This window comes from Sturnira hondurensis, unplaced genomic scaffold (assembly GCF_014824575.4).
Source record: "Sturnira hondurensis isolate 20B ecotype Veracruz unplaced genomic scaffold, ASM1482457v3 Scaffold0011192, whole genome shotgun sequence".
Classification (NCBI taxonomy): Eukaryota; Metazoa; Chordata; class Mammalia; order Chiroptera; family Phyllostomidae; genus Sturnira; species Sturnira hondurensis.
This window is the reverse complement of record NW_028083823.1, coordinates 420,532-564,710: the sequence shown is the minus strand read 5'-3', so window position 1 is coordinate 564,710 and position 144,179 is coordinate 420,532. Positions and strand designations below refer to the sequence as shown.

Below are 144,179 nucleotides of genomic sequence, written 5' to 3'. Positions count from 1 at the left end.
TGGGTGGATGTAGGGAGTATTCACTGAACCGTGGAGGAGGATGGTGCTATCCTCTGGGACACTGGATGGAGGGAGGGGTATTCCTGGGGCCCTGAATGGAGGGAAAGTGTATTCCCTTGGCTTTCAATGGAGGGAGGTGCATTCTGTGTGACCCAGGTTGAGGGCGGACTACTGCCTGGACCCTGGTGGTAGGAAGTAGGTAGTGAGGAAGTTCCCTGGACCCTGGATGGAGGGAGGGTGTATTTTCTGAACCCTGGAGGAGGGTGAGGCTATTCTGTGGGACACTGCATGGGGTGATGGCATATCCCTGTGACCTTCGATATAGGAAGGGGGTCTTCCCTGAACCCTGGATGGAGGGAGGGGTTTTCCTTAGGGCTTGAATGGAGGCAGTAGGTATTCCTTGAACCCTGAATGGAGGGATTCATATTACCTGGGTGTTGGAGGGAGGGAGGGGCATTCTGTGGGACCCAGGATGAAACATGCAGCTATTCCCTGCACCTTGCATAGAGGGCAGGCTTATTCCCTGAACCTCTGAGAAGGGTGGGGCTATTTTGTGGGATCCTGGGTGGAGGGAGGCAGTCTTTTCTGGACAGTGGAGAGATGGAGAGGGTATTTCCTGGGTGCTGAATGGAGAGAAGAGGTACTCCCAGGGCCCTACACATAGACAAAGGAAGTGGTCCCTGCACCCTGGGTGGGGGGAGGGTATATACCCTGGACCTTGATGGAGAGAAGGGGTATTAACTGGAACATGAATGGAGGGAGGAGTTATTCCCTACATCCTGGATGGAAGGAGAGGGTATTTCCTGGCCCTGGGGGAGAGTGGGGCTATTCTGTGAGACACTGGATGCAGGGAGGAGGTATACCCTGGACCCTGGATGGTGAGAGGGGTATTCCCCGGAAGCTGGATGGAGGAAGGTTGTTTTTCTTGGACCCTGGAGGAGGGTGGGGCTATTTGTGGCACAATGAATGGAGTGAGGGGCTATACCAGGCACCGTGGAAGGAGGGATGGGTTATTCCCTGGACCTTTGATAGAGAGAGTGGGTATTCCCTGGGCCCTGTATGGAAGGTTGGACTGTTTTCTGGGCCTTGAAGGAGGGTAGGGGTGTTCCCTTAATCCTAGAGGGGGGTTGGGCTATTCTGGGGAACACTGGATGAAGGTGGGGGTATTTACTGGGCCCTGGATGGAGGGATAGGCATTCCTTGGGACCCAGGGTGGAATGGGGGTATACCATGGGCATTGGATGGAGAAAAGGGGTACTCCCTGAACCTTAGAGTAGCATGCTACATTCGTTGAAACCCTGTTTGGAGGAAGGCCATATTCCCTGGGACCTGAATGGAGGGAGGCAGTACGCCCTGGACCCTGGATGGCGGGAGTGGGTATTCCCTGCATCCTCTAAGGAGGGTGGGGATGTTTCCTGGACTCAAAATGGAGGGAGAAGGTATTCCCTGGTCCATGCAATGTACGAGGGTGTATTTCCTGGGCCCTGGATGGACGGAGGAGGTATGCCTGGGACTCTAGATGGAGTGAAAGTATATTCCCAGAGCCCTGGATGGAGTTAGCGGTTATTCCTTGAATCCTGCATGTGGGGGCGACTTTCCTCACAAGTCACCCTGTCTGCCACGGATGAAAGTAAACATGACAGAGATATGATGTGATCTGCTTGGGAAGGAGAAGTGGCTATTTTCCCAGAAGAAAAAGGCCATGAGCAGTGGCCAGTTTCTCAGGGGAAAAAGGTGTTGAGCCCCCTCCTCCAGGGGCCTTTTTTTGGGTTGTAATGCCCAGGAATACAGGGCGGCAAGGATCAAACAGTAGATAACATTTCAAAGAAATCTGAGGGCTTAGTGTGACTCAGTCTGTCAGGAACAGAGTTTTAGAATTTCCTGCTTGAACCCTTAACATATGAATGAAAGCACTCTTAGCAGAGCAGATTTCACAGATTTATCAGGAAGTCTTTGTGATGTCAGATTTTGCCCCAGGACACCCTCTAGCAAGGCAAGGAGCTGCACCCCTCCCCAACAGGTATTCATGCTTAAGGGGATTAGAGTCAGGAAGTGCTTCTCCCAGAAGACATGGGGACTCTGGCTTTGTCAAAGCCGGTGGGGAGGCAAGAGTCCATTGCTCTTTGTTGCAGCCCTCCAAGTCCTTTCATGAAGGCCTCCCAAGTGATTGTGTCTGGCCTAGGTTGCCCCTCCTCTGAGGGGTCTTACCAGTCAGTGACTTCCGACTGTGCTTTTGGGGCAGGGAGGAAACTGAGGCAGCATTTGCTACCAGAGACAAGCCTTGTCTCCTGCAGCTCGCATTCTAAAGGTCCTCGCTCACTCATCCTTAGGCCACAGTGGGTAGAGAGTTACAATTCCTGAAACCAGGCAGAGCGGTCTACAACACCTGCAGGATGGTGGGCCTATTCTGAAGTTCAGTGGATGGAGGGGAGTGGTTCACTAGCTCCCTGAATGGGTGGAGGGGGTGTTCCTGGGACCCTGGAATGAGGGAGTGGTGTATTCCCTGAACCATGGTAGAGATGGGGGCTAATCCGTGGGACCCTGGATGAAGGACAGTGGTAGTCCTTGAACTCTGGATGGATGAAGGAGTATTGCCTGGGCTCTGGATGGAGGGAGAGGTTATTCCCAGAACCTGGATGGAGAGAGCTGGTATTCCCTGGACACTGGATGGTGGGAGGGGTATTGCCTGCGCTGTGGATGGAGTAGGGATGTATTCCCTGAGCCCTTTGTGGTGGGAGGGAAACTCCCTTGCTGTGGATGGAGGGAGGATGTATTCCCTGAACCCTGGAGGAGGGGGCAGGGCATTCTGTGGGACCTAGGTTGGAGGAACAGGGTATTCCCTGGGCCCTGGATGAACGGAGGGGCATTCTGTAGGACTCAGGTTGGATGGAGGGGGTATTCCCTGGATCTTGGATGGAGGGAGGCAGTATTTCTGGGCTCTGGATGGACAGAGAGGGTATTTCCTGGACCCTGGATGGAGAAGCATTTATTTCTTGGGCACTGAATGGAGAGAAGAGGTATTTGCTGGACACCTGATGGAGGTAGCAGGTATTCCCTGTAGCCAGGATGGAGGGACGGGGTATTCCTTGGATCCTGGATGGAGGGAGGTGGTAGTCCCTCGGCTCTGGGTGGAGGGAGGGGATATTTTCTGGACCCTGGATGGAGGGAGCGGTTATTCCTAGGGCACTGAATGGAAAGGGAAGGAATTCTCTGGACCTTGGATGGAGGGAGGAGCATTTCGGGGGACTCAGGATTGAAGGCATATTACCTGGACCTTGGATAGTGAAGAGATTGTTCCTGAATCCTGGAAGAAGCTGGTGCTATTCTGTGGGAGACTGGAGAGTATGGAGGTATTCCCTGGATCCTGGATGGAGGTAGGGGGTATTCCCTGGGCTCTACATGGAGGGAGGGGGTACTTCCTGGACCCTGGATGGAGGGAGCGGTTATTCCTTGGGCACTGAATGCAGAGAGGAGGTATTCCCTGGACCCTACATAGAGGTAGGGCATATTCCTGGGCTCTGAATGGAGGGAGGGGGTATTCCTGCATGCTGGAAGGAGTGAGGTGATATTCCTTGAACCCTCTAGGAGTATGGGGCTATTCTGGGGACACTGGGTGGAGGGAGGCAGTATACCTTGGGTCCTGAATGGAGAGAGATGATATTCCCTAGACCCTGGAGAGAGAGAGAGGGGTTTTCCTCGACCCTGGATGAAGAGATGGTGGATCCCAGAACCTTGATGGAAGGAGGCTGTATACCCTGGGACATGAAAGGAAGGAGGAGTTTTCCCCCTGGACTCTGGATGGAGGTAGGGTGATTTCTTGAATCCTGGAGGAGGGTGGGGCTATTCTGTAGGACACTGGATGGAGGAAGAAATATCACTGGGACCCTGGAAAGAGGGAATGGTATTCCCTGGACCCTCAGTGGAGGGTGGGGGTATTCCCTGAACCCTTTATGGAGGAAATGAAAATCCCTGGACTGTGGATGGAGGGAGAGTGTATTCCCTGAACCTTGCAGGAGGGTGGGCCATTCCCTGGGACCTAGGTTGGAGGGAGTGAGTATTCCCTGGATACTGGATGGAGGGAGGAGGTTTCCCTGGGCCCTGAATGGAGGGAGGAGGTATTCCTTGGACACTGGATGGGGTGGGGGGAGTATACCCAGGACCCTGGGTAGAGGGCCTGGGTATTCATTGAACCCTGGAGGAGTGTGGGGCTATTTTTGTGGGACTCTGGATGGAGGAAGGGCATATTACATGGAAGCTGGATGAAAGGAGGTTGTGTTCCCTGGAGCCCTGGATGGACAGAACAGGTATGCCCAGGACCCTGGATGGAGTGAGAGGGTTTTCCTTGGGACCCTGGAAAATTCTGAGTTTATCTTCTCCTTAGAAACCATGTAGTATGTGGCAGGGGGCAGTCAGGTGGATGGTCTGATCCCCTGGTGAACACAGATGCATGTCCATGCTGAAAATACAAAGCCTGGCCTTAGAATTATTGCTGTGCTTGCCTCCGGAGGAACAATAAAGAGAGTGAGATTGGGGAAGAATTAAAGGGTTCTTACATTTTACCTCAATGTTTTTAGTTTACTAAAATATGCAAATAATTAATGTTTCTTAACAATACCTGTGCAGAAACATGAAGACCCCTGAAGCCATCTCGGCAGAGTACCACTTTGACAAGTTCACCCTCAGCCACTGCAATGATAGTGGAGCCTTAGGCTGGCTTTCCCAGGGACATGAGAGTGACTTCCCACAGTCCCCGTGGTGGACATGCATATTACCCTTACAAAATGTCCAAATACAGTTTCTTGCTTCAGGTGTAGTCTTCCTTCCATTGGCACAACATGGTACCCCAAACCCCAAATTATCTCCATAGGACTGAAAAGTACCAGGTCAAGGCTGAAGGTCAAATTTCTGATATTGAATATGAAGTAGCATAAATTCTCCTGCACATTATCAGTGACTCAGTGCTTTGGAGAATGTAGAGGGTGGGGAGAACTGAAGCTGGGAGGCCAGTTAAGAGATCTTGTAGCTGGTCCAGGTGAAACACAGTGGGGGTTGAACTATGGTGGTGAAAGAAAATGAAGAGATGTGGGCAAATTCCACATGGACTGGATGACCTGATAAGCTCTGCTTATGGGCCAGAGGTGAAGAGTGAGAGATGAGGACAATAATCTAAGTTCTGGTGCTTAGGATTGAATACCTGGGTTGATAGTAGCACTGTTTATTAATTTGGGAATGTTTCTCCAGGGGTGTGTCTGGGGTAGAAGGATGGGGTGCCCTATTATGTAAAGCCTGAGAAGGCCATTGGATGTCCAGGTGGAACCACCATGTAGAGCACTCTGAGACCATTATAGACCCAGTGCTCCAGGTTTGTATCCGGGTCTGGGTGTGTAGGCACCCTTGGCTTAGCGAGTACCAGGACTTCATACACACACAGCAACAAACATGTCTTCAGGGTAAATTCTATTGTTTACCCACTCTACACACAATGACATTCTTATCAATTAGGAAAGAGGGAACACTTGCCAAATCAAAGTTCCCAGATACCAGGCCCAAGGCCCAACCTCTCCAGGAGACCTTTCTAAAGACAGCAGTGCCAGTCCTGGGATGTGGACTCATTCATGCACAGTAGGAGTTATTTACCCACAGTGGGCACTGATCACCTACCCACTAGTGGGATGAGACTGATACAATAATATATATCTTTACAGTGTGTAAGTAACAGAATAAACTATCATGAACAAGTATGTGCCACCAAATTAGATAATCTGGAAGAAATGAATAAATTTCGAGAACATACAGTCTTCTGAAGCCGAATCAAGAAGAAACAGGAAAACTGAACAGATGGCTTACAACTAAGGAAATCAGGGCAGTTGATAAAAAACAAACAAACAAAAAAACACCTCCCAGTGAACAAAAGCCCTCTTGGTGGTGGTGGTGGTTTGTGTTTTAACACCTACACATACATAGGGACATCTGTACATACATACACACACACAGTATAAATTCACATCACTGCCAATGTTTTGGAAGAAATCAGCACCTTTCTGGCTGGACAAACTCAAGGGGTAACATTACTAAAGGAGCATTAAGTCATACAGCTGACAGTACTCGGAAGATTAAGGAGCTTTTCCTCTTGAGTGGTTTGTCAGGTAAGAAACCAGAACTTGAGAACTCCATCCACATAAGCAAAAGCAAAAGCAAAATGTTTATATTCTACCTAAAGAATATGTCTCAACCCATTGACTGACATTGAAATAAATTAAGTTTAACATCATTTTGGCAGAAAGCTACTAAATGAACAGATATTTCCTAGGGATTTGAAATTCCCTAAATATAAATATGTTTAACTGATGTTAAATACTGAGGGAGTTTGGTTGGTTGGTTGGTTTTGGGAAAATGGCAAAAGCCTTCAAGGAAATATATAAGAGGACATTGTTTATTTTTCAAGTATGAGCAAAGAGTGAAGAATGAAAAGCTCACAAGGAAGGTAATTCTGTGAATAGAACACAGAAAACACTACACAAAACCTACTTTTGTAAGTGGTGTTTTTTACTGAGTTTTAACATTGGCTAGATCAGGTCATTATATATTTATGAATGAGAAAGTCAGTATATAAAAATTAAGTGTGAAAGAAAAGTTTAAAAAATTAACAATGAGAGAAAATTGCTCACCTCGAATCATGAAGAAATGTGACTACATTAAAAAACTTATTCTATGAACACTCCAGGTCAATATGACTGTGAGGCATGGAAAATTTTATCAGGATTATAGTTTTTGCCTAACTTGTCTGGAAAAACTTTCACTCCATTTTATTGAAATAAAATATCTACAGCTTCAAGATGTGCTGGATTTGTAGGCTAACTTACATAATTGTACCAAATAATTTTCCCTAAACATAGTTGTTATGAAGGAAAAAGGTATGTGCACTTCTGTAGCATCTTCTGTATTTTTGACAATAGAAGGAAACAAAATATTATTGAATACATGTGAATATCTCAAAGTAAATATATTACAGAACATTCTTATTTTCAACTCATCAGGAACTAATTTTATATTGCATGTATATATACATAATGGTGGTGAACAAAGGGAACTGAATCAGACTCTTGAGCCCATGAGATCAAAGTCACTGCCAGTTGCACTCACTCAGCAGCAAGTTGGACTTACATTAGGTGCTAAATAGGTACTGATTAGATATATGGTATGTTTGTGTCATTCTAACTCTGTGTTATTTATCTGTATTTGTCCTTGATTTACATCTAAATGAAATACAACAGTGTGGTGATGGCCAGAGGGAATGGGGTTGGAGGGGTGGAGGTTGGCAAAGGGGGAAAGAAGAGGAAAATCTGTGATAGTGTCAACACTAAAAATAAAGTTTAAAGAAGGAAAACAAAGAAAATTATTGGAAGCACTGCTAGGATTCTCTCCATCTCTTTATAGGTCACCACAGCCACACAGATACAGTGTGCACAATTGCACGTGGTTTGAATCACGATGAGTGTGACTGCTGCTGACTGGTCTGTCCAAGTGTAAAAAAGACAATTGTCCCATGTCCACGCATATAGTCACATTGACTGACTTCATCAGCTTCAAAAAATTAAATTTCCTTTTAAAGTGATGACTGGGAAATGAAAAATATTTTAATAGAATGAAACTTCAGTACCTTCAGTTATTGAAATTGGTGGGACCTTTAATGGTAGTTCGTGAAACCAGGATAACTACATCAGAGTAAAGTACCACTTTCCTTTTTACAAGTTAATAAAAAAGGACAGACAATATTTAAATAATGCCTCCCACTACCTGAAAGGAAGCTTACTTTATGAATCACCCAGAGAACTAAAGCGTGCCAACTGTTTCCTGAGAAGAGTGGTCCAGACCTGAGATGGTCCACACGCATCAGGGAATGGAGGCGTGGCACTCGACAGAGAACTTGAATCTCAGCATACAGAGAAGAGACAGCCAATGTATTCTCAGTCAGAAGTGATTATGTTTAAGAGGAAAAGCATAATCTGAAGTGCAACCGAATCTTCTTAGTTTTAATGTTATCGTTTTATTTGCACATCTTTACAAATTGTTAGTTTGACAGCTATAAAGGCATATCTTTAAGCATAGAGATTTTTATACCTAGTTTCATGTTTGTGCATATTAAAGTAAAATGATAAGAATAATTTGTCACCATTGGGTGTCTGATTTTTATCCTTCTAAAGGAAACCCAGTTTAAACACATTCAACATCCACTCCTACTCACTTGTTTTAATTTGGAGAAATAATGAGAAATAACAAAATAAAGCTTTTAATGAGGCCTTCAACATTTTAACTAGTGTCCCTGAGCCCCTACTCTGTGAAATTCAGTGTCTAAGCAGTTAAACAGTCTTTGCCCTGAAGGAGCTCATGGTGCAGCCAAACTTTCCAAACTACCTAGAGAGGAATCCGGATCAGAGTGCCACTGGCTGCTAATTACGAGATGTGTGCTTGCTGGAGCATGTCGCTGACTCTCAAATTCACAGCTTCTTCATCTGCAAAATATGGCTGGTGATGGCAAAAAGTTAACGGAGAGAGTATCTGTAACAGTGAGGCAATACAGTGTCAACAGCCCAGAGACATGTGATATTAAGGACTGATAAGATAATACTGATTTTGGATTGCTATCACTTTTCACTGCTGCTTTATTAAATAAGTTTTATACATATGCAAACACACACAGAGTAAGTCACCAACTGCTTTTACTCATGATCTGCTTCCTTATAAATATATCATCATGCTTACTGCATATGTTAATTGTTAAAGAAAAGATTATAAAGAACAGTGAATAACACTTACCTGCAAAAAAATCATATGTGAGGCATTTGTAGGACAGGTTTTTATATTAGGAACTATAAAAATACCTGGCATATAATAGGTAGTCAATATAAATATATTGAATCAATGAATGAAAGCTCATTACTGGGACTGAGTCAGAACTTATTTTGTAATATCAGTTATGTAGCTATTAGTCTTGTAATATTTGCATATTTTAGTAAACTAAAGAATTTCAGGTAAAATGAATTCTTGCCCAATTTCACTCTCTTTACATTTTCTCCAGTGCCAAACACAGGAATAATTTTAAGGCCAGGCTTTATACTTTCAGCATGAACATGCATTTATATTCACCAGGACCCCAGACCATCCATCTCACCACCCCCAGCCATATACCACATGTTTTATAAGGGGAAGATTAATTCCATATTTTCCATGGTCCCAAGGAATACCCACTCCCTCCATCCAGGGTCCCACTGAATAGCCCCACCCTCTTCTAGGGTTCAGGGGAATACCCAGTCCCTCAACCCAGGGTTTGGAGAATACTCCCTGCCCCCTTCCAGGGTACAGAGAATACTTCCTCCCTCCATTCAAAGTCCAGGGAATAACCCCTCTCCCAATCAAGGATACAGGGAATATCCCCTCCCTCTCCATCCAGGGTTCAGGGAATACCTCCTCTCTCCTGGGTCCCAAGAAATACCTGTTCCCTCATTCCAGGCTCCCAAAGCATACTTGCTCCCTCCATCCATGGTCCTTGGGAATATCCCTTCCCCTCTATGGAGATCCTGATTGGCAAGTGATCAGCGTGGTTGGTAAGAGAGTCTCCTACATACCTGTTTTACTACCTAGAAGGTTTGGACTTTACACACACTAATCAATGACACACCTTTATTTATTTAGGAACCAATAACTTTACTGGAAGAAATGGTAAAACTGGAACATAAAAACTTAGGTGAACCTTTTGAAGGGCAATATGGCAATAGGCATGCTCAGCACAGTGACCAGGGGAAGTTACCCCGAGGCTATCTGGGAGGCAGTCTCGGCTCAGTTCTTCTTGCTGTCACCCAGGGTGAGCTTATCAAAGAGGAACTCTGCCAGGCCGGATTCCGGAGCTCCCATCTTGCGCAGCTGAGTAACATGGTCCCCCAACTCTTTAATGAACATCACCTGTTGGTGCAGGTAGTGACTCTCCAGGAAATCGCACAGGTGGCCGTCCCCCTTCTGGGTGGCCAGCTGGTGCAGATCAAGCAGGCTCTGGTTTACCACGATGGACAGGTGCAAGGCGCACTCCAGGGCCTTCAGGCCACTCTCCCACTTGTTGCGGTCAGGCCTGCTGAGGTCCCGCAGGCGGATTCGGCCCCCGCGCTGGTTCTGCAGCTGCATCAGCCTCTCCGCCAGTGCCCTCTCCTTGCCTGACTGCTGCAGGAGGAACTCAACCAAGTGCTTGCACGACACGCCATTGAAATAGGATGCCATGGACGTGTACACGTAGGAGGCGTAGAGCTGCAGGGCGATGTGGGTGTTGACATAGGCCTCACACTCAGGGTGGTAGTTCTGATGCACAAACGAGGCCGCAGGCGGGGTCGCCATGTCTGGAGGCACAGGCTTGGGGTAGCAAGACTAAGGCGGTGCGGAAGCAGGAGCTGCAGTCGAGCAGCAGTGGGGTCGATGGTGGAAGCTGTGGGCCCTCGGAGTGTCCCCGCTGTGGGTGACCTGGGCGGCCGGAGTCTGAATCTGTGGCGGACGCAGGGAGACGTCAGAGGGTCCCCTCCTGGAATCTGAGAGGGGGACACCTGCTGGACCGGATCTGAGACGGCACCGGAAATGGGGTCTGTTACTAGGGGAGGAGGGGAGGATGGAGGCAGTTTCCTGTGGCGAGAGAGGAGGATGAGGAGGAGCGGCGGGAGCCTTGTGTTCCAGGTTCCATCAGAGCCTGCTGAGGTCTAGTGACTTTTTGCTGAGCGCCTAAGTTTTTAATTTGGCAATATTTATATTTTCAAGGATTTTCTCTAGTTCTCTAATCACTCCCTGTAAAAGTACAATGTTCCCCTTGTCTTATTTAAAATTCTAAGGATATGAATTTGTATTCTTTTGGCAAAAGTCTCGTGTGTGTGGACATGCGTGCATACAATGTAAAGAGTTTTTTCTTTCCATAAATACTTCTGTTTGTCCATCATGACCTTCTCCTTCACTTTCCTCAAATACTGGCTATCATTTGTCCACTCATATTTGGGAATAAAGGGCACATGTGATTTACCTAGGTAATTAGAATGGATCTGATCTACTGTTGTTATGTTTATTTTACTAGTAGGCTTGTCCTCTGAATGGGAGGGTGGAGTGTGTCAATTATTCTACTTTGGGGTATGGATCATGGAGTTTGCAGGTGGGATAGGGATCCTCTAAAATCATAAAAGCATGGCATGTTTTCTAACATTGGAAGAATTCTGTGGATCACTCTTGTGGGTATATGTGTCCTTCTGTTTCATTTTCTTTCAGCTGTAGAGATCTGTAATTGTCTCAGACTTGCTCTAGTTTGGGTTTTGTTCCTGGTCAAGTAATTCACTGTCTTTGGAGTATAGTTTGAGAGATTAAAGCAGGTTGAACTTTCAGTTTTGCTTTGTCTGATGTTTGTAATATTGGGGAAGTGTCAGAGCAGGGTATCAGCAAACACACAGTAGCACTTTAATTTCACATTCCACTCAAGACCTTTGATTTCATTCACTCTGTTCTTGAATTTTTTTAGTGTGCCTGCCCTTCTACTGCAGGTATTTTAAATTCTCTAGTTGTATTTGTCTGAGAGTGTCTCCGGGTTCTACCTTACAAATTTCCACACAATCTCCAGTTTGGTAAGTATATTCTTATAGTTTATCTATGTGTTGATAATTTTTTGTGTCTAGTCTGCCACCGTGATTCCATTATCATTGTTTACTTTTTAAAAATACAAAAAGTAATTTTTAAATAGTTAGTTCATTCACATAACTCAAAAGCCATATAGTTATATTCTCTATCAGAATCCAATGAAATATTACTTGTTAAAATCAGAAGAAAGAGGAAAAAATAAGTAAAACTTAAAAAGAAGTGAAGAAAAAAGAAGTGAAGTGAAGAAAAAGTACAAAGAAAAAGACAAAAGAAAAAAGAAGTGAAGAAAAAGTACAAAGAGATAATAGAAGCATGTTTAGAAACCTACTGTTTATGAGCATATAATTTTTTAAATTTAATTCTTGTTCAAGTACAGTTTTCTGTCTTATATTCCCAGCCCTGCCCCCCCCCCAAATTTTTTAGTACACATGAAACATGTACCAGAAGAGACCATATTCTGGACTGTACAATAAGTCTCAATAAATTTAAATGGATTCAAGTCATGTGAGATATATTCTATGACCACAAAGAAATTAAACTAAAACTCATTAAAAGCAAGATATGTGAAAAATCCTGAAATATTTGGAAACTAATAATATAATACACTTCTAAACAATCTCTGGGTCAAAGTAGAGATCAAGGGGGTATTAAAAATTATTTGCAACTGAATGTAAGCAAAACACAACATATCAACATTTGTGATATGCAGGCAACCAGTGCTTAGATGAAATTTATAACATGGAAATCCTTATATTAGAAAAGAACCAAAGAGTCAAATAAATTATCTAACTTCCCACCTTAAGAAACTAAACAAGTAAAGAACAAAATAAATCCAAATCAAAAAGAGGAAGGAGAGTTTGTCCAAAGTTAGGAAAGAAGTGTTTCATAACGTGGGACAAATCCTAAATAAAGCAAGAATTAAGCATGTCTGCTCTTATTGGGGATGGCCCCACAGAGAGGCTAGTGGGTCAGGGTTTTTTAACTGAATGTATTGGGGTTACATTGGTTAATAAAATTATTTAGGTTCAGATGTACAATTCTATAATACATCATCTCACTCCAGGAAGACAGTCCAATTAAAAAAATGGTCAAAGACCTGAACAGACACTTCTGCAAGGAGGGCATACAGAGGGCCCAGAGACATATAAAAGGATGCTCGCCATTTGCTAGCTATCAGAGAAATGCAAATTAAAACCGCAATAAGATACCATGTCACACGGTCAGAATGGCCATCATAACAAACTAAACAAACGACAAGTGCTGGTAAGGTTGTGGAGAAAAGGGAACCCTAGTACATTGTTGGAGGAAATGCAGACTAATGCAGCCACTGTAGGAAATAGTATGGAATTTCCTCAGAGAACTAAAAATGGAACTGCCTTTTTAAAATTTTTTTATTTAATTCTTGTTCAAGTACAGTTTTCTGTGTTTTACTCCCAGCCCTGCACCCTCCCTCCCATTTCCACCCCCCACCTTAATTATTGTCCATGTGTCCTTTATACTTGTTCATGGGAGTCCTTCCCCTTTTCCCTTATGATTCTCTCCCCTCTCCTCTCTGGACCATGTCAGCCTGTTCCGTATGTGAGTGTCACTGGTCATATTTTGCTTGCTTGTTTGTTTTGTTGTTTAGATTCCTGTTAAAGGTGAGATCATATGGTATTTGTCTTTCACTGCCTGGCTTATTTCGCTCAGCATAATGCTTTCCAGTTCCATCCATGCTTTTGCAAAAGGTAGGAGCTCCTTCTTCCTTTCTGCAGCATAGAATTCCATTGTGTAAATGTACCATAGTTTTTTGATCCAGTCATTGACCGATGGACATCTAGGTTGCTTCCAACTCTTGGCTATTGTAAATCGTGCTGCTATGAACATTGGGGTGCATAGGTTCTTTTGGATTGGTGCTTCAGGGTTCTTAGGATATACTCCTAACAGTGGGATTGCTGGGTCAAAAGGCATGTCCATTTTTAGTTTTCTTAGAAAATTCCATACTGTTTTCCATAGTGGTTGTACCAGTCTGCAATCCCACCAACAGTGAACTAGAGTCTCCTTTTCCCCACAACCTCTCCAACACTTGTTGTTTGTTTCTTTGTTTACGGTAGCCATTCTGACTGGTGTTAAGTGGTATCTCATTGTGGTTTTAATTTGCATCTCTCTGATAGCTAGTGATATGGAGCATCTTTTCATGTGTCTCTGTATCCTCTGTATGTCCTCCTTGGTGAAGTGTCTGTTCAAGTCCTATGCCCATTTTTTAATTGGGTTGCTCATCTTCTTTGAGTGGAGTCGTCTTTTGACCCAGCAGTTCCATTGTTGGGACTATACCCTAAGAATCCTGAAACACCAATTCAAAGAACCTATGCACTCCAATGTTCACAGCAGCACAATCTACAATAGTCCAGTGCCAGAAGCGACCTAAGTGCCTATCAGTAAATGAATGGGTCAAGAAACTATGGTACATTTACATAATGGAATATTATGCAGCAGAGAGAAAGGAGGAGCTCCTACCCTTTGGAACAGGAACAATCTAACACTGACCAGAGGGGAGAGGGGAGGGAACAATAGGGGGAAGGGTTTTCAGGAACTGCTATAAAGGACACATGGACAAAACCAAGGGGGAAGGTGGAAGCAAGGGAGGGATGTGGGTTTGGCTGGGGTGGGGGGAAAATGGAGACAACTGTAATTGAACAAGAATAAAATAATTTTAAAAAACTGTGGTACATTTATGTAAGGGAATACTATGCAACAGGAAGAAAAAATGAGCTCCTACCCTTTGCAACAGCTTGGATGGATCTGGAAAGCATTATGCTAAGTGAAATAAGCCAGGCCATGAAAGACAAATACTGTATGATCTCACCTATAAGTGGAACCTAATCAACAAAACAAATAAGCAAACAAAATATAACCAGAGACATTGAAATTAAGAACAAACTGACAGTAACTAGAAGGGAGGTGGGAGGGGATAATGAGAGGGAAAGGGGGGAGGTTTGTCAAGGAACATGTATAAAGGACACGTGGAGAAAGTCAAAGCAGAGAAGGATTGAGGGTGGGAGGTGTGGATGGCTGGAGTTAGGGGTAATGGGGGGGAGGAAATGGAGACAACTGTACTTGAACAACAATAAAAAAGAAGTAAAATAAAATAAATAAATAAAATGATCACACATCATCTTCATAATGTACTGTATGTTTACCACCCCAAATCAGGTCTCATTCTGGCACCATTATCCCCCTATACGCCTGGCACCCCCTTTCTCTCTGGTTATCACCATACTGTTGTCTGTGTCAATGAGTTTTTCCTTAATTCCTTCCTCTTTTCCACCCAGTCTCCTAATCCCCCTCCCCTCTGATAACTGTCTGTCTTTTCTTTGTATCTTTGAGTCTGTTTCTATTTTGTTTGTTAGTTTATTTTGTTCTTTAGATCCACATGTAAGTGAAATCATACATGTCTTTCTCTGATTGACTTATTTTAGTTAACATAATACTCTTCAAGTCCATCCATGCTGTCACAAATGGTAAGGTTTCCTTCTTTTTTATGATGAAGTAGTATTCCATTATGTGAATATTCCATGAGTCTGCTTTACGATCTGTGGTTCGGCTGGTTATTTGGAAAAGAGGTCTAGGTGAGAACTCTCTACCACAATATTCCAAAGGATACTGGATCAAAGAGATGAAGTAGAGTAAGAGTTCCTGGTAGTCTCCAGGTCAAGGTAAATTGAGGCAACTACCCAAAGATTGTTCATTTGAATGACATGTACCTATATGTCTAGAACCAAGTGGTGAGACAGTAAAAGCCAGTTCAAAGTTGTATGTTCCTCTTATAAGTTACCTTCCTAACTTACTGCCCCTAGGAAAAGTGATGGAAATCCAACCTTCAGTCTAAGATAGCCCTTGAATAATAATAATACTTCTCTTTTCTAGATTTTCTTGATGTTTCTTTTAATTTGATTTTATATGTGTTAAATCATTCAGAGTGAGAGGAGAACTATCAACATAATTAAACTAGGCTCTGCCTTAGCCCTTTCACAGGGAAGGATCAAAATATTAATACTTAAAAATTAAAAAGAATAGACACATGCTACTTGCTCTCTAGGGTTAGAGTATTGTTTTCAACCCAGGACAAATTTGGCATAGAATGTGAATTTAAAAGAGGAATGGTGGCAATGGTGCTGGTCATAGTGGTAGTTCAGTACATGTAAGATAGCGTATATGTCTGAGTGTGAATAGGCTAGAGTCACCTTGTTCTATTATGGTGAAATGGAGTCCAGAGAGCTTTAGAGAGTTCAAGGAGACTATCTTAATACCTGTGATAAGGACACAAAATTTCAGAAGTGAAGTGATTTGGGGAATGATGAAAAATCATATTTATTTAGCAGCAGAACAACCTAGAGAAAGTGTAAAGTTTAAAATGGCACAGTGTCAAAACCAAAGTCATCATAAGAAAACCAGAGACAAATAATTCTAATAAACACAGGTACAAAAAATACTAGCAAACTGAATTCAGCAACATATAAAAAGGATTATACACCATGACCAAATGAGATTGATCTCAGAAATGCAAGTCTGTTTCAACATATGAAAATCAATCAATGCAATGTTAATAGAATAAAGGACAAAGCAACATGTCAGTGGATGCAGGAAAAGAATTTGATGAAATCCACCACCCCTTTATGATAAAACCAGTCAATTGCCAATAATAGAAGATTGCCAATTTATTAATTCTGATAAAAGGCATACACAAAACCCCACAACTAACATTGAACTTAAAGGTGAAAAACTAAAATGCCCCCCTAATATCAGGAATAAAACAAGGATGTCTGTTTTCACAGCATCTCCTCAACATTGTACTGGAGGTTCTAGCCAGGTAAATTAGGCAAGAAAAGAAATAAAGCATATTCAAATAGGAAAGGAAGAAAGTAAAACCATCTTTACTTGTAGTGAGTTTTATAGGGGACCCTAAGAATTTTACAAAAAATATGGAAATTAATAAAGAAGCTCAGCAAGGTTTCAGGATGTAAAATAAATATAAAACAATCAGCTGTGTTGTTAAATACCAATAGTGACAATATGAAAATGAAATTAAGAAAACCCATTCACAAAAGCATAAAAAATAATAAAATACTTAGGGGTAAGCTTGACAAGAGTGTAAGATTGTCTACAGAAAACTACAAAACAAAGTAAAAGTTGAAAGAAAGTAAAGAAGGCCTAAATAAATGTAGAGACACTCCATGTTCATGGCTCAGAAGACTTAATATTGTTAACATGGCAATACTTCCCAAAGCAATACACAGATGTAACATGTCTCTCAAAAATCCCATATTTTTTTAATTTTTATTTTTGCAGAAATTGGTAAAGTAAACCTAAAATTCATATGGAAATGAAAAAGGATAAAGTAGGAGAATTAACACTTGCTGATTTCAAAACTTACTATTAGACTACATTAATAAAGATTGTGTGCTACTGGCATAAGGATTGAAATGGAGATTAATGAAAGAGAATTGAGGATTCCAGAAATAAACCTATACATTTATAGTATTGATTTTTCACAAGGTTGTCAGGCCCATTCAATGGGTAAGGGACAGTATTTTCAACAAATGATGCTGAGATAGCTAGATAGCCACATTCAGAAGAATGGATTTGGACTCCCAATTCTCACCATACACAAAAATATTAACTCATAAATGGATCACAGAATTAAATGTAAGAGATAGAACTATAAAACTGTTAGGGAAAAATAGAAGCCAATCTTCATAACCTTGGATTAAGCACTGGTTTCTTACATATGATACTAAAATCACAAGCAACTAAAGAAAAAGATAAATTGGACTACAACACAATTAAAAATTTTTGTACTTCAAAAGAAGAGGAGAAGACAATGCATGGCATGAGAGAAAAGTTTTGCAAATTATATAACTCATAAGGGACTTGTATCCAAAGTATATCAACAACTCTTGCTTTGACTGGTGTGGCTCAGTGTGTTGACTGCTGGCCTGTGAACCAAAGGGTTTACTGGTTGGATTTCCAGTCAGGGCCCATGCCTGGGTAGTGATGCCAGGTCCCCAGTAAGGGTCACATGAAAGGCAACCACACATTGATGTTTCTGTCCCTCTTGTTCTCCTTCCCTCCCCTCTAAATAAAAAAAATCTTTAAAAGAACTCTTACAACTAAAGAATAAAAATCAAGTTACCCAATTGAAACATTCCATTTCTTTTCTTGACTAATTTACCTGGATAGAACCTCCAGTACACTGTTAAAGAGATGTGGTGAGAACAGACATACTTGTCTTGTTCCTGATATTAGGGGAAAGATTAGTTTTTCACCTTTAAGTATGATATTAGTTGTGGGTTTGCATGTGCCTTTGATTGGGTTTAGTAAGTTTCTTTCTATTCTTCATAGTTGACTGATTCTATGATAAAATGGTGGTGGATTTAGAGAGACATATCTCCAGAGAATGGCCAATAAGCACACAAAAAGGTAGTCAACATAATTTGTCACCAGGAAAATGCAATGAAAATCACAATAAGAAACCACTTCACTCACACTAGGATAGCAAAAATAAAAAAGACAGAAAACAAGTGCTGATGGAAATGTGGAGAAATTCGAACACTCATCAATGGCCAGTAGGATTGTAAGATGGTAGAAAATTGGAAAGCAGTCTGGCAGTCCCTCAGAACATTAAACATAGAGTTACGATATCATGCAGCAATTCCACTCCTAGGTGTATAGCCCAAGAGATTTGAAAACATGTTTCTCCACAATATTGTACACAAATGTTTATACTAGCATCATTCGTAATAACCAAGAACTGAAATAAGCCAGATAGATGTACATGAACTAACGAATGGATAAACAAAATATGGTATAGCCATACAGTGAAATATTATTCATCAGTAAAATTGAATAAAATACTGATCTATGCTACAACGAGGATGAACCTTGAAAACATTTTACTGAAATGAAAGAAGACTGTTACAAAAAGCTATGTATAATATGTTTCTGCTTACAGGAGATTGTCCAAAATAGACAAATCTGTAAAGAAAGTAAATTAGTATTTGCAGGGGCTGGAGGGAAGGGGAATGGGGAGTGACTGCTAACGGGTATGAATGGGTGCATGGCTTCTTTTGGGGTAATTACAATGTTTTGAAATTATTGTGTTGGCCAAAAAATCCATTTAGTTTTTTTCTGTAAAATAAGAGACACATTTTTTATTTTACCAATAATTTTATTGATTTGGATATTTTGAGTATGTTGGCTGTCTTCCATGTGGTATAATGTTGATTGTTCTCAATTAATGTCTCAATTTGATCACTACCTCCTTCAACTGGTCTACTCAACTGTGGGGCATCATCCAGCGAGAAATCTCCAGCACAAAACTGAGCAAACAACTTTCAACATGTTCTATTAGTCACAGCACCTTCTTAATACTTTGCACAAATCTTTGTATTTCAGTTGTGTTTTTACCTTTTTTGAAGTAATAAAGCATATTAAGTTGAAAATGTTGCATATTTTCTTCCATCATCAATATTAAAATGGCTATACAAAAATTCACCAATTTTGATAAGTATTTTTAAATGCATGCTGATATGGCAGCTGTCACAATACAATCTAACAAAATTGTTTAGAATGAAGTTAAAGACAACTAAACACTACTAGAGCCATCTTACAGGGAAAAAAACCCAAACGAACTTTTTGGCAAACCCAATACATCATTGTGATGATTGCACTACTCTGGGAATATATTTTAAAACATTGAATTGTATACTTTTTAAAAATTATATGGCATGTACTTATGTCTCAATAAGACTGTTATTAAAAGGAGAAGGAGAAGGAAGAAGAACAGTGTGTCAGCCAAAGAGAAGGGTGCACAGTGGAGATGAAATTGAGAGTAGTGACTAAGCAACTCATTTGTCATGAAAAGTTATTACATTCATGATTGGACAGTATTGGAAGAAGCAAATTTGCATGTTGATGAAGGCTTCTTACTTATCACCCAGGAGTGTAATAAGATGAGGAAAGCATTCACAATAAGGGGTTTTACACTCCTTAAGGGGAAAGGAACCTGGTTAAATTTACTTCAACAACAAATACTCATTAATATTTTTGTATGAGAGGTTCTGTTCGAGCTTTGCTACAGAGGAAAGAAACCCATAAGAGAGAATTCCTGGCCTATAAATACTCTGTCCTTAACATAGGTTGAATTTGACTTTAGAGTCACACCTCTTTCAGGTATATGTTTTTCTTTTGCCTTTAACATGTATTAATTAGCCTCCATCTTGAACACTGGCTCTTAGTGGCCACTAGATGGAAGCCTAACAACACTCACATTTTCAAGTGCTTTTTTGAAAATCACTTGATTTGTTCAAACTAGATTTGTGGCATGAACAAAAGCTGTCACTAGCTTTTAAAGTCTGAATTATCATCTGTGTTTATTGCATAGCTGCCCAGTATGATTAAATTTTTTTATTTTTATTTTTATTTTTATTTAATTATTTTTCAAGTACAGTTTTCTGTCTATTACTCCCATCCCATCCCACCCCCCGTTCTCCCCTACTCCCTCCCATTTCCACCCTTCTCAGTTGTTGTCCATGTATCCTTTATATATTTTCCTCTAAATCCCTCCCCTATTTCCCCTGATATTCTCTCCCCTCTTCCCTCTGGTCACTGTCAGCCTGTTCTCTATTTCAGTGTCTTTGGTTATATTTTGCTTGCTTGCTTGTTTTGTTGTTTAGCTTCCTGTTAAAGGTGAGATCCTATGGTATTTGTCCTTCAACACCTGGCTTATTTCACTCAGCATAATGCTTTCCAGTTCCACCCATGTTGTTGGAAAAGGTAGGAGCTCCTTCTTTCTTTCTGCAGCATAGAATTCCATTGTGTATATGTACCATAGTTTTTTGATCCATTCATTTACTGACGGGCACCTAGGTTGCTTCCAACTCTTGGCTATTGTAAATTGTGCTGCTATGAACATTGGGGTGCATATGTTCTTTGGGATTCGTGTTTTAGAGTTCTTAGGATACAATCCCAGCAGTGGAATTGCTGGGTCAAAAGGCAAGTCCAATTTTAGTTTTCTGAGAAAATACCATACTGTTTTCCATAATGGTTGTATCAGTCTGCAATCCCACCAACAGTGGACCAGAGTCCCCTTTTCCCCACACCCTCTCCAACATTGGTTGCTTATTGCTTTGTTTATGATAGCCATTCTCACCGGTGTAAAGTGGTATCTCATTGTGGTTTTAATTTGCATCTCTCTGATAGCAAGCGATATTGAGCATCTCTTCATGTGTCTCTGGATCCTCTGTATGTCCTCCTTGCAGAAGTGTCTGTTCAAGTCCTTTCCCCATTTTTTAATTGGGTTAGTTGTCTTCTTAGAGTGAAGTCATGTGAGTTCTTTGTATATTTCGGAGATGAAACCTTTGTCTGAGGTATCATTGGCAAATATGTGTTCCCAAAGAGTTGCTTCTCTTTTTATCTTGATACTGTTTTCCTTAGCCATGCAGACACTTTTAATTTTGATGAGATCCCATTTGTTTATTCTTTTCTTTATGTCCCTTGCTCTAGGGGACATATCAGTAAAAATCTTGCTGCGTGGAATATCTGAGATTTTCCTGCCAATGTTCCCCTCTAGGGCTTTAATGGTTTCACAGCTTATATTTAAGTCTTTTATCCAACTTGAATTAATTTTGGTGTATGGTATAAGTTGGTGCTCAAGTTTCATTTTTTTGCATGTAGCTGTCCAGTTCTCCCAACACCATTTGTTGAAGAGGCTATCTTTACTCCATTTTATGTTACTGCCCCCTTTGTCAAATATTAATTGACTGTAGAGAGTTGGGTTTATTTCTGGGCTCTCTGTTCTATTTCATTGGTCTATGTGCCTGTTTTTATGCCAGTACCAGGCTGTTTTGATTACAGTGGCCTTGGAATACAGTTTGATATCAGGTTTTGTGATCCCTCCTACTTTGTTCTTTCTCAAAATTGCAGCTGCTATTCGGGGTCGTTTATGGTTCCATATAAATTTTTGAAGTGTTTGTTGCATGTCTGTGAAATATGCCATTGGAACTTTAATAGGTATTGCATTGAATCTGTAAATTGCTTTGGGTAGTATGGACATTTTGATGATGTTAATGCTTCCAATCCATGAACATGGTATATGTTTCCATTTGTTTGTATCTTCCTTGATTTCTTTCTTCAGTGTTGTGTAGTTTTCTGCATACAGGTGTTTTACCTCCTTGGTTAGGTTTATTCCCAGATATTTTATTTTTGTTTTTGCTATATTGAATGGGATTTTTTTCCTGATTTCTGCTTCTTCTGTTTCATTGTTGGTATACAAAAATGCCTTTGATTTCTGGATGTTGACTTTGTATCCCGCTGTTTTGCTAAATTCATTTATTAGTTCGAGCAGTTTTTTGGTAGAGGCTATAGGATTTTCCATGTACACTATCATGTCATCTGCAAACAATGACAGTTTTGTTTCCTCATTTCCAATTTGAATGCCTTTTATTTTCTTTTCTTGTCTGATCGCTGTGGCTAGAACTTCTAATACTATATTGAATAGAAGTAGTGATAGTGGACAACCTTGTCTTGTTCCTGATCTTAGTGGAAAAGCTTTTAGTTTTTGCCCATTGAGTATGATGTTGGCTGTAGGTCTTCCATATATGGCCTTTATTATATTGAGGAATGCTCCCTCTATTCCCACTTTGCTGAGTACCTTTATCATAAATGGGTGTTGTACCTTCTCAAAAGCTTTTTCCACATCTATTGATATGACCATGTGGTTTTTGTCTCTGCTTTTGTTTATGTGATGTTTTACATTTACTGATTTACGAATATTGAACCATTCTTGCATGCCTGGGGTGAATCCCACTTGATTGTGGTGTATGATCTTTTTGATGTATTGTTGGATGTGATTTGCCAATATTTTATTGAGGATTTTAGCGTCTATGTTCATGAGCGATATTGGCCTGAAGTTTTCTTTCTTTGTTGTGTCTCTATCTGGCTTTGTAATTAGGATGATGCTGGCTTCATAAAAAGAGTTGGGGAGTTTTCCTTCCTTTCGGATTTTTTGGAATAGCCTGTGAAGAATAGGGGTTAGCTCTTCCTTAAAAGCTTTGTAGAATTCTCCTGTGAAACCATCTGGTCCAGGGCTTTTGTGTGATGGGAATGTTTTGATTACTGCTTCAATTTCATCTGCTGTTATTGGCCTGTTCATGTTTTCTGTTTCTTTTTCATTGAGTTTTGGAAGATTATATTTTTCTAGAAATTTGTCTATTTCACCTAGGTTTTAAAATTTCTTGGCATACAGTTCTTCATAGTAGTTTCTTACAATCTCTTCTATTTCTGTGGTATCAGTTGTAATCTCTCCTCTCTTTTCTTATTGTGTTTATTTGTGTCCTCTCTCTTCTTTTCTTGATGAGCCTACTTAAATGCTTGTCTATTTTGTTTATCTTTTAAAAAAACCAACTCCTAGAGTCATTGATCCTTAGAATTGTGCTTTTAGTCTCTATGTCATTTAGTTCTGCTCTGATCTTGCTTATTTCCTTCCTTCTACTTGCTGCGGGCTGTCTTTGTTGTTGTTCCTCAAGTTCTTGGAGGTGTCAGGTTAGGTTGTTTGTTTGAAATGTTTCTATCTTCTTTAGGTAAGCCTGTATTGCTATGAACTTCCCTCTCAGGCCTGCCTTCACCGTGTCCCATAAGTTTTGGGTTGTTGTGAGTTCATTTTCATTTGTTTCCAGAAACTTTTTGATTTCTTCCCTAATTTCAATCTTGACCCATTCATTGTTTAATAGCATACCATTAAGTCTCCATGATTTGGGATGTTTGGGGTTTTTTTCTTTGGGTTTGGTTTCTAATTTCAGTCCCTTGTGATCAGAGAAAATGCTTGTTATGATTTCAATTTTCTTGAATTTGTTGACCAGTGTGATTAAATTTTTGATGTTTCTGTTAGTCATTATAGTCATCCAAACCGTAAGTCTTGACCTACGACCTCTTTGGGGATGATGGAATGAGACGGGGATCTGGCCATTGACCTTCTCCTCACCACTCCAGGAAATCTGTTATACTATGTTCCTTTGTGGTAGATTGTATTATTTACTCACAATTCCTCCATCCATGTCCTAATCATGACTTCATTGCTAGTGATAAATAATTCCCTGCCCCCTGATTTTGGGTGTCAATCTCACTTGTTTTGGTCAATGGTATGTAAGAAGACAGAAGATTTGCCAAATTTGAACAAAAGATATGAAAGTACTTGCATGGTTAGGCTTAGCCTTTTATGTTTCTTGCATCTACCTGGGCTTCTTGCTGAATAAGGAGACATCTAGAGCAGTCATGAACTCAATCCAACTAAACTCAACCCACAGCCAAGGTACTGCCTGAGTCCTGTAAAAGTCAATTCTGTATAGCTGTGAATGACATATTTTTTTATTGTTGTTCAAGAACAGGCCCTGGCTGGTGTAGCTCAGTGGATTGAGCGTGGGCCTGTGAACCAGAGGATCGCGGTTCGATTCCCAGTCAGGGCACATGCCTGGGTTACAGGCCGGTTCCCTGCAGGCCAACTCCCAGCAGGAGAAGCACAAAAGGCAACCATACATTGATGTTTCTCTCCCTCTCTCCTTACCCTCTAAAGATAAATAAATAAATAAATAAATAAGTGAAATCTTTAAAAAAAAAAGAACAGTTGTATCCATTCTTAACCCCCCACCCCCCCACCAGTCCACAACTCCCACTCTCAAACATACCCCCTTTGGCTTTGTCCATGTATCCTTTATATATGCTCTTTGATGGCACTTTCCCTATTATCCCTCTCTCCTCTCCTGTCTGGTCCCTGCCAGTTTGTTCCTTATTTCCATGTCTCTGGTTCTAGTTTGCTCCTTTGTTTTGTTGGTTATGTTCCACTTACAGGTGACATTGTATGTCTTCTGTCTTTCACCACCTGGGTGATTTCACTTAGCATAATGCTCTCTAGTTCCATCCACACTGTTGCGAAGAGTAGGAGCTCCTTCTTTCTGCTACACAGTATTTCATCATGTAAATGTACCACAGTTTTTTTATTCACTCATTTACTGATAGGCACCTAGGTTGCTTCTGGCATTTGGCTATTGTAGATTGTGTTGCTCTGAACAGTGGGGTGCATAGGTTCTTCGAATTGGTGTTTCAGGATTCTTAGGGTGTAATCCCAGCAGTGGAATTGCTGGGTCAAAAGGCAGATCCATTTTTAGTTTTCTAGGGAAATTCCATACTGTTTTCCAAAGTGGCTGCACCAGTCTGCATTTCCACCGACAGTGCTCCAGGGTTCCCTTTTCTCCACATCCTCTCCCACACTTGTTGTTTGTTGATTTGTTTATGATGGCCATTCTCACTATTGTGAAATGATATCCCATTGTGGGTTTAATTTGCATCTCTCTGATGGCTAGTGATGCTGAGCATCTTTTCCTATGTCTTTGGACCCTCTGTGAGTCCGTCCTCCTTGGAGAAATGTCTGTTCATATCCTTTGCCCATTTTTTTATTGGGTTGCTTGTCTTCCTGGAGTGGAGTCATGTGAGTTCTTTATATATTTTGAAAATTAAACCCTTGTATGAGGTATCATGGGCAAATATGTTTTCCCATATGGTTGCTTACCTTTTCACTTTAATGCTGTTTTCTTTAGCTGTGCAGAAGCTTTTCATTTTGATAAGACACCATTTGTTTATTCTTTCCTTTATATCCCTTGCTCTAGGAGACATATCAATAAAAATATACCCATTTGGAATATCTGAGGCTTTTCTGCCTATGCTCTCCCCTAGGACATTTATGGAAGTCATTCTTTGAAGAAATTTTATTTATTTATTTTTTATAGAGCAGAAGGGAGGAAGAAAGAGAGGTAGTAAAACATAAATGTGTGATTGCCTCTTGAATGCTCCCAACCCCAGTTGGGGTTGGCTCACCTGGCCAGCAACCCAGGCATGTGCTCTGACTGGGAATTGAACTAGCAACCCTTTGGTTTGCAGGCTGGTGCTCCATCAACTGAACCATTCCAGCCAGGGCATATTTAAGTCTTTTTGCATCTTGAATTTATTTTTGTGTATGGTGTAAGTTGGTGGTCAAATTTCTTTCTTTTTTTTTCATCTAGCTGTCCCAACACCACTTGTTGAAGAGGCTATTTTCACTCCATTTTATGTTTCTTCCCCCTTTGTCAAATATTAATTGACCATGGAGACTTGGGTTTATTTCTGGGCTCTCCATTATGTTCCATTGGTCTATGTCTTTGTTCTTATGATAGTAACATAGTGTTTTGAATACAGTGGCCTTGTAATATAGTTTTGTACCAAGTATGGTGATACCTCCTATTTTGTTCTTCTTTCTCAAAGTTGCTGCGGCTATTTGGGGTTGTTTACAGCTCCATATAAATTTTTGAAATATTTGTTCTGTATCTGTGAAGTATGTCATTGGTATTTTAATAGGGATTGCATTGAATCTATAAATTCCTTTGGGTAATATGGACATTTTGATGATGTTAATTCTTCCAATCCATGAACACAGTATATGCTTCCATTTATTTGTGCATTTCTTAATTTCTTTCTTCAATGTTGTGTAGTTTTCTGAGTACAGGTCATTCACTTCCTTGGTAAGGTTTATTCCTAGGTACTTAATTTTTTGTTGTTGCTATAGAAAATGGGATTTTTTTCTTATTTCTGATTCTGATCCTTCGTTGTTGGTGTATAAAATTGCCTTTGATTTCTGAATATTGACTTTGAACCTTGCTGTGTTGCCAAATTTGCTTATTAGGTCGAGTAGTGTTTGGTGGACTCTATAAGAGTTTTCTATGTACACTATCATGTCACCTGCAAACAGTAAGTTTTACTTCTTCCTTTCCAATTTGAATGCCTTTTATTTCTCTTTTTGGTCTTATCACTGTGGCTAGGACACCCAATACTATACTTAATAGAACTGGTGAAAGCAGATATCCTTGTCTTGATCCTGATCTTAGTGGGAAAGCTTTTAATTTTTGCTTGTTGAATACGATATTGGTTGTAGATTTCTCATATATGGCCTTTATCATGTTGAGAAATGCTCCCTCTACTCTCACTTTGCTGAGTGTTTTTTATCATAAATGGGTGTTGTACCTTATTAAATGCTTTTTCCTAATCTATTGATATGATTATGTGAATTTCTCTTTCCTTTTGTTTATGTGATGTATTACATTTATTGATTTGTGAATGTTGTGCCATCCTTGCATCCCTGTCATGAATCCCATGTGATCATGGTATATAATCTTTTTAATGTATTGATGTATGGGATTTGCCAATATTTTGTTGAGGATTTTAGAGTCTATGTTCATCAGTGGTATTAGCCTGTAGGTTTCTTTCTTTATTGCGTTTTTATCTGGTTTTGGAATGAGGATGATGCTGGCTTCATAACAAAAGTTTGGGAGCCTTCCTTCTTCTTGGATTTTTTGGAATAGTCTGAGAAGATTAGGGGATAGCTATTCCTTAAATGTTTTTGTAAAATTGTCCTGTGTAACCATGCAGTCCAGGGCTTTGTGTGCCAGGAGTTTTTTTTATTACTGCTCTTTGATTTCATCAGCTATTACTGATCTTTTCAAAATTTCTGCTTCTTCTTCCTTCAGTTTTAGGAGATTATATATTTCTAGAAATTTTTCCATTCCATCCTGGTTTTCAAATTCCTTGGCATATGGTTATTTGTAGTAATGTCTTACAACCCTTTGTATCTCTGTGGTATCAGTTGTAATCTCTCCTTTTTCATTTTTGACTTTGTTTATTTGGGTCCTCTCTCTTTTTTTCTTGATGAGTTTGCTTAAAGGCTTATCAATTTTGTTTGTCTTTTCAAAAAAACAGCTCCAGGTTTTACTGATCCTTATAATTGTTGTTTTAGTCTCTATGTCATTTAATTCTGCTCTGATCTTGGTTACTTCTTTCCTTCTACTCGCTCTGGGCTGTCTTTGTTGTTTCTCCTTCAGTTCTTGTAGATGTAGGGTTAATTTTTTTTTATTTGAAATGTTAATTTTTTAGGTAGGCCTGTGTCACTATGAACTTCCCTCTCAGGACTGCCTTCACTGTGTACCACAAATTTTGAACTGTTGTGAGTTCATTTTCATTTTTTTCCAGAAACTTTTGGATTTTTTCCTTGATCTCATTCTTAACCCACTCATTGTTTAATAGCATGCTATTCAATCTCCATGAATTTGAGTGTTTTGGAGGTTTTTTCCTTGAGGTTGGTTTCTAATTTCATTCCTTTGTGGTCTCAGAAAATGCTTGATATGATTTCAGTTTTCTTGAATTTGTTGAGGCTTGTTTTGTGTCCTATCATGTGGTCTATCTTTGAAAATGTTTCATGTGCATTTGAAAAGAATGTGTACTTTGCTTCTTTGGGATCAAAGGTTCGACATATATCAGTTAAGTCTATTTGGTCTAGGACAGTGTTCAATGCCACAATATCCTTGCTTATATTTTGTTTGGAAGATCTATGCATTTTTGACAGTGGGGTATTAAAATCCCCTACTATAAGTGTGTAGCTGTCAATATCTTTCTTGGAAGTCCTCCAAGATTTTCCTTATATATTTGGGTGCTCCTGGGTTGGGTGCATATATGTTTACAATGTTTATGTCTTCTTGACAGATTCTTCCCTTGAGTATTATGAAGTGTCTTTCAGTGTGTCTTTTTATGGCTTTTGTTTTGAAGTCTATTTTGTCTGATGTAAGTATTGCTCCCCCAGCTTTTCTTTCCTGTCCATTTTCTTGGAATACTTTTTTTCCAACCCTTCACTTTCAGTCTGTCTAGGTCTCTTTTTCTGAGGAGCATCTCTTGTAGGCAGGATATATGCAGGTTATGTTTTTTTATCCATTTAGCTACCCTAGGTCTTTTGACTGGAGCATTTAATCCATTAACATTTAAGGTTATTATCGATAGGTATTTATTCATTTTTCCCCTTTTGTACCTGTGTTCCTCTTTCTCTCTCTCTCTCTCTCTCTCTCTCTCTCTTCTTCCTTCCTGTTCTTATAGCAACCCCTTTAGCATATCTTGTGGTGCAGGTTTGGTGGAGGTGTATTCTTTCAGCTTTCTTTTATCTGGGAAACTCCTTATTTCACCTTCTATTTTAATTGAGAGTCTCAATGGATAGAGTAGCCTTGATTGCAGACCTTTGCTTTTCATTACTTGGAATATTTTTTGCCATTTTCTTCTGGACTGCAGTGTGTCTGTTGAGAAATCTGCTGCTATCCTTATTGGAGCTCCCTTATGTGTTACTTCTGGTTTCTCCCTTGCTGCTTTTAAAATTCTCTGTTTGTCTTTAAAACTTGGAATTTTAATTATGTTGTGTCTTGGAGTTTGCCTCTTTGGGTTCATCTTGATTGGGACCCTCTGTGCTTTCTGAACTTGAGTGACTTTTCCCCTCTCCAGGTTTAGGAAGTTTACTGTCATTATTTTTTCAAACAGGGTTTCTATCCCTTTCTTCTTTTCTTCTCCTTCTGGTATTCCTATGATTCAAATGTTGTATTTCCTGTTGTCTTGGAGTTCCCTTAAGCTATTTTCATATTTTTTCAGTCTTTTTTTTTTCATGCAACTGCTCTACCTGGGTGTTTCTTTCAACCTTGTCTTCCAGTTCACTAATTTGGTCCTCTGCTTCATCCAGCCTGTTTATTATTCCTTCTAGTGTGTTCTTTATTTCAGAAATTGTATTCTTCATTTCTTTCTGGTTTTTCTTTATAGTTTCTACTTTTTTCATACTTTTGTAGTTCCCACTCAGTTCCTTGTAGTTGTCTGTGAGTTCCTTGAGCATCCTTATAACCATTCTTTTGAATTCTGTATCTGATAGTTTTCTTGCCTCCATTTCACTTAGTTCTTTTACTGGGGAGTCTTCCATTCCTTGTGATTGCAGTTTTTTTTATTTGTCTCCCCATTTTAGGTGACTCTTTTTGTTTGTTTCTTCAATTCCTGATGCTCTGCTTTCGTAACTGTCTTTGGAGGGTAAACTTCTATGGTAGGAGTTCTATAGGATTCAGTGGTGTGGTCTCTTTGATCTTCTTGTCTGGATGTTCTAGGGTTGCTCTTTCCTCTGTTTGTGTGGACTCTCATGTTTCACTCTCATGTTTCAACCTAATCAACAAAACAAACAAGCAAGCAAAATATAACCAGAGACTTTGAAATTCAGAACAATCTAACAGTTATTAGAGAGGAGGTGGCAGGGGATAATGGGGGGGATGTGGGAAAGGGTTTTCAGGAACAACTATAAAGGACACATGGACAAAACCAAGGAGGGGTGGAAGTAAGGGAGGGGGTGGGTATGGCTTGGGAGGGAGTGGGGGGCAGCAAATGCATACAACTGTAATTTAACAATAAAATAATTAAAAACAAATAAAAAATAAAATAAAATGCAATATGAAAGAACAAGGAAAATCAGTCAAACAATGCAATTAAGCAAACAAAATGAAGAAAACTAAAAGAAAGAAGAGAAATAAAAAATAATATAATAAAAGAAATAAAAATATAAAATAATAATAATAAACAACAAAATGCAAGTTCTATAGGATAACAAAGTGAAATTTGCCTCAGTTTCTCAGTTGTTGGCATTAGTCTTATGATCTCTCTCTAGATATGTCTTTGGTCCTTTCACAGTTCTAGGTCTTATTGCTTTACACTTAGAAGAAAAAACAAGCCTCCTGCTGACTTTAAACCCACCAAGCCAGTTCTGCTGGCCTTCCTGGCTGCTGTAGGCAGAGGGGGGCTGGCCTTCATTTTTTTCCCTTTCCTGTGGTTTTGGGAGGATGGGGCCTAGGTCTAGGCTGCAATATTCACAGGTGCCCATCCTCCAGCCCTCCAGCCCAGGTCTTCAGAGTGCTGGTGGGCCTCCATTGCCCATCTGAGCCAGGGAGGTGCCTTTAATCCATCTTGTTCTGCCTTTGAGGTGCCCTGATTAGGAGCAACTCACATCTCACCTCCTCCCTCTTTGCTGGCCTGAGTGCTATGCACTCTCAAAGTCCCTTTCAGGGTAATTTAGTTTCCCTATTAAATTAAGTCTCTCTGGGAACTGCTATCCCTTTGAGCCCCCGCTGCCCAACTTTGGTCAGTCTGTGAGGCTCCCTGATTTGGAGCAAATCATGCCCCTCTTCCTCCTTTTTTGCTGGCCCGGCTTCTGCAGGAGAGTTCCTTAAATGAAGGCTGATAGCCTTTTTTTAAAATAAAATTCCTATTGTTTGTGCCAGGTTCTTAACAAGCACCTGGCTTTTCACACAGCCCAACTCTGTGACCAGTCCGGAGACTATCTGGGTCAGAGTCCCCTGTTGACCAAATCTTCTCCCTTCTCCATGTGTCACCTGGCTCCCCAGTTTCTCTGGTAGTGTCCTAGCCAGCAGCCACAGTCCCAGGAGGGGAACACTGACTGTGTTTATATCCCACTGCATTTTTATTCCCCCCAGTGACTTCAAGCATCCAGGTCTCTCCTGGTGCAGAGCTGCCTTCCCTGTTCTGGTAAGGGAGGGAGCTGTGGAATTACAAATGCTGATCTGGCTCTCCTGCAAAGCTCCTGGAGCAGCCGCTGAACCTGGTGCCAGGTGCCAGTCAGGGGACCATGTCAGCCTTTGTCCCTGCACTGGTCTAAAGGATCTTACCGACCTTACCATATGTTTTTCAACATTCTCTACAGTTTTGGCCTCCACACTTCATATGGAATGTGGAGGCCAACACTCTACACTTCATATAAGCTGGGATTCCATTGGCCATTCACCTTGTTCTTTAGAAGATCAGCTAGGTGTTCCAGTTGGGTATACAGGCAAGTGGGTTCAGCTCCCACCTACTCTACTGCCATCTTCTGACCAGACTTTTTGATGTTTCTTCTTTATAAACAGAAATTCTGGAGAATCATTTCAGAAAATGAGGGGGGGGATGAATGAAGACCCCAAAAAAGGACCCTTTTCCTGCAATCCCCAGACTCCTGGTATCAAGACACCAGGACAACATCGAAGCCTATGAATGAGATTTTTGAAGTTGCTTGTTAGACAGATTTACTGTGGCAAAATTGCTTAAGGTAATTCCCCCAAATCCAGAGTTTCACATCTAGTTCTTTTACTAAGGTGGTTCCCCTGAATGGAATTGTAACGTGGAATGACAGTAGCCAGAATTAGTGTTACAGACCAGAGGTACTGGGTAGGGGGGGGCAATATTTGGCCCACCGAGGAATGCCAAAAACTGTTACAGAAAACAGGGGCCCCTCCCAAGGACAGTATACTAATACCTACTGGGCTTGTCTGTCCGCTGCCAGAGGAAAGACATCTCTCAATGCCAGAGATTTGTGAAAAGGAAAGGAAAGGGGTATTTAATGCAATACAGACTTAAAGTAGTGACCCAATGTCCCCATTAATATATCAAAGTCCTTTAGGATACCTACAGATGTCCACAATACTTCCTTCTCCCCCTGCCCTAATTCGGGGTAATGTATCTCAGGAAAAGCAGCACACGTCTGTGTTTCAGGTTGCTGCCATCATCTGGTGGGTCACTGGCCAAGCAGGATCTCTAATTATTAACTTCAAAGCCATGTAACACCTTCTCATGGTCCACTGGCAAAGAGTTCTTTCACCCTTCTTCCAGGCCAAGTCTCTCCTGCTTTCCAGGCCACGCAGCCAAAGGGAGCATCCCAAAGCTTCATGGGCCTCTTCTGCCAGAGCTGCAGGGGTCCGCACTCTGCCAAAAGCACATGGCTTTCTTCTTCACCTGGCTGCAAGGGTCCCCATTCTGGCAAAACCACATTGCTCTCTCTCCTTCACTTGGGCAAGAGGGGGTCCTCACTCTGCCCAAAACTGCATGGTTCTCCCCCCAATGGCTGCCATGTCTGGGTTTAAATCCCCATGCCAATCTTCCTCTGTACCCCTATTTCCGACTCCTCCCACAATCAGTTACACCTGCCAGTATTTCTGTATTATTACAAGTTTACTGGGCTGCCATCATTAGTCTGGGCAGGTATTGCCCCATGTCCTAGAGCCAATCTTCTCCAAGCTCCCACACAGGTGCTATAACTTGGGGGACCTGCCCCCCAGTTACATCTTGGGAGGGGAGTGACTTCATCCCTCTGGCTCCAAGCCTGGCCACAGCCATTTAACATATCCAAGTGACTCACCAAAGGCTACAGATATGTTGAATGACCAGGCCATGGATTAGCTGCAAGGCTATGGCTGTACAAAACAGCCCTGCATGTTCCTGCTCCATGTGTCCCTTCCCCCAACTCACACCTGTGGGGAAAGGGGTGAGGACATCTTCTACGTCTCTCCAATATTCCTATACACCTTGAGTTCTGGACACCATTCAAAATCTTTTTTTGGGGCCCCCCTCTTGGCTGTACCCTGTATCATTAGAATACAGCTATAAATAGATAATGACTGTTAGTCATTGCAAGGTGGTGTCTGGTAAAGTCAGTTTTCGTGTTCTAATTTATTTCAGCAAATATTTTACCAAAATTTTTGTCAAAGAAGAGCTTAACTTTATGTAGTTTCCAAGGCTCAATTGCCATGAAATCTAGTAAGCTACAAGGAGCAACATGACCCTGTATTATACATGCAAAGGAAAACCTACCTCCTAGGTACAAGTTATTTAGTTCTTTACGGGATATGTTAAATTAGTTTCTTTTTGTGAAGTATCATGTAGTAGGCCAGATATCTATCAAGGGCTCCCCAAAGATATCTATACCTAATCCCTGGAATTTGTGAATATGTTACCTTACATGACAAAAGGGATTTTCTCATATGTGATTAAATTAAAAGTTTTGTAATGGGAAGATTATTATAGGTCGTATGTGTGTGCCAAATCTAATCCTGTGGCTCCTTAACAGGGGAGAAGTTTTCCCACTTATGGTCAGAGAAAGATGCGACTATGGGAGAATAATCATAGAAATGGAGCACTGTTGACTTTGAACATTGAGGAAGAAGGCTAAGAGCCAAGGAATGTGGTAAGCCTCTAGAAACTGGAAAAGACAAACCAATTTTACTCTGGAGTCTCCAGAAGGAAGTAAACCCTGCCTACACCTTAATTTTAGCCCAGTGTAGACCTGTGTTGGATTTCTGACCTACAGAACTATAAATGTTCTTTTAAACCAGTAAGTTTGTGGTAATTTGTTACAGTAGCAAGAAAAAAGTAATCTCTAAAGGATAGTTTTAAGGGGATTAAGAATTCATTAAAACAAAAAGGTCTTTTATAACTGAACAAGACAGAGGTTCGGCTGCCTGCTGCAGTGAAAGCCATAATTGTCAGGCAGGTGCTAGTATGCCACGTGAGCAAATGTCTTGTGATATAGTCTTTCCTATAAATCAGCTCTTGACCCCCACTCAGGTTGTCTGACCTGAGCCTTAAGAGCAGAAAGTACCAGGCCACCTATATGGCCACCAGCCAGAAGGTGACACTAGCACTAAGGAATAACAGTGACTCTACACAGGTAACTTCGCTAGTCACTTAGCTTTTGTTAATGTAGATTCAACCCAAATCCATACTAACCTAATAACAATAATAATCACTGAGAAACAATCAGCAATAACATCACACAAGAGAATTAGGGAGTAATGAACCTGAGTCCCAACAGTCCAAGTCCCAAGAATCCAAATTAGATCTGGGTCCAGGAAGCAACCAGAGGAGGTCAGTGTCTTGGAAGAGAGTCAGAAGGACAGGATCACAGTGGAGCTCCTTCTCCCACAGCAGAACATGCAGGATGTCTCAAGGTGACTTGCTCTCTGGAAGCAGCATCCATGGTGTGAAGTCCTCTTCTTTTATGCTTCTTTTGGTTGTAAAGTCATTTTGTTTTTGTACAATCTCTTATAAACATGTTTTTCTCAATTTTGATAAACACATTGTTTCCCTCAGTCCCAATAGGCACATGTTGTTTACATTGCTCTCTGAGAGGGGATAAGTACATATTGTTTATCATACTGTACTCTGCATGCTGAGGGGTTACATCATCCCTCTGAGTCATTGCTCTACTGCACATGCTCTAAACATAACTCTAGGTCCTGCTCTCCACATAGTGCTAAATGAAAGATTTTATTCAAGCATCCCACGACCTGGGAGAATAGTGCACTCTCGTCTCAAAGACCATCTCCTCTTCCTGCTTTAGCCCACAGTTCTTATAGGGATAGGGAGGGGAGAGCTTTTTTCCTATCCAATTATCTTGCTAGCAGTTGACAGGCTTGGGTCCCTATCCATTCATCTTTCTAGCTTTTGATGTTGCTCAGTATGAGAACCTCCCCACCAGCATCTTGGCCAACAGGGGAGACTCCCCAGGGCTCTGTCTACAGTGACATTTTCATCTTCAAATCTCTGTAGTATAGAACATGGGTAAGTGAAACAATCTTTATTGTGTTGATTGTTTTTATGTGGATTTTTTCTTTTAAATATTTCTAAAGGTTAAAAATAACACTAGAAACATTTGTGAGTATATTTATGGTATCTGTCTCTGGACTTGAAGCTCAATTCCACAATTACAGTTGATCATGCTTTTTTATGGATTTCATAATTCTGAATTTGCCTATTTGCTAAAATTTATTTGTAACACTGGAATTACTACTTGGGTCACTTTTATTGTCATTTGTATACATGCACAGAGAGGCAAACAGTTTGATTTGCTCAACATGCACATTCCCACTCTATCTTTTTGATTCAGCTCTAATACTGTAAACAAGTGTTCTTTTCAGTCTGTTTAGCATCACATTTTTGTTGTAATTTTGTGCTTTTTTATTGGTGAATTTCAGTGTTTAAAGTGGCCCCCTAGTGTAGTGATGAAGGGCTGTTTAGTGTTCCTAAGTGCAAGAAGTCTGTGATGTGTCTTACAGAGAAAATACTGTATTTTGCCATGTATAATGCACACATTTTTGCCCAAAATTTTGAAGGAAAAATAATGATGTGCATTATACATGTATATTACCTGAAATAATTTGTATTTATTCTTTTTTAAAGATTTTATTTATTTATCTTTGGAGGGGAAGGGAAGGAGAGAGGGAGAGAAATATCAATGTATGGTTGCCTCTCATGCATCCCCTGCTGGGAACTGGCCTGCAACCCAGGCACATGCCCTGACTGGGAATCGAACCTCGATGGTGTGGTTCGTAGGCCCCCGCTCAATCCACTGAGCTACACCAGCGAGGGCCCTTGTATCTGTTCTTGTGTTTTGTAATTATTTGTTACATAAAATTTCTTGTACCGTAGTATGTTCAAAAATAAATGCTAAAATTCCTTTATAATATAAAAACGAGTATCTAAATATAAATAAATAAATAATTGGATGAAAATATTGAAACGAAATTTTTTTTTCTGAAAGTTTGGGCCACGAACGTGGGTATACATTAAACATGGGAGCACATTATATACAGCAAAACACAATATATGTGTCAGATAAACTTCTTTAGGGCATGAGTTATAGTATCATTGGCTGTGAGTTCAATGTGAATGAATCAATGGTATATATTAAGTAAGATGGCTTTAAACAGAAAGGCACAGAAAACAAGGATTTGTATGGATCAGTTGATGAAAATATTCTAATCAGAGGCTCACAAGCACCTAATCCTGTATTTTCCCATATGAGCAATGGTCGAAGATTCACCTATTCAGTGGTTTTGATGACTTTACAGAACATTACTACAAATGACAAGAATAGACTGTACTTAGCTGAATGACCTTAATCCTCTTAGTGTTTCCATATCTATATAGTAAATTTTGGATTCTAACCTTTAGGTTCCCTTCTTCCTCTTGGATCCCAATTTTCCTTGTCTTTTTGTGGAAGTAAAACAGGCATACAGAAAGGTACATAATATGTTAAGCTCTAAAAGTAAAACATTTCCAACAGCCCAGAAGCTCCTGCTTTATTTTACTTCCCATTCATCATGATCTCAAAAAGTAATCATGTTGCAGCTCGGTTTCATGGGAAACAGACTCTGATGTGGTGAATTCTCACGGAAAGTTTATTAGCAGAGGTTTTTATGTCAACACTTACGGAGGAGTGAAAGAATAGGATCAGACAGAAGGGAGGAGGTGGGCTGCAATGCAGTCACAACAGAGGCTTCAACTGACCCCACAAAGTACTTTGAAACTGAGATGGCCCTTTAGAATTGTCCTAAATTGGGACAAGGGAACTGGGCCTTAAAATTCTCACAGAAAGCATTATTAGATGTGGACTAACCGAAGGAAAAGAGTATAATCTTCAGGAAAAAATCTTTATATTCTAACAGTGATTAACTCCTAGAGAGGGATGACAACTGAATGCAGACAGCCAACAGCCCTGCCAGCTCTGAGAAATAAGCTTTTTAGTCCCAGAGGGAAATACAAGTGGCTTAGCAGAGTTCCTACTACCTACCATTGTCCTTCTAACAGCATGAATTAGTATGTTCTTAAACTTAATGTAAATGAAATTATACATTATTTATTTTTCTGTGTCTGGGTTCCTTAACTCATCATTATGTTTGTAGAATTCATCCATGTAGTAGTATGTGGAAGTAATTTATTCATTTTCATTGATTATTTTGTGAATGTGCCACAACTTACTTGGCGGGGAGGGTAGGTAGATTTTACATCTTTGTTTCTTCAAAAACTGTTTTTCTTTACAGAACTTTAAAAAAACTTAAAGCTTCAAAATACATTTGCATCTATTATGTTGTAAGGTGTACAACATAATACATATAAATGGTAAAATGATAACTGCATTGAAGCTAATTAACATATCCATCTCCTCACATAGTTTTCCTGTTTGTGCATGTGTATGTGTGTATCTGTGTGTGGTGAGAGCACCTATACCTACTGTCTTAGCCCATTTCCAGTATACAATATTTTCAGCTATAGTCATCATGCATGCAGTACATTAGATCTCTAGAACTTACTCTATGTAACTATAACTTTGTACCCTTTGACCAACATCTTCCCATCTCCCCCACCCCTGATAACCACTGTTCTACTCTGCTTCTCTGTATTCAACTTTTTCAGATTCCACATATAAATGAGATTATGCAGTAGTGGGGCTGAAAGTATGCAGTAGTGGGGCTCCCTTTTACAAGGGAAAACACCATTTAGTACCCTTTAGTACCATTCCACTTAGAATGATGTTCTCCAGGTCCATCCATGTTGTCAAAAATGGCAGGATCTCCCTTTTTAAGGCTGTGTATATATGGGATATATGGAGAATGGAATAGTATATGTATGTGTAATAGTATATTTATATATATGTATATATTCATCTATCAACAGACACTTACTGATCTATTGCACTGTTATTGATATTTAGATTGATTCCAATTTGGGAATATTACAAATAACATTGTTATGTATATTTTTTATGAATATATTTATACATTTCTGTTGGGTATATTGGGTATATACTTAGGGTTAGAACTTCTGGGTCATAGGGTACAACTTCAGGAGGTATTACTAGTTCTTCAAGTGGTTATATCAATTTATGCCCCACAAGCAGTGGAAAATTATTTCATTTTGTATAAATCATTTCCAATATTTGGTATTGCCAATCTCAATTATTTTTAAAATTGCAGTATTTTCTTTCAGCCAGGAATCCTATGGTTGAAAGTGATATAAATATTTCTGGTTTAAGCACAAAGTAGAAAGTGATGGAAAGAAACTAAGGTATTTCATGTAAAAGCCTTGGTGATCACTGAATCCAATAAAAATTCAATCATAATCTTTGTTTCCTACCGAAAATTTTGTTTCTGTTTCTCCATGCCTGAAAGCTGAAGTCTCTCTGTATACTAGCTTCTTCCTCATGATGGGAAACATGGTTTCCAATATTTTATAGGCTCAAATCTTTAACTCCAGAGAAAAGATTCTATTCAAAACTCTCTAATTTGAACAGTCCCATGTATTAGTGTTTTAGAATACTAAAAAAAAACAAAAACAAAAACAAAAGCCATGTATATTCCCATTTGAATTTGAAACCAATCAATAGACATAGGACTCAGATGACTAAACACTAGATTTTACATTTGTATCCAAGTGGATTTCTAATATTTTGCATTACCCCAAACTAGACACACTTACAGTGGCAGACACTATGTGTTCATCAAACCCCATTCCCTTTTTCTCTTGGTCACACAACTGGACCTTACTGCCCAGCTTCCATTGTGATTAGGTCAAGCCATGTTCTGTGTTGTGGCCAATGGAATATGGAAAGATGTGATTATGCCACAGTCAGGCCTAGTTCATAACAAAGCCCATGTGCTGAATGGAGAAGAGGAAAATATAAAAGATTATGATATATCTACAGTATAGAAGGAACCTGGGTTTTTGAGTGACATATGAATAATATCTATCACCTCCACCACCCACCTGTACTGGACCTTAATAACAAAAATAATTTACTTAAGCCAAAGAGATTTATATTGTTTGTTATAGCAGTTACCTTACTCTAACTACCCAGTCAAAAGAAGTTCTGGACAACTGTAGAACTTGGATCTATGTAGGTTTATAGCATTTCCTCTTGGTGAAAATGCAAATCCAAAATAAAAAAGTCTAGATGGAGCTGAATCAGCGTGCTGTATTTCTATTGCTAAGTTCATCAGTAATATATACAGTCCTGCTCCCTTTTTCCCCTCATGGAGAATGGAATTAAAAAAATCCTTCAAGGACATATGAGGAATGATGAATAAGTTTTTCCATTTTCCTTACTTCTGGAGAACAAAATCACGCTGGCCATGAGGTGTCTGACTTTAAACAAACAAACAACAACAACAAAAAAAACAGAAGGCACAAGGGGCAGGGACCATTACTGTCTGTCTCCTGAGACAGCCCACAATGGTGAGGGAGATGTGTGTCATGTGAGAACCAGGGGCTGTTCACTGGACACACATGACTGGAGTATGTGTTGGTGTGGGGAAGTTCCCCTGAAAATAAGGATGCTATTCCAGAACTGGTACCAGTATTAAAAGATGGTACAGGACACACTATTTCATACCATTTAGTACCCCATAATTAGAATGAATCCCATATCTATTTGTGTTTCCCACATCACACAGCATGCTGGGCACTTAGCTCCTAATTCCCTGAGCAGTCCTTCTCCTTTGGAAGAGAATATAGGCGGCCCTGACTGCTGTGGCTCAGTGGATTGGGGATTGTCCTGCAAACCAAAAGGTCACAAGTTGAATTCTATTTAGGGTTGCAGGCCAGGTACCTAACTGAGAGCATCCAAGGGGCAACCAATCCATGTTTCTCTCACACAGTAATGTTTCTTTCCCTGTCTTTCTCCCTGCTTTCTCCTCTCTTTAAAAATAAATGAATAAAATCCTTTTTTAAAGGAAAAGAGTATAGGCAAAAAGAAACAACAAATGTGGGCTATTACTGGAAGATTCTGGGAAGATGCCATGTCTATAGTGAGTACTAAATGATATGTAACACTTCTATGATCTATAAAAATAAAGTTACATTATTTGGAGCACAGTAAAAAAAAGAGTGGTCTCCAGAAGCAGAGGGACGGACTATTTGAGACATCTGTGGGGAATGGGAAACAGCTTCAGTTCCCAAATACAAGACGCCAAATGCCATTAGGCAGAGTTGTCTGGTGAAGCTCTCTGTGAAACCCAGGGCTCAAGAGCACAGCCACAGTGAGCCACAGGTAGTAAAGGTGACCAGGAAGCCAGTCCTAGTTCTATCACCAGATAGTAAATGAAAGACTTAACGAGTCCTTACCAGACTGGGTGATTTCTGTATGTCACTAACCCTCATAATTCTGTGAGATAGCTGTTGTTTTAATCACCTCTCATTTGAGGAAACTGAAGTGGAGGAAATAAACTACTTGCCCAAGGTGGGAAGGTAGATTAAAGTCAGGTCTGACTCTCAACTATACCCCTAGTAACCTCAATCTCCTCTTTGATGAAATGGGGTACAAACAGGACACTGGGTCACATAATTCCTTGAGGCCTCTCCCAGCTTTTAAGTAATGTGAGAACCAGAGGTGCAGACACAATAGCAAATAGCTGCGAGGACTCTGCAGCAGCACGGTACCCACCTCCCCAGCTTTCCTGGCACAGTGCTCAATTTCAAGGCCAAGTTCCTCCTACTCGACGACACACAACAATCTGCCCCTGCTCACTGTCTACTCAGAAATGAGTTAAGTAAATTTTTAAAAATCACAAAGGGCCACCATTTGAAATTGAACAAAACTTCTCCTGAGTGAGCTGACAAGCCTCTGAGTGTGACTGAGATGAGGGAGTATAGGTGCTGTGTCTCTCTTCAGATGGGCTGGCTACCGCACCCCTCCCTCCTCTGAGTTGTTTTTGATTTACATTTTGCTGTCTTTTTATGGGCGACATTTCCCAATAAGGTTGTGGTCTCTTGTTTTTTATCAATGTGGGTAATCAATAGAACAGGTACTTGGATTGCCTTTCCTCATAGGATTAAAATAAGTTTTCCAGAAAGTTATTTAGCACTTCTTTCTCTCCCAAACTATTGTTCCTGGGTCCGTTCTCCAGATAACGATATTTCTTTATGCCTATTTCCAACCAAATTGTATTCTGTGAGGTCTTGTAAAGATTAGCTAATCTTGTAAAGATTAGCTCCCTGTTCTATCTGAACATTTTGGTTCACAGAAGTCCTAAATAAGTGCTTGCTTATTATATAGACCTCTTTGTCTCAACTAAAACAACAGTTCTCAAATGTGGACCCTAATTCTTCACACTAGATTTTTTAATTTGGGGTGAGGAGTGAGGTGGAATGTCAGATAATTTTCAGGGTCCATGGTCTGCAGTAAGTGGTCAACAATAGACTCACACCTATTTGTTGTACTAATACACAAAGAAATGCAGATCATCACCAGTCTTTAATGCTTTCCTGACAGTTATTTTATGATTGAAGATGTGGGGCTTAAAACTCCAGTACCTCAATTGTACTTTTTATCCTAGAAGGAGTTCAAACAATTCCTCTGTCACATGTAGCCAGAGATTGTGACTCTCTTGTGGAGACTTCTAGTCTAGCAGTGGCATCAGAGACCACTTCTGCTTATCAGATGACCAGTTTCACCCAAGGAGGAGTGTGGGAGATCTGTTACAGGGGGCAGGTGAACAGCAGAAGACTTACTTGGTGGTGGGGGCTGCTCTCTATAGGACACTGCATGTTATTTACATCCTAGGATTGATTGCAAAAATGATTGAGGGAACAGGGGTATCCTCTAAGTAAATAAGTGTGCAATATATTTTTAAATAAGAGAAATATTTTCACTCCCTTGTAACATTTGTTTATCAAGTTATAAAGCACAATTTTCCTAATCTTTGGGATGTAGACCTTGGTACACAGAGTGAACAGCAGGGCAGAGGGTTATTTACAGTTATTGCAAGTAGCCTTCAAATTCATATTGTTCACTAAGCTTTGTCAGAGGGATGAATAATGGCTCACATTTTTACAAGTATGCAGATGCACCTGTGATTAAGAAAATACATGTTTATTTAAAAGTTGTTGCAGGCAGCTGTCCATATAGTATAGGCCTATCCTGGGGTCATCTGAAGATAGTTCAATTGCTCTCTGCCTGAGGATTTCCATTCTCTCCAAGAGTGAGCTCAGTTTGCAGATGGAAGATCAGAAGTGCCGGCACATACTGTCAACAGGAAGAACCCTGAAACAAGGAGGAACAGTGGTTGGTACATAAATACCCCAGGTTCTTTGTCATGGAAGGCACAATTCTGACATGTGTACTTCATAGTCTCTCTGAGACTCCCCAGTGGGATTGAACCCTAGTTGACAACAACAACAGCCTGCTCATTAATCTATTGTTTATGAGACTCTTTCCCTTCCCTGCCTCACTTCCTCATTCCCCTATTGTGTTTCTTGTTCTCACTTTTGCAAACAAACTATTTGCAACCGAATTCTTATTTCAAAGGTCTGCTTAGGGAAACCCTAAGACAAAACCTTATTTATCACTAGTAAATGTTCAATTTAGGGGTCTTAATAATTAGATATTAAAATATTATTCTTTATTATACTGTGTTGGGGAATATGAATCTTAGTTTTCAAAAGAGTCCTTACACACAGTAAAATTGTAAATATGGACTCAAAAGATACTATTTTGTCCTCATGATTGTCCTTACACCCGAAACTTTTTTGAACATGCACTTCAAGAATACCTAGATATCTCTGTTTTTGAGTGTTAGCCAATTAAATTTCCTTATAGAAACAGACATATAACTACCTATACCATAAATGTCATGAAGCAAGGTCACCATTGTATCCACAACACCCAGAAGAGGGGATAGAACACAGTGACAGTTCAATATTAGATATTTACAATATTTACAATATTTGGTATTTACAATAGCAACAATTCAGAAACAGCCCAAGTGCCATCAGTGGATGAGTGGATAAAAAAGTGGTGGTACCTTTACATAATGGAACACTACCTAGCAGTAAAAAATAAGGAAATTTTATCCTTTGTGACAGCATGGATGGACCTGGAAAGCATTATGCTAAGTGAAATAAACCAGACAGAGAAACCCAAGTACCATATAATCTTGCTTATAACTAGAATGCAAGGAAGAAAATAAACTGATGAGTAAAATAAAATAAGAGGCATAGAAACAGACTGACAACTCTGAGAGGGGATGGGGGAGGTAGAAACTGGGTGAAAGAAGGAGAAGGGATTAGACAAAGAACATATATGCATGACCCATGGACACAAACAACACTGTGGGGATGGACTGTGGGAAGGGGGTGCTGGGAGGAAGGGGGCAAAGAGGGGTGAAATTGGGACAACTGTAATAGCATAAAAATGTTTTTTAAAATAAACATTTTATTTTAAAAACCATTTTATTTTAAAAAGCAAATGAACTAACATAAACACACCAGCCAAATAGTGAATGAAACCACATGCTGTGGAATTGCTGTGAATTTGGGCAAGACAGTATCTGTCTCAAAACATAAGCCAAATGTCATGGCATCCCACAGAAATCAACATGAATTTTTTTCCATATGGATTTCCTTGTTCAGTTCTGGTCACAGACTTCAGATAGGACATTAGTAGTGATGGAAACATCTCCAATAACAGCAATTTGTATAATTGGGGGGCTCCAGAACTCTACAGAGGGAGGTTTTCTAATTAAGAACTCCTCAGGCTTCAAAGGCAGATACTAACTAGAGTGTAGGATGGAAACTTATAAAATCTAAATGTATATAGAGAAAATTAACTTAGATTTGGTTTTTCTTAATTCCAAAATAAAGACTCACCCCTTGGAGCTCAAAAAAGATAGTTTAGTTCAAATTAAAGGTAGTAATGAATACTTTACAGTGTCTAAACTGTGGCCCATGGACCTCATGTGGCTCACTACGGCTATGAATGTGGCCCAACACAAAACTGTAAATTTACTTAAAACATTATGAGATTTTTTTTGTTTTTGTTACTGGTTGTATATTTAATGTGTGGCCAAGACAACTTTTCTTCTTCCAGTGTGGCCCAGAGACACCAAAAGTTTGGACACCCCTGCTTTATGCAGTAGACAGCAATGTGAAGAATGATTTCCCCAGGAGGGTGCATAGCTTCAAAGTTTTCATGAGTTTAATAAAGTAAGATGAACTCATGGAAGATGGAAGACTAATAAGACAAGTAAGGGAAGTTTCAGGCATGATCTTAGCTTTTAAAGTCAATAAAGAGAAAAAAGTCACCAGATAGGGCAAAGCATCATTTTGGTGCTATTAGTGTCATCTGGAGTAATGGTTGAATAGTATGTGGTATTTTATATGCTATGTTGCAGTGTTCTGATGAGAATGATTATCAATATATACCTTCTGCAAATATTGTAAAAGGCTATGAACAGTATGTAAAGAATGAGATAATTAAAAGCATGTGTGAAAGTAGCTGTAAGTCTGGGGGCCCATATGCTGGAAGTTGGTCACACTATTACATTATACATAGGGTCCCCAGAAATAATGCCCCTTTTTAATTAAAAAATCATAAGCAGGTAATTCTGTGACATAACAATATCATGCTCAAGCACACCATATGACATTTCAGGGGAAATGTTCAAATTGCTGTCCACCTTGTGTGAGGCATTCATGTACCCTACCAACCACATTCAAGCAAGCCTTACTTCTGTCAGACCCTGTGCCAAACACTTGGTAAAAACTGCCCTCACTTTCTTCAATCATCACCCTCAAACTGTGCCATACAATTAAAAGTTCTGGTCTAGGTTTGTACAGGAAAATGTTAAATGGCCACATCTCTTGGTGGGGTAGGGGGAGGGAAGGAGAACATGGTTGTGGTGGTGGGATTGCAGGTTCTGAGAGACACTGTCTCTGAGGAGAGAAGAGATCTTTACATGGGAAAAGGGTTATTTAAGGTTTGAAGTTGTGGCTCACATTTTATCAATCAGATGCCTTCAGTATGTTCACAGTTTACAAACAAAACACATTTTGTAGACTCTTCCATGATAGGAAACAAACTTTAAGTCATAGCTCACTGTTTCCAAATTCAGTACCAATCCTTTTAGTCAATACTTCTGAATAAAATTGTTGCTTTATAAAACTGGGGAATGGTTTAGGTGGCCATGACCACATATTAGAGTAGTTGTTTGAGGTAATAACTTGCAAACCTATATTTTCTAAGTGGAATGTCAAATCATTGTTTCTCATAAGCTTTTGAAGTCTTAATGGGAATTGTTTAAAGTTAATTTTGTAAGTCAAATTTAAATCATTTGTCCTATTGTCAATCAACAATTCAAAAGAAACCTACCATCTGTTTTTACACACAAAAACAAAACTGCACACACTCTATTATCTTTAAATCTCCATGCTAGCAGTATTGTGTGCAATAACATTTATGCATTGTTGTTTTTTCAGGAGTGGAAAATATTTTCTCAAGGTTCAGTCATTCAACAACAGGGATACATAAATATTTTAAAAGTTTACCAGAAGACGTTCTAGAATACACTGTAAAAATAGTATAAATAACAGAAACTCATTTATTACTAGATGCATGAATGTGAGGGAAAACTAAGTAGATTTTATTCTCAAATTATTTTTGTTATTATGAACAAAATTTAAGAGTTCCAGCCAAGATGGAGGCATAGGTAGAAACCCTTTACCTCCTCACACAACCAAAAGGAGGATAACAACTCATGTAAAATCAATACATCCAGAAGTGCCAGAAAATCAAACTGCATGGAACTCTGACAACCAAGGAATTAAAGAAAAAGTCAACCAGAACAACCAGACCTGTAAGAACCCCTAGTGAGGCAGCAGACTGTGTGAGTGGGGCTGGCCGAACAAGAAACTGACACTCAGATTGACTGTGGACTACAGTAGTTGCCACAGTGGGAGAAACTCCATACTCACACAAGATCAATGGAAAGTGCATTAGGGACCAGCAGGAGAGCTGCATTGTTCCCTTTCTGGCTCCTCCCCCACAGGCAGTGCTGCAGTGCTGCAAAGAGGGTTGCCCTGCCTGGGTGAATGCCTAAGGCCCTGCCCCCTTTCAATTTAACAGGTGCACCAAGACAAAGAAATATGGCCCAAATGAAAGAACAGAGCATAACCTCAGAACTAAGCAATGAGGAGATAGCCAACCTATCTGATGGAGAACTTAAAGCCCTGGTAATCAAAATGCTCACAAAACTGCTTGAGCTTGGTCAAAAAATGAAAAAAACAAATGAAATATACCCAAAATGAAATAAAGCAAAAGATTCAGGCAACCAACAGTGACAGGAAAGAAACCAGGACTCAAAGCAATGATTTGGAACAAAAGGGGAAAATAACCATACAACCAGAACAGAATGAAGAAACAAGAATTTTAAGAAGTGGCCAGCCAAGATGGAGGTATAGGTGGAAATACTGTACCTCCTCACACAACCAAATTTAAGAACAACAAAGATTTAGAAACAAAAACACAACCAAAACAGACAGAAAAATTGAACTGTACCAGAGTTCAACAACAATGAACCATTCATCCAGACCAGTAAGAGGGGCAGAGTCAGCGGCCAGTGGAGAGGGATCCCAGCAGGAAAAGGCAGGTGGTTAGCAAACCCAGGCAGATGCAGGGATGAAAACCCAGTGAGGCTCACAAGGCAGCTGGCAGACCGTGGACACTAATTCATGCACCGGTAAACCAGGAAAGTTTAAAAATGGACAGTGAGACAGACTGCACAACTCAGGGCCCCAACAATGGAAAATAAAGCCTAAAAACACCAATTGGAAAAACTTTCGGGGGTTGAGGTGCCAAGAGAGGCTCCCAGCCTCACAGGAGAGTTCGTTGGGGAGACCCACAGGGTCCTAGAATGCACACAAGCCCACCCACCTGGGAGCCAGCACCAGAAGGGCCCAATTTGCTTGTGGGAAGTGGCAGAGGGCACTGAAGTCCGAGAGAGAGCACTGCAAGCGCCATTGCTTCCTCTCTGACCCCACCCCCACAACCCAGCAACATGGGTTGCCCCACCCTGGTAAACACCTAGGCTTCACCCCTCATATGTAACAGGCACAAACAGACCAAAACATTATGGCTCAAGCAGAAGAACAGCTCAAAGCCCCAGAGCCAATACTTCTAAGCGACAAAGAGATGACCAACCTATTGAATGTACAGTTCAAAATACTGGTGATCAGGATGCTCACAGAACTGGTTGATTTTAGTCACAAATTAGAGGAACAAATGAAGACTACACTAAGTGAAATGAAGGAAAATGCACAAGGAACCAATAGTGATGGAAAGGAAACTGGGATTCAAATCAATGCGGTAGACCAAAAGAAAGAAATAAACAACCAAGCAGAAAACAAGGAAGAAGCAAGAATTCAAAAAAATGAGGAGAGGCTTAGGAACCTCTAGGACATCTTTAAACATTTCAACATCTGGATTATAGGGGTACCAGAAGGGGAAGGGGAAGAGCAACAAGTGGAAAACTTATTTGACCAAATAACAAAGGAGAACTTCCCCAATCTGGCAAAGGAAATAGACTTCCAGGAAATCCAGGAACCTCAGAAGTCCCAAAGAAGGTGGACCCAAGGAGGAACACACCGAGGCACATCATAATTACATTAGCCAAGTTTAAAATGAAGGAGAGAATTCTAGAAGCAGCAAGAGATAAGGGGACAGTCACCTACAAAGGAGTTCCCATCAGACTGTCAGTGGGTTTTCAAAAGAGACCTTGCAGGCAAGAAGGGGCTGGAAGGAAGTATTCCAAGTTATGAAATCCAAAGACCTATAGCCAAGATTGCTCTATCCAGCAAAACTTTCATTTAGAATGGAAGGGCAGATAAAGTGCTACTCAGATAAGGTCAAGTTCAAGGAGTTCATCATCACCAAGCCCTTATTATATGGAATGTTAAAAGGACTTATCTAAGAAAAAGAAGATAAAAATATGAACAGTGAAAGGACAGCAAACTCACAGTTATTAACAACCATACCTAAAACAAAAGCAAACTAAGCAGACAGTTAGATCAGGAGTGGAGCCATAGAAATGGATATCATATAGAGAGTAAGCAACAGGGGAGTGGGAGAAGGAGAAGGAGGGAGAAGGTACAGAGACTAAGTAGCATAGATGGTAGGTAGAAAATACAGGGGAGGGCAAGAATAGTATGGAAAATATAGAAGCTAACAAACTTATGACACATGGACATGAACTAAAGGGGGGAATATGGGGGGTGTGTGTGCAGGGTGGAGAAAAATGAAGGAGGGGTAATGGGACAACTGTAATGGCATAATCAATAAAATATATTTAAAAAAGAGTTCAAAAAAGTGCAGAGAGTCTTACGTACCTCTGGGACAGCCTGAAACATTCCAATATACAAATTATAGGAGTGCCAGAAGGAGAAGAATAACAGCAAGAAATCGAAAACTTATTTGAACAAATAATGAAGGAAAACTTCCCCAATCTGGTGAAGGAAATAGACTTCCAGGAAGTCCAGGAAGCCCAGAGAGTACCAAAGAAGTTGGACCCAAAGAGGAACACACCAAGACACATTATCGTTAAGTTAAAGATAAAGAGAGAATCCTAAAGGCAGGAAGAGGGGAGAGAGTTACCTACAAAGGAGTGCCCATAAGGCTATCAGCGGACTTCTCAAAAGAAATCTTGCAGTCAAGAAGGGGCTGGAAAGAAGTATTCAAAGTCAGAAAAGCAAGGACCTAAATCCAATATTATTCTATCTAGCAAAGCTATCATTTCTAATGGAAGGGCAGATAAAGTGCTTCCCAGATAAGGTCAAGTTAAAGGAGTTCACCATCACCCAGCCCTTATTATATAAAATGTTAAAGGGACTTATCTAAGAAAAAGAAGATAAAAAATATGAACACTAAAATGACAACAAACTCACAACTATCAACAAATGAACCTAAAAGAAAAGAAAAACAACAAAAACAAAAACTAAGCAAACAACCATAACAGGAACAGAATTAGAGGAATGGGCATCACATGGAGGGATTTCAGTGGGGACAGGGAAGGGAGGAATTTGGGGAAAGGTACAGGGAAGAAGCAGCATAATTAGTAGGCATAAAATAGACAGGGAGAGATAAAAATGGTATAGGAAACAGAGAACTCAAAGAACTTATATGTACAACCTGTGGACATGAACTAGAAGGGGGGATGCTGGAGGTTGGGGGATGCACTGCAGAGAAGGGATAAAGGGGGAAAATTGGGAAAACTGTAATAGTATAATCAATAAAAAATACTTCAAAAAAGACTTAATGACCCTAAAATGGTACAATATAATAAATGTAACAATAAATATAAATATTTTAAATTATTGTTTTTTAAATATTTTGTGAAGGATTTATACCTGTGTAAAATAATGTTTTGTTCTACCTAATGTGCTTTGCGGGGTATGAATTATCTCTTGGTTATAATCAATTTAAAATGTATACAAAAGTAGATAGAATATTATAATAAATCCCATGTTCCCATCTCTCACCTTCAACCATTATTAACTTATGGAAATATTTCTTCATTTCCCACTTAATATTTTGAAGAAACTGTCAGACATCATTTTATCCATAAATATGTCAGTATGTATTTCTAAAATTGAGAACTCTTTGTTAATTAAAATACCATACTACCTTTAAATGTGCTTTTATTTTTAGTTTTTTTTCTATTAAATATTATTAACATACAATATCATGGGGGCAATTTTTCCCACAAGTCCCCCCATCCACTATGGATGAAAGTAAACCCTGCCAGGACATGATCTGCTTGGGGAGGAGCGGTGGCCAGTTTCTCAGAGGAAAAAGGTCTTGAGCCTCTTCCTCCAGGGGCTTTTATTGGGTTGTAATACACAGGAATACAGGGCAGCAAGGATCAAACAGGAGATAACATTTCAAAGAAATCTGAGGGCTTAGTCTGAGTCAGTGTCTGTCAGGAAGGGGGTTTTGCAGAAACTTTAGGGTTTCTGGCTTGGACCCTTAACATATCAATGAAAGTACTCTTAGCAAAGCAGGTTTCACAGGATTTTTAGGAATTCTTTGTGATGCCAGATTTTCCCCCAGATCTGCTCTAGCAAGGTAAGGAGCTGCACCCCTCCCCAGCAAGTTTTCAGGCTTATGTGGATTAGAGCTAGGCAGCACTTCTCCCAGAGGATATGGGGACTCAGGCTATGTCACATAGCCAGGGGGCAAGGGTCCATTGCTTGCTCTTTGTTGCAGCGCCCCCCTCCCAAGTCCTTCCACGATGGCTTCCCAAGTGATTGAGTCTGGCTTAGGTTGCCCCTCCTCTGAGGGGTCTTGCCAATCTCTGACTTCCAACCATGCTTTGGGGGCAGGGAGGAAACTGAGGCAGCATTTGCTACCAGAGACGAGCTTTGTCTCCTATGGCTTGGCATACCGGAGGTCACTCACTCATCCTTAGCCACAGGAGGTAGTTACAATTCCTGAAACCAGGCAGAGCAGTCCCCAACACAATATTATATTAATTTCAGGTGTACAACATAGTTATTCACAGTTATTAACAACCATAGTAATCATCATGATAAGTCTAGTAACCATTGTCAGTGCACAAATTTATTGTGATAATATTGACTATATTCTGTATGCTCTACTTTACATCCCCATGAATAATTTATTTTATAACTAGAAATCTGTACCTCTTAGTTCCCTTCATATTTTTTACCCATCTCACCAACCCCTTCCCCTCTGGTAATCAGTTTGTTCTCTATGAGTCTGTTTTTATTTCATGTGTTCATTTGTTTTGTTTTTTTAGAATCTACATACAAGTGAAATCATATGGTATTTGTCCTTCTCTGACTTATTCCACTTAGCATAATTCTCTCTACTTCTATCCATATTGTTGCAAATGGCAAGATTTCTTTCTTTTTTACATATATAGCACATCTTTACCCATTCATCTATTGATGGACAGCAAACTTCCTTTCATATCCTGGCTATTGTAAATAATGCTGCAATGAATATAGGGGTGCATCTGTCTTTTCAAATTAGTGCTTTCATATTCTTTGGATTGATACCAAGAAGTGTAATTGCTGCTGGTTTAGTGAGGATAAACTCTTTCAGTTTTTTGTTTAGGAAACTCTGTATTTTACCTTCAACTTCTGAGTGAAACCTTGCCAGGTAGATTATTTTTGGTTGAAAGTTTTCCTTTTTATGACTTGGAATACATAATGCCACTCCTTTCTAGCCTGCAAAGTTTCTGCCGACAAATCAACTAATAGTCTATCGGAGTTTCCTTGTAGATTGCTAGTTGTTTTTCTCTTGCTGCTTTTAAGATTCTCTGTCTTCAACATTTTAACATTTTAATTATAATGTGTCTTGGTATAACCAGAATGGCATAACAATGACTTTCAAAGACAAAAACTTGACTGTCAGAAAGGGTGCATCAGGAAGTATCTTGCTTTGGATGAGTGATTGTTGCCTAGACCATTTCATATAAGTTGGCAATCATTTGAGACACAGCTGTAGAAAACAATGCACTGCAGTCCACAAAAGGTTATAAGCTATGCTTTCTTTTTCTGATTAAAGTAATAAAAATACAGCATTACAGGCTAGCAAATATGAAGTTAGTGAAGGGTTTTCTTAACTATATTTTATATTTGCTATAGTAAAAACAACTCTAAAACTTGTAGGTCCTCTTTGCAAATATTAAGAAGGCACTATTTCATTTAGCCTGATACTCTCAAGATCTACCCATGTTATCACACCCATAGACAGACAATAGAATGAGGGTTACCAGAGGGAAGGGGGTAGAGAGAGTGCTAATTAGGTTAAAAGGGTCAAATATATGGTAACAGAAGGAAACTAGATTTCAAGTGGTGAACATGCAAGAGAGTAGACATATTGAATTATAATATTATACACCTGGAATATATGTAATGAATAAACAATGTTATCTCAATAAATAATTTTTAAGTGAAAAAAATATGGCATCTTAGAATACTGGTTCAGTGATAAATATATCCCAGGAATCTTTGTTCTTAAGAGTTTCATGTTTTTGGTCCAAATACAGAAGAGCTCTATAAGAGTGATTTTGAACAGTAATGGATTTATCGAAAAAAATACTAAGAACTTAGTTCCTTATTTTTCTTGCAATGGTCATATCCTATTTAAGTATGATGTCTGATAATGCTATTTCATAATTATCTTTAGGTATTTGGCATAATCTTGAATGTCTCCCATTTTGAACAATTTGGTTTTCAAACAATTCTGTTCTCAACCAAATTGTTCCTAGAACAAATGTCTCAGTTGTCAAACAAAACTTTGGTCCTTGACCCAACAACCCTTTCATGCTGATACCTGTATGATCAGTCACACAACTCTCAGATGACAAAGGATATTTGGTTTTCAAACAAATTCATTCCCAAACAGCTTTCTGGACTGAATTAAGCTGAATGCATATATCAGTGACCATTCTAGGGAACACCTGGCATGTCTTCTCAATCTACATCTAAGGAAAGCCTGCTTGTATTCATATAAGATACCTCTTTTAATTTCTTAGTAGGATATTTTCACTTCCTAATGAGTTCATAAACTACCTCTTAAAAGTAGAATTTGCAAAATCAAAGGCTATATCATAGAAAGCAAAAATGGCAACTTAGAACCTAAGAGGAATAGGGCCTAGATGAGACTTCGGAGGCTAGCTCACTGCAGTAAATATCACCAATTGCCCTCTAATATTTTTGTATCTCTTCTCTCTGATAAAAATTCTAATATTTAGCTGGGCACATGGCCACCCAATAAAGTCTTGTATTCCATGTATTCCTTGCAGTTAGTTGGGCCAGGTAACTAAGTCCTGACCAGTGGATTGTGAGCGGATGTAATCAGTTTCCTAGGCTTTATCTGATTGGTTGCATATAGAGGTGGTAATGATGGTGGGCCCTCTTGGACCATTTATGTGAGGACAATATCCTATAAAATAATAGCAATATAGAGGAGTCTGGGACCCTGTTATCCCAAAGTTACCACACTACCCTGGGATGCTTATACTCAGACTTTTATATGAAAAAGAGATAACGTATGTCCTAGGTATTATACCAGTCCAATGCTCTCAGTTTACAGGTGACAGAAAAAAGACTCAGAGAAGTAAACTTGCCTAGAATCACTCAGTCAAAATGTGGCAGTGCTTAGAGTCTAACTTAGGTCTTTGAGCTAAATGCTTCTCATCCTCTATTGTCTCTGTGAAAATGAGACCACTTAAACACAAGAATTACATGTAAAAAAAGGTCACTTTGAAATTTTAACTACTGTTTTTGTTTATTGTTAGTAATGTTCTTTCACTAAGAATAGAGCTCTGAAATAAATTAGAAGATGCTCTTCCTAAAACACAATAAAGTATTAGACATTCAGTCCTTGAGATTCGCTACCACATGTAAATTTAATTTTATAGTTATCCTTCTCAAGTTGATAGAATTGCATTTAAATTTCCTTGATCATAAAAATAGAACTAATGGATAATAGACTATGCCTGTGGGATTTCTAAACATTTCAAATGACGCAGCTTACTCTACATAGCCTGAGGGAAGTAATCAGGATGAAATTATTTCTGTCAATTTGGGGTGTGGGTTGGATAAGTCATCAACCTTTTCTCCAAAAAATAGCATTGTCACTAAAATAAAGTTTGGTAGTCAAGTGTTCCATCTGTTGTGTTTTTTAAAGGTAAATTAACATCTATATATTAGTTTCTAAACAATAAGCCTTAGTCTTCATAACTGATGCTGAAATTTGGAAGTAACTTAATGCTTTAGAAAAGTTACTACACTTTTCTCTTGGTCCAGAGCCACATTTCTAGTTACCATTGGTCCACACCTAAGCCTAGGACTTATCATAACATTATTATAAAAATACCAAAGTCTTAGTTGAAATATAACATCATTAAAAGTACATAAATCAGTCAGTTTGAGGGATTTTTTACAAAGCCAACCAATATACTTGTGAAACTAGCATCCAGATCAAGTAACAGAACATAATCATCATCCAGGAAGGGCCTGGTGCCCCATTTAGTCTTTGTTACCTACAAAGCATAAGTAATCTCCTGAAGTCTAACACTAGAGATTACTTTCCCAATATTTGAATCTTATATAAATGAAATCGCACAGTATGTACTCTTTTGGGTGTGGCTTCTTTTGCTCAACATTATGTGAGTGAGATTCATCCAAACTGGTGGGCTTAGTTGTAGTTTTTCTTTCCTGTCAATGTATGATATTATGTGAATGTATGTATGCATGTATATATTCCACTGTTGATGAACATTCCACTGTTTCTGCTGACAAAGGATAGTTTCCAGCTTAACATGACTTTTTATTTAATGAAAACTTGTATGTTCTCTAATAATCAGACCATCTTGAATTCTATATTCTGCCATTGTGAACAATTTTGATAAAAATGTGGTTATACTGAAAAGCACTTTTAAAAAAAGAGGTTTGCAAACAATTTATCTATGATGATAAAATAAAACAAATTTCAAATTTTGCTTTTATTTTGGTGATTCTACATTTTTGCCAAACCTTTATCAGAGTTTGTGCCCCTGGGAACCTTTAGCTTATCACTCCAGTCTTTTCTGCTCTCTTTTTCAGTGATGATCTCTTAGGGAAGAAATGGCAAAAGTTCTAGCAAGTTCTGGGCAAGATAGGAGGGCTTGGAGGAATCTGCCTATTCATAATCTCTCTTATGGCCTGTACAACATGACTGACATTGGTCAGGCCCTTTCCAGACTGTCACTCTGCGAGTAAAGCAGTGAGATGTTAACAAATAAGGTAAATTTCTGAAAGATTGATACTGTTACAAGGTATCTCAGGAAATACAATTATATGCACACTCATTTGTAAGAAGCCAATTTTACTACATAGGGAATGAATATGTGTGATGCAAATGAACACCTTAATCATAATCAAAAACTGATGAATGTGTAAAATAGAGTTTAAAATTTAAAATGAGTTTGAAAGTGATGGCAAGGACCTGTAATTATATTTTGGTGACTCTGTGCGTGCGTGTGTGTGTGTGTGTGTGTGTGTGTGTGTGAATGTTGTTGGAAAGGCTCATAGGATGTCTTTATGTAATATTTCAGAAGACTGTTTGTCTCCTAATAAAATGTTTAAAACCATGGAAGATTTACATTTTACTTCTTGGCTTCACATGCCAGCTTTGCAATAAAAAAGTAGATTCAAGTGTTGCAGGCATTCCAAATTTTACTGTATTAGGGGGATTGGTTGGCCAATGGGCAATCCTGTAAAAATCTCACCCATTTATTACATTTATCTGAAGCTTATTTGGTCTGAACAAAAAAAAGTCTGCTGTAGCAAGGGTTTCTTTAAAAGCAGTAATAGCAAAATTTACAAATAACTTGTTCACAAAGATTCTAAGGAGATAGTGACAACCTTAAAAAAGTTTCATAGCGGAATCTAGAATAATGCCAATGTGTGCGAAGGAGCACATTGAAATTCTGAGAAGTAAAAAAAAAAAAAGGCTTTGTGTAGAGAATCTGGAGTGTGGTGCACCCACCAGGATAGCTAAAACAAAACAAAACAAAAGGTAATAATGATAATGGTGTCTCTCTTGCCTAATGGAAGCATTCTGGAAAAAACAACAACTTTTCATTGTTCCCAGCTCAGGCTGTGACACCAAGAAGGACAAAAAAAATTTAACAAATGTTACAGCCAGACCTCAAAGGAACACCTGTAGCTTTCTGTCCATAAAACTGCAAGAGACTGAACATAATGTGATTTCTTTGGTTACAGAAGATCCACAGGCTGCCTCATACACTGAAAGAATAGAATCAAAACTCAGAGTGTAAAGGTGGGACTCTGAGCTGGCAAAAACAAGTGAGAGCCCCAGGAGCACACCACTTCCCATAATGAATTCATTGTCAAATCATGAAAATATTACTCCCTGTGAAAATGGTATCTTTGTCCAGGCAGTTGCTATGTTATGTACTACATATAGTACTTCAAAATATTCCTGGTTCAGCTTATGTTTCTTATAAGTATTGATTTTGTTAGTTTAAATTTAAATATAAACAACAAATCTCTAAAGTTGGAACTCACTCAAAATTCTGAGAACTGAATTTTGCAGCTGAGAATTTAAAATTAATTCTGATTATATATATTTAAGGGTAACCTGCCCATTTATCTACCATTTATCTGATACAATTTTTTTTATCTGATACAATTTTTATTTTAGTAAAATAAGACAACAGGGATGCATACCAATATTAGGTGGCTTGAAATTTTTCACAAAGAACATTTTTTATTCCCATTGTTAATTGCTCCTACAAAATTTTATAGGTGTTTACAATAGCTGCTGATGAATATAAACAATATTATTGTTAGATGGTGAGTGTTGTTAAATTGAATAAAAACAAAATGTCATCGAGATGAAAAGATAGTGCCTGAGAAACAGATGGAGAATCATAGAGTCCCAGGGGATATTAGTACTCATCTAGTCTTACCCACTCAATTTACAAATGAGAAAGTCCAGTCCCAGAGTGATTAGCTAGTTGGTAGGTTGTGAGTTATAGCTTGTGACTCTGACTTCAACTCCAGAGTAGGAACTACTGGTAAAGGTAGCCAGTCTACAAGATGGCCTCCAATGACCCTCACACTCCACAATGAATCTGAGCTAGCTTTGTCTGACCAATAGAGTGCGGTGAAAGTGGCATTCTGAGACTTAAGACCTGTAGGCTAGGTCTAAAGAAGACTTGCAGCTTCCACCTGGGCCAACTTTTGGGAAACCCTTCTCTCAGAACCTTGTTGCCATGACATGGGAAGCTCAAGCCACATGGAGGACTTGTAGATGCCCTAGTAAACAGACCTAGTTACCTTTCCTGTCAAACGCCAAACACTAACTGACAGCTTCATGAATGCACCACTTTGCATATTCCTCCCTATAGAGCCTTCTGAAAACTCTAGCCTTAGCCAGCATCTGACTCGAATCACATGATAGGCTCCAGTGACACACATCCAGCAAAGTAGAGTGAACACAGAGAACCATGAGGGACTATAGTAAAAATTGTTGTCTTCATCCATTAAGTTTTAGGATAATTTTTATGCAGCAATGAATAGATAAGTGAAACAGAGATAGAATTAAAAAGAGTCTAGAATATCACTCCTTTACTCATGCACGTGATGAATAAGTTTCATATGCATTACTTCATCAAGAAAATTGTCTTCCCCTCTTTTAAACCAAAGCATGACATGACAGATCTCAAAGCTTGAGATCTGACTCAGACATCCAAAGACAATGATAAGTCCTCTTTCTACCATTCTAAATTCTATAACCCTGAACATCCCTAAATGTAATGACAATAACTTCAAATGGCATTTATGTGTTAGTCATTAATGCAAAGTGTGTTTACACTCATTTAATCTTCACAAAACCATTATGAGATCTGTTCTATTAATATCTCCATTTATGTGTGAAGAAACTGAAGCACCAATGACTTTACACAAATTTGACGTACACCATTAAGCTACTAAGTATGCACATTCCAAACCCTCAACAATCAAACCCTAAAGTCAGGGTCCAGGAAATACACTCTCCCTCCATCCAGGGTCCAAGTGATACTCACTGACTCCATACAGTGTCCCACAGAATAGCCCCATGGTTTATGAAATACTCTCTCCCTCCATCCCAGATCCAGGGAATATCCACTACCTCCATCCAGGATCTCACAGAATAGCCCCATGCTCTTCCAGGGCACAGGGAATATCATCTCCCTCCATCTAGGGTCCACGGAATACCTCCTCCATCCACTCAGGACCCAAGGAATACCCTCTTCATCCAACCAGGGTTCAGGGATTACCCCTCCCTCCTTGGAGAGTCCAGGGAATACCACCTCCCTCCATCCAGGGCCCAGGCAATACCCGCTCTCCACATCCTTGGTCCCACCAAATGCCCCTGCCTCCATCCAGGGTCTCACAGAATAGCCCCACCCTCATCCTGGGTTCAGGGAAAACAGACTCCCTCCATCCAGGGTCCTGGGAATACACCCTCCCTTCATCCATGGTCCAGAAAAAACCTCCTCCTTCCATTCATGGCTCAGGGAACACCCCCTCCCTCCATCCAGGGCCCAGGCAATACCCGCTGCCTCCATCCAGGTTCCAGGGAACACCCTTTCCCTCTGTCCAGGGTCCCACAGAATAGCCCCAAACTCTTCCCGAGTTCAGGGTCCATTCAGGGTCCCGAATGCCCCCTCCCTCCTTCCAAGGTCCTGGGAATATGAACTCCCTTCATATTCAGGGCCCAGGGAACACCTCATCCCTCCATTCAGGGTCCAGGGAATACCTCCTCCCTCCATTTAAGGCTGAGGGAATACCCCCACCCTCCATTAGAGCCCCAAGGAACCCTTTCCCTCCATCCAATATCCCACAGTATAGCATCACCCTCCTCCAGGGTTTAGGAAATATGCCTACCCTCCAACAAGGTCTAGGGAATACCCTCTCCCTCCATCCAGGATGCCAGGGATACCCCCTCCCTATATCCAGGGTCCAGGGAGTGTCCTCTCCTTCCATCTAGGGTCCACAAAATACCTCCTCCTTCCATGCAGAGCCCAGGGAATACTCTCTCCCTCCATCCAGGGTCCCAGGATACCCCCTCGCTCCATCCACTATCCCACAGAATAGCCCCACCCTCCTCCAGGGATCAGGGAATGCCCACTCCCTCCATCCAGAGCCCAGGGAACACCCTCAGCCTCCTCCAGCGTCCCAGGGATATCCCCTCCCTCCCTCCAGTTTCCTAGAACAGCCCCTCCCTCAGTCCAGGGTCCCATGGAACACCCCTCCTTCCATCCAGGGTCCTTGGAATACCTCTTTCTTCCACTTAGGGCTCAGGGAATACCCCCACCCTCCATTGAGAGTCCAGGGAATAGCCCCATCCTCCTCCAGGGCCCCAGGGATACACCCTCCCTCCATCCTTGAAGATCCCGAGCTGCTCGTGATGGGACACGGGTGACTGAAGTGACCGCTGCATGTCTGTTTAAAGCCTAAACGGCGAGGACTTTACACACGTGAATCAACGAAACACCTTTACTTGTTTAGCAACCAATCACTTTTGGAAGTAATGATAAAACTCAAACATACATACTTAAGTGAACCTTTTGCAGGGCAATAGGGCAACAGGTATGCTCGGCACGGTGACCAGGGGAAGTCACCCCGCGGCTATCAGTAAAGCAGTCCCGGCTCAGTTACTGCTGTCGCCCAGGGTGAGCGTGCCAAAGAGGTACTCTGCCAGGCTCTCTTCGGGGGCCCCCAGCCTGCGCAGGTCGACGACACTTGCTGCCAAGTTTCGGATGAACCTCACATCCTGGCGCAGGTGGTGATGCTCCAGGAACTCACACAGCTGGGCGTCGTTCTTGGCGGTGGCCAGGTGGACTAGATTGAGCAGGCTCTGGTTGACCATCCTCTCCATCTGCAAGGCGTATTTCATGGCCCTCTGGCCGCTCTCCCAGCGGCTTCGGTCAGGCCTCCGGATATCGCCCAGGCGGAGGCGACCCCCTCGCTGGTTCTGTAGCCGCATCAGCGTCTGGACCTGCTCCCATCCCTCCCTCCACTGCCCCAAGAAGAAGGGGGCCAAGTGCTTCAAGGCCACTTCCTGGCGGTCGAAGTAGAAGGCCATGGACAGGTACACGTAGGAGGCGTGCAGCTCCAGGTTGATGTGCTTGTTGAGGGCGGCCTCGCATTCCTGGGAGTAGTTCTGGTGCACTAGCGAGGGAGGGGGCTGCGGGGGTGGCGGGGGTGGCGGGGGTGGTGGGGGCGGTGGGGGCGGTGGGGGCGGTGGGGGCGGCGGGGGCGGCGGGGGCGGCGGGGCCCCCTCCGTGGGAGGCTCAGGAAGCAAGGCTAGAGGGGCAGGCAGCAGGGCTTGCGGGTCGGGCTCACCGGCCAAGAAGGCCAACAGAGCGCCACGACGAGGGCTGAGGGGCGGGCTGCGGATGGGGCAGCGGCGTGGGCGAAGGCGGCGGCGTCGCGGGCCCCGGATCATCCCCATGGTGGTCGGGGAGGGCAGCTGGAGCTCAGTCGGCAGCAGCGATGGCAGTGGGGACCTCGGAATGACCCCGCGGTGGGCGACCAGTGGGGCCGGACACAGGCGTCCGCAGGCGCTAGGCCGCAAGGCGGCTGGCGGCTGGTGGCTGGCTCTGAGGTGGCAGCAGAAAGCGGAAGATGGGGCCGGAAGAGGGAAGAAAGGAGCACGCACAACTCTCGCGAGGGTTGGAGGGGGTGGGATCGATGATGGAGGATCCCCTGGGAGGGCCGGAGCAGAAGGGGGGCTTCAGGGGGGCCCAAGTGGGCAGAGTGCCATCGCCATGTTCCACGTTCCATCACAGCCTGGGGGAGGGCAAGGAGAAGCTGTTCCGAGCACCTGGCACTTAATATGTTTTCCTCCCACTTTTTATTCTTTATGCTATTACAGTGGTCCCCATTTTTTGTCCCTTTTCCCGCCTCTATGCAGCCCCCACCCCCACCAGGCCATTCCCATTCCCTTTGTTTGGGTCCATGGCTCATGCCTACGAGTTCTTTGGCTAATCCCTTCCCCTTCGTTTCTCCAGCACCCTGCCTGCCCCCACCACCTCCCCTCTGACAGGTCCCCTCTGACAGACCTGGCCAGAGGGCCTCAAACCTTTCTCATTTTCGAAGTCGTATGAGTGACAGAAGCCTATTTCGTTATACTCCTTGATTTCTATCTCCAGAAAGTCCTTTGGGAAGGACTTCGGAGTGATAAAGGTGAAAGGGGACTCTGGCTATTTAAAACAAACTCCTTTCAGCCATAAGTGAGTTTATGATGATGAGGTACCTTTGGGGAGTGACCTAAGGAAGAAGGGCTGGTTGCCAGGGGAACCAAGTGTGTTGTTAGAGGGTTGGGGCTTTCAGGCCTTCATCCTGACCTCTGGGGAGGGGAGAGGGGCTGGAGGTTGACTAAATCAGGAATGGCCAATGATTTAGTTAATCACACCTATGGTAATGAGGCCTTCGTTAAAACCCTAAAGGAAGGGGTTCAGAGAGCATCTGGGTCAGTGAACACACAGACGTCCTGTGAGGGCCATGCAACTAAAGCTGTCAGGGAAGCTCTGTGTTCCTTCTCGCCACACCTTGCCCAAGAGTTGCTGTGCATCTCTTGCACCTGGCTGATCCTGAGCTGTACCCCGTTACAATAAACTGGTTATCTAGTCAGTAAACTCTTTTCCTGAGTTCTGTGAGCCCTTCCAGAAAGTTGTCAAACTTGAGGAGGAGGTCACAGGAACTTCCAATGCATAGCCTGTTGGTCAGAAGCACAGCTGAGAACCTAAACTTGTAAGCAGTGCCTGAAGTGCAGGATGTGAGGCAATCTTGTGGGACTGAGCACTTAACCTGTGGGATCTAACTCAAGGTAGTTCGTATCGTTATTGAACTTTAGGTCTCCCAGTTGGTATGTGGAAAGTTGGAAAATTGGTTGGTGTGGGAAAAAAATGGACACATTTGTGGTCAGAAATGTACTTGTTAGTAACGGACAACTTTAGGTCAATAAAGTCAACGATGGAGTTGAAATTACACTATAGGCTCATCCAGTGTATGAACTTAAGTACAAAATTTCTAAATACAAATGTTAGTAAAACGAATCCACATGACATGTAGTCACCCACATTCACTCAAGAAGAAATATTTACCCAGAACAGCCACATGAAGTGAGCTTGGCAGCCTTCCCTGCTCTCGAAATATTTTGGAATAGCATGAGAGGGAGAGGTGTTCTTGGAATGTTCAGTAAAATTCACCTGTGAAGCCATCTGGTCCAGGGCTTTTGTTCACTGGGAGGTGGTTTGGTTTGTTGTTGTTTTTTATCAACTGCCCTGATTTCATTAGTTGTAAGCCATCTGTTCAGTTTTCCTGTTTCTTCTTGATTCGGCTTCAGAAGATTGTATGTTCTCGAAATTTATTCATTTCTTCCAGATTATCTAATTTGGTTGTACATACTTGTTCATAATAGTTTCATTTGCTGCTTACACACCTCAAACACAGACTTTATTGTATCAGTTTCATCCAACTAGTGGGTATATGATCAAGGCCCACTGTGGTTAAATAACACCTACTATGCACGAATGAGTCAACATAGCAGGACTGACATCACTGTCTTTAGAACGGCCTCCTTGCAAGGTTGGGCATTGAACCTGACATCTGGGAACTTTGATTTGGGAAGTGTTCCAACCTTCTCTAATTGATAAGAATGTCATTGTGTCTAGAGTGGGTAAATAAAACATATGTTCAGCAAACAGTATGCTGAACACATGTTTTGTTTCCATATGTATGACATCTTGGTACTTGCTAAGCCAAGGGTGCCTACACACCCAGCTCCTGATACATACATGGAGCACTGAGTCTATAAAGAGCTTCAAGGCCTCAGTTATCTACATGATCATTCTGGTTAGACGTCCAATGGGCATCTCAGATTTTACATAATAATATGGCAGTCCTACCCCTGGGAAAAAAGTCCTCAAATTGATAAACAGCACTACCATCACCCCAAGTACTCAATCCTAATCACCAGAACCTAGATTATTTTAATCATCTCTCACTCCTTCACCTCTCAACCATAAAAAGCTTATCAGCTCGTCCAATCTTTGTGGACTTTGCCCACATCTCTTTATTTTCTTTCACCACCATAGTTCAACCCCCATTGCCTTTCACTTGGACCAGCTACGATCTCTTAACTGGGCCTCCCAGCTTCAGCTCTCCCCCACCCTCTACATTCTCCAAAACACTCAGTCAATGATAACATGCAGGGGAACTTATGCTACTTCATATTCAGTATCAGAAATTTGACCTTGTATTTTTCAGTCCTATGGAGATAATTTGGGGTTTGTGGTGTGATGTTGCCCTAATGGAAGAAAGAGGAAAAGAGAAGCAAGGAGCTATAATTGGATATTTTGTACGGGTAATATACATGTCCATCATGGGGACTGTGGGAAGTCACTCCCATGTCTCTGGAAAAGCCAGCCTAAGGCTCAGCTATCATTGTAGTTGCTCAGGGTGAAGTTGTCATAAAGGAACTCTGTTAAGATGGCTTCTGGAGTCTTCATCTTTCTACCCAGGTATTGTTAAGAAACATTAACATTTTCATATTTTAGTAGCGGAAAAACTTCAGGTAAAATGTAAGAACCCTCTAATTCTTCCCCAATCTCACTCTCTGTATTGTTTCCCCAGTGGCAAGCACAGCAATAATTTTAAGGCCAGGCTTTGTATTTTGAGCATGGACATGTATCTACTTTCACCAGGGTCCCAGACCATCCACCTGACCACCCCTGCTGCCATATACCACATGGTTTCTAAGGAATAGATAAATTCTGCATTTTCCAGGGTCCCAAGGAAAACCCTCTCACTCCATCCAGGGTCCAGAGTCCAGGGCATACATGCTCTGTCCATTCAGGGTCCAGGGAATACATATTCCCTCCATTTAGGACCCAGAAATTACCCCTGGCCTCCATGTAGGGTCCCTCAAAATAGCCTCACGATCCTCCAGGGTTCAATGAATACCCAGGCTTTCCACCCAGGGCCCTGGGTATAAGCCCTCTCTCCATCCAGTGTCCAAGGAATACCTCCTCCCTCCATCCAGGATCCAAGAATAACCACTCCCTCAAACCTGGGTTCCAGGGAACTCTACTTCCACCATCCAAGGACCAGGGAATGTCCTCTACCCCCAACCTGGGTTCCAGGGAAGGCCCCTCCCTCCTCCAGGGTTCAGAAAATACACCCTGCCTCCATCCTGAATCCAGGCAATACCCCCTCCCTTCATGCTGTGTCCCACAGAACACCTGTTCCCTCTACCCAAGGTCCCAGAGAATACTTGCTCCCTCTATCCATGGTCCCAGGGAATATGCCTTCCTATCCACGGAGATCCTGGTCTGCAAGTGATTGGGTGTTTGGAAAGAGAGACTCCTACATACCTGTTTTACTACTTACAAGGCTAGGATTTCACACACACAAATCAATGAAACACCTTTATTTAGTAATCAATAACTTTATTGGAAGAAATGGTAAAACTTGAACATAAAACCTTAAGTGAACATTTTGAAGGGCAATATGGCAATAGGCATTCTCAGCACAGTGACCAGGGGAAGTCTCCCCGAGGCTATCAGGAAGGCAGTCCTGGCTCAGTTCTTTCTGTCACTCAGGGTGAGCTTGTCAAAGAGGGACTCTGCCAGGCCTGATTCCAGAGCTCCCATCTTGGGCAGATTCATGACATGGCCCCCCAACTCTTTGGTGAACATCACCTGTTGGTGCAGGTAGTGACTCTCCAGGAAATGGCACAGGTGGCCGTCCCCTTTCTCAGTGGCCAGCTGGTGCAGACTCAGCAGGCTCTGGTTCACTTTCTTCACCAGGTACAAGGCACAATGCATGGCCCTCAGGCCACTTTCCCATTCATCCCAGGGAGGACTGCCGATGTCCCCCAGGCGGATTCGGTCCCCACACTGGTTCTGCAACTGCATCAGCCCCTCTGAGTGCTTCTCCTTGTTGGACCTCTGCAGGAAGAACTGGCTTAACTGCCTCAGGGCCAGGTCCTCAAGGTCAAAGTAGAAGGCTATGGACGAGTACATGTAGGAGGCATGGAAGTGTACATTGATGTTGTTGTTGACGGCGGCCTCACACTCAGGGTGGTAGTTCTGATGCACAAAAGAGGGCCCGGGCAGCACCTCCATGTCTTCAGGCACAGATGTGGGGCTGCAAGACTGCTGTGGTGCAGAATCCCAGGCGGCAGGGTGGGCTATAGCAGGGGCGACTGTGGAGGCTGCGGGGCCAGGAAGTGTCCTGCATTGGCGCAAAACACTGGTGTGTTAACATATCAGGCGCCAGGCCCTGCAGTTGGCTCTGAGGTGGGACCGGAATAACCCACCCACTCAATAGTGTTGAGGGAGGGGGGAGGCAGCAGCTGGTACTGGGGCAAGGCTTGGGGGTCGGGGTAACGGCATTTCCATGTTGGCAGGGGTGCTTCATGGGGGCCAATGGGGCCAACTGCATGGACACTTTCCAAGTTCCATGCCAGTCTGGCTGAGAGGGCCTCTCAGGGCTGGGCATCTGGCAGGTATGGCATTCTAAAATGTCCTTCAGTTTATCTGTCTATTGCTCCCATCCCAGAAAACTGTACTTGAAAAATAATTAAATTTAAAAAAATGTTCTTCAGGAATACAAGTGCAACTGTTTTAAGTTAACCACCTGACTGATTTCTTTGAGCAACTTGCATGTATATTGCCCTAATGTGATTGTTTCATTAAACAAAGCTGTTTTGTGGTATCAGTGGTAACATAACACCTCAAGGCTTTGTTTGAATGACTTCGAATGGACAAGAGGACAGTTCCGACAGCCCTACTGACTTCCTAGACCTCATTCCTCCAGGGATCTCCCCTTTCTCCTCCCACTCATGATCAGTTTCACTTTTCCCTGACAGCAGAGCAGGGTCTGGAGCCTCTCAGTGGCTCGAGCACCTCTCCATCTTTCACTCTTGGAATTTGTTCTTCACTCCCTTTACTCTCTCTCCTGTCTTCATCTTTCAGCCTAGTTCTGGACACTTTCCTTCTGCCCTGTGTACATCCCAATGTGGAGTGTCGGTGACCTCCTCAATGACCCCCTAGAGGCCTTCCCCCTTTTCTTCTTTTTATTTTTTTATTATATTTTATTGATTATTTCATTATAGTTGTCCTATTCCCCCCTTCATTCTCCTCCACCCTGCAGGCCCTCCCCCACCATTCCCCCCCTTTAGTTTATGTCCATGTGTCACAAGTTCTTTAGATTCTGTATTTCCCATAGCATTCTTGCCCTCCCCCACTGTCTGTTTTCTACCCACCACGTATGCTACCCTTTTCACCTGGCTTGCCAGTCTCTGTCCTCTTAGGTAAGCACAGACTTCAGTTCCCCCTGGCAGGAAACAAAAGGTTTATCTAAATCCTTAAGGAAAGCCCTTAACCATGTGGATGTATTCCTCACCTGCCACCTCATTGGTAGTTTCACTGCCACTAAGCAAACCCTTTTCCCCTAAACCTTTCACTTCACTTGTACAGAAGGAACCAAAGTAGTTGAAGATACCACTGATGTCAAATTGCCCTTAATTCATTCAGCAAATTCTCACTATCGAAAAATGCCCAGGCACTAGTCTAGGGTTTGGACAAATACTAGTAACAAGGAGAGACTTCGTCTGTTCCCATGGGATTTGTATTCTAGTGCAGAAGCAGATCGAAACACAAACAAACAAGAAACTGCCATCTTTCTCCCCTTTGTGTCCCAAGTAAATACATACAACATTTTACACATACATGGAAACTAAAAGGAAAAAATGTGTTCTTTCAATTCAAGGAGATTATAGTGGAAGACATAAGACCAACCTAGGTATTTATAACTAATTGTTCATGATTAGTTCAACCACCACACATAGACTCCACATATGTGTTGGACACTGTGACTCTGGAGATACACACAAGAATCAAACGTGGGTCTGCTCTCAAGACACAACATAGAGTGACAGCACATCATAAGGGCTCTCACATGGTGTGATGATTGTGAATAAAATGCCTGCTTTCAGTTAAAGGTTTATTCCCACAGTTTTCATTACTGTACGTTTTGGGGGTTGTCTATTTCTCTTTGGAAACTTATGCTACTTAACTTTTATTAAGTATTTTATTGTTATTCTATTACAGTTTTCCCCATATCTCCCCCCCCCAGCTCTCCTCCAAGCAGTCCAGCCTCATTCAGTGTTTGTGAAGACAACAAAGGATCAGATATCACCTTGCAAACTTATCTAATCAGTTTTAGAGGTATTCAATTGGTTGATTATGTAAAAATGGAATAATAACAGAGTCTATTAGATGTGTTGATTGTACTGATAGAATCATACATTAGACCTAGAAAAGAGCTACATGACCACCTTATTCGTGGGGAGCACCTCCCCAGGACATCCTGACTCTTGCTAAGGATCTCTTTCATCCCTCTCCTGAAGAGGAGAAGAAGAAACACAAGAAGAACCCCCTGGTGTAGATCTGCAATTCCTACTTTATGGATGAGAAATGTATCATCAGCGACGTCTTCAGTCATGCACAAATGGTAGTTTTGTGTGTTGTCTGCTCCATTGTCCCCTGTCAGTGTACAGGAGCAAAAGCAAGGCTTACAGAGGATGCTCTTTCAGGAGGAAGTAGCACTGAAAGCACCCCAAATCAAGAAAAGTGAGGGACCATCCCAATAAACACATTTTGGTTACAAAAAAGAACTACATGATCAGCTTCTCAAGGATGTAAAAGTTCGATCTATATTTCCTTACACCAGTGTTTAGTCTTAATGTAATTGTGGACTTTCTAAATTTCTTTGGGAGATTTCATTGTAGACCTCACTGTAAGAATCTGTTTAAACAGAAGAAACCGTGATTTTATAGAATGTTTCTCATTATGTTCCTGTATTATATAATAACTCATCCTTATAATTTTACTCTACCTAAGGTTGGAAAACTATCTCTTCTCAGGGACATGGATAAATAAGCATGGGCTGGGAACCTCAAAATTCCCTGAAGGAAATAGACATATGTATAAACAAAAGTATTCCCTCCACTTTTTCTTTATTGAGGAGTGTAAAACTAAATACACACCCATAATGAGAAACTATAACAGAAGATCATGGTTTTAAACAATATATGAATATTCGACTATAAGATGAGGTTTGCTTGAAATGTTTGTGCTCAGTGTTTATAGTGTATTAGTGTAAGTCAGGGTTCTCCAGAGAAACAGAACTGGTAGAATATTATCTATTTGTCTGTCTGTCTGTCTGTCTGTAAAGTAAAGAAATGTGTCGTGTGGTTATGAAGGCTCAAAAGTCCCCAAATCTGCATTTGGCGAGCTTGAGACCCAGGAGAGCTGATGTTGCAGGTTGAGTCCAAAGGCCAATAAGTTCAAGACCCAAGAAGTGAAGTTGAAGGCAGGGGAGAAACAGTGTTCCCCACTCAAACACAGTTGAGAATGAGGAGTTCCTTCTTCCTCAGAGTTGGGTCAGCATTTTTGTTCTATCCAGGCCTTCAACTGATTAGATGAGGCCCACCCACAGTAGCTAAGACCAACTGCTTCACTCAGGGAACTGTTTAAAATATTAATGTCATAGAAAAACAACCTGACATGCCCTCATAGAATAATGTTTGACTAAATATCTGTGTATCTTCTGGTGCAGTCAAGCTGATATATAAAATTATCCATCACTGTATTATTCGTAATGCAGAGTCAACAAATAACACTTCTAATGCCGTAATTTGCAAAAACTCTGGTTGATTTTTGATTCCCTTCATCTTTTAAAAATGCCACAGACGTAATAGTTATACCACTGATATTAGACAATAAGTTCTGACTCAGCATCAGTAATGAGCTTTCATTCATTCATTCATTCATTCACTCAACAAATTTCTTTTGAGTACATATTATATGCCAGGCATTTTTATATATCCTAAAATAAAAACCTGTCCCACAAACTCCTCACATACTCTTTTTTGCAGGTAAGTGTTATTCACTGTTCTATATAATCTTTTCTTTAACAATTAACATATGCAGTAAGCATGATGATATATTTATAAGGAAGCAGATCATGAGTAAAAGCAGTTGGTGACTTACTCTGTGTGTGTTTGCATATGTATAAAACTTATTTAATAAAGCAGCAGTGAAAAGTGATAGCAATCCAAAATCGGTATTATCTTATCAGTCCTTAATATCACATGTCTCTGGGCTGTTGACACTGTATTGCCTCACTGTTACAGATACTCTCTCCGTTAACTTTTTGCCATCACCAGCCATATTTTGCAGATGAAGAAGCTGTGAATTTGAGAGTCAGCGACATGCTCCAGCAAGCACACATCTCGTAATTAGCAGCCAGTGGCACTCTGATCCGGATTCCTCTCTGGGTAGTTTGGAAAGTTTGGCTGCACCATGAGCTCCTTCAGGGCAAAGACTGTTTAACTGCTTAGACACTGAATTTCACAGAGTAGGGGCTCAGGGACACTAGTTAAAATGTTGAAGGCCTCATTAAAAGCTTTATTTTGTTATTTCTCATTATTTCTCCAAATTAAAACAAGTGAGTAGGAGTGGATGTTGAATGTGTTTAAACTGGGTTTCCTTTAGAAGGATAAAAATCAGACACCCAATGGTGACAAATTATTCTTATCATTTTACTTTAATATGCACAAACATGAAACTAGGTATAAAAATCTCTATGCTTAAAGATATGCCTTTATAGCTGTCAAACTAACAATTTGTAAAGATGTGCAAATAAAACGATAACATTACAACTAAGAAGATTCGGTTGCACTTCAGATTATGCTTTTCCTCTTAAACATAATCACTTCTGACTGAGAATACATTGGCTGTCTCTTCTCTGTATGCTGAGATTCAAGTTCTCTGTCGAGTGCCACGCCTCCATTCCCTGATGCGTGTGGACCGTCTCAGGTCTGGACCACTCTTCTTTAGGAAACAGTTGGCACGCTTTAGTTCTCTGGGTGATTCATAAAGTAAGCTTCCTTTCAGGAAGCGGGAGGCATTATTTAAATACTGTCTGTCCTTTTAAATTAACTTGTGAAAAGGAAAGTGGTACTTTACTCTGATGTAGTTATTCTGGTTTCATGAAATAATACTTAAGGTCTCACTAATTTCAATACCTGAAGGTGCCAAAGTTTCATTGTAGTGAAATATTTTTCATTTCCCAGTCATCACTTTAAAAGGAAATTTTAGTTTTTGAAGCTGCTGAAATCAGTCACTGTGACTATATGCATGGACATGGGACAATTGTCCTTTTTACACTTGTACCGACCAGTCAGCAGCAGTCACACTCAGCATGATTCAAACCACGTGCAATTGTGCACACTGTATCTGTGTGGCTGTGGTGACCTATAAAGAGATCGAGAGAATCCTAGCAGTGCTTCCAATAATTTTTCTGTTTTCCTTCTTCAAACTTTTAGTGTTGACATTATCACAAATTTTCCTCTTTCCTCCCTTTGCCAACCTCCACTTGGCCCCCACCCCATTCCTTCTGGCCACCACCACACTGTTGTATTTCATTTATATGTAAAGTCAAGGACAAATACAGACAAAGAACACGAAGTTAGAATGACACAAACATACCATATATCTAATCAGTACCTATTTAGCATCTAATGTAAGTCCAACTTGGTCGTAGACTTACATTAGATGAGTGCAACTGGCAGTGATTTTGATCTCATGGGCTCAATATTCTGTTTCAGTTCCCTTTATCGCGTATATATACATGCAATATAAAATTAGTTTCTGATGAGTTGATAATAAGAATGTGCTGTGATATGTATTTACTTTCAAATATTCACGTGTATTCAATAATATTTTATTTGAAAACCTTCCTTCTATTTACACAAATACAGAAGGTTCTACAGAAGTGGTCATACCTTTCCCTTCACAACAATTATGTTTGGGGAAAATATATTTGGTGCAATTGTGTAATTTAACCTACAGATCCAGAACGTCTTGGTTGAAGCTGTAGATAATTTGCTTCACTAAAATCAAGTGTAAGTTTTTCCAAACAAGAGAGGCAAAACGTATAATCCTTATAAAATTTTCTGTGCCTCACAGTCATATTGACCTGGAGTGTTCATAGAACAAGTTTTAATGTAATCACTTTTTTTCATGATTGGACATGAGCAGTTTTCTCTCATGTTATCTTTTTTAACTTTTCTTTCATGCTTACAAGTGTTTATATGCTGATTTTCTCATTCATAAAAATATAATGACCTCAACTAGCCCATGTTAAAACTCAGTAAAACACACCACCTACAAAAGTAGGTTTTGTGTAGTGTTTTCTGTGTGCTACTCACAAAATTACCTTCCTTTGGAGCTTTTTATTCTCCAGTTTTTGCTCTTACTTGAAAAATAAACAATGTTCCCTTCATTTATTTTCTTGAAGACTTTTGTCATTTTCCCAAAACAAACAAATAAACAAACAAACAAACAAACCCCCCTCAGTAGTTAAGGTCAGTTAAACACATTTAGGGAATTGCAACTTCCTAGGAAATACCTGATTATTTGTTAGTTTTCTGCCAAAATGATTTTAAACTTAATTTATTTCAATGCCAGTCAGTGGGTTGGGACACATTCTTTAGATAGAATATAAACATTCACTTTTGCTTATGTGGATGGAGTTTTGAAGTTCTGGTTCCTTGCCTCACAAACCACTCAAGAAGAAGGGCTCCCTAATCTGCCCAGTGCTGTCACCTGTATGACTTGATTCTACTTTGGTAATGTTATCCCGTGAGTTTCAGCAGCCAGAAAATGGCTGATTTCTTCCAAACCATTGGCAGTGATGCAAATTTATAGTGTGTGTGTGTGTATGCATGCATGCCCCTGTGTACGTGTATGTGTTTACACACACACACAACAGCAACAAGAGGGATTGAGTGGAAAGACAAAACCTAGCATTCCTCTAAGGACATGAATCAAACATGTTATTGAGTAATTAGTGGCATTGGTGAGGCCAAAAGCAGCCCACTTGAAGGGAAGAGGCTGTTGAAAGTGGAAATTGAGGGGACAGAACTAGTGAAAAGAATTCTTGGAGGATAATAGTCTGCTCTCCCTTTGGCTGTTCATGTTTAAAGCCCTTGTCCTGGAGGAGAAGAAGAAAGCTGTTTTGAGAGCAGATTTTGGTGGCAGAGAACATTATTTTCTTCTACATGCAGCTTTTGAAACTGCTAATGGCTTAGCGTTCCTCATCTTTTCAGGGATTAAAACCAGTAATGATAATTGGGAATGTCTTTTCTTTGTCCTAAATAACGTGTTTACAATCACTTCCCTATTGCACCAGATCTCTATCAGTTATCAGTTGTTTTAGTCCCTCCTAATTCTTCACTTTGCTCCTTAATCAAATGTATTCTTCAATTATGGTGAAGAGAAATGCAATTTTCCCTATTTGGCCCTTCCCCTTCATTCTTTTTTCTGCATTAACACTCCCTAATTTTTAGGGAAAAAAAGACAATAGTATATAAATGGTTTAAGGTACAGAATTCCTCAAGTTATAAAAATCAATTCCTGTGTCATTATTAGTTAATAAATACATTGATCATATCAGTTAAGTATTTAAGTTAATCATTTTGTCTGCAGTAATTGCAGCTACAAGATGCAAAAAACCCATAGGGGAAGTGGATATAGGAAAGACAAGATTCTATGCAGAACGAAGTGTCCACTTCACTGTCTTCTACATATAGTGTTTCATAAACCATGGTGGTGATTTTCCTAGCCATGCTATTAAATATATTTGATTAGAATTTTTAGCATCCATTTATACAGTAATGTCCCCAGTATTCAATGAGATTTTGGGGAATGCATTAAGGGGAGAGAATTTTTGTTTCTTGCTCCAAACTGTACTGTCGCTTTTGGATACTTACATCTAGTACTATATGGTGACTTGTCTGATGTCTATGATAGGTGGCATATTAAGACATATCTTTATCTCAGCTATACCATCACAGAATATGGTAATTGTTTATTGTTCAAGTACAGTTGTTTCCATTTCCCCTCCACCATTCCCCCACCCTCATCCCTGCCTCCCACCTCATTCCTACCTGCTTGGGCTTTGTCCATATGTTTTTTATACATGTTCCTTGGTGACCCTTCCCCTATTTTCCCCCCTTATCCCTCCCCACTCTGGTTACTGACAGTTTATTCTTTATTTCAGTTACTCTGGTGATATTTTGCTTGCTTGTTTGTTTTGTTGATTAGGCTCTACTTATAGGTGAGATCATATGGCATTTATCTTTCACTGCCTGGCTCACTTCACTTAGTATAATGCTCTCCAGTTCCATCCATGTTGTCCCAAAGGGTAGAATCTCCTTTTTTCTAACTGCTGCATAGTATTCCATTGTGTAAATGTACCACAGTTTTTTGATCCACTCCTTTACTGAAGGACACTTAGGTTGCTTTCAGCACTTGGCTATTGTAAATTATGCTGCTATGAACATTGGGGTGCATAGGTTCTTTTGAATTGGTGTTTCAGGATCCTTAGGGTATAATCCCAGCAGTGAAATTGCTGGGTCAAAAGGCAGTCCCATGTTTAGTTTTCTGAGGAAACTCCATACTGTTTTCCACAGTGGCTGTGCCAGTCTGAATTCCCACCAACAGTGCACTAGGGTTCCCTTTTCTCCACAACCTTGCCAGCACTTGTTGGCTGTTGATTTGGTTATGATGGCCATTCCAACTGGTGTGAATTGGTATCTCATTGTGGTTTTAATTTGCATCTCTCTGATAGCTAGTGATGCTGAGCATCCTTTCATAAACCAGTTCATTAGAGTAAATATCTATATGGGACACTTGGTTTTATAAAACTGTTTCATAGCTAAATGATGCAACTTTAGAGCTTCCTTCAGACAGTGTTCTTGCAAAGGAATGCTGTTGGGTGAAATGAACAAGATAACAGATAGTAATATAATACTAGAATGATTTTTATAAAATAGCAGCTCAGTTTATATTTTGTGAGAGGATCAGTAACATCTTAGAAAACCATTGTGTATATATGTATGCATTAAATACATACATTTGTTCATATAAGGTTTTTATAGCTAATGTTAATATTAACTAAAATTTGGACCTTAATGTGGAATGTGGTAGGAAATATATTATAAATTGTGATTATTACCATAAAATTAATAGCCTATATTCCATAATTCAGGTTAGAGTGGTATAATTTAGAAATAATAATATGAATATTTTTGCCTATTCTTCCAATATTGTACATTAGCCAAGTAAAGTAGACATTAATGAGAACATGCATGTTACCTGATTTTATGTGTATGTAGTCTGTGAATTTTTAACTGTTTATAGATGCAAATATTGCATTAGACACCATGGAGTAAAATTCAGCCAGCAGTAGTGGAGAACTGAAATTATTGGTTATTCTAAATTTTTTACATCCATAATATTAAGTGGTTCTGTATATTTTTGGTAGCTACTAGAAGATAAACTAAGATTTATGATAGCTCTTTATGATAGCTCTTTCTAGCTCTTTGAATGCATGTACTAAAATTTCATCACTAGAAAAGTGAGGTTGGACAAATCCGTTTGATTAAATCAGCAGACACAAAGCAGTGACATTTACATGTCCTCAGACAAAATTTTACAATTTTAATAACTCAGTAAGTGAGTTTAGCCATTTGTGAAGTCTTCTAATTATATACCAGAGAATTTTGTATGTACCTGGCATGAACCACTTTATAAATAGAGGTGTCTCTACTTGATTTCCTCCTAAATGTGATAAAATATGCATAAACTGATATAGGAACACCCCTCATATTTTTTCTGAAATTCATATAAAAAACAAAATGAACCTGCTAGAAATATGAAAAAATATTAGCCTGATGTTTTTATTTTGGGAATTGAGTAAGTCATTTGTTCTGTTTTGGCCTCAAGTTCTTTATTTAATAAAGTGGTCTTGGACGATGTCTTGGGGAGATAGTTCAGTCAAATGATTTCATACCCAGGAATACCAACCCATGGCTATGAATCAAAATCAGTTGAATCAGGGAATTCTGATTCAGTATATCTGGGTAGAACTCTGGCATATGTACTTTTAAGAAGAGCCACAAGTGACTAATATCTAGCCAGGATATGGAATAATGATTTTACGCTACTTGGTACAAAGAACAAAATGGGAATCTCAAACTTATGTATCACTTATGACTTATCTAAATATCATACCTGGCTAAGAAAAAATGTCAGTGATTGTAGCAGTGGAAAAATAGCTGCAGTCTATCTCTTTATAAGAAAAGATAGTTAACAGTGTTACTGGTAGCAAGATGATTAGAATAGATAACATATTAGGCTTCTCCAGAGAAACAGACCTTAGTAGTAAGGTAGATCATTAATATAAGACAGAGGGAGAGGGGGGAAGGGGGAGAAGGGGAGAAGGAGGGAGGGAGGGGAGAGGGAGGGAGGGGGAGGGGAGAGAGAGAGAGAAATTGATATAAGTAGTTGGCTTATGTGATTGTCAGGGCTGGCAAGTGAGAAATCTGCAGGGCAGGTCAGCAGGTTGGAAATTCAGGCAAAAGTTCATGTTGCAGTCCTGAGTCAAAGGCTGGAAACTCAGAATTTCTGTATTGCATTCTGTAGGGATGAGTAATTCTTTCTTTCTTTCTTTTTCTTTTTTGCAAGGATTTCTGTCTTTGCTCCTAAGGCCTTCAACTGACTGGATGATGCCCATGCACACTAGGAAGGGATTCTCTCTGTACTTTAGTCAAAGCCTATTTATTTAAATATTAATCACATCTTAAAAAAAAAAAAAAACTTCACAACAACTTCTAGACCAAGCAACTGGGTATCATAGCCTAGCCAAGTTTACACATATAATTGATCATCAAAGATGATAAATGTTTGTGAGGGCTGATGTAGGCAGAAGACTGATGAAGTGGGTTCAGTCAGAGTGAATGTAATTGGCTATCTGAGAAGGGTTGGACATGCTGTGTGTGTGAATGGGGGAGGTGGTATGGTTACAGACCATATGAGCCTGTTGGGGCATGAAAATGATGTCCTGAACCAGTGTTAGATCTGCAGTAAATGTAGGCAACTGAGGGTAGGCAGAGCAACGCAGGATGTCATATTTGGGACAAATAAGGCTTCATTTAACCAGTGAATTTTATCACACTATTTTCATAGTTTATTCTCATTCCCTTTTTCACCTGTTCATTATATGCTGCTCCAGTCAGTCTTTTTTTTCTTTTTTAATAATTTTTTAATTAATTCTTGTTCAAGTACAGCTTTCTGTCTTATATTCCCAACCCTGCCCACCTCCCTCCCATTTTGACCCCCCACCCTTAGTTATTGTCCATGTGTCCTTTATACTTCTTCATGTGAGTCCATCCCCTTTTCCCCTATGATTCTCTCCCCTCTCCCCTCTGGACCCTGTCAGCCTGTTCTGTATTTGAGTGTCATTGGTCATATTTTGCTTGCTTGTTTGTTTTGTTTAGATTCCTCTTAACGGTGATATCATATGGTATTTGTCTTTCACCACCTGGCTTATTTCGCTCAGCATAATGCTTTCCAGTTCCATCCATGATGTTGCAAAGGGTAGTAGTTCCTTCTTCCTTTCTGCAGCATAGAATTCCATTGTGTAGATGTACAATAGTTTTTTGATCCAGTCATTTACCGATGGGCATCTAGGTGGCTTCCAACTCTTGGCTATCGTGAATTGTGGTGCTATGAACATCAGGGTGCATAGATTCTTTTGGATTGGTGCTTCAGGGTTCTTAGGATATACTCCTAATAGTGGAATTGCTGGGACAAAAGGCACGTTCATTTTTAGTTTTCTTAGAAAATTCCATACTATTTTCCATAGTGGTTGTACCAGTCTGCAATCCCACCAACAGTGAACTAGGGTCCCCTTTTCCCCACACCCTCTCCAGCACTTGTTGTTTGTTTCTTTGTTTATGATAGCCATTCTGACTGGTGTTAAGTGGTATCTCATTGTGGTTTTAATTTGCATCTCTCTGATAGCTAGTGATATCGAGCATCTTTTCATGTGTCTCTGGATCCTCTGTATGTCCTCCTTGGAGAAATGTCTGTTCAAGTCCTTTGCCCATTTTTTAATTGGGTTGCTTGTCTTCTTTGAGTGGAGTCGAATGAGTTCTTTGTATATTTTGGAGATTAAACCTTTGTCTGAGGTATCATTGGCAAATATGTTTTCCCAAACAGTTGCTTCTCTTTTTATCTTGATACTGTTTTCCTTAGCCATGCAGAAGCTTTTAATTTTGATGAGATCCCATTTGTTTATTCTTTCCTTTATATCCCTTGCTCTAGGGGACGTATCAGTAAAAATATTGCTGCGTGGAATATCTGAGATTTTCTTGCCAAGGCTCTCCTCTAGGGTTTTAATGGTTTCACGGCTTATATTTAAGTCTTTTATCCACCTTGAATTTATTTTGGTGTATGGTGTAAGTTGGTGCTCAAGTTTCATTTTTTTGCATGTAGCTGTCCAGTTCTCCCAACACCATTTGTTGAAAAGGCTGTCTTTACTCCATTTTATGTTATTGCCCCCTTTGTCGAATATTAATTGACTGTAGAGAGTTGGGTTTATTTCTGGGCTCTCTGTTCTATTCCATTGGTCTATGTGCCTGTTTTTGTGCCAGTACCAGGCTGTTTTGATTACAGTGGCCTTGTAATACAGTTTGATATCAGGTATTGTGATCCCTCCTACTTTGTTCTTCTTTCTCAAAATTGCAGCAGCTATTCGGGGTCTTTTCTGGTTCCATATAAATTTTTGAAGTGTTTGTTCTATGTCTGTGAAATACGCCATTGGTACTTTAATAGGTATTGCATTGAATCTGTAAATTGCTTTGGGTAGTATGGACATTTTGATGATGTTAATTCTTCCAATCCATGAACACGGTATATGTTTCCATTTATTTGTGTCTTCCTTGATTTCTTTCTTCAGTGTTGTGTAGTTTTCTGCATACAGGTCTTTTACCTCCTTGGTTAGGTTTATTCCCAGATATTTTATTTTTCTTTTTGCTATATCGAATGGGATTTTTTTCCTGATTTCTGCTTCTGCTGCTTCATTGTTGGTATACAAAAATGCCTTTGATTTCTGGATATTAACCTTGTATCCCGCTGTTATGCCAAATTCATTTATTAGTTCCAGCAGTTTTTTGGTAGAGGCTATAGGGTTTTCCATGTACACTATCATGTCATCTGCAAACAATGCCAGTTTTGTTTCCTCCTTTCCGATTTGGATGCCTTTTATTTCCTTTTCTTGTCTGATCGCTGCAGCTAGAACTTCTAATACTATATTGAATAGAAGTGGTGAAAGTGGGCAACCTTGTCTTGTACCTGATCTTAGTGGAAAAGCTTTTAGTTTTTGCCCATTGAGTATGATGTTGGCTGTAGGTCTTTCATATATGGCCTTTATTATATTGAGGAATGTTCCCTCTATTCCCACCTTGCTGAGTACCTTTATCATAAATGGGTGTTGTACCTTATCAAAAGCTTTTTCCGCATCTATTGATATGACCATGTGGTTTTTGTCTTTGCTTTTGTTTATTTCGTGTATTACATTTATTGATTTGCGTATATTGAACCATCCTTGCATCCCCGGGATGAATCCCACTTGGTCGTGGTGTATGATCTTTTTGATATATTGTTGGATGCGATTTGCCAATATTTTGTTGAGGATTTTAGCATCTATGTTCATCAGTGATATTGGTCTGTAATTTTCTTTCTTTGTTGTGTCTCTATCTGGCTTTGGGATTAGGGTGATGCTGGCTTCATAGAAAGAGTTGGGGAGTTTTCCCTCCTTTTGGATTTTTTGGAATAGTCTGTGAAGAATAGGGGTTAGCTCTTCCTTAAAAGCTTTGTAGAATTCTCCTGTGAAACCATCTGGCCCAGGGCTTTTGTGTGATGGGAGTTTTTTGATTACTTCTTCAATTTCATTTGCTGTTATTGGCCTGTTCAGGTTTTCTGCTTCTTTTTCATTGAGTTTTGGAAGATTATATTTTTCTAGAAATTTGTCCATTTCACCCAGGTTTTCAAATTTCTTGGCATACAGTTCCGCATAGTAATTTCTTACAATCCTTTCTATTTCTGTGGTATCAGTTGTAATCTCTCCTCTTTCATTTCTGATTGTGTTTATTTGTGTCCTCTCTCTTCTTTTCTTAATGAGCCTACTTAAAGGTTTGTCTATTTTGTTTATCTTTTCAAAAAACCAACTCCTGGATTCATTGATCTTTAGAATTGTGCTTTTAGTCTCTATGTCATTTAATTCTGCTTTGATCTTGGTTATTTCCTTCCTTCTACTTGCTCTGGGCTGTCTTTGTTGTTGTTCCTCGAGTTCTTGCAGGCGTTGGGTTAGGTTGTTTGTTTGAAATGTTTCTATCCTCTTTAGGTGAGCCTGTATCGCTATGAACTTCCCTCTCAGGACTGCCTTCACTGTGTCCCATAAATTTTGGGTTGTGGTGAGTTCATTTTCATTTGTTTCAAGGAGTTTTTTGATTTCCTCCCTAATTTCAATCTTGACCCATTCATTGTTCAATAGCCTACCATTCAGTCTCCATGATTTTGGGTGTTTTGGGTTTTTTCCTGTGGGGTTGGTTTCCAATTTCAGTCCCTTGTGATCAGAGAAGATGCTTGGTATGATTTCTATTTTCCTGAAGTTGTTGAGACTGGTTTTGTGTCCTATCATGTGATCTATCTTTGAAAATGTTCCATGTGCGTTTGAAAAGAAAGTGTATTTAGTTTCTTTGGGATGGATGGCTCTATATATATCAATTAGGTCCATTTCTTCTAGAGTGTCGTTTAATGCTGCTATATCTTTGTTGATATTTTGTTTGGAAGATCTGTCCATTTTTGACAGTGGGGTGTTAAAATCCCCTACTATAATTGTGTTGCTGTCAATATCTTTCTTGAGGTCCTCTAGGATTTTCTTTATATATTTGGGTGCTCCTGTGTTGGGTGCATATATATTTATGATGTTAATGTCTTCTTGGTGGATTCTTCCCTTGAGTATTATGAAGTGACCTTCTGGGTCTCTCTTTATAGCCTTTTTTTTGAAGTCTATTTTGTCTGATATGAGGATTGCTACCCCGGCTTTTTTTTCATGTCCATTTGCTTGGAAAATTTGTTTCCATCCTTTCACTTTCAGTCTGTGGTGGTCTTTTGTCCTCAGGTGAGTCTCTTGTAGGCAGCATATGTGTGGGTCATGCTTTCTTATCCATTCAGCTATTCTATGTCTCTTAATTGGTGCATTTAATCCATTTACGTTTAAAGTTATTATCGAAAGGTACTTATTCATTGCCATTTATGTACCTGTGTTCCTCTCTGTCTCTCTCTTTTCCTTCCTTTCCTTTAAGCAGCCCTTTTAGTAATTCTTGTAGAGCTGGTTTGGTGGAGGTGTATTCTTTTAGACTTCTTTTGCCTTGGAAGCTCTTTATTTGGCCTTCTATCTTGATTGAGAGCCTTGCTGGATAAAGCAGTCTTGGTTGTAGGCCTCTGTTTCTCATTACTTGGAATATTTCTTGCCATTCTTTTCTTGCTTGGAATGTTTCCATTGAGAAGTCATTAGCCAACCTTATTGGGACCCCCTTGTATGTTACTTCCTTTTTCTCCCTTGCTGCCTTTAGGATTCTCTCTTTGTCCTGGAGTTTTGCCATTTTAATGATGATGTGTCTTGCAGTAGGCCTCTTTGGGTTCCATCTGCCTGGGACTCTCTGCGATTCCTGGATTCGTGTGACTTTCTCTCTCCTCATCTTAGGAAAATTTTCCGTTATTACTCTTTCAAGTAGGTTTTCTATCCTTTGTTCTTCTTTTTCCCCTTCTGGTATTCCTATTATTCGGATATTATTGTGTTTCATATTGTCTTGCATTTCTTTTAGACTCTCCTCATTTTTTCTGATTCTCTTTTCCATTACCTCGTCCATCTGGGAGATTCTTTCCACCCTGTCTTCGAGCTCGCTTATGCGGTCCTCTGCCTCATCAATCCTAGTATTCATACCTTCTACTGTGTTCTTCAGTTCAGAAATTGTATTCTTCATTTCCTCTTGGCCTTTGCTGATGGTTTCTATTTCCTTTGTCATGCTGGTATAGTTTGCAGAGAGTTCATTGTAGCTCCCCTGTAGTTTCTGGTAGCTCGTTGTAAGCTCTTTGAATTTCCTGATAACCAGTGCTCTGAATTCAATATCTGATAGTTGACTTGCCTCTATTTCATCTAACATTCTTTCTGAGACTTCCTCCTTTTCTTTTTGTTTCTTTGTCTTCCCATTGTTTGTGATGCTCTTCTTGTTGGCCTCAGCTTCTTAAATTGATCTGTTCTGGTTCCCTGGGTTTATGGTGTGAATTTCTGTGGTAGGATACCTGTGAAATTCAATGGTGCAATCTCCCGCAGGTATCTTGGTGTTGTCCCCTTCCACCTAGTCCTCTGGTTGGTTTTCAGCTGGTCAAAACTTTTCTTCTTGTTTCACTAGCTGCAGCAGCCTGAGGGGCTGTTAGTGTGGCCTTTCTCGTGCCTTGGTGAACTCAACTGGTCTCACCAGTGCCCTCCCAAGATCCAGACTGGCGCCGCTCTCCCGAGCCCCACTGAGAGCAGATTTTTCCCTAGGCTTTCTAGCCCTGGTCTGGTGTGAGGGCGCGTGCTCCCAGCGAGGCGTTCCTGTTCTCAAAGGCTTGGGTGCGGACCTTTCCCTGTGCTGTGGCTGAACACACAGGGAAACTCACAATTCTCCCAACCTGACCGCCACAGCCTGACTCCCGGCGCTTCTCAGCCTGCTCCCGGCTGGTTAGTGAGGGAGCTGATGGCTGGCTCTCTTCCAGGGGCCTTGCCAGCAGCCCGAGGCTCCCCAAGATTGTGGGAGAGCCAGCTCAGGCCCCGCACCACAGGGAAAGCACGGGCAACAAATGCCATGTTCTTAATACTCTTCAATTTTAAGAACATGACCTTAGCTAGGCAGAAATGAAAAATAATTTTCTTTGTCTTTATTAACCTACATGTTCCTAGAGCCACATTCTCCAAAGGTTCTGTTACACCTCTGTGACAACAGAATACAATTGATTATTATAATATTTGGGTTTCTTTATATTGTGAACCTCAAAAACAAAAAAAATTAAAAACTGCAAATGGGCTTTCAACAATTTAGGGAGCTATGCTAACAAAATTATACATTAGGCTCTTGTAGTCTCTTGCTCGTAAAAAGTACAAATTTGAGGTCATTTTTATATTTTATTTTTTAATTTTTAATTGTTTTTCAAGTAGTTTTCTGCCTTTCCCCCCCTCCCCACCAGTTTATTTTTTGTAGTCTCTTTGATGTTAAACAATTCAACTAGATCAAACACTGTGCCTGTTTGTTTCTGTATGACAACTGATATCAATTCGAGTAATTACAGTAGTGGAAACCCCCACATAATTTCTCCAAGGAAAGTTTCTATTACTGGAAGTAGTAATCACCCAAAACCAAAAGAAGCTTTGCTAATGACTCATATTTTGCCTATAAACCTTTTCATCTTAATCAACAGATATAATTGAATGAAATATATTTGAAAGCTATCACACAAGATAAATACTATTAAAACATTTTTTCTTGGCTTCTTTATACCTTTTTAGCACTCTTCTTTCTTCATCTCTTCCTCTTACTCTTCCACAAATATATGCTGTGTATGATTCTATGATGCTTGTGCTTTTTGGAACTTATGTAAAGTAACTCTGTCATTCTCATCGAAATGTGAGTTTGATGATATGGCTTCCATTTTATAGAGGAGGAGGCATGTTCAGTGAAACAAAAGGTAACATAACCAAAATGTGGAAATGCAGACTTTATGGACCTGAATAATAAATGTGTAAGGGTTAATGCTGCAGCATGTATCCCAAGGCTTGAATGGAGAGCCGCAGAAACCAGATAATAGTGAGCCAGAGGACATAATATTGGCCAATTTGATGTCTGAAGAAATAAGTATGGGTATTTTCTAGGTTTTGAAGGCATTAGTGACTCACTTCACTAAGATATTAGAGTGAAGTCTTTAGTAAAAGGCAACCCATTTAAAAACATAAGATCTTGATCAAACCAGTCATAAAATTGGCTTTGTAAGAGAGAGCATTGAAACAGGATTTCAATGGCCTGAGTGAAGACCTAACAATAAAGAATTTTGTGTACAAAGGCATAGAGGAATGAAAGGACATATTGAGTGGAGTCTGGAATGCAGGAGCATGTTTGTATGGTGCTATGTGTGTGGGAGGTGTGTCTGTATGTAGGTAAATTTAGATGACCCTGGAGAATTAACAAGCTTGTGAATTTGATCAGATTTGCATTTTAGAAAAATATACCTAAGGAGAACAGAGACTAGTGGAAACCACTGCAAAAATAAGATACAGTGGTGAAATAGACTTGATTAGGATGATAAATTCTAGGTTAGAGGGAAATTTAGGCCTTAGTTTACAAAAATACATAGAAAAGACCTGGTTCTCCAGGCACACAACACTCACAGATAAGCTTTATTTAAAATAGAAAATTTGCAAATAAATGTATATCTATCCTATCCTATAAAGATGAAATACTATATACATATACTTTCATGTACATATGAATTTCTTCATTAATGCAAGCAGAAGTGCACTCTAGTTCTGCACTACAAATCTTTCTTGCTATAAATTTTCCTGTCCCAGGCAGATTTAGCTGTTATTTTAGAAATATAAAGACATTGCTTGATTTTTATTTTAAATTTATGAGTGAATTTTAAATTGATATTCATGAAATGCAAAGATTAATTGCACTTGAATAGATTGGTGAGGTTATATAAGGTTGCTGGGTAGTTTTACTCACACATCTGTTTGCACAGTAGATTTTCAGGAGTTGAAGCTCCCTGTTATTCACCTGTGTTACATGATATGAAAACACACTTTCACAGTGAATTTTTATGAATAAGTGAAAAATTTTAAGCATATTTAATTGGTAAGTATGATAAAACAACCGAACTAACATTTCTCTTATACTTTTGAGAAGTAGTTTTCAATCTGGTTTTGGGCCTTGATGCAATCCTAATAAAGGAGATAACAATTTCATTATTAAATGAGACAAATTTTTTTTATTCTACACAGTTATTTTGAGATTCATCCCATGTTGCAGCTGACATAACAAGATCTTTTTAAGTAAGTCTTTTATTTATTTTTTACAAATAGTTGATATAATGATATAATATTCATGATGCTATAAAATGTGAGACTATGTAAATATTGATTTCCTAGTTGGTAAAATACATAAAATATTGATGAGCTCAAGCAGAAGCTCATTTAGGAATGTTTAAACACTGTGTCTACAAATATAGTGTTTAAGTATGCCAACTAAAATTACTTCATTTGGTATGTGTAAATGTTTAATTTTGAAATAATTTCAAGCTAACTAATAGAAGATCCTTAAGAATAGTGCAAGGAATTCCTTTATATCCTTCACCCAGAATCACCTATTAATATTTTTTCTGTTTCCTTTATCTTCTTCATTTCAGAAAATGAGACCCTTCTTTCCCTAAAATACTTCAGTGTGCATTTCCTAAGAACAAAATCATCCTGTTATATAGCCACAATACAGTGATCAAATTTAGGAAATTTAAGACAGGTACATACTGATATCTAATCTAGAGTCCATATTCCATGTAACAATTGTACCAACCACTTCATTTGTTTTCACAGAGCTTCCTCAACAATGTAAATAAACTCAGTTCTCTTCTACGGGGTTCTTTTTGTTTAAAGTTATCAGTAAGTGTTTAAAGTTATCAGTAAGTTTTTATAATTATATCATATTGATTATACTATTACAGTTGTCCTGATTTTCCCCCTTTGCCCCCCTCCACCCAGCAACCCCCACTCCCTCAGGCAATACCCCCACCGTTGTTCATGTCCATGGCTCATGGGTATAAATTCTTTGGCTACTCCATTTTCTATACTGTACTTTACATCCCCATGGCCATTCTGTAACAACCTGTTTGTGCTTCTTGTTCCCCTCACCTCGTCACCCATTCCCCCACACCCCTCTCCCATATAGGAAAATGTATAGGGAATATGAAGTATAATTGGTAGTTACAAAATAGACAGGAGGAGGTTAAGAATACCATAGGAAATGAAGAAGCCAAAGAACTTGTATGTAAGACCTATGGACATGAACTAATGAGAGGGGTTGCTGGAGGGGTGTACAGGGCAGAGGGGAATAAAGGACAGAAAAAAATGGGACAACCATAATAACATAATCAATAAAATATACTTAAAATAAGAAAAGAAAATTGCCTAAGTATCTTCCCATATACTATCACATACTTTTGAGAGGTGTAGGAGCCTTAAAAGAATCATGAGTCTATTTCTTCCTGAAAAAGAACTTCTCAAGCACACCTGGTATCCTGTGGCCCTTTGCTTATAAAGAAATCTTTGAAGTCAGTTGGTCCATAAAGGTCATCAATAATGTCCGGTTCAAGATGCCTTTGATAACTCCAATATTCCTTTTCCTGTAAGACTCTGGGGTCAATCAAAGGTTTGTTGTTTTTAGCTTTTTCTAGGTCTTAGAGTCCAGATACCATGCTCCATATCTTACCTCCACTTGCTTCAGTTTATAAGGATCCGGTGGTTTCCAGAGTTTCTTCTCTGAGTTACTTTCCTGTAGAGAGACTTTTCTCTTCTTAGTGTCATCTAGCTGTTTGGTATAGTTTAGTTCCAAAGGGATCTGGATTATTTTCTTTATTTTGCCTGTATTATGGGTAGGTGTATATGTGTAGTCAATTTTAAACTGTTTCATTATGAACTCTTCATCGATGCCCATTTCTCCAAAACTATCAACCCATCTGTAGAATTCACAAACTTCTTTTCATACTTTTGTGTCAAGAGCAGGAACTTTGGGAAAACACTTTCTGCTTGACTTCTTTTTTTTTTTTTTTTTGCTTTCTTTCATGAATCAATTTGTTTAAATATGTCAGGAGAGACCCCTTAGAATGTTTCCGGTTGACTTGGTTAGGAGGTTCCAGGTGGACTATACCAGAAGGTCCCCAGTTGACTTTGCTGAGAGGTCCTAGGTTGACTTGGTTGGGAAGTCCCAGGTTGACTTGGCCAGGAGGTCCCCCGTTGACTTAGTTGTGAAGGTCCTAGTTGATTTGGTTGGGCGGTCCTGTATTGACTTGGCCAGTCCTCAATTGACTTGTTTGGGTGGTCCCAGGTTGGCTTGACCAGGAGGTCCCTGGTTGACTTGGTTGGGAGGTCCCCAGTTGACTTGGTTGGAGAATCCCAGGTTGACTTGTTTGGGAGTTTCTGGTTGACTTGGCCAGGAGTTCCCAGCATGACTTGGGTGGGTGGTTCCTGGTTGAAAGCCAGGAGGTGAAAGACAAATACCATATGATTTCACCTATAAGTGGAACCTAAACAATAAAACAAACATGCAAGTAAAATATAACTAGACATTGAAATTAAGAACAAACTGACAGTAACCAAAGGGGAGGTGTGAGGGGATAGTGGGGGAGGAGGGGAAGGGTTGTCAAGGAACATATTTAAAGGACACATGGACAAACTCAAAGGGGGCTAGGATCCAGGGAAAGAGGTGGGGAAGGCTGTGGTGGGGAGTGGTGGTAGGGAAATGGAAACAACTGTACTTGAACAACAATAGGAAAATTAAAAGGTGGAAATTAAAAAAAAGATTTGATAGAAACAGAGCAGTTCCCTGTTATATTATGTGGCTAAATAATGTTGTTATACTGTGTTATGTAGTTACATATTTCCCACTACTGAGGCAAGATTCTTCCATGTAAATTATTCAATGCCCTGTGAATCTTGAGGTTTTATTGTCTGGCTGACTGTAAACACACTATCTCAGGCCCTGTGTGAATATTGGGTATTTCGATCTATAATCCACTTAAGTGGTTTCTTCCCTGGCTTTTAATACTGTGCTCATACACAAGGTGATTGGTAATCAGTTGAACAGTTAGTGTGGGGTGCAAGATTTTGGAATTCCTTCTCTTTTTGTCATTCTCCTCTCTGGTCCTCTGTCTTGAGAACTCTACCCACTTTGCTCTGTAGAGTCTTTTATCTCCACCTCCTCCACTTAGTGAGACTACTGGTCTTTGCCTGGGTTCTCCCTCTTTGAGCTCTGGCCTGGAAACTAAAGTAATGTAAAGCAATCATAGGGCTCATCTCATTTATTTCCTACCTCTTAGAGGTCAGTCTCTGCTTCCTGATGTCCACTGTCTTTGAAACTATTGCCTTATTTTCCTCCATTTTTTTCAGGTATTCTAGAGTGTTCCAAATTTGATCCCTGTGATTCTATTTGGGTCATAAGAGAAAATATAATTTACTTATTTTTGTTTTTTGCTTTGTGTACATCAATTTGTGGGTCTGTCTACTCAAAGGTCACTAAAGACTTCTAAACCATCAAATATTTTATTACATTATTACTGATCTTCGTTATTAGAAATTGTAACAAGAGGAGGTAGAAACAAGGGAAGGAGGTGGGGAGGGCTGGGGTGGTGGGGAGGGTTGAGGGGATAAGGCAGAAAACTGTACTTGAACAACAATAAAAATGTTTAAAAACTGTAGATGATGCCCACATTATTGAAACAAATACCTCTCTTAAAATCCATATTATTATGCTTTTCTTTTTTCATAATATTCATGATAAATTTGGCTGGGGTGGTGGGGAGTGGTGTGGAGAAAATGCAGACAACTGTAATTGAACAATAAAATAATTTTAAAAATCTTCATGATACTCATCTACTTTTAAATAATGAAAGAAATACCAAAATCCTTAGCATACAACATTAGGTATTTATAATTTTGATGCAACACAGCTTTTTCATTACCAATAATGCTCTAATACATAAATTACAGATTAAAGTTAATTCTTCAACCATGAGTTAAACTTGTATATTTTCTTAAAATAAACTTTTGCTTTCATTCAGTTATCCAGCACACATTTGTTAATTTTCCACTTTGTATGAGGCATTGTGCTGCATCCTCAATCAATTGCAATTAAAGATACAATCACTATATTTTCCCTGTAATATAATTGCCATCAGTTCTTTGCCAGAAAAAATGTGTTTTTCTATATGAATTATTTTAGAGATTTTTGTTCAAACTTCAGCCTTGAAGTACATCCTTTCTGAGTAAATGTTAAATGAGGCAGGTTCATATTGCAAATTAACAAAATAGAATTAAATGTATCAGTACAACTAGGATGGCTTATGATTGGTATCAGGGGTTAAAGTATGGCCCTGGCTGGTGTAGCTCAGTGGATTGAGCACAGGCTGTGAACCAGAGGGTTGCTAGTTTGATGCCCAGTTAGGACACATGCCAGGGTTGCAGGCCAGGTCCCCAAGTGGGGGCCATGTGAGAGGCAACCACACATTAATGTTTCTCTCCCTCTCTTTTTCCCTCCCTTCCCCTCTCTCTAAAAATAAATAAAATGGTTTTTTAAAAAAATAAGTTAAAGTATGAAGCCAAGGAATGAAAATTTAATGACCACAATTCAATGGAAATTTGGTCTAGTCTAGAAATTATTGCTTCTATTATTATTATTATTATTATTATTATTATTATCATCATCATCATCTAAAGTATGAATCACAGGTAGAACATTTCCATTTAAGGTCTAGAACAAAGTGACATTTTCATAAAAATGAAATTAGCTTTTAAAAAAAGCAGTTAGCCTTTAAAAAAGGCAATTAGCCTAAAGTTAATGCCCAGTACAGGAAAACACCTGATATTCAAACACCTTTGAAAGTTTACTGTTTTCTCACTTTGTCATATGGCATATACTTTTTCCGTAAGAGGAAAGATATATGTAAAGCAGAAATTACATGTACCTATTATTAAAATTATGAAGTGAGATGTAATGAATGAGCATCGTGTGTTCCAAATAATGCTTCCAGAACTCGCTTCATTGTCTAATAAAAGAGATTATATTACTGTAAAAAAAAATCAGCATCTTACAAATATCCATTCTACTCTGGTTGTGGAAGTCATCATTAGGAGCTGTAGCTATTGAAAAAGAGCCTGCTCTGGTTGTTTAACATCTCCCAAAACACATATTTCTGAACAGTGATTATCAATGTAGAATGTTAATCTCTTTGCCCAATTGTCCCCATTTTTTGCTTCTTAAAGTAATAGAAAGCATGTAAATGTTTTGTCATAAAGGGAATTGTTAGCATGACTTTGGCCCTTTATATGGATACACAATAAAAATATTTCTGATACCCTGCAATCTAGCAAAATTTTTCAATATCAGATTATTCCAGTGGCTTCCCCTTTCAGTTGTCATTTTGATTTTCCTTTTTTTGAAAAAAATCAAAGTAACATTGTTAATGATTTCTCTGTATTCTTGGCTTCTATGTGTCACTTTTCTCTCCTTTGACATCTATCAAATATTTGTATATAATTATGCTTCCACTTAGTCATCTACTATTCCCAGCTTTCCAAATTTAGTCTCTCTTGTTTAATGTTTCTTCATAAGTTATTCCAGGCATGCATGATTTTATTCATCTTCTCTGAACTTCAATTTCATATACTTTGACCTTAATTTTTCACTAAAGAAACTTGTAAAGTTTGTTCTTGCCAAAATATCAAGAAAGTCCATATTTTATTTGAATAATCATATGAAAAGAACATGATTGTGAAATTTTAGATTTATTTCTGGGCTTGCAAAAGTATAGTGATATAGGAGAAAAGAATCAGCCACTTTAGCATTGCAAGCATAATGCAATAATCACACCTTTGAGAATTTAGAAATTAAAGAGTTAAAAGATGAAATTCAGCCTCAAACTATCAAGAGAAAACAGATTCTTTCCTGTAATAATACAATATTTTTGCAGGGAAAAATACTGGAGTATAGACTCATTTCCAGTACCTTACAGGAGAAACATCTTTTATCTCTTCAAAAATATAAGTCTGGCTCCAGCTGGTATGTGACTCAGTTGGTTGGAGTATCATTCCATACACCAAAAGGTTGTGGGTTTGACCCCTGGTCAGGGCACATACCTAGGTTGGGAGTTTGATCCCTGGTGGGGTGCATGTGGGAGGCAACCAATTAATGTCCCTGTCTCTGTCTCTCTCTCTCCCCCTCCCTTCGCCTTCCTCACTCTCTAAAATCAATAAGCATCCAAACATTCTTGGGTGAGAAATATACACGGTCCAGCAAGGCCTTCCTGAGTGTGGTTGGTAGAGTAATAATATGGGTGAAATAATTTATAGTTTTAATTTGAACATCTTACCTAAAATGTCATGGTGTGCTTGCATGTGATATTGTTATGTTACATAATAACATGCTTGTGATTTTGTAATAAAAATGGGGTATTATTTGTGCCGGACTGAATATATACACATATGTGTGTATATTCACATATTCACACTCATATATTCAATATATTCACACTCATATGTGTGTGTATGTGTGTATATATATATATATATATATATATATATATATATATAATCTGATACATTACTTTGCTCACATTTGCCTAGATCTGATTTTCAATGTGTTTCATCAGAGAAAAAGACTCTCCTTCTAACTCATCCTCTCTGCTCTATACATTGATGGAGAACATACAGCTTTATGTATTTTGATTTAATTTACATTTCATACAGTTTACACATTTAAATTGCATAATTCAATGGTTTTTAGTATATTCATATGGTTGTGCAACCATCACCATAATCAATTTTAGAATATTGTCATCATCCCCAAAAGAAGCACCATACATATTAGTAGCCACTCCCTATTTTTCCCAACAACCTCAGCCCTTGGCAACCACAAATCTATTTTTCTCTATAGAATAGCGTATTCTGGACATTTCATATAAATGTAATAATAGATAATGTGGTGTTTTGTGGCTGGTTTTTCACTTACCATAATGTTTCCAATACTTATCTATATTGTTTTGTGTATTAGTACTTCATTTCTTTTTTATTGTCAAATGATATTCAATTGCATATGTATAGATATGTCTACTATGAATAATGCTAATATAAACATTTGCATATAATTTGTTGTATGACATACATTTTCATTTCTTTTGGGTATATACCTAGGAATGGAATTTCTGGGTCATGTGGTAACATTTAGAGGAACTGTGAGGCTGTTCAAAGTATCTGTACAGTTTTACTTCCCCAGTAGCAGTATTTGAAGGTTCTCATTTCTCCATATCCTCACCAAAACATGTTATCTATCTTTCTGATGATAGCTATGACATTATGTATAAAGTGGTATCTCACTGTGGTTTCAACTTGCATTTGCCTGATGGTTAATAACAGTAAACATTTTTCATGTGCTTTCAGAGTATTTGTACATATTCTTTGAAGGAATGTTCATTCAGATATTTTGCCCATTTTTAAATTCTTTTCTAAAATTTATTTAATTCTTGTTCAAGTACAGTTTTCTGTCATATTTTGCCCATTTTAATTGGGTTATTTGTATATTTATTGTCAATCTATGAGAGTTCTTTATATATTCTAGATAAAAGCCCCTTATATACAGGAGTGGGCAAAAGTAAGTTTAGAGTTATAATACAAATGAATAATACAAGAATTAATAAATAATAATGCAATAATCCATATTTCATATACTCACAACCATGAACCTGCTTTTGCTGATCCCTGTATATGATTTGCAAATATTTTCTCCCATTCTATGTGTTGTCTTTTCACTTTCTTAATGCTGCCCTTTGAAGCACAAAAGTCTTTTTTAAAAATTTTGATGAAATTCAATTTACTTTTTTTCTCTTGTTGCTTATGCTTTGATTTTGGCATGCTATTTAAGAAACCATTGCTTAATCCAAGGTCACGATAATTTACTCCATGTTTTCTTCTAAGAGTTTAATAGCTGTAGCACTTACATTTCTATTTTGAGTTATTTTTTGTATATGATGCAAGAGATGGATCCAACTTCATTCTTTTGAACATGGATAATTTAGTCATGTCAGCTCCATTTGTTGAAAAAACTATTCTTTCCCCATTGAATGTCTTGGCAGCCCTTTTGAAACTAAATTAACTATAAAATGAAGATTTATTTCTAGACTGTCCATTATATTTCATTGATCTATATGTCTAGCTTTATGCCAATAACAAACTATAGTAATTATTGCAACTTTAAATTTTGAAGTAAGGAAGTGTGAGTCTTCCAACTTTGACTCATTCAAGATTGTTTTGGCTATTCTCAGTGCATTCCATGTCCATGTGAATTTTAGGCTCAATTTGTCCAGTTCTGCAGAGGAATTAGTTAGAATTTTGATAGGAATTGTGAATACAATATACATAAATTTTAGGGACTATTACTGTTTTAACAGTATGACGTCTTGTAATCCACAATGTCTTTCCATTTATTTAGGTCTTTGATATCTTTCAGAATACACATTTCCCCTGCTACCAGAAAGTAGAGCATTCTGATGAAACCTTTTGTAGGCCAAAATAGCATAAAGCAAAGAAGTAATTATCATGAAGTTATGTTTTTATTTTGTTTACTATGATGGAAATGCTTAATTATGTCCACTTTTATGCTAAGCCTAACACTTGACGAGTTCTTGTAGACTTTGCTGATATCTTGGGACACATCTTGCTAACCAACACACAAAATAGAGATAGATGCTCAGACACAATTCAAAGGTTATGGTAGCCTGATGCTGAGATTCTAAGTGTAGTTCCCACAGAAGGAGCTTGTGGGAGGTGGTGACACTCTTAATGTTCAGGGTGTGTGCTGCGAATGCCATTTTCACTTTTAACTTTTTTCTCTTTTTTGTAAACGTGTAAATTCTCTCTGGATGTCTTTCAGTTAGGAAAAAGAGGTACTAATACATGTCCTTTGTAAAAGCAAAGTGGCACAAGGAAAATTTTCAAGCAGTGGGGGATACCTATGTAAGTTTTATACTTGTTTCTGTAAATTTATTCCTAAGTAATTTATTATTTTAGATGCTATTAAAGATAAAATTATGTGGTAAATTTAATGTGCATGTCTTATTGTAACCCTTTCCAATGATGTTCCCTTTGTCATCTTGTTTCTGTGGCTGAGACTCTAGCTTGAAGTTTTCATAGAGCTACCACATTATTCTCTATGCTTACCACCAGAATCTCCATTGTTGTTGAGAGCAACTTTATGCTTGAACTTGGTCAATTTATGTTTCAAATAAAGTCAGTTCCTTTGGGGAGAGCTTAGAAAGTCTCTTCTTACAGACATTCTCTTCCAACTGAGCAAAATCTCTGTGCCAGTACTCTAGAGATGGGGACTGGAATGATAGCACTGTTTTACAAGCAGGGAACTGGGTGGGGCAGTAGCCTTTGACCTTCCCCACTTGTTTCTCCTGTAGTGGAATTTTCATCCAATGAGTGAGCTGGGACAAGAGCTACTGGGATCCCAGGATTCTTAGGTTTCTATGCTTAGGATAGAACTTCTGCTCTAGAAGTAGGGGGTTTAAATGTTTTTTAAAATAACTTTCACCAGTCATGATTGTTTTGTTGAGTATTAGACATACTTTTCATATCACCATTCCACAAGTGCTAGTGTGAGAATAATCTTGGGGTTGATTCTGACACTATCACTTTCTTCCTTGAATAATATTGTTTTCTTATTACTCTAGAAACAATTATTTGTCATTTTCTAAATATGATGATCTGCTCTCTGATTTCAAGCCTTGTTTTCTATTCCCCCCATAATAATGTAGGCACAGAGAAGGAACACCATGACATGAAAACATCTGTACCTTTTAGTATTTATTCCATTAAAATTATTCTTTGTACATTGCCATTTCCTCCACTTCTGTCAAGCGTTGTCAGCATTTGAAGGATCCCTCAAATGCCACTTTCTCCTTCATGAATCCTTTTGCAATCTTGGGAGGGAAAAAAAGTATTTCTATCATCACCCATATTAGCAATTTGAAATTCTATAGCCTTTATCCCATTAAACTGGGCTTTAGAGTCATTTTATATATACTTTAAAACTGTGAGCATTTTATTTATACTTCTATTCTGTGAGCTCTTTGTAAGAAAGATTTCTACTATTTATTGGTAAATTAACACAATACTTGAACACAATTCCTTGAATAGGATCCAAAATTTCTGTTGAATCTAAGTGAATAAGTGTTTTGTCTCAAAGTACTATGAAGCTTTTGTGTCCCTTAAAGAATTCTAAAACATAAAATATTCAGAACTGATCATGGGGCATTTAAAACTTGCTCTCCATTAATTATTCTACCAGGCCATTAAAACACTATATTTCATCTTCTAATGAGGGGGTCTAGCAAAATGAACAAAGCTGGCCTTTCACTCTTCTTCGCTATGATTACAACAACACTATGGGTTACAGTGGTGATTACATCGATTTACTGCTAAGTAAATGGAGACTTGTGGACTAGTCAACACTGTATACTCTACTCACTAGTCACATTAGGTCACAATGTTGCTTCTATCTGCAATGGATTCGCTGACATAAGGGAAAAATAAAATATTTTCCTTCTAGGAGCTCTAACAGAGCATATTTACTTTCACTTTGATTAAAATTAATACTTAAGAAAAAGTAAAATTTCCAAGGAATGGGTAACATTCAGAAACACTGATTTGCCTCGATTCAATAATTTAGGAGTATGAAATGTGGTTTGAGAAATGTTATGAAGATTCATAGTCATTTAGAGATTTTTACCAGAGCTATTTGGAAATGTGAAATTGAAAGCAGATGAGATTTGGACCTGATGGTAAAGAGCCTTTATATTTGGCATGAGACAACATAGGATATCTTTTCTTCTTCATTACAAAAGATAATGGACAATGGAGTATCATTTTTGTACAAACTTATAGACTTGTTTTCTGATCTGTACACATTTTGTTTCTGTGGTAAGGCATGATTCATTGCAAATTTATGTTATACTTTGTAATGGATTTTAAAAAATTGCTTCATATTCTTTGTTTCCCTTTTTCCATCTACTAGACTACATTGACAAAGGATTATGACAGGGAGTATTAGTACACACACACACATATATGCACACACAGAGAGAAATACAAACAGGAGAAAATGAAATAGGAGAAACCCTTAGGGTCTTTCTAATGTTCTTCTAAAGTCATTTTCCCCATTCCAACCTAAATCTATACTTGGACAAATTCATCAAATAAGATATAATACTTTTTAAAAGTGGGATCATATTATTTTTCTAATTTAATATCTCATAAAAAATTTTGCACTTACATTCCCAGGATGTCCTTTCTAAAATTGTTAATTTTTATTAGTGACACCCAGTTGAGTTTTAAAATGATGAAAACTATGAGTTTGTGAATCAGGTGAGATTGCTAATAATAATACATACTACATACGTAATCCATAAAAACAAGGTAACAACAGCATTTGTGAGCTCTGGCAAAGTTCTGATTTCAATTTGAACAAGTTTATTTGAAAGAATTTCTAAATGTTCTTAGAATAATTATACTAATAAATTATGTTGTTTACCTTTTGTATTTGTATGTATGTATTATTTTTTACAATGGAATTAGAAGTGATACAACATCCATCAAGTTTTTTGTCTTTGATCCCTTAGTATCTAATATGAGGGAAATTTTGCTTGTTATCTCCATTACTTACTCATTTGCTTGATTTATCTAACTGAATTTCCTAACTAAAGCTGCTGTTCTTTTTCTTTTTTGTTTCATTTTTTAAAAATATATTTTATTGATTATGCTATTACAGTTGTCCCATCCCACCACTTTATTCAACTCCACCCTGCATATTGCCTCCCACCTGTATTCCCCACCTTTAGTTCATGTCCATGTATCGTACATATAAGTTCTTTGGTTTCTCCATTTCCTATACTATCCTTAACCTCCCCCTGTCTGTTTCTACCTACCATTTATGCTACTTATTGTCTGTACCTTTCCCCCTCTCTCTCCCCCTCCCACTCCCCCACTGATAACCCTCCATGTGATCTCTGTTTCTGTGAGTCTGTTCCTGTTCTAGTTGTTTGCTTAGTTTGTTTTTATTTTTGTTTAGGTTCGGTTATTAATAGTTGTGAGTTTGTTGTCATTTTACTCTTCATATTTTTTAATTTCATTGTTGTTCAAGTACAGTTTTCTGTCTTTTACTGTTCATATTTTTTATCTTCTTTTTCCTAGGTAAGTCTCTTTAACATTTCATATAAGGGCTTGGTGATGATGAACTCCTTCAACTTGACCTTATCTGGGAAATACTTTATCTGTCCTTCCATTCTAAATGATAGCTTTGCTGGGTAGAGCAATCTTGGATGTAGGTCTTTGGATTTCATGACTTGGAATACTTCTCTCCAGCCCCTTCTTGCCTGTAAGGTCTCTTTTGAGAAATCAGCTGACCATCTGATGGGAACTCCTTTGTAGGTAACTATCTCTTTATCTCTTGCTGCGTTTAAGATTCTCACCTTCTCTTTAATCTCAGGTAATGCACTGATGATATGCCTTAGTGTGTTCCTCCTTGGGTCCAACTTCTTTGGGACTCTCTAAGCTTCCTGAGCTTCCTGGAAGTCTATTTCCTTTGCCAGATTGGGGAAGCTTCCTTCATTATTTTTTCAAGTAAGTTTTCAATTTGTTGCTCTTCCTTTTCTCCTTCTGGCACCCCTATGATTTGGATGTTGGAATGTTTAAAGTTATCCCGGAGGTTCCTAAGCCTCTCCTTATATTTTTGAATTCTGGTTTCTCCATTATGTTCTGGTTGAAAGTTTTTTTTCTTCTTTCCGGTCCAAACCATTGATTTGAGTCCCAGATTCCTTCCTGTCACTGTTGGTTCCCTGTATATTTTCCTCTATCTCACTGTTAATAGCCTTCATTTTTTCTTCTATTTTGTGACCATAGTCAAACAATTCTATAAGCATCCTGATTACCAGTGTTTTTTTGTTTGTTTGTTTTATTATTTTTCTTTTTAAAGCATTTTTAATTTAATTATTGTTCAAATACAGTTTTCTGTGTTTTACTCCCATCCCAGCCCACCACCCCAGTGCTCCCCACCTCCCTCCGATTTCCACCCCCCTTAGTTTTTGTTCATGTGTCCTTTATACTTGTTCCTGTGAAACCTTTCCCTTTTCTCCTGAAATTCCCTCCCCTCTCCCCTCTGGTCGCTGTCCCCCTGTTCTATATTTCAGTGTCTTTGGTTATATTTTGCTTGCTTCTTTGTTTTGTTGTTTAGCTTCCTGTTAAAGATGAGATCATATGGTATTTGTCTTTCAACACCTGGCTTATTTCGCTCAGCATAATGCTTTCCAGTTCCATCCATGCTGTTGCAAAGGGTAGGAGTTCCTTCTTTCTTTCTGCTGCATAGAATTCCATTGTGTGTATGTACCATAATTTTTTGATCCATTCATTTGCTGATGGGCACTTAGGTTGCTTCCAACTCTGGGCTATTGTAAATTGTGCTGCTATGAACATTGGGGTGCATAGGTTTTTTAGGATTGGTGTTTCAGGGTTCTTAGGATATAATCCCAGCAGTGGAGTTGCTGGATCAAAAGGCAGGTTCATTTTTAGTTTTCTGAGAAAATACCATATTGTCTTCCAATGTGGTTGTACCAGTCTGCAACTCCACCAACAGTGAACTAGGGTCCCCTTTTCCCCACCCCCTCTCCAACATTTGTTTGTTTCTTTGTTTGTGCTGACCATTCTGACTGGTGTAAAGTGGTATCTCATTGTGGTCTTAATTTGCATTTCTCTGGGAGCTAGCCATACTGAGCATCTTTTCATGTGTCTGGATCCTCTGTATGTCCTCCTTGGAGAAGTGTCTGTTCAAGTCCTTTGCCCATTTTTTAATTGGGTTGCTTGTCTTCTTAGAGTGGAGTAATGTAAGTTCTTTGTACATTTGAGAGATGAAACCCTTGTCTGAGGTATCATTGGCAACTATGTTTTCCCATACAGTTGGTTGTCTTTTTATTTTAGTACTGTTTTCTTTAGCCACACAGAAGTTTTTTATTTTGATGAGATCCCATTCGTTTATTCTTTCCTGATATCCCTTGCTCTAGGGGACATATCAGTAAAAATGTTGCTGCATGAAATATCTGAGATTTCCCTGCCAATGTTCTCCTCTAGGACTTTAATGGTGTCACGGCTTATATTTAAGTGTTTTATCCACCTTGAATTTATTTTGGTGTATGGTGTAATTTGGTGCTCAAGTTTCATTTTTTTTGCAAGTAGCTGTCCAGTTCTCCCAACACCATTTGGTTTCAGCCATTTGTGTGTGTGTCAGTGTGCCTGTTATGTAGTAAAGGGTGGAGCCTTAGGTATTCATCAGGGTGGGGCAACCCACATTACTGTGTTATGATGCCGTATGTGTGGAAGGGGTCCGAGAGGGAACAATGCCGCTTGTTCTGCTCTCTGCTGGCTTTCAGTCACTCCCCCTGCTACCCACAAACAAATTGGGCCCTTCTGGTGCTGATTCCCAGGTGGGTGGTTTTGTGCGTGTTCTAGGACCCTGTGGGTCTCTGCAATAAACTCTCCTGTGAGGCTGGGAGTTTCTCCCACCACCCCAACCCTCACAGGTGTTTTCAGTCAGAGGTCTTGAGGCTTTATTTCCCCACAATGGAACAATGAGTTGCACTGTTTGTCTCATTTCCCAGTTGTTTCTCACAGTTTATCTGTATGCATATATAGGGCCACCTGGTCCACCAACTGCCACCTTGCCTCCGGTCCTCTCCGCCTATCTCTGCCCCTTCTACTGGTCTGGATGAATGTTTCCTCTTTAACTCCTTGGTTGTTGGACTTCCATTACAGTTCAATTTTCTGTCAGTTCTGGTTGTTTTTTCTTTTTAAATTTATTGTTGTTCTTCTTTTGGTTGTGCAGGGAGGCACAGTGTGTCTACATACACTTCCATCTTAGATAGAAGTCTCTGTTCTTTTTCTTTTTCACTGATCTACTTGTGTTCTTTTTTTAACAGAATAAACTTTGTACTTGTTCAAATCATCATTGATTCAATTAAAATAGTTATCATCTTAAAAGTCCTCATCACAAGAAAAAAATTTTTGCCAACTGTGTGTGGCAATGGATGTTAACTAGACTTATTAGGATGCTCATTTTACCATATACACAAATCATTATGGTGAAGATCTTAAATTAATATAATATTATATGTCAATTGTACCTCAATTGAAAAAAGTATAAAACATTGCCCCTATGTTTATTTCAGCATTATTTACAATAGCCGAGATTTGGAAGCAGCCTAAGTGCCCATCAGTAGATAAATGGATTTTAAAAAGAAGGTATGGTATTGTTATTCGACTGCAGTTGTCCCAATTTTCCCCCTTTTCTCTCCTCTGATCATCCAACCCCATCCCCTCACTCCCATAGTCAATTCTCACACTGTTGTTCATGCCTGTGTCAGTCATTCACACATGTTATTTTACTTGCCCCTTCCCCTTCTTTCCACCATTATCTCCCTCCCCCAACCCCTCTGGTCACTGTCAGGCTGTTCCATGTTCCCACCCCGTGAGTATATTTTGTTCATTAGTTTATTTTGTTCATTAGATTCCTCTTATAGGTGAGGTCATGTGATATTTGTCTTCTACTGACTGACTTACTTCACTTAGCATAATATTCTTCAGTTCCATTTGGACAATTGTAATAGAATAACAATAAAAAATGATTTTAAAAAAAGAACCTAGAGCAGAGCTTGGAAAGCCGAATAGCCAACTGAAGTTACCAAAAACAGCTGATATATAGTGGATTTGGACTAATAATGACAGCTATCTAGTATTGCTTTTCCTGATACAATTGGTATTTTTGTGTTATACTCTTACCAAAGGCAAAGGGTGCAGGATAATAAAGATTGTTTTGTGAATTGAAAAAAAAGCTGTGGTACATTTACATAATGAAATACTATACAATAGTAAAAAAGATGAAGCTCTTACATTTTTACATGGACCTGTATGTAAATTATGCTAAGCATTGATGGACCTGGAGAAAATTATGCTCAGTAAATTAAGCCAGTCAGTAAAAGAAAATACCACATGATCTCACTTCTGTGTGGAATCTAATGAACACAATAAACCAATGAACTAAATAATAACAAAAGTTTAGATACATAGAGCAGACTGACAGCTTCCAGAAAGAAAGTGGGTGGAGGATAAAAAATGGTGAAGGGATTAACCATAAAACATTCATGTACAACCCCTGGACATGGACAACAATATAGGGATTGTCTTTGGGAGGGGAGAGGGTGGATCCAGATGGAAGTGGGGAAAGGGAGAAAAAGTGGGAACAACTGTAACAGCATTAACAATAAAAATAAAATAAAATAAAATAAAATAAAATAAAAACAATCCACCCCCTCCAAAAAAAACAATTTGGACCTCTGTACTCTGTATCACCAAATCAATTTTCTTATTTTTAAAATGCATTTTGCTTACAGTGGCCTTGTAAATACAGTTTTATATCAGGTATCGTGACCCCTCCTACTTTGTTCTTAAAATTGCTGTAGCTCTTCAGGGTCATTTACACTTCCATATAATTTTTTTGAAATGTTTGTTCTAGATCTATGAAATATATCCTTGATATTTTAATAAGGATTGCATTGAATCTATAAATTGCTTTGGGTAATATGTACATTTTGATGTTAATTCTTCCAGTCCATAAACATGGTACATACTTCCATTTAACTGTGTCTTCCTTATTTCTTTCTTCAGTGTTGTGTAGTTTTCTGGGTACAGGTCTTTTACCTCCTTGGTGAGCTTTATTCCTAGGTACTTTATTTTTCTTTTTGCTATAGCAAATGAGATTTTTTTCCTGAACACACACTTTTTCAACTAGCACATACACAGGGCCCAGAGACACATGAAAAGATGCTCAGCATCACTAGCCATCAGAGAGATACAAATTAAAACCACAATGAGATACCACTTCACACTGGTCAGAATGGCCATCATAAACAAATCAACAAACAACAAGCATTGGAGAGGTTGTGGAGAAAAGGGAAACCTAGTGCACTGTTGATGGGAATTCAGACTGGTACAGCCACTGTGGAAAACAGTATGGAATGTGCTCAGAAATTAAAAATGGAACTGCCTTTTGACTCAGCAATTCCACTCCTTGGATTATATCCTAAGGATTCTGAAACACTAATAAAAAAAAAACAACCAACTATGCATCACAAGGTTCATAGCAGCACAATTTACAATAGCCAAGTGCTGGAAGCAACCTAAGTGTCCATCAGTAAATGAATGGATAAAAAACTATGGTACATTTACACAGTGGAATTCTATGCAGCAGAAAGAAATAAGGAGCTCCCATCCTTTGCAACAGCATGGATGGAACTGGAAAGCATTATGCTGAGCGAAATAAGCCAGGTGTTGAAAGACAAATACCATATGATCTCACCTTTAACAGGAAGCTAAACAACAAAACAAAGAAGCAAGCAAAATATAACCAAAGACACTGAAATATAGAACAGGGGGACAGTGACCAGAGGGTAGAGGGGAGGGAATTTCAGGGGAAAGGGGGAAGGATTAACAGAAACTAGTGTTGAGGAGACATGGAGAACAGCTGGGATTTGGGGATGGGAGGGAGGTGGGGAGCACGGGGGGTGGACTGGGATGGGAGTGGGGGACGGAAAACTGTACTTGAACGAGAATTAAATTAGAAAAAGTTAAAAACAAACAAAAAACTGGTGCATTCACACAATGGAATACTATGCAGCAGAAAGAAAGAGCTCCTACCCTTTGTGACAGCATGGATGGAACTGGAGAGTGTTATGCTAAGTGACATAAGCCAGGTGGTGAAAGACAAATGCCATATGATCTCACCTATAAGTGGAAACTAATCAACAAAACAAACAAGCAAGCAAACTATTGCCAGACACATGGAAATAAAGAACAAACTGAAAATAACCAGAGGGGAGGTGCAAGGGAATAATGGGAGGAAAAGAGGAAAGGGTTTTCAGGAACATCTATAAAGGACACATGAACAAAATCAAAGGGGAATAGGATCAATGGTGGAAAATGGGGTTGGCTGGGATAGGGGGAGTGGTGGGGGCAAAATAGAGACAACTATACTTGAACAACAAATTTAAAGATCTAAAAAAAGGAGAGAAAAACCTGTTCCTACTCTTTTTTCTATTTCTATGAGCAGAGCCACAATACAATCAGTTTTTCAGAACATATTTTCCTTCTCCGTATGGAAAAGATCCTGCCTGAGTTGGGCACAAACTACACCATGCCCACTTCCCCATCCCCACATCTAGCATCTTAGTTGGTCTGTGCAACATTTCTAAGCCACATACTACACGGGTCTGGTCTCCCTAAGGGCAGATATGCATCCTACTGTCCATTCTTATCAGTTATTCCATAGAGATCCTATTAAAATAAAACTCTAAATATATCCCTGTCCCTTCAGTTTCTTCAGCAGAGCATAATAGCAGCCAATACTCATATAGTAGCCTTTGTTACATGATAGAGGATATTGGAAATCTTTAATGCTATTAACTTGTTTAATCCTTAACAAAACTTTATAATGAAAGGATTAATATTATCTCCATTATACAGGTGCTAATCTGAATCACAAAAAGATTAAATAACAGGTAACAAGAAGCAGAGCTTGGACTAGCAACAAAGCTATAGGACTTCAGAAACTCATTATTAACTTTATTGTGGTAATCACTTTATATGTATAATAAATGATCACATTGTACATCTTAAATTTACACAAAGTTTTTTTTAGTCAATTATAACTCAATAAAGATGGGGGAAACAAAGAAATTCTGCTGTTAGCTAGCTCTCAATATCTGGTACTTATTGTCCTTTCTGGCCTTTCTTTCAGTGGCTTTTTTTGAATTTCCTGAAAATAGCATATGTTTTATATCTTTGACATCTTTCATGTTTTTTTTTTCCATTCACCTGGGATACTCTACCCATGGTCATGTCCACACTAAACTTGTTTTTCTGGTTAACTCCTCTCTCAAAAAGGAATCTATATTAACTTCTTCAAAACATTCTTCTGACATCCTTGTCTTTATCTCATGAGATGCCAAGGATATATCTCTACCACCACACTTATTGACTACTATTATATATATATTTTCTTATTTGTTGTCCTTATTAAGAAAAAAATCATGAGGCTAATCACTGTTTAACAACAGTAATTTCTACCTTGCAAGGTACAAAATGAACACAACAAACTATTTGTTTACTAAATTGATTAATAGTAAATATCCATAGAAATGATATTTGTGACAAACAGTAAAATAACAATAACTCTACTTTGATAATTGCCTTCCTTTTGAGATTATATGACTGGGTATTTAAGTTAACTTTTTAAAAAAGATTTTTATTTATTTGTTTTTAGAGAGAGGAAAGGAGGGAGAAATAGGGGAGAGAAGCATCAGTGTGTGGTTGTGTAGAGGCAACTTTCCTTGCAAGTCCCCCCAGCCACCATGAATGAGAGTAAACATAACTGAGACATGATGTGATCTGCTTGGGGGGGAGAGGTGGCTATTTTCCCAGAGGAAAAAGGCTGTGAGCAGTGGCCAGTTTTGCAGGGGGAAAAGACCTCGAGCCCCATCCTCCAGGGGCTTTTATTGGGTTGTAATACACAGGAATATGGGGCAGCAAGGATCAAATGGTAGATAACATTTCAAAGAAATCTGAGGGCTTAGTATGACTCAGAGTCTGTCAGGAACAGAGTTTTAGAATTTCCTGCTTGAACCCTTAACATATGAATGAAAGCACTCTTAGCAGAGCAGATTTCACAGGTTTATCAGGAAGTCTTTGTGATGCCAGATTTTTCCCCAGGATGCACTCTAGCAAGGCAAGGAGTTGCACCCGTCCCCAACAGGTATTCAGGCTTAAGGGGATTAGAGCCAGGAAGTACTTCCCCCAGAATACATGGGGATTTGTGCTTTGTCAAAGCCAGGGGGCGAGAGTCCATTGCTCCCTCTTTGTCGCAGCCTCCCGAGTCCTTCCATGAAGGCCTCCCAAGTGATTGAGTCTGGCTTAGGTTGCCCCCTGCTGTGAGGTATCTTACCTGTCATTGACTTCTGACCAAGCTCTGGGGACAGGGAGAGGAAACTGAGGCAGCATTTGCTACCAGAGACAAGCTTTGTCTCCTGCAGCTGGCATTCCAAAGGTCATCCTTTGCCCTTGGCCACAAGGGGTCGAGATACAATTCTTAGAACCAGGCAGAGTGGTCTACAATATGGTTGCCTCTTACTCACCCCCGACTGGGCACCCAGCCCACAACCCAGAAATGTGCCCTTACTGGGAATTGAACCAGCAATGCTTTGATTTGCTGTCTGGCCCTCCATCCACTGAACCACACCAGCCAAGGCGATGACTAGGGTATTTAAAGCATGTTTTAGTGTCTGGCATGTAGTATGAGCTCTCAAAAAAATAGCAATATGATAATTATAATAACTTTGAAATAGACCTCTACTTTTCTTCCTGACAATGCCTTTGAAGAATGGATAAATGGAAAGAAAATAGGAAAGAAGAAAATTAGGAGCAGATAGGTTGGAAGTGGGAAAGAAAAGTCAAGAAAATTTTCAATAGGGTAACTCGAAGTATAAGCAATAATAAGATTAAGATTTGAATAATGAGTGCAAGAGATAAAAAAGAAGAAAGCTTAAGTGTGGGAATTTAATACTTACCCCAGAAGTCATATCGTAAACCCTTTGCATTTAGTGAGCATTCAGTAAATACTTGATTCGTTGATTGGTTAATTATTTGTGAGATTAAGAACCGAACTCTTCAGTAAGTAACCTGAAGTCTGGCTCTTCTGACAGAGTATGGCCTGAGATAAACATGGTCTTAGTACACTCTTCTTAATAAGGCTAGAGAGACAATAAAATATGCTTTTCTTTCTTTCTCCCTTCCCCAACCCCTTGGGTGTCTGTGTATACCCAGAGGCTTTTTGTCAATTCCATTTGTTTCTAAGCAAAAAAAAATCAAGCAAAAAACTGTTGAAACTCTTCATTAAATGCTTAATAGCCATATTCTCACCCATGATGCACGTTGACCTCTTCTCTTGATAAGCAGGCACTTAAATGAGCTGTAGATCAATCTGCCCATTCTTGATAAGCAAATCAAATGGGTCAATCTGCTCTATATCCATTCTCAGCACCGAGTAAGGAGTGAAACTTGCTGTGGAAGACAAGGAAAGTTGTTGATTCATGTGAAATCTTTTCTTCTGGGACCTCTTTAGTAGTTGGCTATTCCATGAGTACTGTACCATAATCTACCCAGTTTTGGACTTCATCGTCCTCTCTTCACAGTGTCCTGAGAGTCTCTAGCCATTTCCTGAGCCTGTGCAGTGTAAGGAACATCAGCCACTTTGAAAAGCAGCTCCAGGGATGCAAAATGCATTTTATTTTTTTCCACTAAAAGTTATACAAAATTTATTTTATTTATTTATTTTTATTGTTGTTCACGTACAGTTGTCTCCATTTTCACCCCACCACACCCCCCAGCTCCACTTATCCCCACCTCCCACCCTCAGACCTACCCTCTTTGACTTTGTCCATATGTCCTTTATACATGTGACTTGATGGCCCTTCCTCTGTTATACATTTCACCCCTCCTCTCTGGTTACTGTCAGTGTCTCTGATTGTATTGTTTGATTGTTTGTTTTGTTGATTAAGTTCCACTTATAGGTGAGATCATATGGCATTTGTCTTTCACCACCTGGCTTATTTCACTTAGCATAATGCTCTCCAGTGCCATCTATGCTGTTGCAAACAGTAGGAGCTCCTTTCTTTCTGCTGCATAGTATTCCATTGTGTGAATGCACCAGGTTTTGTTTTTTTTATCCATTCATTTACTGATGGACACTTAGGTTGCTTCCAGCACTTGGCTATTGTGAATTGTGCTGCTATGAACCTTGTGATGCATAGGGGTTTTTTTGATTAGTGTTTCAGGATCCTTAGGATATAATCCCAGGAGTGGAATTGCTGAGTCAAAAGGCAGTTCCATTTTTAGTTTTCTGAGGACATTCCATACTGTTTTCCACAGTGGCTGTACCAGTCTGAATTCCCATCAACAGTGCACTAGGTTTCCCTTTTCTCCACAACCTCTCCAATGCTTGTTGTTTGTTGATTTGTTTATGATGGCCATTCTGACCAGTGTGAAGTGGTATCTCATTGTGGTTTTAATTTGTATCTCTCTGATGGCTAGTGATGCTGAGTATCTTTTCATGTGTCTCTGGGCCCTGTGTATGTCCTCCTTGGAGAAGTGTCTGTCCAAATCCTTTGCCCATTTTTTAATTGGGTTGTTTGTCTTCATGGAGTGGAGTTGTGTGAGTTCTTTATGTATTTTGGAGACCAAGCCCTTGTCTGAGGTATTATTAGCAAATATGTTTTCTCATATGGTTGGTTCTTTTTTCAATGTAATGCTGTTTTCTTCAGCTGTTCTGAAGCCTTTTATTTTTATGAGATCCCATTTGTTCATTCTTTCCTTTATGTCCGTTGCTCTAGGGGACATATCAGTAAAAATATTGCTGCATGAAATATCTGAGATTTTCTTGCCTATGTCCTCCTCTAGGACTTTTATGGTGTCATGGCTTATATTTAAGTCTTTTATCCACCTCGAATTTACTTTTGTGTATGATGTAAATTGGTGATCGAGTTTCATTTTCTTTTTTTGCATGTAGTTGTCCAGCTCTCCTAACATCATTTATCAAAGAGGCTATTTTTATTCCATTTTATGCTTCTTCCCCCTTTGTCAAATATTAATTGACCATAGAGACTTGGGTTTATTTCCAGGCTCTCTAATCAGGAACAGGTTTTTTCATTAGAACACTTTGGCTTTAGTTGCCTATGGTACACAGTAATAGAGGTATCTGGTGAGTAGTTGAAAATGTATGTCTGGATTTCAAGAGCCAAATCTAATTAGGACATTTAATTTGGAAGAAAGTCATCATAAAAAATTTTGGAAAGCAATTCTGGAGTACAGTTTATAAAGCTGTAGAATTGTTGAGTGCACAGTTCAATGACTTCACAAAATGAAACACCCATCTCATCACTATATTTCAATCTGCAGATAACTCAATTGAATACATGAAACACACATTCTATTCTGAGAGTGATATTCTAGTACAAGAATCACAGATCATAAACTAAATGAACTTCAAAATAATTGGAGTTCTTGTGTTTATAAAACATTGGCAATGATATTTGGAGCTTAGAGAAGTCCTTATTAAAATGACATTTTCTTTTCCTCACACTTCCTTTCACCCATAAAGTTTCCCAGCTTATCTCTTCCGGACTCTTCATCAGAATCCCAACACTCTCTGCAATCCTCTTTATAAACTCTGCCAAACTATCTCTTTTTTAAACAATAATATATTTCTCTTAATTGTTTACTACTCCTGTTTTAGTGTTTCACAAAACTGAAAGAATTAGGCTGCGAATATCCAAACCCTTTTAGAGAATACATATCAGCAAAAAAACACTAATAAAAAAGAGTCAGAACCTTTTTTATAAGGAGGGAAAAGTTTGGGAGTACTCACAGGACAATATGTATTTTGAAAATGTACACATATTTTAAAGGCTTTGAGAAGGAGATTGTGCAAAACCCCAAAAGAAGACATTGCAGCAGGATAAATATAAGCAAGGGGCATCAAGGAGGGAGTTACTGAAATCAAGGTAGAAAGAAATTTCAGGAAAATGGATGTGGCCATCAGTACAGGTGGTTTCAGGGATAATGTTAGATTATCTCCAAAATGTATCCAGTTTTCAAAAATGGGAAGCTTTACTGATTTTATTGATTGTTCATTGTGGAGAGACTAGAGAAGCAGCTAAATTCCAGTGAGTTGGGAAATGCATGGGGATTAAGAAGTAGAGGCAGAGAACTGAGATAACTTTTGAAAATAAACTTAGGTATGAGGGTTATGAAGGGAGTTAGTTGTAAGATCTCTGATGATGATTGTGGCAGGGTCAAGAAGATGAAGAATAGATGGAGAGGTTACTGTCAAGATTTGAGCAGCTTAAATCAATATTTTCTTAAATGCTGGGGATGAAAGAGCCAAGAGAAGGGGAGAAGATAATGATATATAAATCAGATGGAAAAAGGTACCTGAAGAAATGAAAATATATCAAATCCAAAACACAGATGAAAAGATTATCATAGTCATGATAATGAGGAAGAATAGCTTCTTCAGAGGGACAGGAAGGAGAAGTGGGTGTGACTGCAGACACATTAGGTGAGAGCTAAGGAGGGTGAGCTTTGCCTCCAGATGTTTCCTGCTGAAAAACCATTTTCTTGAAGTCAGGTATGCTGCTTCCCTGAGAAGTAATTCAAGGCCTTGCACTCTCTGACCTCTTCATAAACCCTCATATACTGCCTCCAAAGGGAGGAGGATACTTTATGAATTGGTCGGAATGAATAAGCTATGCTTACTTTTGGATAATGTGTTTAAATTTTAGTTTGTCAGAGTGGTTCTCTCTTTTTTTACCCAAATGGCTAGAACGTTTAGCAAACCAATGACCTACTCTGTTAGATAGGCCTATTTTCTTTTTGTTTTGCTTTTCTTCTGCCTCTTCTTGCCACTCAGCTAGAATGTAGAAAGTAAAGAGGTTTGAGTTTGGGCACATGCCGTATCTATTTTCCTGCTTACCTGTTCTCCCCTGGTAGCTTCCTCTGGCTAGCAGCTGTTGTCAGGACCTGGTGAACTTGTCCCTTATTTACAGAGATCTCCAACCTTACATCTGAATCGTGACCAGTGCTATATTTATGTGTCTTGCAAAAGCCCATTTTTTCAATATATCAAACAATGATCAATGCATATGATTGCACATTTATAGTATCGTTGTTGTTTAATGTTGCTTTCCCACCAGCCTGTAAGCTTTGGGAGGGTAGGTACAAAAGATATTTTATTTAAGAATGTGTATTTAGCTTATAGCATAGAACCAGTCACATTTTAAACTTTCAGTAAAAATTGTGTTGAATAAGTTAGAGAAGAATTAAAACAAAGTATGATCTGGTTTGACATGAAGGTATTTAAGCCTAACTGCTTTAGAAAATCATGAAGCATCTTTTTATGTGTTCCATTTTAAGTTCCCCAGAGCTCACTGCATTGGGAAATGAGGGCAGGGATTTAAGTTGATAAAAATTCTCATTGTAACTTTAACTTCCCATTGTTCCTTTTCATCTATCTATTTAGAGCACAGCCACTCCCCACCCCCACCCCCAAGGAAAGATATGGCCGTGGTCTGCAACAAGATTAAGATAATTTTGATTCTTCTTTTTGTCATTTTACCAATATGCACTACAGTAACGCTGTGCTTGAAAACCAGTTGGGAAAAGGGACAATTGATCATTAATGATCTGGCTGACATAATGGAAAACACACTCATTAAACTGTAAGAGGACCCTGGCAATGTCTGAATGGGCATTTTCAATGACTTTGATAAGTTCCTAGTGTATTTTTTTTCTATTTAATTGGATGCTCTCATCATTACCCAATGCCATTTGTTTCCTTTTTGTGCTCTCACTTGATTTAGTGTTTCTTAGTTACAAAGAATGCAAGCATCTGATTACAGACAGCCTAACCAGCTGAACGCCAGACCAAACAGGAAAAGAAATGAGGAACAGATTAAAATTAATTTTTGATGTCTAGCACATCATTAGTCAGCAGGCACATAAGGAGGTAATTATTTTCTTAGTTAATTCAGAAGTGCTAGACTAAAGAGTTAGGAAAAATACTCTTTCATTTGTTTATTTTCATATTTAAAACTTTCAATAGCATGTAAGTGAACCTCGAAAGTGACCAGCAACTTGGCTCAGAGGCATGAGTCCTGCTAAAATTAAGCCTAAAGATACTGTGAATCTTTTAATAAAATTATGTTGGATTTTTTAATCACTTCCCCTTTATAAATACGGAATAACTCAGAAGGCAAGGCAAGTTTTATGTAAATAAAACATAAAAATAATTTCAAACATACAGAGATGTTTCTGATTTCTGATTTTCTGATTTCTGATTTCTGATTAGCATAATAGCAGCTTCTTAAATTCTAATATTTTCACACATGCTCTAAAACCCATAGAGATCAACAAGGAAAGAAAACCACACAAAATTTATGCCAACAACATAACTAAGTCAAACAATATTATGAGTTGAATTTACATCTACAGTCATGCATCACTTATTGAAGCGGATATGTTTTGAGAAGTGCATTGTTAGGCAAATTTGTGGTGCAAACAACATAACTTTGTGATGTTGCAATGGGTATGAGACAAGATGGCTCTGAACACTAACTACTGAGAACCAAAGAAAGGGACCAAAAAATGTAGGGCCAGAGGTAGCAGTTATAGGAAGGCATTGGTTCTGAGATGGGGGAAGGGAGCAACTTAGTGTTGTGAGCATCCCCTGGACTTTTGAAAATGAAGAGAAAGGATAAAGTATATAAAGCAGACTAGATCCTACAGAAACAAAATAATGATGCAGAATCAGAATGTATAACCCTCCCTTAATTGCATCAATAATTAAAGAAATTGGACTTCACTATAGCTATTATATCCTAATTAAGAAAAAGAGAGAGTTAGACATGATTGTGGGGTTTTGATCTATTGACTTGTCAGTTCCAAAGAGTACAAATAACAGCGAGAGCTTGGTTTCTAAAAATTATTTCTTGCTAAAAGGAGCCAGGGCTCCTTTGAGCTATGACCCAACATTTGAGAGGTCACAGAAAGTATAAGGTCAACCAGAAAGCAAATAAGTCCTCTAACACAAATGAGGCCATTTCAAAAGGATTCAGGAGCTAGGTTGAAGGTGGGTCCAATGGTTAAATTCGGTGCAATATGAGCACTAAAGGGAATAATAACAGTAGTGAATTATAATATTAAAATAATAAATATCCATGAATAAGAAATACTCCTGATAATTTTAAAAAGAAAGAAGATACAAAAAAGGAAATGAACTTTAAAAATAGGATTTGAGATCATAATTGATGATCTCTGTAAATAATTATAAAAAGAATTTCATAGTTAGAAACTTGCTGTTTTGTATGTAATATATTCAGGTAAAAAAATCAAGGGCCAAAACAACATGGTAAAAAAACTGTGGAGAACAGGATATTCACATTCCCTCAGATTACTTATTATTTAGAAATGGAAAATATGCTTTTACAACAAAGATATTAGTGTCCACATCATGAATCACTAATAATGTTATGACCTGACATTATGTGCCTATTTATTGATGAGATGCAGAGGAAGTTACACATCATCTATGTGGTGTCCTTCCCAGAAATATTTTGTCTGAATCTAAACATGGAAACACATTCAGATGAATCCCAAATGTGAAACATACTGAAGAACAACTGGCCTGATTTCTGCAGTGGATTCAATGCTATTAAAAGTAGAGGACAGCAGATCGGTTCTTCCAGATCATGGAACACTCAAGAGCCATCACAGCAAAATACAGTGGTTGAATTAGATTGGATCATGGGCAAAGACAGCAGCAAAATAGTACAGTGAGTAGACTGAGAAAAGTTTTAGTATTATAGGAAAGGAAAATAATTTTTCCTTTACAATCCTAGATTTGGCTAACCCCCTTTTCTTGTAATAAAAGACAGATTAACGAGAGAAAAACAGAAGTTTAATCACATGTATACCTCCTGTATACATTGGAGAGACTCAGGAAAACTGAGTAACTCCCTGAAATGGTGGAAGCCATCACCTTAAATACCATCTCCAGCTAAAGACTAGAGAAAGTGCTGAGGTTGGGGAGTCATTTATGGGAAGCTATCAACAAAAACAGATTAAACAAGGCTTTGTTGTGCAGATTTAAGTCATTGCCTTTTCTATTTATGAGAGTTTCTAGAAACTTAGTCATCCTTCTCTTCTCTGTACAGAGATGGAGATATCCTCACAAAAAGAGATTTCCCTTGTAAATGTAAATTCACATACCTTTTTTGCTCCCAAGCTAAATGACTGGCAGAAAGGCATTTAGTCACCCATTTACCATTTTTTTTTAAACTGGAACATTTTCTTTCAAGAAATGAAAATCCTGTTTCCAGGGTGAACTACAGTGGCCAGTATGATTGTTACTGGGGAGTAAAGGGTGAAAAATATGTCTGGGATGCTGACATTGGTCAAAAATTCTAGCCCTGGCTGGTGTAGCTCAGTGGGTTGAGGTCGGGCCTGTGAACCACACAATCGTGGTTCGATTCCCAGTCAGAGCACGTGCCTGGGTTGCAGGCCAGTTCCCAGCAGGGGCCAATTTCCAGCAGGGGATGCATGAGAAGCAACCATACATAGATATTTCTCTCCCTCTCTCCATCCCTTACCTTCTAAAGATAAATCAATAAAAAATAAAATTAAATTAAAAAGACTAAAAAAATTTTAAAAATTTTCTAAAACAGAACCAAGAAGTTTCTTTGAGGGTGGAGGAATATGATATATATGCCAATCACTGTTCTAATCTTTAGAAACATAGTAGTGATTTTTTTTAAAAGGCCCTCACTGGTGTGGCTCAGTTGGTTGGGCATCCTCCTGCAAAGCAAAAAATCTCTGGGTCACTGATTAAGATTAGATTCCTGGTCAGGGCACACACCTAGGTTGTAGGTTCAGTCCCAGGTCAGGATGCCTATGAGAAGCAAATGATGGATATTTCTCTCTTTCTCTTTCCCTTTCACTCACTCTAAATATAAATTTTAAAATAAAAAAACCCAGATCTTTTAGAACTTCTATTTTGAGATAGGAGTGGGGAAGAAAACAAGTACAAGATAAATAAGAAATGTTTTTGGTAGCCAGAAGTTCTACAGAAGAAAAAAAGACACTGCCAGAATTGAAGATAAGTTCAGAGATGGTAGAAAGTTGTGTTTTGACTAATCATATCAGAACAGGTAACCCAGAATCCAGGGTTGGCTGATAATTAGTGTCTGTCCTGTATACATGGTGAATGAGAGAAAAAGGAATTTCCAGAAAATGCTTTTCTAAGTCCTCACATTTTTTTGCAGTGATATTAGAGACACTGGTTTGATGACTTGAAAGTGGAGAATTTAAAATATTACACAAAGGAGGGTCTCTTATTTCATAGTGAAAAAGCCTGAGTTCAAATGGGAAAGAATGTTCTCAACTTATTAGGTGAAGTCACAGAAGAGACATACAGCTCAGATTTCCATTGAAATTTCTCATACCAGGAAAGTTCTCATAGAAGGCACTACATATTCAGCTCTCATATAATGAAAGGAGATAGTGAAGATGCAGGTAATAAAAATTTCAAAATACATTGATTCAAAAGAAACATCACATTTATTTGTGAAATTTCTAGTACATGTAGTGTTTTGATGTTTATATTGTTAGGGGCTCAAGCTTATTTGTATGTACAAAAGAATCTTTAGGTGTAACTCTTCATGGAAAATTGAGAGCACAATTTATTTTCTTTATTTTTTAAAATTGTATTTTATTGAGCCCTAGTGGGTGTGTGTCAGTGAATCAACCACCAGCCTGTGAACCAAAGGATCATTGGTTCAATTCCCAGCTGGGGCACATGCCTGGGCTGTGAGCCAGGTCCCCAGTGGGGGGTGCTCAAGAGGCAAGCACACATTGATGTTTCTCTCCCTCTCTTTCTCCCTCCATTCCTTTCTGTCTAAAAATAAAATAAAAGTAAAATCTTAAAAAAAAACATTATATTTTATTGATTATGGTATTATAGTTGTTCCAGTGTTCCCCCTTTGCCCCCCTCCACCCAGCAACCCCCACTCCCTCAGGCAGTACCCCCACCATTGTTTGTGTCCATGGGTCATGGGTATAAGTTTTTTGGCTACTCCATTTCCTATACTGTACTTTACGTCCCCATGGCTACTCTGTAACTACCTATTGGTACTTATTAATTCTCCCACCTCTTCACCCATTCCGCCATACATCCCTCTCACCTGGCAACCCTCAAAATGCTCTCTGTATCCACAATTCTGTCTCTGTTCTTCTTCTTTGCTTAGTTTGTTTTTTAGATTCAATTGTTGATAGATACGTATTTTTGACATTTTACTATACATAGTTTTGATCTTGTTTGTCTTATATAAGTCCCTGTAACATTTCTTATAATAATAGTTTGGTGATGATGAACTCCTTTAGTTTTTTCTTATCTGGAAAGCTCTTTATCTGCCCTTTGATTCTAAGTGAAATTTTGGCTGTAGGCCCCTGCTTTTCATGACTTTGAATATTTCTTGCCAATCCCTTCTAGCCTGCAAAGTTTCTTTTGAGAAATCAGCTGACAGTGTTATGGGACCCCCCACCCACCCCTGTAGGGAACTAACTTCTTTTTTCTTGCTGCCTTTGAGATTCTCTCTTTATCTGTAACCTTTGGCATTTTAATTATGATGTGTCTTGGAGTGCACCTCTGTGCATCCATCTTGTTTGTGACTCTCTGTGCTTCCTGGACTTGCATGTCTATTTCCTTCCCCAAATTAGGAAAGTTTTCTTTCATTATTTTTTCAAACAGATTTCCAATTTCTTGTTTTTTCTCTTCTCCTTCTGGTACCCCTATGACATGAATGTTGGACCTCTTGAAGTTGTCCCAGAGGCTGCTTACACTATCCTCATTTTTTTGGAATTTTTTTCTTGTTGTTGTTTGATGTGTTTTAGCTCTTTGTATTCCAAATCATTGATTTGATTCTTAACTTCATTCACTCTACTGTTGTTTCCCTGTAAACTGTTCTTTATTTCAATTAGTGTATCCTTCATTTCTGACTCTTTTTTATGCTCTTAGTGAGGTCCTCACTAAGTTCCTTGAGCATCCTTATAAATAGTGTTTTGAACTCTGCATCTGATAGGTTGCTTATCTCTATTTTGTTTAGCTCTTTTTCTGGAGTTTTGATCCATTCTTTCATCTAGGCCACGTTTCTTTGTCTCCTTGTTTTTGCAGCCTCCCTGTGTTTGCTTCTATATATTAGATAGAGCTACTTTGACTCCGTGTCTTGGTAGTATGGCCTAATGCAGTAGGTGTCCTGTAGGGTCCAGTGGCACAGCCTCCTCTATCACCCAAGCTGGGTACTTGAGGTCTGCCCTTTGTGTAGGCTGAGTACACCCTCCTCCTGTAGTTGAGTCTTGATTGCTTGTTGGCATATCAACGGGAGAGATTTACCCATGCCAGTCAGCTGCAAAGACTGGCTGTGACCACTTACTACCAACCTCTGCCATCTGTGGAAGATCAGCTGTGCAAGGGCAGGGTGGAGGTACACTGATGTGATCTGTAGCTGTCCACTGGGTGTGCTGGCCCTGGGGTTTCCTGGGTGATGCAGACCAAGGTCAGCCCCCACCTGTGTTTTTACCCAGGGCCACCCTTCCTGAGCTATAAAGTAATCTGAGATGGCTGCTACTTGTGCTGGGCTTGGAGATTCCCAGGCAAAGCCAAGCAGTGAATCTAGGCTGGCTGCTGCTAGTGCCAGGCCTGGTGCTCAGTAAGGCCAGCTGTTGCTTATTTGATAGGATTTACGACCTTTTGAAGCATGAGCCAAGAGCTGCAATTCATACAGAAGAGCAGCATGGGTGGGCCCATAAGTTGTGTGGGGCAGAGTCTCTGGGATCTCCAAGGCGGGTCCCACAGTATTGGCCAGGTTGACAGTCTCAGATATGGCACCACCTTGCCAACTCTGTAGGAGGAGAGTTTAGAAAAGGGACAATGACTTCTGCTTGCCTTGATAACAGACGCTTCAGTTCCTCCCTTATGACATTGGTAACTTTCAAGTTGCTACCCCAGTGCTGGAGCTCAGAGGCAGTGAGTCTGAGTTGGTGAGCCCATTAAGAAGAACTGCTTGGGGTTCCAGCATTTTCCCCCAACCTCTCAATCCCCACTGGTTTTTGCAGATAGAAGTTGTGGGAACTTATCTTCCTGGCACTGGAACCCTGGACTGGGGGGCCTGGTGTGGGGCTGGGATTCCTTGCTCTGGAGATACCCCTCCCGAGCCTATTCTGCCTCTGTGCCCCTCCTACCAGTCTGGATGGATGTGGTTTCTTTAATTCCGTAGTCATCAGATTTCCATTCAACTAGATTTCTGACAATTCCGAGTGATGGTTGTTCTTTATTTTAATTGTAATTTTGAAGTTGTTATGTAAAGAGGCAAGCCATATCTGCCTATGCCACCATCTTGACTGTGGGACTTTTATAGCCAATAAATGTCCCACAGTTTATTTTCATGATAGCCAAAACAGATACATGTCATATTGCTATCAAAAACCTATTTATTGGCTATAACTACTTTCAAAAAGAACTTATTAGATAAGATTTGCTTATTTGGAAATAGGCCAGAAAAAATAAATATTTTTAAAAGCTAGAAAGAAAATAAAGAGAAAAGTCTTAACATGGAACTATTTATGTTCACAAGTGTGTTTGATGCTGTGGATTTAAACCAATAGATTGTAGTATTAAAAAACAGAGATCAGATGGAGCTTGGTAGATTAAGGTTCAAATCTTCCCAACTTATAATATTTAGCAGGGCATATATAGAGGAATGTGATTTGGGAGAGCAATATAATACAGCAGTTGCTTTGAGATAAAAATAAGTAGCTACATAGTTTTAAAGTCAGGGTAGTAAGTTGGGTTTATGATATAAGCAGTATACAGTGGTAGAGTGGGAAAGCTTGATATGAAGGAAAGTTACACTGATATAATGGTAGTTAGACTACCATTATCTTGTACTCTTAGAGCTTCAATAGCAAGAATTAGGTAGGGCTTGCATTTTAGGTGAAAATGGTGCTCATAGGTTAAGAACTGCATTTTCTGCAGGACCAAGAATATAGTAAGGTCACAGTAGGCCTAAAACCAGGACATCAAGCCATTTACTTGTCTAGTACTCATTATAATCTTTATTCTGGGCTCAGGATGGATCCTAGATGAGAAGTGGTAATAATTTTCTGCTGCTGGATTGGAAATTAGCACAAACATGGTACCTCAAAATACTCCTTTTTTGTTTAAAGTTAGTTTGGAATATTGGCATGGAGCGACTGGGTCTTCTGTTCAAGCACTTAAAGACCTGAAATCAGCATTAAAACCCTTGTCAGATAATTCTAGCATCTATTTCATCTTGAGGTTAGCATGATTTGTCATTTCTCTTTCAAATTGTCATGTATCTGGTTCTTGGTATAAATGTGATATTTTTGTCTATTTCACATTTTAGCTTATGTTAGGATACTTTGGTTCCTAAAGTGTTTTTCTTTAAATAATTTTAGCAGGCATTCACTCTGCTTAGGTTTGCCACATAGTACCTCCTCTATTTTTGTAGACTGTGGTTCCATGACAATCTAGTCTCCAGAACCTTTGTGGTGCTATTTTATTCTGTTTGGCTTATGTTGTGCAGATTGGTTTACCACTGGGTCCCTTATCACGCTGCTTAAGGGTACAGAAGGTGTTTCCCTAGGACAAGGTACTCAGTGCTTCTAGGTGAGAGGAGAAGAATCACAGGTACACTTGGATTAAGGGTACTTTCTGGACCAGGCATTTGGTGCTTAACAGGTTGAGAGCTTTTTGTGGTAGAATCCCTGTTGCTGGTACCAGCAAGTTGCCTGGTGTCTCTGGGTAAGGGAAAGTAGTCTCAGTCCCAGCTAAGAAGAGCATTTTCCAGGTGGGAGCTTTTTGTGATAGGATCACTTTTGCAGGAACCCTTGGCCACCCATATGTCTGGGTAGGGAAGGAGGGTCTCAGGCCTATTGGGGAGGGATAGTACTTTTACCTGGTCACTTAATTCTCAGCAAGACTTCTAATTGTTGTTCCTTGCAGCTTCAGCAGGGGTTGCTTGGTATTTTCAGAGAGACTCACATTTGATTTTGAAGAGGAAGGGCCTATTTGAGCTAACTCCTGTCACTGAATTAGGAACTAAGAATTATGAAATGCTGAGCCTGAGTCATCTTTTCCTGTTGAGAGGCAGTCATAAGATGGCTTGCAATGAAATTGTTCATCAGTTCCAAGGGTCCCTAGCTGATTTACTTTCTTCATCAGACCTTTCAAAGATCTTCGGTTATCTTATGTTATTTCTGGAATATATAGTTGTACTTATAGAAGGAGAGCACGGTGCGAGAGGAACTATTTGGACTGGAAGTCCTCTCTGTGCCTTTTACAAGCTCACCTAATTAAATCAGGCCCAGCCTGGATAATCTCCCAATCAACTATGCCATATATGAGGGAGAACCACAAAACACCCAAAATTATCTTCTGGAGGGCAGGGCCCCTGTAGTGCAGGCTTCCCCCACTAAGTGAGTATCCTAGGAACCCATCTCTATCAGTATAACAGCTGGCATTGTTGTGAGAGGCTGCACTGGGCTTCATCTTATCTTTTTGAAGACTCTATCAATGTGTTTGCCCACTTCATGATGGGTGATTAACAAGCTCTCCTGCCCACACCCTGCTGAGTGTTCAGCAGTTTTTGACCAAAAATGGCATGACACCTCTGCCCCACCCTCCATGTTCACCCAATCTTGCCCCAAGTGACTTTTGTTTTCTGGATTAAAAAAAAACTCCTCAAAGGGAAATATTTTGCCAAGATGGAAGAGATGAAACAAAAAAAAATGGCAGAATACTTAAAGGTATCATAATCAACAAGTTCAAAAACAGTTTTGAGCAGCAGAAAAAACATCTCAATAGGTGTATTATATCAAATGGAAAGTGCTTTGAAGGTGACTGAAGTTGAGATGTGTAAAAATAAATACACAAATTTTTATAAATGAATTCCAGGTTTTTTGGGTCCCCCCTCGTATTATAGCATAATAATGGGAATAATATTCCCTTATATTCACAGGTTTCATACTCAAAGAGAGGCGCTACTACAAGGGTTATTAGTGCCATTTTAGAATGTACTGAAGCATTAATTAGGCACTTATCATTTTCAGGGAGGTCAGAACCTGTTAGGATAGTGAGAAAGCCAGGTACTGTTATAATTACTCTACTTACTTTAAATGAAGTAGATCTGGTATCAGAAAGACTTAGTAAAAACTAGAGTATTCACACAACTTTCATAATTTAATGTGAAATTTTAGAAGATAATCTAAGTCTACATTTCTGACCATGCAAATATGTTCTGTGTGAAAACTATGCCAACTCAAAGACGTATTAAAAGACTTCACCACCATTCCCCATTTATATTTTATAGTTCTCTGCAATTGCTGTGGCACCAGCAATTCATATAGGACATAAAGTCAGTAATGACTGACTTTAATTTTTAGAGCAGTTTTATATTTAACACTGTCCACATTTATATAGGTTGTGTATTGCACAAAAATGATGGCTATTATGATTATTGCTTTAGATCTTAATATAACGTATTCTTATCTACACCAGGATCGAAAGTTTTAAGCAAAATTTGCTGGACTGACCAATATACCTGTCACCTTCAAAAAAAGGAGTTGAGTTTTTTAGGCTGCATTAGGAGAAAAATCCTTCACTATGTTTGAATTAGAAAGGAAAAATAATTTAAAATTTGATTTTAAATAGTCATGGTTTTTTATAATATTTTCATTTTTACTGGGGATATTTAGAACTGAATTGGGTAGATGTATTTTAACTCATGTTTTACTTTTAAGTCTTTCAGATTAGAACTGGGGAGGAACCAACCAGCAGCTAGACACTTTAGATCATTCACACAAAGATTACGAGGCATATGTAAACTGTAAAACCTTCACAGGGGTGTCCAAACTTTTGGCGTCTCTGCACCACACTGAAAAAGCATTATCTTGGGCCACATATCAAATACATTGTGACACCTTCGTAACCACACAAAAAAACTCATAATGTTTTCAGTAAATTTACAATTTTGTATTGAGCTGCACTCACAGCACCCCTGCTTTATAAGAATCTATTGTAAAATAATTATAAGAACTACACTTATAATATTACATAAAAATGATATTGAAATTTGAATATGCTCATGAATCAAAAATTAAACAAATACCAATACTGCCCTTTCCTTCATTTGTTTCCAATCACAGCAAATAGAAGTGTGATATATTTAAGAGACAGAATTAAGTTCTAAAGGTTTGTCATCTTATCATTTATAAAAATGAAATGTACTTGTTCTTTATCATACAAGGTCTGAGTATTTAAGAGGGTTGTTAAAGAGCTGAGTCAAAAAGCAGAAAATGCAGAACAAGAGGAAGAGGCAAGAAAGCATAGACAAACTGGATCTGAAGAGAGTTGGGAATGCTAGTTGTGGTAGATGGTCTCCAATTTGGTCTTTCAATACACTCACCATCTTTTTCTACCGTGATCTATGATTCCAGGAAGTTGACTTTTTTTTAATCCTCACTGGAGGACATGCTTACTGAATTTAGAGAGAGAGAAGGAAAGAGAGAGGGAGCAAGAAACAATGAAAGAGAAAAGTTTTGATTGGTTGCCTCTTGTAGGCACCCAGATGGAGACTGAGCCTGCAACCTAGGCATGTGCCCTGAGTGGGAATTAGACCTGTTACCTTTTGGTTTACAGGATGATGCCCCAATCAGCTGAGCTATACCAGCTAGGGTCCAGGAAGCTGACCTTTAAAAGCTTTATTAGCCAGTCTCTCTTGCTCTGTGCCTTCAGGTTGGGTCTGGCTTACGTGAATTACCAGAAGATTAGAAGTCAGGAGGAAAGCAAGCTAAGGGTAATTATTTCCATGAACCCCATCAAACTTTAGGTTGGCAGTGCCTGTCATTTGTTTATTTAAGGTCACAGCTCTTGTTGGGTGGCCTTCTATTACAAGTTCAGAACTTTCTGTGTTGCAGTCTCTATGTGTCTTTAAGCCTAGTGGTGATAATACTGGCTTCTCACAGTTGCTAGCCTAAGGGTACTCCATCATCTTTTGGTTTCCCTTCATTCCTTACACATTTTAGTAAGTAGTCTCTTCATTAAATGCTTTTCCATCACCATTTGCAAAGTGTGTCATTAATTTTGATGCAGGACTCTGACTGATAGTGGGGAATGGGAGACACTTCAAGGTAGTATTAGCGTGGGATAAACTGCTGGAGAGAGAGATAGGAAGAGAAAGTTTTCAAAGTTTTTAACACCATTCTATGAATATAACATGACTGTGTGACTCTAATAACTTCTTGAATTGCTTAATTATTGTGGCTGGGTTCCTGTTTTAAAAAATTGTTTGTTCGTTTATTTATTTATTTATTTATTTATTTATTTATTTTTAGGATAGAGAAAGGGAAAGAGAAACATCAATGTGTGGTTGGCTCTTGCACACCCCACACTGGGGACCTGGTCCACAACCCAGGCACGTGCCCTGACTGGGAATCGAACCAGCAACCGTTTGATTCACAGGCTGGAGCTCAATCCACTGAGTCACAGCAGCCAGGGCTTTTTTTTTTAAAGATTTTATTTTGGGTTTCTGTTTCTTTTCATGTACATCCAGGATTGGACATGGCTATGAGATAGATGTCTGGGATGTACAGGACCAGATAAGACTGCCAGGATTTATCTGGATTATGTCATATTAAGATATTTCCCTTATGGAATAAGGATTATCCCAACCCAGTGTACCTGCTAGGTTTTTGTTGAAATTCAGTGACTTGCTATAGTTTGGAATTTGTTTTTACTGTTGTCTGACAAGACAATATTTTTTGACTCTTTAATTTTCTTTTATTCTCAAACAGAAATTGAGGAAAGTGCAATAATTCCTCCAAGAACCAATGCTTCAGTGCATATTTTTACATTTAGATTCCTAATTAGATTAGATTCAGATGGTTATATTTAAGCATCATTCCTATTTTCCAACTCAAGGACACTTATTTGTTTCTTGGTGTTGAGTTATAAAAAAAAAATCTCAGTTTCATTTACCAAAGGCTACTCAAAAGTTGGAGATGATGCACTGTGATGAAGTCTTTGTAAAAGGTGACCCAGTGAATGTGGAGGTGACCTACTTTCAGTTCTTGCTCTGGTTCTATGATTATCTCAGCTTCTGCTTCTTGCTCTTCACTTACCTCTGGTAGGGGCCACTTCCATTAATGTTCCAATTGTACTTGGTTCTTATCTGGATGGTCTTGTAAATCTTGACTCAGATTGTGGATGTTCTACATGACTTTGGCGGTTTTCCGTATTTTATCCCCTGGGAAGTATTGCAGATTGTACATATTCATTCTCTGTATTTGGACTCCATTATTAAGGTTAAAATTTACTTCTGAACTGAATCTGAAATCACTGTGTGGATTAATCTGGCTCACTTCTCTCCACAGTTGGTGTTCTCTTTGCCCAATTGTCACATTTTCAGTGTATTTAAAAGAGAAAAACCAGTCTATTAAAGAGTCACCACTAGACACATCATCTGAAGAGTCTTTCTTAACTGATAAGTTAAAAAAAGGTAGAGGGTGAGAACACAGAAAAGAAGTACCAAGATCAGAGCCATCATAAAATAGTACTCTGAAATGTTTCAAAAACAAATAAAATGATAACAAATATTGAGATGTTGTACACAGATTTCACAGTTTTAGAGTTAATATTTTGTAAACTATACTGTAAATTGACAAGCAAAGACAGGAAAGTTTCTATTCATCTGAAAAGAGTGAATAGAAGCTGTTTTTTTTTTTGAAGCTGGAGGAAGTCTATTTTCAATATTTCATCATATACATACCCTTGTGTACCACACTGGGAAGAATATAAAAATACAACTTTTTTTCATTCTACTGTCAAAACACTAGTGCAATTAAACAAGACAAACACCAGTTAAGGTACAACACTTGTTATTTTACTTCAGTTTGCACTATTGTGCAATTCTCATTAGTCTACAACATTACTTCTAGGTCTATGACTGTATCTAAAGTTGTTTTAAAATACAAGACTATCATGGCTATTAACCAAATAGAAAGGAGTTTTATAACTTTAAAATTATTTGGACACTTCTTTAAAAAAATTTTTGGTGTATTTTTGGTAATGAATACTTCTTAATGTTACTAAGGTTTTGAATTGACATGAAATTGAAGGTTAAATCAAATGAATAGACTGAACCTAGCATTGTACATAGAAGACCATGTTCAAGAACCAAACTATTTTAGTATCCTATTTATTACATAGTATTGGATTGGCCAAAAAGTTTTATTTTTTTCTGTGCAATGACTCTAGTAGTGCTTAATTGTCTTTACTTCATTCAAAATAAGACAATCTGTTAGATTGTATTATCTGTTAGATAATAACAGATATCTGTTAGATAATCTTAACAGATTGTACAATCTGTTAGATTGTATTGTGACAGTTGTCATATCAGGTTGCATTAAAAAGACATCAAAATTGGTGAGTTCTTGTGCAGTAATTTTAATATTGAAAATGAAAGAAGATATGTAACACTTTGGCTTATTATGCTTTATTATTTCAAAAAGGTAAAAACGCAACTGAAATTCAAAAACAAAAGATTTGTGCAGTGTATGGAGAAGATGCTGTGACTGATTGAATGTATCAAAAATGGTTTCTGATGTTTCTTGGTACTATTGACATTTTGGCCAAATAATTCTTTGCTGTGGGGCTGTCTTATGCATTGAAAGATGTTTAGCAGCACCTCTGGCCCCTACACACTAGAAGCCAGTAGTAAGCAATAGCCAACATACTCAAAATATCCAAATCAATAAAGTTATTGGTAAAAATGAAAAATGTGTCTTTTCTTTTACAGAAAAAACATACAGACTTTTTGGCCAACCCGATAAAAGTCTCTATGTTACACTGGGAGAGAAGCACCCAGACTAGAGAGTAGAGCAGGGTTTCTCAACCTTAATGCTATTGACATTTTGGCACTGTTCCATTCTTTGTATTGGGGAGCTATCCTGTGCATTGTGGGATGTTTGGCAGCATTCCTAGCCTCTGCCCACTGCATACCAGTAACACCTACCCTCTACCCATGACAACCAAAAATATATTTAGACACTGTCAAATGCTTCCAGTTGAAAACAATGTGATTAGAATATAAAATATTTATTTTTGCTGGTGAGGAAGTCACATGTCTATACAGAAAAATAATTCAGGAAGTAGGAGCCACTTTCAATTGAGGTGGAGAATATTGATAGGTTATTTCACAGTGTTTTCTAATTAAAACAACCCAAATGTGAATCAGGAAAAAATATACTTTGACATTCTTAGCAAAAAACAAGTAAATGCCAGTTCTTTTTACTTAATGAGAAATACCTTAGCACCAAATTAAATTGTGCCACTCTGTATAATCTCTAGCTGGCATTTACTGTCATGAGGTTCCTTATCCATCCCATCTTGTTTCCCTCACAAGCAAAGTATACCTTCATTTTAATGAGTTTTCCAGTAGCTTTTCTTTAATCAGTTGAAGTCTTCTCCACAACTCTTCTGTACTTTCACCTGAGTTGCCTGGAAACTTGTTATCTCTCATAACCTTGTAATCTCTTTAGTCAGGTTATTTACAAATCAGTAGAAATTCTCCTGAACCACTTGGTCCATCTGACTTCTGTATTGGGCTGCAGATTCATCTCCTTCATCACCAGATTCTGAGTTTTCCATCTTGATGAACAAGCAGAAAATTATCTGACTTTTACAGAATGGTGTTGAAATACAAAAACTTTCTGCTTCAGTGTCGAGATATGTTGCAGTGGGGATGCACCTCCACTTATGTTTCTCTCGCCTCTCCCACCACCATAGTTCTGCAGCTTCTGGTGAGTCAACTATTGAGACCCACGTTTATACCAAATATGCTGTTCATTGTTGCCTAGGCAACCACAATCTTCCCCATGGTTACCAAATAGGGGCCGTATTCAGGTTAGGTTTCAATTCATTCCAAACCAGCAAATATTTATGAGGGCTTCTTGTGAGCCAAGAAGAGTCCTTCACATCCTTTAACCGACATGAGCCTATTCTCAGGCTTTCAGGAGACCTTTGCAAGCTCTGATATGCTATAGTTATTTGTATGTTAAATTACAGAACCCAAATGTAGTTAGTTATATTATATATGGCTGCTTTCTTCAATACGCCATGCCAAAGTCATCCTAGTTAAATGCAGCAATTCTCATTTTCAGGTGCCCAGGGACCTCTGTTTTTTCTCCTCATAATTCCTTAAATAATTGCCACTCACTAAGAAAGCCCACAATTTTTGCTAATTCACCAGGGCTGAACCTGTTTAATTGAATCCTCTCCTTTTAAACTCTTAATGACTTCATATTGCATTATACAGTCCCTCAAGCTTCTGTTTGCAACATAAATAAATGTATTAATTAAAAATTTGACAGTTTTCTCTCATCCAGAGAATCCCTTAAGGAATTCTCCACAAATGCATCCAGTTTCATTTTTGTTCTCCTTTCTCCAAAGTATTATAAATATTAGTTAAACAACAAAACTAGCCAGAACATCACAGGCACTTTTACAGACAGATCCATAATTATTTTGCCTACCATAATGAGTGCCAACTTTACTGATTTTATTCCATGCATGATAGTGCAGCCAGGACAGCTTGGTAAAAATGATGATTTGCAATCCTATCTGAAGGAGACCTCTGAAAGTTTCTGGACTCATTAATATTACCAGTTCCACTTAATACTTCCTTGGAAATCCTTCATTCACTTTGTTCACATAAAGACAGGATTTGGCTGGTAATTTGAAACATTATTCAATTTGACTTGTTTAATAATTAAAACTCATCCAACATAAACTGAGTCAGTTACTGTGCCCTGGCCACTATAAATAATAACTGTTGAAACAGTCTGCACACCCAAATAATTTACACTCCAGGTGACAGAAACATCACAGAAAAACTATTAAAATACAGTATATTATATGATGTAATAGATTTATATATGTAGTATTGTGTGTGAGAACTGCATGATGATGTTTACTTAATGGGAGTTGGGAAATGTTTCACAGAGATATTACATTTAAATCTGAATCTTTAAATATTGTAAGTTTGTACAGATGGAAAGTGGAATTTGAGTATGTGTTGGTGAAGAGAGACTACGCCAGACAGAAGGAATAGACTTAAAAGACCTTGGCTTATTTGGGTAACTGTAGCCACAGTTTTGGAGTTGGGGTGAAAATGTTGTAAAATAAATCCCAGAAGAAGTAACTGACACAGAGTGTAAGTTGAGTTATGATTTTTTCCTATAAGAAATAGGGCATAGGTTAAGATGTTTTATTATTTTTGGAGAGTAAGCAGTGGATTTTGTTTTTGCTGGCTTAACATCTACTTAGCATACTTATGATAATAGCACCCTGATTTTCCTCAAGGGAAAACCCATTCTCCAATCTTAGTCCCATTGGTTTAGGTTTTAATTGAATTCACTGTCGTGGCTAAAGGAAAGGACATATGATGCAGCCATGTCCAATAAATGTATCTCAAATCACTGGTTATGGTAATTGTTTTAAGCACAGGCATATGACCAAAAGTGCATTTAAGAGTTAAATTTGAGATGTTAGCTGAAACTACTGAAAATGAGAAATTATTTTTCACTGTGGTGCTAAGCTGGTACATGTATACCTAAAGATGCTGTGACTCTCTTGTGAGCATGAAAATGAAGAAAACCAACTTCTGGCCAAGACGGAGGTATAGATACATAGACTTTGCCTCCTTGCACAAGCAAAAGAAGGGACAGCAACAAATTTAAAAACAAAAAATCATAAGAACTACTAGAAAACCAAACTGTATGGAAGTCCAACAACCAAGGAGTTAAAAGAAAAACACTCATCCAGAATGGTATGAGGGGCAGAGATGGGCAGCTTGGGCAGAGAGGGAGCACAACAAGGTGATGGCTGAAGGACTGGGGTGGGTGAGGCAGCAGCTGGTGGAATAGGCGGCCCCACAGTTGCATGGGGATAAACCAGGAGGAAAAACTGGGGAACAAGACAGACCCCACAAGCCAGGATTCCAGCACAGGGAAATAAAGCATCAAAACCTCTGGCTATAAAAAACTATGGGGATTGTGGTAATGGGAGAAACTCCCAACCTCATGGGAGAGTTCACTGGAGAGACCCACAGGGTCCTAGAACATACACAAATCTACCCACCCAGGAATCAGAACAAGAAAGGCACAATTTGCTTGTGGGGTAGTGGATAGTGACCGAAAGCCAGACAAAAGCCAAGAAAGCGGCATTGTTCCCTCTCAATTGCCGCCCGCCCCCCACCGCCACACGCACACAGAGCCACAACACAGCGAAGTGAGTTGCCCTGCCTGGTGAAGACCTAGGTCTCTGTTCCTTACAACTTAACAAGTGCACCATGACAAAGAAATATGGCCAAAATGACTGTAATCAAAACAGCCTGGTAGTGGCATAAAAACAGGCACATAGACCAATGGAATAGAACAGAGAACCCAGAAATAAACCCAACTCTCTATAGTCAATTAATATTAGACAAAGGGGGCAGTAACATAAAATGGGGTAAAGATAGCCTCTTCAACAAATGGTGTTGGGAGAACTGGACAGCGACATGCAAAAAAATGAAACTTGAGCACCAACTTACACCATACACCAAAATTAATTCAAGGTGGATAAAAGACTTAAATATAAGCTGGGAAACCATTAAAGCCCTAGAGGAGAACATTGGCAGGAAAATCTCAGATATTCCACACAGCAAGATTTTTACTGATATGTCCCCTAGAGCAAGGGACATAAAGGAAAGAATAAACAAATGGGATCTCATCAAAATTAAAAGCTTCTGCATGGCTAAGGAAAACAGTATCAAGATAAAAAGAGAAGCAACAGTTTGGGAAAACATTTGCCAATGATACCTCAGACAAAGGTTTAATCTCCAAAATATACAAAGAACTCACTTGACTCCACCAAAAGAAGATGAGCAACCCAGTTAAAAAATGGGCAAAGGACTTGAACAGACACTTCTCCAAGGAGGACATACAGAGGATCCAGAGACACATGAAAAGATGCTCGATATCACTAGCTATCAGAGAGATGCAAATTAAAACCACAACGAGATACCACTTAACACCAGTCAGAATGGCTATCATAAACAAAGAAACAAACAAGTGCTGGAGAGGTTGTGGGGAAAGGGGGACCCTAGTTCACTGTTGGTGGGATTGCAGACTGGTACAAACAACCACTATGGAAAATAGTATGGAATTTTCTAAGAAAACTAAAAAGTGAACGTGCCTTTTGACCCAGCAATTCCACTATTAGGAGTATATCCTAAGAACCCTGAAGCACCAATCCAAAAGAACCTATACACCCCAATGTTCATAGCAGCACAATTTATGATAGCCAGGAGTTGGAAGCAACCTAGATGTCCATCGGTAAATGAATGGATCAAAAAGCTATGGTACATTTACACAATGGAATTCTATGCTGCAGAAAGGAAGAAGGAGCTCCTACCTTTTGCAACATCATGGATGGAACTGGAGAGCATTATGTTGAGCAAAATAAGCCAGGTGGCAAAAGACAAATACCATATGATGTCACCTTTAACAGGAATCTAAACAACAAAACAAACAAGCAAGCAAAATATGACCAATGACACTCAAATACGGAACAGGCTGACAGGGTCCAGAGAGGAGAGGGGAGAGAATCATAGGGGGAAAGGGGAGGGACTCACATGAACAAGTATAAAGGACACATAGATAAGAACTAAGGGAGGGAGGTGGAAATGGGAGGGAGGTGGGGAGCACTGGGGGGGGGCAGGCAGGGCTAGGAACATAAGACAGAAAACTGTATTTGAACAAGAATTAAATTTTAAAAAGTTAAAAAAAAAGAAATATGGCCGAAATGAAAGAACAGATAAAAGCTCCGAAAATACAACTAAGTAATGAAGAGGTAGCCAACCTATCAGATGCACAGTTCAAAACACTAGTAATCAGGATGCTCACAGAAATGGTTGAGTATGGCAGCAAAATGGAGGAAAAAGTGAAGGTTATACAAAGTGAAATGAAGGAAAATGTACAGGGAACCAATTGTGAAGGGAAGAAAACTGGGGCTCAAATCAATGCTTTGGACTAGAAGGAAGAAATAAAACAGACAACCAGAACTGAATGAAGAAACCAGAATTTTAAAAAAATGAAGAGGGGCTTAGGAACCTCTGGGAGAACTTAAATTGTTCCAATATCCAAATCATAGGGGTACCAGAAGGAGAAGAGGAAGAGCGAAAAATTGAAAACTTATTTGGAAAAAAAATGAAGGGAACTTCCCTAATCTGGCAAAAAACTAAACTTCTAGGATGTCTAGGAAGCTCAGAGAGTCCTACAGAAACTGGACCCAAGGAAGCACATACCAAGGCACATCATAATTATATTACCCAAGATTAAAGAGGAGAGAACTTTAAAAGCAGCAAGAGAAAAGCAGATAGTTATCTACAAAGGAGTCCCCGTAAGGCTATCAGCTGGTTTCTCAAAAGAAACCTTGCAGGCAAGAAGTGGCTGGAAAGAAGTATTTAAAGGCATAAAAGGCAAGGACCTATATCCAAGATTATGCTATCCAGCAAAGCTTTCATTTAGAATGGAAGAGCAGATAATGTGCTTCTCAGATAACTGGTCCAGTTAAAAAAATTCATCACCAAGCCCTTATTATATGAAATAATATGAACTTTCTTAAATAAAGGGGCTTATTTAGGAAAAGGAAGGTGATGAAAACTATGAACAGTAAAATGGAAACAAACTTATAACTATCAAAAACTGAACATAAAATCAAAACAAAAGGAAAATAAACAAGTACACCAGGAATGGAATCACAGAAATAGAGACCACATGGAGGGTTAATCAGCAGGGAGGTGGAAGAGGGAGAATGGAGAAAACCATACAGGGAATGAGAAGTATAAATGGTAGGAACAAAATAGACAGGGGGAGGTTTAGAGTAGTATAGGAAATGGAGAATCCAAAGAACTTATATGTACATCCCATGGACATGAAATAAGAGAGGTAGGAATGCTGGTGGGAGGAAGGGTACAGGGTGGAGGAGAAGAAAAGGGAGAAAAAAATAGGACAACTGTAATATTAATATTAATCATTTTAATGATTAGTAACTTAATCATTAAAATATATATATAGAAAAGAAAATGAAGAAAACCAACATAAAGAAAGGAAAGAGGAATGCCAGATATATGAAAAAATATGAGAAATATGTGAAGACATTTGTGCCATGGGAGTTTTAGATCTGTAAACCAGTGTATTTCATTTTTTTAAAATATAAGCTTGTGAAAGATTCCTGTCACTTGCTATTGGAAGGATCCTAATAACTGCAAGAGGAGAATGATATGATCAGTGATCTAATTAAGGGTCAAAAAGTAATTTTTAATACATTTTCCATGTGAGACTCATTGACTATTCTCCATGCTAAAAAATTAACACATTCACATAACTTAAGTGTATTGGGTTTAATCTTTTATGAAAAGATAGGAGAATGGATTTTTCCCTGTCATTTATTTGTTTAATAAGTATTAGGAACTGAAACTCTATATGATTAAGTTAAAAAAATGAATCATTTTCATTTGATTATAAATATGGTTATGGCATGACATATTAATTTTGTTAGATAAGTTTCCTATTTTTCTGTATCATGTAGTCTTTTCAAAATCTCTCTATTTTTGTATGTTACATACATTTATTATCCAGTGTATTCTGATACCTTGACCCAATAATGCTCATTTAATTCTCAGATAACAGAAAATATCCTGAATATTTGATTTATACTGAGAAACAAAATGGTCCCAGTGGGAGGTAGAATGTCTTTCATTGGTACTTTAATAAAGAGTGAGATAATGTAGCCAATGAGCTCCCTGGTGAGATTTTTAGGATAGGATGCCTAAATTTAGCAGAGTCTTCATAGGTGTGAGTAGGTGTGTGTGCACAAGTGCATATATGTGTGGTGTGTTTAAAAAGTTTAAACAGATGTTTGGTTCGGTAGTAACCATTGGCTTAAGAGTAGTTTCTGGATACTAGTAATAGGTGAATTTCACTTAAGTTTTGAAATGTCCTGTGCAATGTGAATGTACATATTTCATCTCAAACATCTAATTCCTACAATATTATAGTTATTGTCTACTTTAAAGACTTGTTTTTAATATTTTTCCAAACATTGCAGTTGATCCTCCCAAACATCATTTCAGTTCAACATATTTATTGAGATAAAGAACAAACTTACAGTAACCAGAGAGGAGGGGGAAGAGGGATAATGGGGGATAATAGGAGAATAGCCATCAAAGAACATGTATAAAGGACACACATAGACAGAGTCAAAGGGGGTAGGATCAAGGGTGGGAGGCAGGGATGGGTGGTATGGAGCAGCGTGGTGGGGTGAAAATGGAGACAAGTGTACTTGAACAACAACAACAGTAATAACAACAAAAAGATTTTTAAAAAACAAATAAAGGCAACATACTGAGGGAATTCAGTATATAGGAAAGAAGATTGGATTGAGAATTTGGAGAGCTGAGGTGAAGTCCAATAATCCATTACTTGCTCACTTAATCTCTCTAGACTCCAATGTTTAAAACTCTAATATGAGAAAATTGAATTTCTTTTTTTTGTTATCATTGCTAATTTCTAATATATTTTATCAATTATGCTATTACAGTTGTCCCACTTCCCCCCTTTATTCCCCTCTGCCCTGCACACCCCCTCTCACTCGCATCCCCCTCACTTTGTTCATGTCCATGGGTCATACATATAAGTTCTTTGGGTCCTACATTTTAATTTAGTTACTCAGACAAAGAGAACTAAATAGTGGAAATCAAAAATAATGCCCGATGTCCTGGCTTGTGTAGCTCAGTGGATTTAGCATGGACCTGCAAACCAAAAGGTTGCCAGTTCGATTCTCACTCAGGGCTCATAGCCTGGTTTGTGGGCCAGGTTGACAGTGGGCTGTGTGTGAGAGGCAACCACACATGGATGTTTCTCTCGCTCTCTTTTTCTCTCCCTCTTCCTCTCTTTAAAAATAAATAAATAAAATATTTAAAAACAAAACAAAATAAAAGTAATACCTGAAAGAGTGGTAGATCGGCAATCATGAAGTGAAGAGGAAAGGCGAGTGGGGCTAGAGTTAGTATCAGCAATGCTGAGCTAAAAGAAAAGCAAGGGAATCAGGGCAGGTCCGAATTTCAAAGTCAGGCTAAGGGTAGCTACCTCCCAGAATATTAATTCAAAGCTAATAGGTTGAAATGGAGTATTGAGCCATAGAAAGAAATTCAAGAGGATTGAGGGCAGAGTCAGCATAAGGTCATGACAGGCATGGGGATCAGAACTGTGAGGGAGTAGCAGATGTATGTGATTTTAAGTTTCTAAATTAAAATATTTACGCCTTGGATCTCTGAAGGTGGTACTCAATTATCTTGACACTTTTATTCAGTATCTAAAACATATTTGAGACAGATATACTCAGTATCTTTTGTTTTACAGTTATATTAATGAGAATATAATCACAACACTTTTTAATTTTTATTTATTTACATTTTTTAAAAATATTTTTATTTATTTATCTTTAGAGGGGAAGGGGAGGAGAGAGGAAGAGAAACATCAATGTATGGTTGCTTCTTGTGCATCCCCTGCTGGGAACTGACCCCTCCTGGGAACTGGCCTGCAACCCAGGCGTGTGCCCTGACGGGGAATCGAACCGCGATCATCTGGTTTGCAGGCCCGCGCACTCAATCCACTGAGCTACACCAGCCAGGGCAACACTTTTTAATTTTTAAAGCACCAGGAAAAATGTTGTAATTAAATTTCAGAAAGTGGTTACAGTATAATATATGCATAAGCAAAAAGATACAGTATGCTATCAGTACTTACAAAATAATCATTTACTTGTTAACATTTTATATATTTAACTTCATAGAAAATAATCAGCTTTACCACTTTGGGGATAAGAGGAAAAAAATAAAGGTATACTTATCATCTGCTAGACATCCTTACTGTATGCTTTGTTATATATACCTAAGGCCTGGGTGACTGAAATACAACTGTCAGACTCTTTAATAAACTGGGTGCCCATTTGTTACTGCTCAGCACATCACCCTTACATAGGAGCAGTCAGGTTAAAACATGAAATAAAGAAGCATTCTTCACTGTGAAACTCCACCTTAACAACTAGCCAGCGTTCTTCAATTGCTATACAACTACATCACAAAAATGTGTAAGATGTTAGAACTATGTTTGATGAATAATCCCTTAAAAATAAATTATTTGCACCTGAAGTATTTTTTTATACAAATGCAGGTCTGGATTACTATTTAGGTCCAACAGTAAATAACACAGGTAAATACATTTACAACAACTTTGGTAGGTTATTATTTTTATAAGAATGATGGCAATGGTGAGTCAACCACTAGATCATTTCTGACTGTTGAATAAAAGGCTGCTCCCATTTTCTTGTATCAGGAAGCTATAATGTACGTTAACTATCTGGTTACTTTCAAACAAGAAGTATATAATGAAAAATGAAATTTTACCTCAAACATCCCAACCAATAGTAACTTGAAGTTGCCCACCTCATTAACTTAGAAGATATTTGAATCACAGCAACAAAGTACCTTGTAAAATGAAGCTTACCACTTGAAGCAAAAGTTAAAACAAGTAAAAACTTAACACATATTAAAGAATAACCCAAGAACTGTAATTCAGTTGTTCTCCTCCCCTCTCCCCAGTCCTCAGTCAGGTAACTTGCTAGTGAGTCATTAACCTAAGAGCATGCTGTACCCCAAGACCTGGCAGAATTCCCTGGATGTTGTTACTAAGGAAGATTCCGACACGTGGAAGACAAGGAAAACTTGTAGTTGAAAGAAGCGGTAGAGGTGGATTCAGTGGTTGATAGAGATGTATCCTGAAAGAGAGATGGAGACTTCTCATGACTGGAGTGATACCCGCCCTAAGACGGATTGGCACTGCTCCCTTGGGCTGTGGCTCTGGCTCCGGCTCCACTGTTGGTATCTGCAGGCAGGAATTTCCCTATTGCCGCTACCATGGGGAGTTGGGAGAGGACCATAGCATGCCATATGCACCCGCAGCACATGGCCATCCAGCGTAATCCTGTCTAGGCCAACTATGGCATCCTGAGCGTGCCTCTTTTTGTAAAAACGAACAAAGCCAAAGCCCCAAGGTTTTTTAGAGAGGTGTTCTTGGGGGATGTACAGATCACCAATCTCCCCATACTTCTTGAAAATGTTCCACAGACTGATGGGTGCGGTGCGCTTGTTCAGGTTGTCTACCTTCACCAAGATCATGACTGCTAGATGGAGAGGAACACGTCCACAACTCATGGCTGTAAAGAGTTCAGCTTGGATCCCGCCAACAGAGCATCAAGAGATTGACAGTCTGGGAAAGTGGCAAGTATGGCACCAACTGCCTTAACAGTTTCTTGGAATCTGTTAACCACTCTTTACTTCAGTTAGTTGCCCTCCGTGTATGCATGTGGGTGCCTTAGCAACAACACAATGTTCTGAAAAGACCCACCTATCTCCAGAGCTGAGACCATGTGAAAAAAAGCTCTAAACATTTTCTTTTTAAATGGAAGTTCATAACCTATCATTTTGTAACTTTCCCAATATACAGCTAAGCACCCAGGTGTTATTATGGATAAAAGTATATACATATAGATACAATTATATAACTTGAAATACATTGCAATGCTGATTCATATAGCCTAGAAACATCTGTCTACTTGGAGACAAAAACAAACAAAATACCAAAACAAATCTTGAATACATAGGGTCATCAATAATACTAACAGGCAAAGAGAGATTGAGAGCCCGCAACAAGGGTTGAATTGTAATCAGAAACTCAATATAGGTCCCCTTTTCTGCTTGAAAAAAATAATTAACTGAGTCAAATGTGTCATGATATGTGATACCAAATTATAGAACAATATAATGCAGATTGTTAAAATTGACTGCTTCTTCATTAATTGACCCAACATTCTATCTCATGAAATTCATGTGATATCACTTTCATTTTAAAAATCGTTTTCAGAGTGCATAATTATATTTCATCAAATTGTTGACATCTTTTCTGATGACTCATGTCCATTGCACTCCAATAAATGGGCTTGACAATGATCAGGAATAGAAAACAATATTTTATTAAGCATTTCTCACCTTCAGTGAACATTTTGTGTACTTTGCAAGCCACAAAGTCTTCCACATGTAATTAATATGTGCTCTGGTTATCCATGGTTGTGTAACATCCTACATCCAAATTTAGCAGCTGAGACTAACTATTTACCATTATTTTATCTCACAATTCTAAGGCACAGGAATTGAGACAGGGTACAGTAGGGCTTGCTTTTGCTCCATTTTATCAGCTGAATTAGCTAGGTGAAAGAAGGTCCCTCTGGAGCTGCTGGATGTCAGCTGATTCCCATCTATAATCCCCCCTTTCCCAGAGCCACTTCTTGTCATTAGCCTGGCAGATTTCTAGTCCAGTTAAATTACTTTTTTCTTTTTTTAAGATTTTCTTTATTTATTTTTACAGAGAGGGGATGGGAAGGAGAAAGAGAGGGAGATAAACATCAATGTGTGGTTGCCTCTTGCACACCCCTCGCATAGTGGGAACCTGGCCTACAACCCAATCATGTGCCCTGACTGGGAATTGAACTGGTGACCCTTTGGTTCACAGTCCGGCGCTTGATCTACTAAGCCATACCAGCCAGGGCTCCAGTTAGATATCTTACATAGCTGCTCAGATTTTTGACAACACAGTAGAATCATGGTCCTCTTAAAGTCTAGGCCCAGACCAGCATGTGGTATCAGTTCTGCATCACTTCCAGGATATTTTATTGGTCAAAGTAACCATAGGTCAGATCAGATTCAAAGGGAGAGAAAAAAAGAGTCTATCTGAAAGAAGTGTGAAGGATTTTCAGTCATCTTTAACCTACCGTAGTCCTCTGGACAGACACTATTTACTTTCTTCTCACATGAAAAAATATATTCACCCCCTTCCAAGACCACCAAAATCTTATCCCCTTATGGCAATGTACAAATATCCACAACCTTATTGTTTTAATTAAGTCTAGGTACAAAAGAGACTTTTCAGGCCCAGTTCCTCAAATTGTATCCTTTTTAATCAGAACGCCTATAGGAGAAAGATACGTTATCTGCCGTTCTCACATCTAACAATATTGAGAGAGTTTCAGGCTAGCCCTAAGTGAAAATTTTATTCAAGAGGAGGAAAAGTCCACAGTAATTCTAAAATTCAACTGAGCACATGCTTCCAGGTCCTTGGTTAGGTCTTCTAGTATCTTAGTTTCTTAGTGTACCTCCTGTGTGCAAAGGTTGAGGGTACCAGGACTTCTAATTTTAAATTGTTTCTATCCCTTTTAGTCTAAACTGATGATGCTTCTAATAGCACAAGTTCTCTCTGTCTGTCTGTCAGGTTAACTATGATTCTTATTGGATGTTCACTCCATTGCACAAAAGATACACCCACATTTGTTTCCATGACAAATCCTATCTTGGGCTACCTGTGAGACTGATCTGGGTTACCTCTCAAAGAGAGTTAGTGAGGAATGCTCTGAAATCTTTCTGAGATCTTAAAAAAAGGATCACATAGTTACATCCTTCACTTGTCTACCCTGAGACTGCTCTGTACTGTCCAGGTTTTGTTCTTTACCCCCAGGCTGCTGTTTACTTTTGAATCTTGTTAAAAATAAACCTGCCCTGGCTGGTGTGGCTCAGTGGATTGAGTGCGGGCTGCAAACCAAAGGGTTGTCAGTTTGATTCCCAGTCAGGGCACATGCCTGGGTTGCAGGCCAGGTCCCCAGTAGGGGGCATGCAAGAGGCAAACACACATTGATGTTTCTCTCCCTCTCTTCCTCTCTCCCTTTCCCTCTGTGTAAAAATAAATAAATGAATAAAATCTTTTTAAAAGAAGGGAAGGGAAGAAGAGAGGGAGAGAAACATCAATGTGTGGTTGCCTCTCGTGTGTCCTCTGCAGAGAACTGGCCTGCAACCTAGGCATGTGCCCTGACTGGGAATCAAACCACAATCTTTTAGATCGCAGGCCCATGCTCAATCCACTGAGCTATGCCAGCCAGGCCTAAATAAAATCTTTTAAAAAATAAAGGAAACTTCATTTAAAATTGAGTCAGGAAGCCCTAAAGACAGTGCTCTCATGCACTGCCACCCAGACCCCAAATGGTAGGACATACCCAGCAAAACACCTCAGCTGTCACCTGCACCTCTTTAGCTGGTTACCTTCACATTTGGACTATTGGTTACAGCCCAGCCAATGAGAAACTGCTACACTCAGCCAATGGGTAGCCATTACCACCCTGAACTCTTTGAGACAGCCCCTCCCAACTCCTTCTTTTTCCCTTATAAAAGCAACCTTTCCTCTGTTCTTTGGACTTGTCTGTGGTTTGCCATAGTTGGCTTGTTCCAAGCTTCAATTCCTTTGCTATTCCCAAATAAACCTGTCTTGCTGGTAAAACGACTGGCCCTTGTGTGTTTTAAGCTCAATAATCTTTTCTTAGCTAGAAGGTATGTCATGGGGACTCTGTATTTTTTTTACATTCTGTTCTAAAACCAAACAATTCCTTTTTAAATTTATTTTTATTTTCTCATTTAGTATTAGAGGCATTTAAAAATCAGTTAAAATTTTTATTCTTTCTAGATACCTCCTTAGTTAGATGTATGAGTTTATTAGGTAGACTCAGTATTTGCTACAACTTTCCAAGTGATAGTTTTGCTAATTGTTTTGTAGCAAATAACTTAAGAGTCTAGTTCTTTAAGTTCTTTAAGTACTTCTTTACTTTCTTTCACTTCTTTCAAATTAAAAGGCACACATAACATGCATTTTTAGCTGTTTAAGCTCTTTAATTACTTTCTCAATATAAAAGGATTTTAGGTTTTAATTACATGAATTCTTGTAAGAGAAATCATTTCAAGGTTAAGGTCAATTGATGAAAATTTTGTCCCACTTAACAAAAATAATATTATACATGGCAGAAGTGTTAAAAGTGATATGGACTTTTATTCATTCAAAGGACTCTATGCCTTTATATTATAAATTAGTTTCATGAGAACAAGTCATATATTCATCATCAAAATTGGGTTTGAATTGTCAAAGAGGGAATCCTGCCACAAGTGATAGCGTAGATGAACCTGGAGGGCATCATGTGAAGTGAAATAAAGCAGTAACAGGGGGACAAATACTGCATTCCATTTATGTGAGCTATCTAAAATAATGAAACTCATAGGAGCAAAGAGTGGAATGATGGTTGCTAAGGACTGGGGAAAAGGCAGGTGAACAGGTATAAGTTAGCTTATGTGGATGACAAGTTCCATGCAAGGTGAATAAGTTCTGGGGATCTGTAATGCAGCATAAAGCCTATCATTAACAAGCCTTTTTCCATTTAGAAATATGTATTGTGTGTTGTAGAAACATGGTAAGAGGGTAGATCTCATGTAAGTTTTTTATTACAAAACAAAATGGGACAAAACAAAAAAACTCAAAGAGATGCAAAGAAACTTTTGGAAGTGATGGATATGCCAATTACCTTAATTGTGGTGGTGGTTTCGTGGCTGTATGCATATGTACTGACTCCTCAAATTGTATACATTAAACATGTATTAAATATATTAACAATGAACATTTTAACATATACATTAAATATGTGAGTTTTTATATAAATGTAAATATACATTTGTACATTAAATATAAGTTGCATACATTAAATATGTTCAATTATACCTCAATAAAGCTGTTTAAAAAACAAACAAAAACTAATAGACATACCAACAGTACAGTGATTACCAGAGGAAAGGCAGTGGGGGGGTAGCAAAGTTTACCCAATGTCACCCCAATAAATTTAATTTAAAAAAGGATGGTTGGTATTCAGAGATGAGGAAGAGGAATAGCATGAAGCTTTTATCACCTCGAGAACTGAAGGGCAAGATGTAGAAAAGTGCTATGAAAATTTGTGAGAATTACCATCTTGGAAGGAGGTTTGCCCAATGAGACAGCCAGTCATCAAGGGATTCAGAATTGCCCAACACATGGCTCTGGAGAAGGAAAGGAATGGAGGAAATATCCCCTACCCTTTCTTCTCATTCGTATCTAATTAATGTTCCTTTTTGGCTGAACTCAAAGCCAGAAGAGCCTGGGAGATGCAGTGTGAGTGAGACAATCTTCCAAGGCGGGGACAAATTAGAGAAAAGCAGAAAATGAAGCAAGCAAAATGCATATCTAATGAAGATATGAGTAGCATATCTTCTTAGAATCATGAATACCTTGAGTCAGGCACATAGTTATTTAATATTAAATATCCACAGTAAAAGGCTATAAGTAACTTCTTGTGTTTCCCTGCTTAATAAAATAAGTGCTTCATTTTGCAAGAGGAATCTTTCAGAATATTTTTATTCTTTTTGCTTCTTTTGTTTGTTGTTTCACCTTGAAGTCCCATGTTTTTATTGAATTAACTGTCTACCTTCTAAGGAAACTGTGTTTATGGCTTATTTTAAAGAGATATTAAATGAAAAAAATTTGCAGGTCAAATGTGATGAGTGGCATTATAATAACACTCTTGAGATCCATCTTAATCCCCCTTTAAAAAATGGATGTATTGGGGTGACACTGGTTCACAATGGGTTTCAAGTTACACTTCAATAAAACATCACCTGCACACTGCATCGGGTGTCCATTGCCCCAAGCAAAGTCTCTTTTTTCTTCCAACTTTGCCCGCCTCCACTTACCCCAAACCCCCTTTCCCTCTGGCCATCACACTTTCGTCTGCATCTATGGGTTATACATACATGTTTTTGGTTAATCCCTTCACCTTCTTTCATCCAGTCCCTCAACGCCTCTCCCTTCTGAAAGCAGCAAGTCTGTCATTGTATCTACGCCTCTGTTTCTATTTTATTTGTCAATTTTGCTCATTAGATTTCACAATAAGTGAGATCATACGGTATTTGCCTTTCTTTGCCTTCTCAGTCTTTTTTGAATCCTGATTCTGTTCTGGTTTGTGCTTTGTAACTTAATCTTCATGTTGAAATGAATTCAGGCCTTGCCTTACTGACTCCTATTGTTGAATAAGATGAATTTGCTCATTTATCAGGGTCAGCTCCTTGGCCAGCGTTGATTTTGGTCTCGTGTACCTTAATTTTGAACTGCAATTTATGACTTACTCTGTCACCATCTCTCAAGAGCTTTACTGGAAAGAAATATAAATCTCATCCACTAAGGCAGAAAAATGGGTTGGATTTAATGTTCGTTATGTTGTCCTAACTCTCTTTTCATGACAAACTGGATATAAAGCAAAAACTTGAGTTATAATTGAGTTCATAGTGTGATCAAAATAGCACGGAGCTGGCATGTGCATTCTTAGGCCCAATTCGACAATCACTGATGTGATTATGTGAGAGGTACTTTACTCCTCTGCATCTCAAATGCTGCATCAATAAAATATGAGAGTCAAACTGCTTTATATTTCATATTATATTCAGCTTCTAATATTCTTAATCAGGAAGCCAACTGAAGTTTACTGAAGGCTTCTTTTTGGTCAACACTCCACAGTATAAACAATGAAAAAATAAAGGAGGCGACATTGCATTATGAAATGATTTTCTCTCCAGATAGAGAGTTGTTGACTCCTTCTGTTCAAACACTTTACCTGATTTTTAAAAATAAATAAACATGCTGAACAATAGAAGTCCTCAAACTTGTGATATTTCCTTTTCGTGGACTTAAAATTTGCTCATGCTCCCAGGTTAGCTGGACCAAGTCAATTTATTTATTACCTCTGCCAGCTGAGCATCAACATTTCATTGCAGTGACTGTGATGATCACAACATTTAGAGTTTGACTGAAGTCCTTCTTGTAAATGATGGTGTAAATATCCACCAGAAGTTCAGGAATGGTGAAAAGAAACTTTTTATGCCACTTGCATTAAAAATCTTGAAAGCATATCAGGGGAAAATAGCAATAAGAAAGGGAAGAAAATGGAGAATAATGAGAGATAAGAGAGCCTAAAGAGAGCACTTGGATTCTTCCTTTTAAAAAAAACTTGAGCCCTGGCTGGTGTAGCTCAGTGGATTGAGCACTGGCCTGCAAACCAAAGGGTCACCAGTTCGATTCCCAGTCAGGGCACAGGCCTGGTTTGTGGGCCAGGTCCCCAGTAGGGGGTACATGAGAGGCAACCACATATTGAAGTGTCTCTCCCTCTCTTTCTCCCTCCCTTCCCCTCTCTCTAAAATATATATAAATAGAATCTTAAAAATAATTTGATATAAAAGAAAAAAATCTCTAGCCCATTATATTTAACTACTTTCCCCCATTTTCCTGATTACTTAGAACTATGAAGGTTATATTAACAAATTAAAAATAATATTCTTTTTAAACAATAATACTCTTTTTTTCAGTTTGTATTTCTCATTGAAAGGATCTTATTTGGCCATTATTTCATGCATTTCAAAAACAAATGTCAATCACAGGCAGGTATGGCAATTTGAAACTAACCCTAATAAATTATTATAGAATATAGTCTGAAGGGTGATTTTTAAACTATATTTTGCTTTCTTCAGCTCCTCATTTTCTTTTTTTTATATTTCAGATATTTTTTATTTCTTCAAATTTGTTGTTTATCAGGAGTGACTGAAATAACAAATATAGTTGATTCCTACCATTACCATGGGAATGGCTTTAGGAGAAACCTGGTCAGATGAATGTCATTGCTTCCCATTTTCAACCAGTAAATAGTTGCCATTGACAAATACATAGCCAACAGCAGTCTGTCAAGAATGCTCAAGATATGTTACATAATACAACATGCGTGTTCACGGGGTGGGGGGAGGAAGACTATGAAATAATTTATGTGAACATCTTTATTTCATCACACAAGACAAGCACCAAATCACCACTCATGCCTCTGAGAACATTGGACCATGCACCTTTGAAGAAAGCTTTGCCTCCTTCATCACAAGCAATTTCCCTCCAGCAGTCAAGCATGCCTGTGTACATAACATCAGTTTCTTTGAGGTCTGACTGCATCATCATGCGGTGGCAAACAGGGTCAAACGGGGAAGAAGTCAACCCAGCCACTGCTGTGACAGACTGTAATCATCCAGCTGATGAAGATATGAATATTCTTGGGATCTGCGAGCATTCCCTGTGCAGTGTCACAGATACTGAAGTAGGCAGCTTGGTAGATGACAATACCTTTGCACAGATACCTTAAAGCCTTGGTACAGGCCCTTCATCCCATCAGAATTGTAGCTCTGAATCAGTCAGTCACCAAGGCCTTTGAATTCCCTTTCAACTGCAGCTCTGCCTGTATCAGCTGCTAGACGGGTACAGGCAAAATCAAGAGGGTACACGAAACCCAAAGAGGTGGCCCCAGCAGCACCTGATGCCAGATTCCCTGCAAAGTAGCTCCCAAACTGGGTCCTCTTGTTCACACCATCAGGAAGATGTGCATGTATTTATCTGTGAAGGCAAAGTTGAGAGTCTGGGTGGGGAAGTATCTGATGACATTGGCCAGGTTACTGCGCCAGAAGGGCAGGACTCCCTGCTCCTTGGGGATATAAACTACTATATAAAGTCTGTACTGACCTTATATTTCTTATCTGTGGTGATTTGCTTGCTGGCATGCTGCATCTGCAGCAACAGCTTGACCTGCTTGATGGGCACTACTGCTGTCTTGGAGATGGCCACAGTCACTCCACCTGCCAAGAAGTCCTTGGCAAAGGACATAGCAGCATCTATGATACTGAAAACAAAAAGGAGTGGGAGAACACAGAACTAGGTTCATAACCAGCTGGGACTCTGGGGCTCTAGGCCTCATTTTCATTAAGAAACTTCCTAAGTGCTATGGGGCATGTCTCCCTAGAATATATACAATCCTTACAAAATTTCAATTTATTTCTTTGTATTTTTGGAGAGTCTATTATTAAAATGAAGCTCTCCAATGGGGAAGGAGAACAGCACATTAGTTAAAATGAAAAGGCTAAGATCAGCAGCCTCATTTCATTGAGCTTCATTTTATTGCACCTCACAGATAGAGTAATTTTTTTTTTACAAATTAAAAGTAAGACCCTCCACCAGCAAAACATTATGAGTAGCTGAAGGCTAAGATGATGGTTAGCATTTTTTAGCATAAAGTATTTTTTAATTTAGATATGTACATTGCTTTTATAGGCATATGCCATTGTACATTAAATAGACTATATTGTAAACCTAAATTTTACATGCAGTGGTAAACCAAAAAATTGTGACTTGCTTTATTGCTATGTGTACCTTATTTCAGTGGTCTGCAGCTGAACCCACAGTATCTCTGAGGTATGCCTGTATATATACAATGGAATATTATTGGCCATAAAAAAGAATGACATCTTGCCATTTGCAACAATGTGGGTAAAGCTTGAGGGCATTATGTTAAGTGAAATAAGTCAGACAGAGAAAGACAAATACCACATGACCTCACTTAAATGTACAATTTAAACACAAACAAACAAAAAGCCCAAGTACCAAGTTCTTATTTACAGAGAACAGACTGGTGGGTCAGGGGTGGAGTGTGAAATCGGTAAAGGGGTCAAAAGTACAAACTTTATAAATAAAATGCAAGCTTCAGTAATACAATAAATAAGTCTTTGGGATGTACTATATGACAGAAAGATGTATCATCATGATGATGCAAATCTAATGAGGTTGATAATTCTCAGACCCCATGAGCTTTCCTCCTTTCCTCCATTCCCAAATGGATGAGTGAGGGATTAAGCAACATGAGAAGATCTTGGAGTTGACTTTCCTAAGGAAGCAGTAGAACAATTTCAGTATTCAAGGGAAGAAAGATATAGGAGGGTGAGAGTCTGGTGAGGAATGGTAAAAGAGGAGAGAAGAAGAACAAGGCAATCTTAATTCACCCGATAATATATATAAATAATAATTATATATTATTATATATTCCATATTTAATTACATATTAAATATATATATTTAAATGTAGGAGTTTATTTTGTGTTCTAAGACTGATGGTCAACTTCAACTCTTAAGTCCCTTTTTACCACAGTTTCTGTAGATAATAACTCAGAGTATAATATAAATAAAAACTCCCTGAATATTTTATGATGAATAATGGAGGCATGCTAATCACATATTCCCAAAATTTCATATTCTAACTAAATTTTAAAATAACATGAATGAGCCCTGGGTGGTATGGCTCAGTGGATTGAGCACAGGCCTGCAAACCAAAGGGTCACTGGTTCGATTCCCAGTCAGGGCACATGCCTAGGTTGTGGGTGGATCCCCAGTGAGGGGGGCATGCAAGAGGCAACCACACATTGATGTTTCTCTCCCTCTCTTTCTCTCTCACTTCCCCTCTCTCTAAAATAAATCAAATCTTCTAAAAATTAAAATAAAATAACATGAATGATATAAAGGTAATATTGAAAAATAAAATATGATTTTTAAAGTCATATTTTGGTCCTAACATGATGTTTGAGCTACTTTCAGTTTATAGCACTTGGATTACTAAATTTAATAAAAAGTCATTGAACTCTGTAAGAGGACAGGTATTCTAGACCTTTATAAATGTGTTTCTTAAGCTTTAACATACTTAAAAATCGCCCATGGCACTTTGTTTTCTATCTAAAACTGTTTTAAAATTTTACTTTTCTGTGATAAGAATTTCCCAGATTTACTCTCTTAACAACTTTCAAATACACAATATTTTTAAACTATAGTCATCATGTCATATAGTACATCCCAAAGACTTATTTATTGTATTACTGAAGCTTGCATTTTATTTATAAAGTTTGTACTTTTGACCCCTTTACCGATTTCACACTCCACCCCTGACCCACCAGTCTGTTCTCTGTAAATAAGAACTTGGTACTTGGGCTTTTTGTTTGTTTGTGTTTAAATTGTACATTTAAGTGAGGTCATGTGGTATTTGTCTTTCTCTGTCTGACTTATTTCACTTAACATAATGCCCTCAAGCTTTACCCACATTGTTGCAAATGGCAAGATGTCATTCTTTTTTATGGCCAATAATATTC

General features: G+C 39.0%; 3 protein-coding genes and 2 pseudogenes across 3 annotated transcripts; 1 reads left to right on the top strand and 4 right to left on the bottom strand.

The window, feature by feature from the left end:
* Nucleotides 1-9,837: 9,837 nt before the first annotated feature.
* LOC118996246 (ferritin heavy chain-like) lies at nucleotides 9,838-10,383 on the bottom strand. Its single transcript, XM_037059550.1, has one exon. It carries the CDS (start codon nucleotides 10,381-10,383, stop codon nucleotides 9,838-9,840), a length of 546 nt encoding a protein of 181 aa, XP_036915445.1.
* A 48,778-nt stretch (nucleotides 10,384-59,161) lies between these two features.
* On the bottom strand, nucleotides 59,162-59,965 carry LOC118996241 (ferritin heavy chain-like). Its single transcript, XM_037059546.1, has 2 exons — nucleotides 59,789-59,965; nucleotides 59,162-59,698 (listed from the first exon to the last, which is right to left on the bottom strand). Exons 1-2 carry the CDS (start codon nucleotides 59,963-59,965, stop codon nucleotides 59,162-59,164), a joined length of 714 nt encoding a protein of 237 aa, XP_036915441.1.
* A 4,132-nt stretch (nucleotides 59,966-64,097) lies between these two features.
* LOC118996240 (ferritin heavy chain-like) lies at nucleotides 64,098-108,114 on the bottom strand. Its single transcript, XM_037059544.1, has 2 exons — nucleotides 107,978-108,114; nucleotides 64,098-64,752 (listed from the first exon to the last, which is right to left on the bottom strand). Exons 1-2 carry the CDS (start codon nucleotides 108,112-108,114, stop codon nucleotides 64,098-64,100), a joined length of 792 nt encoding a protein of 263 aa, XP_036915439.1.
* Nucleotides 108,115-140,917: 32,803 nt separating this feature from the next.
* LOC118996239 (ADP/ATP translocase 2-like) lies at nucleotides 140,918-142,324 on the bottom strand (annotated as a pseudogene).
* Nucleotides 142,325-142,411: 87 nt separating this feature from the next.
* The window catches only part of LOC118996238 (ADP/ATP translocase 2-like), a 3,336-nt pseudogene continuing 1,568 nt past the window's right edge, over nucleotides 142,412-144,179 (top strand).

Coding starts and splice junctions, on each gene's coding strand:
- LOC118996241 (XM_037059546.1), bottom strand. CDS start 59,965: ATGGGGATGATCCGGGGCCCGCGACGCCGCCGCCTTCGCCCACGCCGC. Junction 59,699..59,788: donor CTGAGCCTCCCACGGAGGGG/GCCCCGCCGCCC, acceptor CCACCCCCGCAG/CCCCCTCCCTCGCTAGTGCA.
- LOC118996240 (XM_037059544.1), bottom strand. CDS start 108,114: ATGGGCTTTTGCAAGACACATAAATATAGCACTGGTCACGATTCAGAT. Junction 64,753..107,977: donor AAGCTACCAGGGGAGAACAG/GTAAGCAGGAAA, acceptor GCGCCAATGCAG/GACACTTCCTGGCCCCGCAG.
- LOC118996246 (XM_037059550.1), bottom strand. CDS start 10,383: ATGGCGACCCCGCCTGCGGCCTCGTTTGTGCATCAGAACTACCACCCT.